Source organism: Lethenteron reissneri, chromosome 42 (genome assembly GCF_015708825.2).
Source record: "Lethenteron reissneri isolate LAM-NWPU_2019-01 chromosome 42, ASM1570882v1, whole genome shotgun sequence".
Classification (NCBI taxonomy): Eukaryota; Metazoa; Chordata; class Hyperoartia; order Petromyzontiformes; family Petromyzontidae; genus Lethenteron; species Lethenteron reissneri.
In genome coordinates this window covers 2,232,743-2,376,921 of record NC_083820.1, presented here as the reverse complement: position 1 = coordinate 2,376,921, position 144,179 = coordinate 2,232,743, and the positions used below count along the sequence as shown (strand labels likewise).

General features: G+C 47.0%; 2 protein-coding genes and 1 pseudogene across 3 annotated transcripts; 1 reads left to right on the top strand and 2 right to left on the bottom strand.

Moving 5' to 3' along the window:
* Positions 1–39,703: 39,703 nt before the first annotated feature.
* LOC133353103 (U2 spliceosomal RNA) lies at positions 39,704–39,837 on the bottom strand (annotated as a pseudogene).
* A 14,389-nt stretch (positions 39,838–54,226) lies between these two features.
* On the top strand, positions 54,227–72,168 carry LOC133353045 (neurensin-1-like). 2 transcript variants are annotated; one of them, XM_061569137.1, is made up of 5 exons: positions 54,227–54,376; positions 55,555–55,826; positions 58,991–59,120; positions 62,997–63,257; positions 70,161–72,168. In XM_061569137.1, the coding sequence occupies exons 4-5, from the start codon at positions 63,024–63,026 to the stop codon at positions 70,557–70,559; spliced, it is 633 nt and encodes a 210-aa protein (XP_061425121.1). In that variant the 5' UTR covers positions 54,227–54,376; positions 55,555–55,826; positions 58,991–59,120; positions 62,997–63,023; the 3' UTR covers positions 70,560–72,168. The 2 variants fall into 2 exon arrangements, with proteins under 2 accessions (XP_061425121.1, XP_061425119.1); XM_061569135.1 differs by lacking the exons at positions 54,227–54,376; positions 55,555–55,826; positions 58,991–59,120 and having other exon boundaries at positions 61,534–63,257.
* Positions 72,169–73,422: 1,254 nt separating this feature from the next.
* LOC133353044 (doublecortin domain-containing protein 2-like) lies at positions 73,423–135,530 on the bottom strand. Its single transcript, XM_061569134.1, is given in 12 exon segments — positions 73,423–75,134; positions 76,730–76,786; positions 77,468–77,571; positions 77,718–77,919; positions 78,937–78,963; positions 78,965–79,003; positions 80,115–80,169; positions 81,885–82,031; positions 98,488–98,619; positions 102,552–102,628; positions 118,662–118,716; positions 134,283–135,530. Coding segments are annotated over 12 exon segments (1,362 nt in total). The 5' UTR covers positions 134,585–135,530; the 3' UTR covers positions 73,423–74,969.
* Positions 135,531–144,179: the final 8,649 nt, after the last annotated feature.

Sequence of the window (144,179 nt, the reverse complement as noted above, 5' to 3'; positions counted from 1 at the left end):
CCAGGTTCTGAACGTTGGGTCAGAGACGTCCATCATACAGGCGGTTTAGTGTATTGGCTCACGCATCGGTCGCGTGTTGCGAGGGAGGAAATGGCAGAACTGCAGAAATTGCGGCGGCTGTGTGGCAGGGTAAGAAATGTGATGAATTATGGCTTGACGCGCTTTGCACCGAGAGCAAGGATTTATCAAGCGCACAGAGGCTCGAATTGCGTGCACTTTTGAATGAGTTCTCCGATGTTTTAAGTAAAACCAAATTCGATATTGGCTGCATGCCTCTGCTACATCACCACATCGATATGGGAAATGCCGGCCCATACACCAAAACCTGTATAGATTGAGTCCCAAGGAGAAGGACCATGTGCATCACGTGGTTGACGAGATGTTGGCGGCTGACATCATTTCCCCTGTCGAACAGACGGTGAGGGCCCCCATTGTGCTCGATAAAAAGCAGGATGGGAGACTACGCTTTTGTGTCGATTTTCGCAAGCTGAACAAAGTCTCTGTGGCTGATGCGTACCCGCTCCCACGGATGGATGACTCTATGGACGCTTTGTCGGAAGCAAGGGAAGCTTATCGAGGAAATTTGGCCTTACGGCAAGCTGCAAACGAACGTCTAGTTGGGCACCAGGAATCGGAAACAAAATGGTCGCCAGGTGATATGGCTTGGCTTGTATACATTGTATAAGCCCTAGCGAGGTCCAGTGAAAATTGTAGAGGTTGCATGTCCACAAAATGTACGCATTCAATTCGGTCGCAGGCGCTGGTTTGTGCATCCGTCGCGACTTAAACCATTTTTTCCGCCGGCCAGGATCCCTTCATCTTCGCTAAGCAGGGGCTGTGTGTCTGATGCGCCGGATGAGCTGGGGCATGTGGTCATGAAGTTGTTCCTCAGGGGATTTCTGATTCTCCACCCGCAGGATCCCAGCGTCTAGAACCCTTGGCGTAGCTGACTGCACCGACCGGAGGTGAATTGGGGAGAGAGGAGCGGCCATCGTCCACTCCTTCTCCTCTTGCCGGACTTCTTTCTTCTTCTCGGGAGGGGCCGCGCCCATTAAGCCATCTTATACCTTTCCCTGGAATCCCCAGGAAGCCCACACTCACCCTGCCTGGGGGTCCAGTGACGAGGACCCGCTCAAAAACTGCCCGTTTTAAGTGACCTTTGTTCGGCAGGCAAATTATCCTTACACCGTCTGGTTGTGGTCATACTCGCGAGCCGGATGGGTCATTGGCTGATCCTGTGCTCGCGCATGGTGACACACAGACAGGGGTGGAATGCTGCTTGCTGCCTGGAGGTCGAATCGGCGCGTTCGCTGTGCCAACATTTTTTTTTTGGCGCATCCTTGGCGTGTTCGCAGTGCCAACATTTTTTTTTGGTGCGTTCACAGTGCCAACATTTTTTTTCTCTCTTTTTCTTTAAAATCTTCCCCTTTTATTTAGTTTTTTGGTAATGTATATATATTAGGGTTTTGGAAATAGTTGTTCCACCGCTGGCTGCAATCTTCATCGCAACTCTTTTTATCATGGGAGGCATGCGACTGGGTTTTTAAAATTTATTTTTCATTCTAATATGGGGGATTTTAAGGCTGAGACGGTTGTGTTTCATAAAAGGGGGGGGGTGATGTAGTGACGTTAAGGGTGTCACTATGATGTTAGCGCCAGGCATCGTCACAAGAGTGCTACTGTGTGTGGCTGGAACCTCTCCCTGGGGCCAGAGTGAGTACAGCATGCGAACGGGCCCTGGGGGGCATAGTCCTGGTGACGGCCTGAGAGAGGGAAAGTCAGGACATGCTAGTCTGGGTGAACCCGAGAGGGCACGTGACCGGGACAGGGTAGGCAGAGGGGCCCAAGGGGGGCTTAAGGGACACGTGATGCTCGCTCAAGATCCTTCAGGAAAGGTTTCGAAAGGGGCGTGACTGGAGGCAGAGCAAGGCCACGCTCAGGAGCGTAAAGAGGCAGTCCCGAGAGCGTTCTGGGCTGTTCTCTGGAATCAACCCTCGGCGCCACGTCTCTCCAATCTTCGGTCTCCGCTCGGCATCGTGGGTCAGTCAGGCTGTTACTGACTGACCCGGTTATGTAGTTACCCGGTTAAAGCAGTGTCGTTACCCTGTTGGGGTCTAGAGTGTACGTTTATGTATTTAGCCCCGTTGGGCTGTGTAATAAATGTGTTGCCTCCAAGTCAAGTGTGTGTCTCCGTGATCAACACTACACAAGTAACGATGCATTGTGGAGATGATGATTGCATTGGAACTGCTTTTTAAACAATAGAATGCTCATTGTTCCACCAGATTTTGTGTCCAACATTTTCCAAGAAATCTTAGACGAGAGGTAGTACTCTAAAAATAATCAGAAATTAGCTACACCTGAGACAAGCAAACAACACGCTGCTGCAGCCTCAGAAAGCTTGCCAAGATGTCCTGCCGAGTTAAACCACCATTATTTTCTCAGTTGGGAAATTCAGTTTGATTGCGTTTATAAGCAACACGTGTTCAAATATCTCCGCCACAATACCGTTACCCGTGCCCCTTTCCGAGTACGCAATCCCACCGGTCTTCCCATCTCCATAAACAGCCCAGCAGATGGTATTCCATTCGGAAACTCCGTAGAAGAACACCATTTGATAATAGGGCTGGCAATAGGTGGCTTAGTGCTCGTACGGTCATTGCAATGTCGAATTAATGGCTTTGATGTCCAAGTCATGGTATTAGTGTCCAATTCATGGCATTGTGGTGTCCATGGTATTGCAATGTCCAAGTAATGGCATTGTGATGTCCATAGTATTGCAATGTCCAAGTAATGGCATTGTGGTGTCCATGATATTGTAATGTCTAATTAATGGTATTGATGTCCAAGTTATGGTATTGCAATAATCATGATATTGCAATGTCAAAATCATTATATTCCTGTCAAAGTCATGGTATTGCGATGTCGATGTCATTGCAATGTCCAAGTCATGGTTATGCGTAACATTCATATTTAAATGCGTAACTGCAATCTGCCTTTAGGTAAAAAGATAAAGATGCAGACCTGCAATGACTCCCTAATGGCACTGCTGCCTGATGGGCCTTCAAAAAGAGGGAGCTCTAGAGAGCTCCTCTGGAGGGCATTTTGACTTCCTCCAGGCTGGTCAGACGTTTCAGAAGAAGTGAGGTTACCCCCACACTTTCCCCCACCACAAGTGACCTACCAATCAACGGTGGTATTACCCATTAACGCTGCTGGCTCTGGCAGTGATGGTGGAGGGGAGATCGAACCAGCGGCCTCTCAATAGACCATTCAGTGCGCTAACCATTTTACACCACAGGCGCTACAAATCTTGAAAAAACTAAATGCAAGCCACGTGAACAGTTCAAGAAAAACGCCGCTTATTTCGTCCGATATACTACACTGTGCACGCAACACTGAACGCAAATCGAGTGCTGACTTGAACACGTGCCAGGCACACATATTAAAGAAAAAAAGTTATCTCGCTTAATCGGAGGGCACCAGCAGGGCACCGAGCCTGTGTGCAATTACGCCGTGGGGATAATACGTGAACGTGGCATTCCAGCCAACGACGAAAGGGCCAAAACGAATGCATCTTGCAGCCCACCGCAGACGCGACGTACACACACAACCGCATCTCCAGACTGCAGACGAATACTTTTACTTTCACGCATAACCTTTCACTAACTGCGATCATTTTTACTTTCCATAAGCGGACACATTTTATTTCTTCCGAATTGTATTATACAGTCGCAAGGCTTTGCAATGTAATATCTGCTTGGCCTGGTCTTCTCTGTTACTTATATATGTCAAAGGGCTCTTGTTAAAGACCAGCAGATGGTCCTTGCATAGTTATGAGTCTGAAATGTATTCAAATTGTTTATTGCATCTTAGCTGCAGATATGTTGTACGCGCACAAGGGGTAATTGAAAAGTTCGGCGCCTTACATGGAAGACTTGTTGCTACAATAAATATGAATGTTCAGTGAACATACATACCATTGCTTGTAATTACTGTATTAGGACATTCCATAGTAATATATTTTGTCTGGTGGGTGCAGAACTGCGAGATACTCAGGGCTGTTTTTTTATATATATACCTTGCAAATCTCGGCAAAGAGCATGAACCATCACGCGAGCTCCGATCATCCTTGCAGCGGTGGCTTCTGGCTGGCCATCGAACAAAGATGGTCACTGCATCGCGCGCTTTCAGATGCGCTTCTGCGGCCGTCTGGAACGCTCTTCTTTCCGATATTAGGAAGCCACTGGAGCTGTGCACCTTGACATCTAGATTGAAAACTAATTTCTTTAGAACTGTTTTCTGTATTTAGTTGTTGTCCTTTCTCCGCACCTCCGTTTAACGGAGTTGGCTATGTACAGTGCGAAATAAGTTCAACATGCCTACAGACTTGAATGTGTTTTTATACCATACTTAACAACACTGTTCAGTGTATATTGCCATAAAATAAATCCTGTGTGCATATTTGTGATGTAGCTTTCTATTACCCACAGTTGCCAACCTGTCCTCTTCTAAAATATGTTTTATGTATATATATAATGATATAGCATCAGCGCTGCCTCCGCACAATCTTCAATATTCACTGGAGTGACTTCGTCGCCAACACTGAAGTCCTCAAGTCAGCGAAGGTCATCAGCATCGAGGCCATGGTCCTCAAGACACAGCTTCGTTGGGCAGAGCACATCGCCAGGATGGAGAACCACCGCTTGCCTAAGATTGTGCTGTATGGGGAACTGTCCTCTGGCCATCGCGACATAGGGGCACCACGAAAGCGATACAAAGACTCCCTGAAGAAGTCCCTCACTGCTTGCTGCATCGATCACCGTCAGTGGGCAACACAAGCAGCTGATCGCAACTCCTGGCGGCACACAGTCCACCAGGCCACCTCCTTCTTCGAAGATACCCGCAGGGCCCGTATGGAGGACAAAAGGAGGAGGAAGAACCATGATCCCTCAGCACCCATCCCAGATGAGACCTATACATGCAGCTGTTGTGGCAGGACCTGCTTGTCCCGCATAGGCCTCTTCAGCCACCAGCGTGCCTGCAGAAGACGTGGATGTCCTTCCTAGATCTTCGTTCGCGAAGCCAAGCCATGATGAGCATTGGTAAATTATTCTATTTTCATTGATTTTAAAACAACTTGCAATGGAATAAAAAAAGCATAGCATAACTGTGAGATACAGTTGCAATTGAAAAAGTCATCAAGTAATGCATCATTTGTCATTGCTTTTACAAAGGATGTGTATGAAATCGCACAAAGGAAAGTAATCTTTTTTTATTAAACCGAGTAAAGCCCATTGAGCCACTGTATGCAGCTCTTATTATCAGAAGCGACCTGGCCACAAATGATAGTCCAATGAAGTGGCTTTTCATCGTTTGGTAATTTATAGCAGCCACAAAACAGTAAAACCACATTGCAATACCATGGACATCGCAACACCATTACTTGGACATTACAATACGTTGTGTTAGTTCGCACCAAGCCATCAACTGTTTCTGGCACTTCAAGTAAAGAAAACTGGCACGTGGTCAAACTACAAGACACACAGCAGTGGCCATTGAGTGGTTTAACATGATAGGATGTACACTACTTGTCTGGCTACCATTGTTGAACATTACTTGTGTGTGGGATTGCTGCTGCTTCTTGTGTTTAATAAAAAAACCTAGAGCCGTTTCCATTCTGGTTAAATGTTCAAGTTATACACAGTAGTGCTCAGCATGTTCAATGACATGGTAGATATTTGGCAGGACAATACTTAGGGGATTCATCTCTAGGACGAGGTTTGTGACGGAACGTTACATTGTGCCAGATGTTTATTGACTTTCATGGGCCATGTCTAAGTCTCAAATATTTTACACTACCAGGGCTCTCAATATACACTGTACTTGACTTAAAACTTTTGTGACTACAGTCGGATGAAGACCGCTTGTGTTGCAATCGAAACATCGTGGGTTTTTTTACCTTTAATTTAAAGTAATTTTCTTTGCTATCTACGTGACTTTACCGAAATAACCAAGAATATACACTGTACTTCTTTTAAAGGTTGAAGCGGAGCGGGGTACTGTGCGCCTTAAACCTCCTGCGACCAATTTCAAGAGGTCATCCCCCTATTCCATCATTCAGCCATGTTCGGCCACCCCACCCACCGCGCCTTTCATTCTCCGACTGTATCCAATCGATCGCCTTCTTTCATTTAAGCGTGCGACAGCCCGTTGAGATGCGCGGAATCGGGAGACGTGGGGTGACTGCTTGAGACAGCGTTCATCATCAACATAATTGTTATTTCGTTGCGTGCGTCGTATTTGGGGAGTGGTGGTGTTGTGGTTAGCGTGCTGCGCGATGATCCCGCTCACCCGAGTTCGATTCCGGCTCATGGCCAACAGCAGTGAAGATTATTTGAACCGGTCCTGGGCCTCCCCTAGGTCGACTGAGCCTCAAATGAGTACCTGGTGCAGTGTGTAAACATCGCCACTAGGAAGACAAAGGCGGTCGGGCGTGGTTTTGGTCACCCACCCCTCGTGTATCATTCCGGGCTTCATAGGTGCTCGCTAACAGCACTTTCCCCAACATTATGTTATGGCTATACGGGGGATCTTTGTCTTTTGCTGCATTGACACAACCTCCTGATGTTATGAATGTATTTTACAGGACCAGGTCAGGCCCACTGAGCCATATAGCTCTTTTTCAGAAGCGACCCTGCCACAAATGATCGGTCAACGAAGTGGCTCATCACGTGTACATTTATAGCAACCAAATGGTCAAAACGCATCTTTCTTAATGGGAAAAACCGGAGCACCGGAAAAATATCCACACGACCACGGGGAGAACGTGCAAACTCCAAATATAGAGGCGTCAGGGTCGGGATCGAACCCACGGCCTCCTGTATACCAGGCGAGGTCGTCAACATCTCATTTTACATCCACAACCACTACTTGGCTGCCACCTGCTCGATGCTATCCTCCAAGTGTGGTGCCCCTTCCATCGCGTATTCGTTCTCACTTCCACGACTTCCACAAGAGATGAAGGTCAAAATGTCGTCAATTCCCCCAAGCGAGGCTGACACCAGAATCCTGTGAATATCAATTTTAATTCGGTGTGCAATGATGCATTTGTGCTCATTAAAATGTATTCTTAACCTCACAATATGTTGAGAATCGCTTACGGTTTCTGCTAATTATCTGCAAATGGAAAAGAAAATGTTACATTTAGGCTAATGGTGCAAACACAATTGTACAGGCGAGATGTAAGAAAACAACCCAGGAACAATACAAATAAGACGGGAACCACATTCCTGTGGAGGGAGCTGGTAGGAACGTTGGGTTGCTCGGTCAATGGCCAGGGTCACCGGCGGCGTGGTGTATTCCGCAAATATGCCTGACTGTGAGGGCGGGCACAAGCCGGCGTGAGTAGGTTAAACCTTGAGTTTTATAAGGGCACCACGGGGTGACCAGCCCCTCCCCACCCAGCCTCACCCCTCCCACCCCCCACCAATCCCCACCCTCCCCACCCAGCCCCTCCCCACCCTCCCCACCCAGCCCCACCCAGCCCCTCCTCACCCTCCCCTCCCCACCCAGCCCCTCCCTCCCCACCCAGCCCCTCCCTCCCCACCCAGCCCCTCCCTGCACGACGGACGGACGGACACATGAATCCCCTGTGGGCTGGTGTAACCAGGAGGTTCTTACCAATATCACAACCACAAGTTGGAATGCATTCAAGCTGCACAAATGAGTGGCTCCCTGCCACTGTATTTACTGTTGTCGTTCATTCGTCTGAAATGTGATAAACGCAATGAAATGGCAAACCAAATTTGTTTTTGTTTTGGGTCCGTATCAATCCACCGCCCGTATCCATCATGACACCATTATTTACTGATGTCCGCATTTGAGAAGAGAGTGTCATAGTTCTGGCTGACATTTGGGGCTCATTGGCAGGATCTCGTTTGCCGTGACTCGTTGCTCTATAATGGTCATGACCTTTTGAACCGCAAAGTCATTTCAACGTGTATCTATGTATGTTGAACTTCTTTCGCACCGTATGTAGTATGTAGTAAACCGTGCTAAACGGAGGTGCGGGGGAAGGACAACAAGCAAAACACCAAAGGCATTTCTAAAGAAATGAATTTCAGTCAAGACTTGAAAGTGCATAGCTCCAGTGGCTTCCTAATGTCGGAAGAAAGAGCATTCCAGACGGCCGCAGAAGTCAATCTGCGAGATATGACGAGATCAGCAAGGCATTGTAGTTTATTTGTGGCAAGCACTTTGTGCGTAATGAGTGCGACCTTAAATGTATTCGTTCGGCAACCGGAAGCCAATGCGGCTCGGAGAGCACTGCGCAGACACGCCTGTATCCACCACGAGCAGCAGTTATCCAGGAGTCGCAAGACTATTTTACAAGAAGGGCATCGATTCTTGGAAGGTTTGGCCAACTGTACGTGGTTGGAAGCCAGAAAGTCCACACGCCGTGAGAGCTCCTCGCAAGGAATCGAATTGCTGTACTTTGCTGTACTGCCATCGTGTGGCCGTTTTGTTCCTAAGTTCTGTTGGCCCCATAGTAAACATTGTTAACAGAATAAAGAAAAACAACAACTTGAAGGTTTTTTTGTGGTTGAGGTAGAAGCCATGTGTGGTTTGTCACGACGACGATGGTGATGGTGGTGTTTTCTTCTTGTCCCTCCTCCGTTCGAGATCATCAGATGAGCAGCTGGTGGAGTGCTGACGGAAGAGCTGCCCTGTTGCTGGGGCATGACTGAGAGCCTCTTCCCCCATGCACACTTTGTTTTGGATGTCATTCTCTGTAAGCCGGCTCTCTGGAGCAGGAAGGGAGTGTTGGCGTTCGTGCCGGGTGAGCGCGGTGCTGGGTGCTGGACGCTCCACTGGGTGAGGTGAAGCAGACTTTGTTGGGAAGGCCGAGGTTATGAGGATAATAGGGGTTGCAGTGTTAAAGGGGTTTTGGGTGGGGAGTGGGTGAACAGTGAGGGGTAGGCGATGTGGTGAGCTTGGGGCTGCACGAAGGACCATGTGGCAGCCTGCTGAGTGTTGTCTGCTGCTAAGTGCACGGCGTCCGTATGCCCTTTGACCCCTTTGCACCCGACCAATCGCCCCCTCGCTCCAGACCTATTCCGGTGATGTTGTTTTGGCATGCACAACCATTTTTGTTTTCCCTTCGTTTGTCTCAAACCATGTTTACATTCAATCCGTAGAATATGAGCGAAACAATAGTGGGGCTGTGGTGGTGCTGGGAGTTTGTTCGGTGAAAACTCGCTCACGTGATCAATGTCACGACAAAGATCACTTGGTCACGATGGACAGAAAAAGAGATGGCAACAGCAGTCGTGACATTCCGGGTGGCTGGGTGGCTTCGCCCTGCCTGGGTCAGAGCACTGAACCGACACAGCAGCAGTCTCCCTCCGTGGTCACGTGGGTTTTTTTTTCCGGGTCCTCCGTTTTTTTTTTGTGTGTTCCCTCCACATTTAGAATCAACGTGAGGCGTTTACAGTTGCTTGGCTCCTGTAAATGTCCACGTGATGATAAGCCACTTCGTCGAGCGATCATTTTGTGATAGCCAGGTCGCTTCTGACAAAAGAGCTGGAAAGCTCAGTGGGGCCTGAGCTGGCAAAATACAAAAAATGTTTTACGAATCCAGGCAGCCACCTGGGTTTAAACCAGGTTCTCAACGATTGTCTCAGCCCATTCACAAATGACTTCACACACGATACCATGTCTAACTTGTTTTTTTGTTGTTGTGGTTGTTGTTTGTAAGGTAATTTCAGATCTCGGAAAAACGCATTTAAATGGGATAGCATTGTATCTATTGCAGCGCATGCATTATGCCATCTAGTGTTGGATAAGAGGCTCACTTTCCGCGCCTGCAGAAGCTAGGTGACATCATCATAAGTTACGTGACATGATCATCATCAGAAGTGACGTGACATCATCCACGGCTCTTTTTTATTCCTGACACTTTATTTATTTATTAATGTATCATTAGATTTTGTGCTTTTGTGGAATTCCAGCAGCAGGCTAGGAATTGTGAGAGCCAATGTACTCTCGTGTCAATATCTGCGGGCGTGTCTTCATGTGTATAAAAATGCCGCTTGTTATTTTTGAGGTGTGCGTGTGTAATGCGGGGAGCACAGTCATCCATCCTCGCAGCGGCTTTTGTCTGCTCGCCGTCAAACAACGACGGTCACTGCATCGCGCGGCGCTTTCAGATGCGCTTCTGCGACCGTCTGGAACACTCTTCCTTCCAATATTAGGAAGCCACTGGAGCAATGCACTTTTAAAGAATCTAAATTGAAAACTCATTTCTTTAGAACTGTTTTTTATGTTTAGTTTGTTGTCCTTCCCCGCACCTCCGATTAGTACGGTTGGCTACGTACGGTGTGAAATATATTCAAGTTCATTAACATGTGTGGACTGTGTTATGAACCTAGCGACTTAAGTTTAATTCCTGGTGGCAGCTTTAACTCCACTCTTTAAGAAGCTCGGTCTTGATCCAGAGTAGTTTGCTAACGTATCATCCTATCCATACTATTCATTTCCTCATTTGTTAAAATATGAATAATATAAGATGCAGTGATGTAAATGGAACTGATGACATAACTGCATCAATAAAATGTATACATGCCAACTCACAAAAGGTGATCCCATTACATGTCTCGTCACAAGCCTTCCATTCACTTGCCCCATTTAAGTGTAACACATCTGTCACTGTCTCTTAAATCCTTCATGGCCTTACTCCCGTGTCCCTGCTATTATTTCTCCACGATTCTGGTGCGAACAAAAAAAATACAATGCTTTCTTTTCACTCTGCCATCAGTCTGCACATGAGAAGGTCACATCGCTCCAGTGTATAAGATTTGCAACAGCCTTTGCTGTCAATTGCTTCCAAAATATCTTGGTTACAACTAGACTTCCCACATCTGTCTTCAAGAGGAGGCCCTAGAGGTCAGGTGCTTTGACTGCGGTGCACATGTACAGTCAAAATATGAACTCTTGTGAATTGTAATTCGATTTATTTAACGATAGGGTTTGGCAACATTTTCCAGGATGTATTGTCCTGGCACTGTGTCTGGCAGGAGTTCGCCAATAATCTTCAGCACTGCACACAGCACGTGCTGTAAAATTTTACATCTAAATTTTACGTAGAGTGGGCACTATATCTCGCGTCTTTACAAAGAGAGGTTTAGGGGTCTTCAAATACGATAAACAGATAAGCATGGTAAACCAAATTTAGTACAAATAAAGTATTTGGCTGCTATAAATTTGCACATAATAAGCCACTTTGCTGAGCTATCATTTGTGGTCAGGTCGCTTCTGTAAGAAAGCCGTATAGCTCAGTTGCCTTACCTGGTCAAATAAAAAAAAAACGTTTAGTGTTTTTAGTTTTAACTCAATGTTCTTGCTCACATGTACAAAACCCTAGAAATGTGCCAATGCTATCAATACACTGCATTGCACATACACAGTACTCATGTGCAAATGAGTCAATGTCTATTAATTAGTTTCATACCGTCTTTGCTTTTCCTTTTCTTCCTTTTCATGAAATATTATTCCATTTAATTGCACGTGTCAGCAGTACATTTAACAGTTCTTTGGCTCCAAAATTTACATTTAACAATTGCACGGTGGTTCTGCCCATCATCTTACTTCTATGTCTATCGGAAGCCAAAGTCCCAGAACCATGACCGGCAGAACCTTTTGTCCTTGAAGTCTGAAACTTGAAGATAGTTGTGGCCAGCGCGGAAGTTTGTTTACGTAAAAAAGTAGGTGAGAAGAGAGAATCAACAAACCCCGTTTCAAACAAATAAATGCACACGGCAGCTGCCGCAGGACTTTGGGGGCAGGCGGGTGGCCAATTCGAGTTGAAAACGATGACAGTGGGGTTCCAGCTGTCATGAGAATCAGAATATGTATTTATACTGCAGGAGAAATCTGATTAGTTATAAAGCTATTTTCCCAGATGTAGGGGCGGGTAAGAACGTTACAACAACGAACAGTACAAACAAATTCTAGGAGTGCAAAGTACAAGAAAGATAAACAAATCACACTAAACCATGCCAATACTACCAGACAAAGCCTGCTGAGGTATAAGAATAGGTTTTACCCTTTCTGGCAATAAAACAGGTGATAAGATGTTAAAACGCCAACTTGAAACCTTTTGCAATAAATCATGTCTGCATTAACTACAGAGGAATTCACTTTTTTTTTCAGAAGCGACCTGGCCACAAATCATAGCTCAACACAGTGGCCCATTATTTGGACATTTATAGCACCAACATAATCTAAATAATATACAGGCGTCAGGGTCGGGTCGGAGCATGCGCTCTAAGCAGTTGGAGATTGGGCATGGAATCAAAATCGCAATTATTTCTGTCGATTCCTGTTCCATAACTCCTCACATGGGCAAGCACATGCCCAGGGTAACCTTGTTTTCGGGCTTTGACAAACCGACTTTACGTCATCATAATTTATCACAGAACCATTTTATCGCTTTGCTTGCACCACCTTCTTGAACAGACAGAGATAGCATTCAAAGTAGAAAATGTAAAACGTTTGCTCTTTTTAACGAGTGTAGTACATTTATTTTACTATCTTGACTCAACTAATTATGACCGAGTTGGCGCGTACGATGTCGAACGTACATTGTGGGATGGTGAGATTCCTCACTCTGCCCGGCAATGCCTCTGGGTTGCTGTTTGTTGTACAACCGAGTTAAGGGATCCTGTGATGTCTTCCACAAGCAGAGGCTGTGTTGTGATAAATTAACAGCGGTTCTTCACTTGGGGTAAACGCAGCACCTCGAGGTGTGAGATGCCCTTTCTGGGAGTGCGAGACTTGGCCATATATTTTTTTAAGAAGGTAAATCATCGAAACACAAATTAAGCACGGGCACGTAAGTACAACGACTTTGTTTCATCAAACCCTCTGTGTGTTTATTAACATTTTTTTTTATTACGATTGTGAACCAAAGGGGTGCAAGGCTGCAGTCAAGGTTAAGAACCGCTGTGTTAGAATCAATCCACTCTTGATTTTGAAAGATGGACTCTGATTACAAAACATGAATAATTAAGTCGAGGACTGTAGGAATAATAGCAAGTGACTTATTTTGCCCTTGTACGTGTATTCCAACCCCCCCCCCCCCCCACAAGAATCCTTCCCGTAGAAAACAAGTGCTGTTGTCACAAATGCTGCAAAGGACAGACGCAATACGCAATTGAACTATGACAAATAATTGGTATAAAAAGTAAACCGAACATCGGCAGTGAGAAGAAAAAAGAAGTTGGAAACAAATCCAACTCTGCCATCCACCACTCGAGCAGGAGGCACCTTCCCCCAGATGGAGGCATCGAATTCCACCTTGGCCACTTCCAAGCGTCTGTTAACGGACCATTTCCTTGCAGAGTTTCCTTTTGACACGCTCGAGGTGACGTGCGCTCAAACGCACGGGCCGCTGTGGGAGTGAGCACGAGCACCGCGCTAAAGCCGGAGTGATGGACGGAGGCGAACGGCTGCTCGCAAGCCCCGTGTTTGTTGGACCTGCTGCTGCTGGGAAGAGCCTTAGTCCGGTGCAGTAGTAGATCTGTGCTGTGCGGGAAATTGCCTTGTCTTCTAAAGAGGTCCAATATCAACTCCTGGGTCGTGGAACACACACAAGGCAATGACAAAGATCCCCCGTGTATCCCTAGCAGGCTGTTGGGGCAAGTGCCGTTAGCGAGCACCAATGAAGGTAGGCACGGCACACTAGGGGGTGGGTGGCCAGCGCCACACCCGGCCGCCTTTGTCTCCCTCGCGGTGATATATACACACTGCACAGGATACTCATTTGAGGCTGAGTCGACCTAGGGAAGGCCCAGGACCGGTTCAGATCATCGTCACTGGTGCTGGCCGTGAGCGGGAAACGAACTCGGGTGGCCGGGTTCGTAGTGCAGCGCGCTAACAGCTATACGACAGCACACACGCACACCTACAGACACACACACAAACAACAACAACCGCCATTCGTCACCACGACACTTGTGCCAGGCTGTGTGCACCTTGAGGCCACGTGAAGTGTCGAACGCCCGCTGGCGGGAGGTCACGGGGCATACCCAGGTGCCACGGGTCGACAGACTGAGATGACTGACACACACACAGACACACACACGCACACCCACAGACACACACACAAACACACACACACACAGACACGCACACGCACACCCACACTCTTCATCTCCCCTCCACCCGCAACTCCCCGTGCTCTATCTGTGGGGCGACAGACTGTGGCTGTGGGTGGTTCTGCGAAGGGGTGGGCAAATGTTCTTTGGTGTGCACCTGAGGGACCCTTTTAATGAAGTGGTTCTCTCTGCCTGGCTTCCTTCCCCAAGACCCCTACCACGTTCCCAGCCACTGCTTTGTGATAATTTCAGTGCCCTATTTTAAGAGACCCCTGATCAATGATGTTATTATTTCGTGAAACATTGGTTTCAATTTGCAGGAACAATGTCCACAAGCTGCCACCCCCTTTGGTCGCATCTTTCTCGAAGTATGTGACGTGAACACGTGACAACAACGTCTCTGCATTGACCAACGTTCAAACAATGTGTGCGCACGCACATGGAAACAAATATATAAATGATCATATCACTGGACTTGGAACATTTCCCACATGTATAGGCCTTCACTTAGAAGGGGATAGAGAATGATTAATGATATTTATCTGTTAAGTGTACAATAGGTTATAAAAAATAAACACTGAAGCCACATCTGTACGTGCAAATTTGACAACATACTGTGTTAATGTTAAAGTCTATTAATAATTTAAACTCTATCAGTATGTTTAATGTTCTGTTTTTTTGGCACAAACCATGACAAATATGGACCATAATCGTCAATAATACTAAAAAAACAAGCAGTGCATTATCATTGCAATATTATTATGTAAATCGCAAGAACAGAAAGTATAATTTATCTCATCCCCAATCCCTGTGGTTAACACAACTCTATGAAGCAAAATGGGGCAACCATTCCCAATAACAATAAAGTAAAAGAACATAAAAAAACATATTCGAGTCATAAATCCTCGGTTTGCAGACTTTTAGAAACGGCGAAAAAAACGCACTCATTAATCCATGTTTGATGTGAAATCCTCCCCCCTCTTGCAGAGAAAGGTGCACGGGGGATGAGCGAGATAAATCAGCGGCAACTATAATTGGCAGCGCTGCCTCTTGGTGAGTTGTCCAAGGAGCGAATGTTTGGTTTTCACGGAGCGGAGGCTATATAACCGGGCAGCACTTGCCTTCCGAGTGTCTTCAAGCCGATATCGGAGGCCGTAAAAGCTGACAGCGCGAAACTCTGCAGCCGCAAAGCTGCTGCGATGATGTCCAGCGAGTACGGCAAACCCAGGGGCTTCGCAGTGGCGTTGACGGCGCATTGTTGAACGATGCCGCTGTGAGCAGGTTCCGACTCTCTGACCTTGCACACCAGCGAAACGTGTTATCTGAACCTGGAGTTGGTCTCTCCCCTACGTCAACTCTGCGTATAATGAGCGCTGTGTATTGTGCAGCTGCGTCAAAATCACAACGAGCGCGATGTATTTTGAAATTGTTTCGCACCGTACGTAGCCAACCATGCTCATCGGAGGTGCGGGGGAAGGGCAACAAACTAAACACAAAATCAGTTCTCAAGAAGTGAGTTTTCAATCTAGATGAGTTAACAGTGCACAAACTCCCAGTGGGTTCCTAACATCAGAAGAGCGTTCCAGACGGCCGCAGAAACGCATCTGATGCGGTGGTTTGCCCAAAGCCGCCGCGAGGAAGACCCGAGTTCACGTGATGGTGTATGCTCCATGACGATATCAGCAAGGTATTGTGGTTCATTTGTGGCAGGCACTTTGCGTGTAACGATTGCGACCTTAAAACGTATTCGTTCGGCAACCAAAAGCCAAATCCGCCTCGACGAGCACTGGACGAACACGGTCGGATCTTATAGTGCCCCGTCACGACTAGCGAGATAAAGGCGTACAGTCGAGTATTGTGCTGGCCCCATCACCACCTCGCACGGGCGACTGAAGCAGCACTGTGTACTGGTGACTGCAGAGGGCCCTGTCATTATCCCTGACCCGGGAGCCCAGAAACACAAACCACCCTTTGTTTTGCTGTCGACCATGCTCCGCTCCGTCTCGCCAATTCTCTAAACATTTTTCAAAGTTACGTACATGCCAAGGTAGTGATATTTATTGTAACAAAAAAACTCTAAAATGCAGAAGGGTTCTCGACTCGATGGAATATTCTAACAATATTTACGTCAGCAATCGAAGGCATCATACTGCTGGAGCATCTAAAATATAGTTACCAGTTTTCGATGTTCTTATCTCCTGGAAAACTATGAAGTTGTAACTTATGCGATTGATTTGAATCCAAACTATATATCTTATGTGTCAAGGTCAGAGCCTTTTGGGATAAAACATATTTCCCACAGCATCGGGAACTTTCTCATAAAATAAACTGTTACAATAGTATTTTATTTTGTCAAGTTGTGCAAATAGCCTAAACTATTAAATACAGCAGATTCATTCTTACAACGCTTTGATGGAAGTGTCGTGAACTTAAGAATGAATGTTAATAACTGTGATGTTAAATCTCCACTATTGACTGGTAACATACACACATACACAGTGTATGCAAACATAGTCCAGAATAGTTGGATTGAATTCCCATGAGAGATAGATTAGGTTTCCTGGCATAACATTGGGTCTGTCCACCAAACATTAAATGGGTTCTCAACAGGAACCGGAAGTCATTAGCCTTGGTTGGTGCTCGCTAACAGCGCTTTCCCTGACAGTCTGCAGTACTTAGGTCCAATGGGAGATCGTTTCATGTGGTGAGGAAAGCTGTGTTCAAAACATGCACCTATGATTAGCGCGGTGGGCTATGTAGAAATTCAACAAACATACATGCATGCAACCAGTGCACCAAGGGGTGCAACAAGGAGGTTCCCTGGCTTCTACACTAACATTTTGAACCTTGTAGTTTAAGAGTCCTTCCATTAAACGTAGTATGGTGTGCATCTTCATCAAAGTGTACATTGTAAAGCGGGTTGGTTTGGTCCATCACAGTACATAACACATTATCACTATCAGTCAATGGTCTATCCTATCATAACCGTTCACCTTTGTTTTATGAGCCTAGGGAGCTTCGTAACATTAAGAACCAAAAGCAGATTTTACGATGATCATTTTGGGCATTATCTGGAAAATGTACGAAGACCATAAATGTGGCTTCACTTGAGATCCGGTTTTATGTCGGACGGCTCCATTAGACCTTCGAGTCATCTCATCATCTCAATAATTTTTTAATGATTTAAGGGCACAAGCAAATGGATCATCGTTGTGTGATGAGTTGATAAAAGAGGGTGATGTAACGAGCGTTGTGCTTTGTGCATAAAACAAAAGTCAAAGCGAGTAGCATTCCGTAGCTGCAGGCAGACTAATGTGCTTCATCATTTTATGTAATTCTCAAACAGATCAGTCATTTCTGGGGGTGGCAATTAACCGTAGACGTTGTAGGAAATGTATGCAGCTCGAGGTCAAACCAAGACCACAGTGACTCTTTAGTTCATGTTGTGGCAAAGGGTGATGTACACTGAACACCAATCTGTTCAGTGTATACTCACAGCCTTCAGCGCCAGCGGTTGTATTTACAAATCGGCCAAGTTTAGTTCACAAAATCAAAGGCTGTTTAAAGCTGCAGCCTTGTGAGCAAAAATACCACAATAACATTGCTTGTCACTGCCGATTTGCGAGGCTTTGTAGTGTTCATGCTTCCAGTTTTTTAATTGACAGATACACGGCTTGTTACGGGGATTTTTGAGCCACTTATGGGCTTGGTGCTATGCCAGACCTCTGCTCACAATTGAACATTCCCAAGTGTGGACCAAGAGTTGAAAAAGCCCATCATCGCACTGGAGTCAATAAAATGGTATGTGTACATACCACGTGCAAAAAATATCAACCGTTGGCTGTTCTCTGGAAATATTGGCTCTCGTCATGGAAATATGAAATTTACACCACTCGCTCAGAGTTTACAAAAAGGGTGAGCATTACCCCCCCCCCCATGCACGTGTGAAAACACACAAAAACAAAGGTGCTTTCGAAGGTTAAGCACGGTTGGCTACATACTGTGCGAAAGAAACTCAACATACATACAAGGATTAACGTGGACATGATCTGTAAAAACAAGTTTAACCATGTTTTCTGTTCAGGGGATGCTACGGAGTGACTCAGAGGAGGAAAGGAAGGAAGCCCAGGGTTGGTATATGTCAGGGTGGAAAAGGGCCAGAGCAGCCCTGTAGCGTTGGGGGGACGCGGGGGGGGGGGTAACTGGACGGGACTGGCTCATATAAAAAGGGGTGGGAGACTGCAGCAGATTGCACGATGGACAACAGCATATCACATCGTTGCTCATTCTGTTCATGGTTTAACATTTGTTTAAAATATGTTTAACATTGACTTTACTATGCCCCCCCCACCCCCCTTTTAAACAAGGCCATCGCTAACGGGCTGTGCCTGAGTGACTCACTGGCACTGTGAGAGGAGAGTTCCTCTCTCGGCTAAAGTGAATGTTATATTTCAGCATTGGTGGGCATCTCGTTCTTTACAAATGGTAATTGCTAAAATGATACGTATCAACAGAAAGGTATGGTACCTGAATGGGCCCCCCTCTCAATACTGGGGCTCCCAGGGGGGACAGACGTCATGGAATCCCTTTGTTCATTATTGGAAAGAAAAGAGGAAATCGAACTTGCAAGTGAGGCGCATGCGAGTATATGCTGTGTCCTCCTAGACCAGTGGTTCTCAACCTGGGGTACGCGGACCCCTGGGGGGTACGTGGCAATGTCCCAGAGGGTGCGTGGGGTCATTTATAAATGCGTGAAATAATATCACACATGAGAGTCATTGGTGAATAATCATGTACGAATCTGCCAATATAACTACAATGAAATTGTAATCCACATGGTAACCCAGAACGACATAAAATACCTTTCTAAACTCATTTATCGGCAGTAATGTGGTTTCCAAGAGTAACCAGCGAGCGTAAACAAATTAGGTCACGGATGCAGAGCGTCCGTTGATTTTTTTTTATTCGCTTGGAGTTACTGGCCAGTTAGGATACCTCGCAAAATGGACAATCGGTTAAAATATTGATGTTCATTATTCATACATTATTTTCTCAGAACCATGTTGGGTAATGCATGGGGGTTACTCGGTTGAAACAACATTGAATAAAATATTTAAAAATACTTTTTTTTTAAACACGCTTTAATGAAATGTACCGTACTCGTAATGACAGAGAGCTCCACGACTCCAGGAAGTGGACCACGTGGTGATTTACAGGCAACGTGAGTTGAGCGTGGACAATTAGACCCGTAAAAAAGATTGTTTAAAAATATGTTTTTTAATTTTTTTAATGATAGAATCAAGTTTTGTCATCAGTATGACATATCTATACCATGTTTACAGTCGATACGACATTGGGAAGACGGTTGAAATTGAGTTACAAGATTTGAGGATACGACAACAGACGGAGTGAGTTAAATAAAAGCGTGTAATAATAAAAAAGGGGGTCACAGTCGCCAAAAAAGGTGAGAACCACTACCCTAGACAATGCTGCTCTGGTGTTTAAGTATCCCAGCTAAATATCGGTATCAACGAACCCTTTCAACAATCATGAAATGCGGAAACTAAACACACCTCAAATTCCCGAAACTAGTGAAGTACTTTGTGGTCTGACATTAATCTGAAAACACCCGTACAGTCAACTCATTGTATTGGGGCATCTATCACAATGTTTCCAATTTCCCAATGGGCAACATGGCCGAGGGCTTAAGAGCAAGAACAGAAACCCCTACTCTGGAGGGAATGTCCTGGGTTGAGACAAGTTCAAATGTATTAAAGTTACCGTAGCCTAGAGATAAGGCTCCGGTATGCCGAGTGTATTGGGTCTGGCAAGCGGGTGGGTGCGTGGGCCAGTTACGCTGACTTGATTTCTCTTCACCTCCAAATCACAGAGCGCGCCGTAGGGGGGGGGGTTTATGTGTTTGCGAGATGGCTGGGACCAGCCCTCTGCTTCGTCCCTGGGGCGATGGACCCCATGCCGGCAGATAAATGTGTCCCAGTCATCGCACAGAGAGCGGCAACAAAGACAGGATATGGCCCAGGCAATGGGCCAGAATGCCGTAGAGTCAGCGGCTGACCGATCAGTGATCTCCGTGCGATGTAAACCTGCGAGAGTGTGCGGCAGACATAGGTGGGAGTGTCTGTGATTTTATTACTTTCGTATGCCTCCAACTAAGTGTATGCTGTCACCACCACTGGCATGGCCATCCGTTGAGTGATGCAACACCGTCTTCACTTAAATGCAAGCGAGGTCACACCAACAGCTGTGATATTTACAGTGCCTCTTATCTACAGCAAGGAATGTAACCGTCTGTATTTTAAGCGACATTTTAAGTCAAGTAATGGAAATGAAAACATTTGAGTTTGCTGTGTACATTTGTATTGACCGTATATTTAGTATGTCGATAACACTGTGGCATGAATATGTATGTATATATATAATTGGCGATGTTTTGGTCAACGGCCATTCTTAAAAGCAAATGTAACAAAAATGTATATGTTTTTGCTATGAAGAATTGCCATTAGCCGAATTGTCGCCTATCATATAGTTTTCATTCTGAGGCAATGTTTTTAATGAACGTGTTGAAAGTTGTTATTTGTGCTTGTACACCACTGCCTAACAGTATCACCAAATACTTTGTATCATACGCGCATTGATTATGGAGTTGTGCACGACCTGCACGTCTATAGTTAACAGCCAGAAGCAACGAGTTTGTAGTGGAGGTTAAAAACGAGAGGGTGGGTTTCAACTGGACTCTCATGGCCTGGCTGTCAGTCTCCTCATACCTATGGCGAAACCCGAGGGGGGGGGGGTGTACTATTCATCATTCATGCTATTAGCTGCTCATCTGCACAACAAAATACATCTTACCCACGTGGACAGCTGTGGATGAATATGGATAAAAGGAGACATCTACCCATAGGGGCGGGATACACATAATGGGTGCCGTGAACAGTAAGGTGACTGATAAGAGAAGTGCTCCATTATATCAAGACATCTCTTTATGCCCACACTAAGTGACACCACTGCCATTCTCACCATTTCTACTTGTGCATTGCCTTTGCCAACTCATTTATTGATGGGGTATAATTTTCAGGATGTGCATTTGTACAGAAATTGTAGGCTGAGACTAACAGTGACTGTACTCGCTGGTGAGTAGTGACGTCAGCACAGACAAGGAGCCATTTTTTTCCAAATTCGGTAAAAAAAAAAAATATTTCAAGAGCCGAAATGCACGTGAATAGAAGACGGTCCTTCACCGGTTGACGACCGCTGCCCACAGTAAAGTGGACTTCCATGGCTAACTGGATTTCCATGGTCAGGGGTCGGCAACCGTCACGCCCTGACAGACTTCACAGCCGGAGACGATGGTGCTCCACTGTCTCCTGCTGCTCCTCGCATTCACACAGCAGGACTGTCACGTAGTAGTATGATGCCCCATCAATGTTCAGAAGCGGCACACACCCCCTGGGCACACGCGAAGTGGTTCAAATGAACCTGACTGCAGGCGCGATTCGTCCACTCGGGACGTTGGGGCGCAGCCCCACCAAGCAGCTGGAGCTGAGAAATTATTTTTCTAATAAACAAAAAATTATGAAGATAACATTTTAAGCTGTTCATATTAGAAACGGCTGCAACACCACAGTCTGATTTGTGCCTCGGGGAGGTCTCGGGACGGCTGTGAAGGCGTCCGAGTGAGAGATGTCCCCCGTTAAGTCATTGCGAGACCCATTCAGGACGGTGAAAAAGGCGCACATGGCGATGTCACAATGCGAGGTTGCGCTGTGAAAATATCGCAGGTCACATCCTACACGCCCTAGGGGGAAACAGCAATAGCGATGGCAGCAGGTGCAGCAAACGAAGAATTCGCAACAAACACTGTGAAATCACTCCTAAATATTCCATTTGAAAGTACGCAAGGGTTGTGTAGTGTGGACTTGAGGGTCATGGGGACAGCATTTGAGTGCTTTGTTTCGTATATTGTTTATAAATGCCTACCGTCGGTAGATAAGACAGTGACATCACTTTCACGGGAAGGCCAATAGCATGACGAGGTTTTTTCTTAATTGGAACACCATCTTTTCAGAGGTCACTCACAACAGCCCCACCTAGTGGACATGTCACGTGCCAGCCACTGCCCGACTGGCACCTTGAGAGGTCGAAGCCAGGCATCTGGGACAGGGGCAGTCCATAAATGACGTCACGCAATTTTGGACGATTTTTGACCCCCCCCCCTCCCTCGTCACACGGCGTCACAAAAATTCAGACCCCCCCCTCAAATATGACGTCACAAAGCTCTGCCCCCCCCCCCCCCAAAACCATATTTCTATTTTGAAAATAAAACATGCTTCAAATCGCTTTAAACTATTGTCATTGTAGTGCGTGTTTAATGTGACGCTGCACTCTGATGTTGCAGGAGAAAACATTTATATAAAAAAAGTCTATTTAATTAAGTAGAACGTGTTGTCTATATTTATTTAAAGTTGCGCATTTTGATGTGACTTCACATTTCTCAAACTCCCCCCCCCCTCGTCACACATCGTCACAAATGTCTGACCCCCCCCCCCCCCACCCTAGGTGCGTGACGTCATTTATGGACGGCTCCACAGACGGATCATTGACAAGGCCTTTTTGTTAGGCACACATCCACGCGTCTCCATTCCTCACCCCAGGCAGTGCGGGTATCTCCCGCACACTCGAGCCGGCGGGCTGCGGCAATGCCCACACTGGGTGTTCGGGACTTCAGGTTCATGGGGACAGCACGGGTTTTAAGGTGTCGACCGGTGCCGCACGTTGTACCTTGTCCAGGATCTAGGCCGCTGCAGCCTGGTGACATATTGGAAACCATGGCCATGGGGTTTCACACACCTATCAGCCCCTTATCAGTGCCTACCTTATTACAGGCCAATTCAGACCTTTTTGGTCACCCCGTGTCCCTTATAAATGTCAACGTTTATCATACGAAGTCCCATCACAAGGGAGAAACACAACACAAATAGGCAAAACTAAATGTGTTTGCGTATGGACCTGAAAACTCGATGTCCCTGTACAAGAATACGGGGTAAACCGTATGGGTTGACAGCTATGGGCTCGTCCTGGTTGGTGACACTTCAGGCGAGTGTCCACCAATTTGGTGCGAGCTGACCGAGTCCACACGGTGTTGCACAGCGTTCTGCTCGCAGAGTGGCAGCACAGGGAGAGAGAACGAGGGGCACCGTCGGGTTACCAGTGCCCCACGTTGATCCAGCCTGCCGGGGCCAGCCGGCCAGTTCCGCGAACAGCAACTCGCCGGGAGGGCTGAACGATTGATCGATTTAAAATCTAAATCGCAATTTGAAACAATGCGATTATCAAATCGCAAAGGCTGCGATTTGAAAAGTCCTATTGCTTTCTTATTGAAATTTTTATATCATTATAACTTTATTTATTTAACTTAACAATTGTTCTACGTTTGATTGTTCTATTTCAATTAAAACATTTTAATAAATACATGTTGGTAGCAATTCATATCTTTTAAGTTCTCATCCTTGCATTGGAATATATAGAGCAGTTCATATTGTGATGGTATCATGTGGTAATGCTCCATCACATGTTTTAAATCTAGTACACAGCGAATATTGAACTGATGCTTGACTTGAAAAAATGTAACCGCAAACCAAATCGCAATATCTGTCAGAAAAATCGCAATTACATATTTTTCCCGAATCGTTCAGCCCTACTCGCCAGCGCACCTCTTGTCGAGGTGTGGACGGTGCGGTATCAAGACTCCTGTCCCAACCTTTGGGTTATCTCTTAACAGCGCAGTGTTGCGAGCAAATTCGCCACCCCTCCAACCTCCCTATAATGTATACAGTATACTGTGATTTATACAGTACACTGATGCATACAGTACAATATAATGTATACACTGCACTATAATTTCTACAGGACACCATCATTTATACAGGACACCATAATGTATACAGCACAAACTTGATTTTAAGCTTTCGTGACTGCAGGAATTACTCTTTGGTTATTTCGGTAAAGTCACAAACCTTTTACGGAAAGAACCAAAGTGTTTACAGCACACTCAATATACACAGTGCACGATCATGTATGCGGTATACTATAATTCATACGGTACAATATCATTGGTTGTGTCCGAAAGATTGCAAGAGTCAAAGTTAAAACAGAGAGCTCGCTCGCATGTGGCTGTGTTCTGTCCAAGCTCAGCATTCGCCCAGCATGTGGTGGTGCCCGATTACACCAGGCTGAATGATAATTAGCGGCATATCATTAGCTTCTAATGAACCATACGTAATTAAAAATAATCACTGATCCATAATTAGTTCAGTCCCAATTAACATGTATCAGTGTGAGCCAATCGTATTTTAAATGTTTCACACAGCTTCAAGGGTCACTGCCATTGGGAAGGTTACATTCCCTCATCGAGATGTTAACTACCTCGTCTGGTATGCAGGAGGCTGTGGTTCGATTCCGACCCTGACGCCTGCTGTATATTTGGAGTTTGCATGTCTCTGTCTCCTAGTGGTTGCGTGGATATATCTCTGGGCCCTCTTGTTTTTTCATCCAAATTTAGAATCAACATCGCGCATTTAGAGTATTTGGCTGCTATATATTTCCACGTGACGATAAGCCACTTCGTTGAGCTATTATTTGTGAAAGTCAGGTCGCTTCCCAAAAAGAGCTATACAGCTCAGTGGGCCTTACCTGGTAAAACAAAAAAAAGAGTAAAAGAGAAAAAAAAAGGATCGTTATATCGGGGAGGGACGCTGCAACTTTGGATTCCAAAAGTTGTTCCATGTGGAGTGGCACTGCTTTGCTGCAGGTGTTGGGGGAAATTTCCTGCACGAGGGAAATCGTTGCTCTATTAGAGAAGCATGCGCATAATGAGCGCACGTTTTCAATGTACCTCCATTTTTTTATTACATTTCTAGCCAATGTCATCATATTATTCACTGCACACTATATATGTGCACACCACCTGATAATATATTACATTAACTAGCATTTTGTTTCAAAGAAACAGTAAAAATGCCTCAAACACTACAAATACTTTGCAAACTACTTATATGGACATTATTTTATTACGCTAAACCGAATTAATTTTTTCTGAAATATCACATTTATAAATGCTACTCCTAACAAAAAAAAAATCTATTTTGGGTTTGAATTTAATGAAGTATATTGGGGGCTTGAATATAATAATTTTAAAAATCTTAAGATATAAATGCAAAGAGTAAAATCAAGTAAATACTTGACATTGATGATGATGGTGATGATCAGGGTGATAAGTCAATGTAAATATAATCTTGAGAAATAATAGCCTTAGCTGATTCCCAGAATTTCCTTTAGCCAGTTAATAATGAGTGTTTAGTGGGAGTGGAGGATTTACCGTCTTTCATTCCCTTCCAGCGCACCTGCAGAGCTCATAATGGAAACACTTTATGCACATACATTTTCAGGCAAGACCAAAGCGATCAAATTGATATTATATTGAATTAGGCTGCACAGCAGGTATATGCATTTAGGAACACAACGACAGATGCATTTTTTTGAATTGCAAAACATTGTGATTCCGTTGAAATGCATGAGCAGAAGCTCTCTCTCTCTCCAAAGCATAATGGAGGCTGACATTGAAAATTGCAATTTTGTACTTGTGAAAATAGCTTTTCGAAAAATATCAAAGGAAATGTGTACTTTACGCTGAAATAAAGTCATGGAGGCGGGTGAAAAAATAATGGTCCGCACTTCTGTTGGCTGTCCTCTACAACAAGCTGTCTTTAATCACATGTATGACGTGGCATCGTCTGAATAAACTTTAAAGACAACTAAATGCTCCCCACACCTCCCCGAACCTCTGTATGTGTAATTGCTTCGTAGAAGTGTTCATTTTCATAAATACAGCACTGTGTCACGTGCCACAAACATTCGTAAAATATGCATTTTGGTAATGAAAAGACATGTTCTTTGTGGCTTGTGGGTTCAACTCCCATGCACCGGTGAAGTCCACCCCCACTCTGCACCGTTCACAAGTGCACCTGGTCAAACAAGGCATTATCTAACACTGCCTGCAGTGCGTCGTCGACGGTGCCGAACACTGCAGAGGTAAAGCCGGTAAAACTAAATCCAACATCACTGTCGAGTTATTTATAAATTATGTAAATCATCGACAGCTCAAGCCCCTGCTGGATGAAGGCCTCCCCCACACTGTAGGTCGTGGGGGTCGTTTGACCATTACCGAAAGAACCAAGAAGATGAATCCATACAAACGTCTTCATTATTGTCACGGTACATTGTCACGATGATTCCATAAAGAAGCTCGATCATCCATTTGTGCAAACAAACTCAGCATTGCGATGTTCGGTGCAAATAATGTTAACTGTATCGGAAAGCGTTACATATGAATAAATAAATAAACATATTTTGATACTAGCTTGTCTTTCAACATGGTATGTTACATTTTAATTGTAAATTTCCCTATCCACAGTTGGTATTTCTGAAGGTAATATTTTATTCTCAGCTCCGTGCGCCTGACATTTGCTGTCGTCAATTTTAATTCATGTTTAATTCATTTAATACAAGGGAAATGTTCAAGATGAGATTAAATTTGTTCGAAATAATAATCTCACAAGTGTCTCTAGGGATTCAAACTGTTGAAGTATTGTAATTATACTTTTGCTTTTACATTTTAAAAACCTGATGGGTACTCTATTTTATTTAAAGGATGTGTTGTAAATTAAAAATAACACTTTAACCAAGTCTCCAAGACAGCATGAATTACAAGAGCAATCGAATTCGTGTTTAAATATTAAGTCAATTCACAGATTTTGATGGTGAACCGTGCTAAACAATTGAATTATAAGTGAATATCGCCAAGCAAAACACACATCGGTTATGTCATCTGAAGATGTGAAACGGTAATTCCCCGGTTTACATCGGGGGTGCTGCGTTCCTGAAAGGGGCGATGACGAATATCATCAAAACGACTTAAATCAAAGCGATGTACGAGGTAGGTGACTGCGAAGGCTGAGAGAGGCGACCGATAGGGCAAAGGAAAGATGACGCTGTCAGCGACGTCAATGTGGGTTGAGGCGACGCATTTGCGAAACGACGTAAAATGAGGAAACGTTAATCGGGGCATTACTGTACCTAATATTTCCACGTTAAAACATGTCACGATTGAAAACAACTTCAACGCTTACACTGGTCCATGCTTTCCCATGACACATGAGTCCAGTAAGTGTGTTGTTAATGAAGTGTTAGCAAGTACAACTCGTAGATTATGTACTACAGTATCGCTGTGGAAGTATGCTAGTGTGTGGAAAACTCAGAGTTGGTGATTTACCCTTCTGCTGGGACAAGGTAGCATTTGACAGGGTCGAGAATCAATTGCCCGCATGGGAAACAAGTCCTACTCTGGTCATTCTGATAAAGCCAATGTAATAAAGGATAAACTAACACAGAGGGTACAAATTGAGTAAGCTTCCATTCGGAATAATCAACTTCTGTAAGTTGAGAGCAAAAAAACTATCACAGAACCGCGCGCAAAAAAAAAAAAATCACACGAGCAGAACAAGACCAATCTTCAAAAATGACATTAGCCAACTTTTACACCGTCATCCCGAAATACTTCATTTGAACGGCGTTGTTGCTCTGCTCTGAAATCTATCACGTCTCGCAATTGCAGTGAGCGGGCCTATCTGTCAGACTGCAGCTTGCTGTAAAATGAATTGTGACATCTCATTTCACACCGTTCAAGGTAGCAGCCACTGTGATTACTCCAGTCACTTATACGGCCTGTTAATGATCTCACCACGTGGCTCTAACACTTCCCCGATACCGGTGACAGGGTCATACAAGGTCAGCGCCCAGTGCAACTGTTTTAGATCACTGATTGGTTAATTACATTGTTAGTTCTTGATTTCCACTGGAATATCTGATAACGCATCGTGTGCCTCACGGTTTGTTTTGGACACATTAATACCGTGGTGGATTGTGTCAACTTCAATGTGGGAATAATAATAATATACGATAATGCGCACAATATTTCACGGTACAAAAATGACCATGGCTCTGAGATGCGGAGCCAAACTCAATGTGTCTCTAAAGCCGGGCGATAGAGGTGGGGCTTTAAGTGTCTCTTAAAAGTCGGTGTATATATATGTATATATGTTGAACTTCTTTAGCACCGTACTTCGCCAACCGCGCTAATTAGAGCTACGGGGGAAGTACAACAAACTAGGATGAGCGGAGTTCACGTGACAGTGTATGCTCCTTGGGGAGATCAGCAAGGTGTTGTGATTCATTTGTGGCACGAACTTTGTGTGCGTAATTAGTGTACATTGAACACGACTGTGAATCTTCAGCGGGATGACGTTACAGACGCCTTGGACTGTCATGGAAAAACGACGCCTGGCAGTGACGGTCCTGGTCTTTGGGGTAGAGAGGAGGAGGTTGTGAGTCACCCTGCCGCCGCTGCGGAGAGTTCTACCATGAGCTTTAGTTATAGGAGTATATGTATGTATGTTGAACTTCTTTCGCACCGTACGTAGCCAACCGTGATAATCGGAGGTGCGGGGGAAGGCGAATGACCGAAAGTAGAGGCGCGTTGGCAGAAGCAGGCGATCTTGTAGCCGACCCTGCTGACGATGAGACACCAGCGGAAGGAACGGAGGGAGGCAAGGTAATCTTGCCGAGGATGGCAGGCGCCTGAGGATGATACGGGCGAGATGGTTTTGCAATCGTTGGGAGTTTTGTTTTGTTTAAGGTTACTCTGTGAAGGTCGAACAAAGATGGACTGCAAGAGTCAAAGCGAGACCCGACTCCCCTGCAAGCGAGGGTATTGGCGATTTCGATGGTTACGAGTGGACGTAAATTACGGAGGGCCCTGAGGTGGTGTTTGCGAGATCTGATGATGTGGTTGATATAGCTAGCTGTCGAAGGACAAGGTGGAGTCGAGTGTGTCTGCTGTCAAATGTGGAGAAAATAGATGGAGCCGGCAATTAAACCGCTATAAGGGGAGCGCGGACGTGGTAAGTCTCTCTCTGGTGCCGATCGGGATGGCCTCGGATTTGGACGCATTCAAGGAGAGATCGTGGGCCCAGAATCTCTGCTGCAAGGTGGTATGTTGAACTTCGTTCGCACCGTGCGTAGCCGACCGTGTGAATCGGAGGTGCGGGGAAGGGACGACAAACTAAACACAAAAAAAGGAAGACATTCAAGTCGAGAGGCGTTGGGTGAAACCGACGGAGGTGAAGAGTATGCCATCTTCTGTGCTTTAGACCAAAGCTGTCAACGAGATGGCCACTTGCAGAGGTGTAGGCAGGGAATAGCAATGGGCCGAGGACCGAACCCTGAGGTTACTTCGCGTGAAAGTTTGGTTTCCATGGATGACGGCAGTTTGGATGCGGCCTTCGATGTAGGATGCTGTTGTTGACTAGAGGCTTAAACATGACTCTATACTGTGCAGCACAGTTCTGAATATTTTGTTATCGCAAGGTGATACTGATTACGTGAACAGGAGCATAAATGTTTGATAATGCACTCTAGGATATACAGCAGAGTATTACATGAACCCTCCATGCTTCTGTTATGCTCTTCAGCTTGTGTTTTATGTTTTTGTTTTTATCAGACTCAATGTTTATGATCCATTGTGTTTCAGGTAATACGTACTGATTGAAAACTTTCCTATTCGGGCACATTGGTAACATTGCTTTTCATTATGAATCTTAATTTTCCAAAACCACTCCATCATGCTTTTGCTCGCAAATGTATGGCTCAAAGAACAACCGCGTTTGTCAGCCATCTCGTTGACATAAGGACAACCGTGGCAGAGATGTAGCGATAATATCAGCTCGTGTGTGCAGGAGCGAGACGGATTGCGATATCGTAGGGCTGTGAAAGATGGTGAAGACGCGGGGAAGCCTTCATTCACATGGACAGATAATGGCTGATGGAAATGAGGTCCATTACGGAACTGGATATACAGTACTGTCGTTGTATTTCATCAACAGATGCATATATCCACATCATGGACCAATGAAGTGCTGTCTCTATTGAGCATAAATATTGTTACAGTGTCATTGCCTTTTGAGGAGTATTTCTTTTGCACACTTTAAAGTTGCAATAGTGCTTGTTAAATGCATGCTGTAGTATCTAAAAAACGATAAATATGTTTAATTTTACCAGGTAAGGCCCACTGAGCTATATACATCTTTTCCAGAAGCGACCTGGCCACAAATGATAGCTCAACGAAGTGGCTTATCACGTGGAAATTTATAGCAGCCAAAAAATACTTTAAACGCATGTTTCTAAATGTGGAGAGAAAACCCGGAGGACCCAGATAAAAATCCACGCTACCACGGGGAGAACACGCAAACTCCAAATACACAGGCATTAGGGTCGGGATCAAACCCACGACCTCCTTCATACAAGGCGAGATAGATAACATCTCGCCACCGTGGCGCCTATATATATATCACAGGGGTTAACATACAGCCCTGAGCAACGACCATGTATATAGTTTGAAACATTGCTGCCCCATGTAACGGCAAAACACGTTTAAGCTTGCCGGTCCGAAACATTGGGGTTTTGCGTGATGCGGCGGTGGCGCATCTCACGTTCTGTAACTAAACGAGATGGCCGCGTGGCTCCCCAGGATCGCTAACCGCTTGTGTCAGGGCACTGAACCGGCAAGTATGAGATCTTGGGTTCGAGCCCTTGATTACTCACTGGGGTCAATAAGATACCCTTGTGTAATGAGTTTGCGGGTCTCAGCCCAGTTGCCAATGAGTGAAAATGCAGCCTGGATTGGTGTTTGCAATTGATTTAATCTTACCCAGTTTCATTAAACTTTGCAGTACGACTCAACCATCTGTAAGGGGCTATGGTTGTTGAGACAGCATGCGCACGGTGTATCTAGCAGCTGTTCCATCTGGTTATGTTTTATGTACTTGTCCTTATCTACATAATAAACAAAACATTCCATCATATACCAGCTCCATCTGAGGTGGTAAATCATCTCCATGGAGCCACGAGATATTTCAACACATTATACCAGGGCATGATGTGTATGAGAAATTGCTCAGGATTACCAATCCTATATAAATATAGAATAAAACATGGACGATATCAGCATAAAATAATAACTTGTATGGTAACTACATTTTAAATACATGTCATTACTTTTATTATTATTTCTTTCCTTCCGAGTACAATTAATTCATTTTACCTATTGGGTATGTTCTCAACACCAAATAGAGAAATGTAAATTTTCATTTTTAACTAACTCCTTTCCAGTGTGGAAGAGCCGGTTCAAGTTGAACGTTTGAAACCTCACGTGAAGGGCCACAGTCCACCGCGTGTCACCGCGTGTCACCGTGTGTCACCGTGTGTCACCGCAATGTGCGCCACCTTCAGCCACTGCCACTTCCGCTTAATTTACAAATCGCCTGACCGCAGAGGCCAGACAACATGCCATCATTTGCATAGCAACATTTTAAATGATCTAAACCGGCGCTGGCAGGTAATATATTACGTGCATTAAACCATATAGTGCTTCATTATACAATGCAGGACCGTGTGTGATTTCCGATGCGCTCCGTTTTTTAGGAGTTACATTTACTAAAAATGTATTTCGCATGGCATTTTAAAATAACATTCAAACGAACAAGTAAACGGAGTTCACTGCATCGTCTTAAGTATTCGTAGATAAAACCTACACTATTTATAAACATTTTATTTTGGGTCTTTGAAAAATCATATTTGCATCTAAATTACGTTGTTATGTCATGAATGATCTATTATTCTATTCTATTCCATAGAACCATGGCGATTGATATGCAGCAATATATTTGTGCATATAAACTCTCTGATGGTGATACTAATACTGAAGTCATAATTCACTGGAATATGGCACTAGTATGTGTGACCTCTTATGCAGGTCCGTCATTCATACCACAAGCAGGCTATGCACATAATCGGTCAGAATTCTGGCAAAACATTTTGGAAAACCCTGAGTGATAGAAAATTACTTTTCGTGGCGTAATTTTATTATTTGAGTACAATTGCACGTGTGTTCGTCGTATTTTTGACATCCCCAAATTTGGATGTACACAGGGGCACGGGTTATACTGTCATAAAGGATGAAATGTCAGTTCGTGAGCAGATGGCTCATTCCATGTGTCGTGGGGTGATGGAGTGGGAGTGTGGATAATTCAACGAGAGACAAAAAAAATAAAATTTTAGCCGAGATGGACTGTTGGGACGAGTGCTGCAAGTCAAAGCTTGTCCACTCAGTCGAGCTTGGGCTGATGTTGGTCTCCATTGACAGCCCCGATTTCAAGGTGGACGTTATACGTTACCATGGCAGAAGCCAGTCTATCCATAGGGCAACTCTGACAAAGGGTGCCGCACCAATAATGTTTGTGATCCGAGCAGTAGCGGTGCTCGGTGTAAACAAACCAGGACCCATAGCAGCCCAATGGCCCCTTTATTTACGAACAAATAAGGGTGCACAAAATATCAGATCAAATTCAAATCCTAATAAATGTAACAATTTAGGTCACTGAAAAACCCAACATGGAGAAACATACTTTTTTGTATTTATCATTGTGATACTCATAATTCCCATGATGGCGTATGAGTTTTTTTAAATAATTTTCATGTTTGGTGCTGAATGAACCCTATTGTGTATGTGAATGGCACTTGCTTTTAAAAATCATACATTTTTTAAGGCAAATGCGAAAGCTTTTGAATTGTATGAATGAAACCACATGAATGTAGCCCAGCTCACACCGAAAATCATGCTCATTTCACATTAAAATCTTCCACAATTTATCTTTTAACATTGTGATGTGTTGTGTGAATTGTTCCCTGCACTCTCATTTGTGCGGTTTGGTTTACAGTATCTGAGGATTTCTTTTCAAGCCGTAGGCATTTATGAATTCTTGGAATTCAAAGCATTAACTTGGCAGCATTACTTAAAAAAAGCCAATTAGCTTCAACATTCCCAAAGAGATCGCAGCTGGTGAGTCAACACCACCAACTTTCTGTGCTCAGAGAAATTACAAGTATGAGAGATGTTTCATTCGAACCGCTAAAAAGTGTTTTTCTTTTTCAAATGCCACTTGTGCAGAAACCTTTCATTCGCGCACTAACGAGCAATCACCTGGAGCAGCCGTCCTGTCCCGAGTAGCGTAAATGTTATTTTGACACGTCCCGTGAGGTCCGTAAGCCTTCGGATCCATTATTTCGGCCTCTGTGCAAGACGGATGAAACATTTAAAGTGGACAACATCTGATGGTTGTTTGAAAGATGGCTAGTTATCAATTATTACAATAGAATTACTCCACAGGCAAGGTCAACGCAATTCACGAGTCCAGTCGTGGGTGACTGGATGGGCCAGCGACTGAGCTTGTGACTACGACTACGTGGAGGCAAGGCATTAACAGTCCCATTCAGACAGTTCATCTTCTGCTGCTGCTATCAGTCCATCGGAATGTAAAAGGTCAAGGCGTCGCCTTGCAAATGCCGTACTCACGCCGCTGCTGGCAGAAGGACATCCACTAGAGGGAGCTCGAGAGTGAGCCCCTCTGGAGGGTAATAGGCCTGCTCTTCCTCGTTGGCCAGACGTCTTGAAAGAGGCGGGAATACTCACACTTTGTCGCAGCACACAATCTGCCAACCGACTGTGGTGGACCCATTTACACTGCAGAGTGAGACAGACGTGGGGGTGATTCAATAAACTTGCGCCATTGTTTCAATTGCAATGTTGGGAGGTCAATCCGGTGACCTCTGGATTGCAGGTCCAGCAACATCCCTCATTCCAATTGACGTAAAAAACGCGTTTTGTCCTCGGATAAATGTTTGGCAGATCTAACCACAATATCAAAAAGTATATGACGATGTACACAAACCATGAAATAACTCACAACAGTTGCAGCTTAGTATTTTAGAGTATTTCCTCCCACCTGCTCGAGTACAAAATATATTCATCCCATGTACTTCCATCCCGATGTTTTTGTTTTTTTTACATTTTTCAGGAATATCAAATCCACTCCGCAGTGTCAGGGCATGATGGAGGACGTGCCTTTGATTATGAATCAGATACTCGTGCCCGTTTCACTCGTATAATGCGCGTCTGTAAAATGCCTGCCCCCCCCCCCCCCCGCCAAACACGGATTGAACGGGCGCTCAACTTCTGAGTCGACCGTCGTCAATAAAAGTGACAGTCGCCGACACAGCCGCAAGATAGACAAAAAACACAATGCGGGCATACGATGGGGCACCACTTCTGACTTACCACTCAGCTTGCCCTGTTCTCATGTTTGTGCATCTGCTGTTGGGTAGTGCCACGAAGTAGTCAATGTGAACAAAAATGTGTGCACGCATCAAGGCCGTCATTAAAATATATATTGAGGGGGACACACCCTCCCCCCCCAATATTCAAATATGCTCAAAATGTCCCCCTCCCTCCAATATATTGCTATAAAATAGATTTTTGTTCATGTGATTGTTTTTTTTATGACTGTACTTTATTAATCCCTAATCTCTGCCATTACATACAATGAAACAAGAAAACGTAAAAAATATAAAACAGAGCAATGTAATACAATACACTATTAGACATTATTAAAAAAAAAGTCCATCCTATGTGTTAGTGAATTTTTTTATATTTTAGGCAGGAAATGGCAGGAAATGAGTTTAAAAAAAAAATCTGGAGGGAGACCCCCAGACCCCTTGAAAGATTGGGTCCCCCCCAATGTTGACTCCAGGGCTACGGCCTTGGCACACATTAACCCCCCTTCCCTCTGGCCTTCGCACCGGATTGGCTCACAAGTGACGACATCACATGTATCCCTTTATTTGAGACCGACATAAGAGGATTTCTCTACAAATCTGGCTGTCGTCTGATGATGCCGGTTGTAATTACTGGCGAAACGTCGTAAATGTTGTGGCTTTGCTCTCCAACACACCGGTGTGCTGCTGTACTAGGAACGAATTGGCATGTTTTGTTCACGTGACATACCTTGCTAATTGGCCGTGTCGGGTGGTGTTTAACGACACATTTATATTGACGCGATCTCACCCACAAACCTCCATTATGAAAACATGTGTTACCTTGCCCCGAAGTTGACCGTCGGTTCAGAGGTTGCATGCCCACCCATGAAGTCTGAAGGATGCGACGCTCAAGCACAGCTTCTATCATAGATGTTGTATTCATCCTGGTTCGGCCAGGAATTTTACGGGGGAGTGACGGGCATAGCGATTAGCGTGCACACTCTGAACAGTGAGCAATAGCCGATCTCCAGCCGTGGTTAACGTCAGTGGTGAGTAATATCTCAACCGACCCCCCCCCCACCCTGACCAACTCATACTGACCAGTGTGGTGAAGTATGGTCAAACAACCCCCATAATATCGCGTGGGGAAGCTTGCATTTAAAAGTGGATTGACAGAGGGTTGTAAATTATGATGTTATGTTAGCCGACTCTCTCTGTTGTATTGCATTATATTTCTAAGTTTACTAGGTTTGTTTTTTGTCATTAATTTGTACCTGATGATGATTGCTTGTGTCGCAATCGAAACGTCGTATTCTATTGTTTAATTTATTTTCTTTCTACGCGACTTAACCGAAAGAACCAACAAGTAATTATGATGTAACTTAACTATTATAGCCAACAATGTCTTCTTTTTATGTTCTTGGTGTTGTTGTTAAACGCGACTTATGGAACATTCCAGCCGTCTGTCTTTTTGGCCACCAAAGGACATCGGCAATGTGAATGGCACCGTGTGCTCACGACAATATAACGAGAAATCTCGATCAATCCCTCAGTTAAGCTTCCAGAGGTGGCACTGCGAGCCCCAGAGTCAAATCAATACCAAGGCCCTGCCAACCCTTTAGACTCAGGCAACCACTGAATGGGTGGTGGTGGGGGGAGGACACCAGACATTAGCACAAGTCACTCTGGCCTCTCTGTTCCGTCTCTCTCCCATCTGCCATTTGGACCACAGCCCCCCCCCATACCCCCAGCGAGCGAGTCATTTCGAACTTTAAATGACGTCATTTATCATGCGCGCTCGGGTCCATCACACGGGGGAGTTGGGAGGTGCTCCGATTATATTGTTCGTCTACACGGGAGCTCAGAGTAGTTTCCAGCAATCGTGGCTCGCTTTCCCGCAGCGCCGGTTTTTTTCTTCTGAGTGACAAACGTGGCAGTGATGTCGAGTGCAGTGACCGAGTTAAAAAATCCATTATATATTTTTTTTAAAAACTAGGCCACATCATAATGGAAACCTCGAACGGTGGTGTGATGTCATTTTCCTCGCCTGGTATGCAGGAGGTCAGGGGTTTAATCCTGACCCAGACGCCTGCTGCTGTATATTTGGAGTTTGCATGTTCTCACCGTGGTCGCGTGGGTTTTTTTCTCCGGGTCCTCCATTTTTTCTCTCCACATTTGGAAACATCCGTTTCGACTATTTAATTATTTTGCTGCTATAAATGTTCAAATGATCAGTCACTTTGTGGCCAGGTCGATTTTGAAAAATACGTTTTTACCTCAGTGGCCTTTGCCTTGTAGGATGGGGATGGTTTAATTATATTTGTAATTGTTTGGGTGATTTATTTACCTTTCTTGTACTTTGCACTACTGTCGTGTTTTTGTACTGTTTGTTGTTGTAACGTTCTTACCCGCCCCGACTGGAAATCTGTAAAAAAAATTGCTTAATAGCTCTGATGATGTGCATCAGGGAATATATTAGGTATCGTTATGAGACTAAATAAAATGGTGACTGCGATGTGATCTTTGTTGAAATTTTCTGGGGGAAAAAAAAGAAATGGCCATGCTTTCCAATAACACACGATGGATGTGTACGCTCCCCCGTGTATTACTTAAATCATGCGAACCAACTAAGCAACGCATTTGATATACTGTTCATGGGAGACAATCACAATGGTTATTACTCCCACGCTTTAACAGAAACCAGGACAATTATTAACGCTAAAAGACCGTTTCATTTCATGATTTTGAATAGTGCCTATTGCATTTCTAAATGTTTTACAAAAAATTTTGCATTAAAATTAGGGGTGCACCAAATATCACTTTTCACTGTTTGGCCTAATATATAATTTATACGTATTCGCACACCTTTTAATTTTGAAGTCAATTTCAATAATAATTTAACAGCTTAAAATTTAAGTTATGGTTAGACTCTGGGTTACTGCCATCACAATATACGTAACAATGATGACGCACACCAGTCTACACGATGCAATCCATGGCAATTGGAGCACGACTCTATCATGGACACACGAGCAAAGAGGCGCTTCTTACAACAATAGTGTGGGCAAGCAGTTTCAGGGCTGCCCCTTTACCGTTTTACTCGTAACCACCTCACGACACTTATATTTTAAAGCATTCCATAAAACCAAAGCGAATTTGTGTCGGAATTAAATCAAATGTGTCAACAGACACTACTTATTTTACCACTGACGAAATAATACTCAAAAGGTGTGCACAAAAACAACAGGAAGGCATAGCTCCCATCATGCCATGCATGTATTGTCATGTGACCACCACACTGCACGTTCAATGCTCTCAGCCTTATCTAGACCACTAGTTCAACAGCTGCACATGCGGTTGTATAATTGTTGAGACCACCAACTCGCAAAGAATTGAAAATGTGGTCATGCCATCAGGCAGCAACTGGCACACGCGTTCCCGTTGTGATGGGTTCTCTCATCAGAGAGTACTGCAACTTGGAATGAAAGAAAATTACTTAGTTTACAAAAGATCCAACACAAATCCAGTGCCACCTCGTTAGAGCTCAACACTTCATAGTTTGGAACTTGTCCGATGCGATGATATTCAACGCTTATGCAATGAATATTAGCTTGAATTTCTGGAGGCTGTACATTTAACTCTGACTAAATGCATAACATCTACTAAGTGTGCTACAAGTTATTAATGTTGCCTTCGTATTAAAAAAAAATCACATTTAGAAAAATCTACCTGAAGCAAAGACATAAGTGCATAAAATGTATGCTAAATTATTCAATATTATGAGTGCTGTGGTATAACAGGAAAGTGTTGTCACTTGCACAATTTTAAGACCGCAGTTTGCACAGTTAACAGTTTGATTCCAGCATGCCCTTAGTAATGTTTGAGTTATCAATAAAAGGGCAACACTCTTTGCTACGAACCGCACGCTAACGATCCAGTGGTAGCGAGTGTACACTTACACCAGTGTGTCGTATTTGTTGCCTGAAATACAGAGTTTTGAAGTTACCTTTTCTGAGCAGACTTTGGTACAAGAGGTGTTATTTATTTAATAAATGCCGGTTGCTGTACATGCCTAATGCAAGTGGACTATGTGGGAACACACATATTAGTAGATATGCAGGCAGTCTCCATCATATAAATCTCCACGTTAAAAAAAGTCGTCTGTCCACAACCGATCAGCCCATGGCCTTCTGGGAGTCAATAACTTCAACGATATTCATTTACCATTGATTCAGTCCATAGTTGGCTTGTACTGAATCAATTCTGTTGACATTATTCACTCCAAGAAGGCCGCGCGGTCTATGGGTTGTGTTAAGAATACTTTTGTTATTTTTGTACGTGGATAGGCAGATATACAGGGTTTTTTAAAATTTGGACCCAATTTCAAAGCAGTATATTTCGCGATGGCAACATGTTACAATTACATAACAGTTTCAATACGGTTTAATTATTTATCAAGTTTTACTAACCTTTATAAATGCTCTATGTGCCCTCCTGCTGTACGGACAACATCGAGACGATAGTTGAATTCGTCCCAAACGCCTCTCTAAGTGTCTTCTTCCACTGAAGTCACCGCTGCCGTGATTCTGTTTTTGAGGTCATCCAGATTAGTCGCTAATGGTGGCACAAAAACACGGCCTTTGACGAAATCCCAAAAAGAAAAAGTCGCAGGGTGTGATGATGTCTGGGGATCTTGGGGGCCAGGAGTGTAGCGCCAAGTCTTGGGGTCCCGTGCGACCTATCCAGCGTTGAGGCTGTGGGTCTTGCGAATGACCGAGGCTCGGGGCTGTTTGTGCGCTAGGAGAGGCATCTAGCGGTAATCATTTGAAACTCCGTGCCCCGCCGTTTCAAGTGGTAAGAGTTTAATTCATGGGCGGTTCGTGGTTGCAGAGATATAGCCATTTCAAATCGTGCCAATCATTTTAAAACACCCTGTACTAAGGAGACGTATTGTCTACTTGTATATTTTGTTAAATATATTCTACACAACGACAATAACGATTATTTGAGTTATTAAACAAGGTTATTGTATAATTAACTTCATTAGCGATTTCAAGATTGTTGGTACAACCCAAGTTTTTTTTACTTTAGGAGCACAGTTCAATATTTCGTCTGGGCCCATGAGTGTGGATTGGGAAAAAATGTGGACCCAGGACCGGTTCAGGTATCACTCGCCACTGACGTGGTGCTCGAATCACGACACCATATATATAGTGCGGGCCTATTTGGTTGCATTCTGCAATTATTCAGTGAGAAAGACTAGAGATTGATTTCCTTAGCAGCTGTAAAGCCGAATACACTATTTAATTATTACATCAAAATAGCAATCTCTCATTTATGAAACTGATAAGAACAGATACTGCACTTGATCTGAGCCAAAAGGCCGAGAGTCGATGTAATCTGTCATTTATGTTTCGTAAAAAAAAAAACGTATTATTGCTTTGATATGTATGTAAATGATTAATAATATCGTGATGTAAAATTTATTTAGGGCAATTGATAATGCAGCGATGCAAAGGTACTGCCCAAACACGTGCAATGTCATCCACACAGGATGCACATCATGGGAAACTCGGCTTCACGACCAATATCATCTATAATACAGGTTTTTTGGGTTAGATCGCGTAAATATATAAATGTATCGTTAAACCCGCCACCACCCGACACAGCCAACTAGTAAGGTTTGTCACGTAAACAGAACGTGGCCAATTCGTCACTAGTACAGTTGGAGAGTCAAGCCACAACATTTACAATCTAAGTACGACGTTTCGCCAGTAATTACAACAAGCTTCATCAGGCGACAGATTGTAAATGTTGTGGCTTGGCTCTCCAACACACCGGTGTGCTGTACGAGTGACGAATTGGCATGTTCTGTTTACGTGACAACCCTTACTAATTGGCTCTGTCGGGTGGTGTAAGGTTTAACGACACATTTATATATTTACGCGATCTAGCCCAACACACTTGTATTATGGATGGGAAACTCTCTCTCCAAGAATGATAAACGAATGCATTAAAAGCATATCCCGAAGTGTGCGTGTGTGTGCAGTTACAGTTTCAAAGACAACTTCAATAAGTCCCCCCTCCCCAACCCCTACCCCTCTTTGTTGTGAGACTGACAGTTTCGCTTTGTGATTGGAAATAATTATTTGATGGGGCGTCTAGAGTTTCAAACTGCACGTTTTGCCACTCGCTTTGGGCAATCCCGCGCAGGCAAGCAGAGGTGGGCGTTGTTCCTCTGAGTCGACATCGTCTGTTGTTGTTGCTGCTGCTGCTGTTGCAGGTCCTCGCAAAAAAAGGAAAACTGCCACAGGGCTTTGCGGACGTCAAATATATTTAATGCTGGAGAGCAACTCTCTTAAGTACGTTTCTGCTTGGTATTGCGATGCGGGGTGTTTAAAAGAGATGGACCCAATTTCAAAGCAGTATTTTTCACGATGGCAACATGTTACAATAACACAAAAAGTTACAAACGGTTTAATGAGTTATCTAGTTTTACTAGCCATTTTATAAATGCTCTATGTGACCTGCTGTACGGACAAGATCGAGACGATAGTTGAATTCGTCCCAAACGCCTCTCAAAGTGTCTTCTTCTCACGTTTTTCTCTGAGGTGCGTGCTCGCCCTGTGCTCTTCCCCTTCCAAAAACAGCCCGTTTCCTCAAATTGTTGGTACCAACGACGAATGCTCTTTGACATTGGCGGATCAATGCCAAAACGCCGTTGAAACGCACGCTGCACCGCAATTACAGATTCAGTCTTGCTGAACTGCAGAACGCAAAACGCCTCTTGTGTTGTGGGGTCACCATCTTGCGAATGACTGAGGCTAGGGGCTGTTTGTGCGCTGGGAGAGGCATCTCGTGGTAATCATTTGAAACTCTATGCCCCGCCTTTTCAAGTGGTAAGAGATTAATTCATGGGCGGTTCGTGGTTGCAGAGATATAGCGATTTCAAATCTTGTCCATCTGTTTGAAACACCCTGTGTATCGTAATATATAAACTGTACTTTATTGTGTGCCGCGGTGTGATAGTTCACATAGTGGATTTCGCAAATCCAGCGGTCATCGGTTACATCTCCGGTCAGAGCGGTTGAAACGACCGGTGCAAGTTTATTTAATCGCCCTGATTCTGTCCATTCAGCAGTATAAAATGGACCCCACCAAACGCTGATCCATCGGCAGGTCACGTGTGGTGGGGTAAAGTGTCGCAAACTCGCACATTTCTCGGGGAGGCAGGCCACTTACCCTTCAGAGGTGCCCTTTAGAGCTCCCTCTAGTGGAGGTCCTTCTGCCAGCAGTGGCCTGAGCAAGTGATTGCAGGGCTCCACCTTTACCTGTGTATGCCTACCACTACTTATTTTACCAGGTAAGCCCCACTTACTGAGCTATATAGCTATTTTACAGAAGCGACCTCGCTATCACAAATGATAGTTCAACGATGCGGCTTTTCATCACGTGGACATGTATAGCAGCCAAATACTCTAAACGCGTGATGTTGATTCTAAATGTGGAGGGGGGAAACCGGAGGACCCCGAGAAAAATCCACGCGACCACAGGGAGAGAGACACGCAAACTCCAAATATACAGCAGGCATCAGGGTCAGAATGAAACCCACGGTCTCCTGTATATCAGGCGAGGTAGTTAACATCTCGCCACCGTGGCGCCCCGATTAAGTGCTTACGCCAAGCATTGCGGTGACGATGGCAAATGCGCATGACACATGCGCAGCCACCGTACACATGAGAAATTTAGATTTTCCGTTACAAATAATTGGCATAGCTGGCATCGGCCAAGCAGATAGGTGGCATATGCTCCCTGTGGAATCACCGTAGATAAAAAAAGGCAACATCGAAATTGCACACGCGCGACTGGCATTCTAAACTCACATTTAAAGTTGGGATGTTTCTCTCCTTTAGTTTTGTAAACCTTAAATTTAATTCAGTAACGCTACACGTATAAGCAGTCCTTGGTGTTTATCACCCACATCCTTGCGTTGAAAATGATGTTCCTAAAATATTGAGAAACACGTTAAAGTGTCTACAGGGAGGGGCGAACAATGACATGCATATTCATCGACAACTAAAAAGTGGAATAGCCCCAATTAAATCCTATGGATTCTTACTTAAAAGAAGTGACCCAGGCAAGAACCAAATTTCTAAATAAATCTCTTGAAGGATTTATGTTCAGCCCTCCCCTTCCCCCAGCAACCAACCCCCCGGAGCCCTTAGTGTATCTGAATGTGACGCGTGCAACAGAAATTCAGAATCCCATCAGCTCCCCGAGTCGTGCGATCCGCACGCGCACATCCGAGGGGGTCGAAGGCCCTTTGATGCCACCGACTCTCCTGCTGCCCTCGGTCCTAAACTCGGCCCCGGCGCGCTTTGCCGCGGGCCTCTTCGCAGGGGACACTTGCAGGAGAGGTTCCTGACTGTCGGCATATTAGTGATGCCCTTGGCGCCTTTCAAAGAGGGGCGCGCCCCAACAGGTTAACGTGCTGTGTTACAGAACTGTCCCTGTGATGTGCTTACAGACTCATTTAAACTTCAAAGGGGAATATTCGTCATTTCTTCCTGCTTTCTCAAGAGGCATTCTTTACGGAAATATGATCTGATAAGTTGCCGGCAGGAGGCAGTCGTGGTGTTTATCTGCAATGGGTTGATGCAGGACTTGGTGAAACTGTGGAGAAGTGGTGTCATCGGCAAAAATTGCTATGTATCATCCTTTAAGGATCTACATTATAAGGTCGCACTCATCACACACAAAGTGCTTGCCACGAATGAACCACAATACCTCGCTGATCTCGTCAAGGAGCCTAAACCATCATCACGCGAACTCTGGTCATACGCGCAGCGGATTTTGGCGAGCTAGCGAAAAGAGACGATGATCACCGCGTCCCGCGCTTTCAGATGCGCTTCTGCGGCCGTCTGGAACGCTCTTCCTTCCGATATTAGGAAGTAACTAGAGCTAAGACTTAAGACTTTAAGACTTTAAGACTATGCACTTTTAAATGATCTAGATTGAACATGTTTTTTTTAGAACTGCTTTTTGTGTTTCATTTGTTGTTCTTCCCCCGCACCTCCGATTAGAACATTTGCCTACGCACGGCGCGAAAGAACTATACTCTTTGGTTCTTTCGGTAAAGTCCCGTAGGTATAAAATACAATAACTTAGATCACGACGTTTCGGGCGCAACACAAGCGTCCATCATCAGGTGGGACAACCACAGCAAGAAACCTGATGAAGGACGCTTGTGTTGCGCCCGAAACATCGTGATTTTATTTATTTTATATTTTATACCCATGTGACTTTACCGAAAGAACCAAAGAGTATGGATCCCTGCAGTCACGAAAACTTCAAATCTAGATTGGTGTGAAAGAAGTTGAACATACATATACGATGAACGTTAAATACCCAGACTTCTCACGTAATAACTACATTCACCATTATTTATTAAAACCTGAACATGTGGACAGAGTTGCTGAGCACCCTCCCGAAGGCTCGTTTTACATCAAGCGGCCAGCAACGAACAGCACTATCAACGTTGTAACGGCTAAAGAGTGCAACAGGCTTCTTGAATTGAGCAATGTTATTAGAGCACTGCAGTGCTGTGATTCAAACAGGGTGGATGAGACAGTCAGTCCGGTGTACCGAGTCTTCAACATGGGGAGAATGTGATTTGATGAATTACGATTGGTTTATGATTGGCATGTCGTCATGCAGGCCTGCATGACGACAATGTAAACATGGGGCCCTTCTTTTACAATGGCACAGAACCACAACCAGCTTCATCAGGCAAATCGCCTGACTCAAAGTGTAAATGAAGTGGGTTTACTCTTCAACACACCGGTGAGCTGAAGTTTACGTGACAAACCTAACTAATTGGTGGCGGGTTTAACGACGCATTTATATCCACGCCATCTAAACTAAAAACCTTTATTACGAATAATATCGGTCGCAAAAGCCTACTTACGTGTTAAACAATCAGGGGTCGGGTATGCAGGAGGAGTAGCGAGGAAACAAGGGGAACGGGGCCGTCCATAAATGACGTCACGCACCTAGGAGAGGGGGTCAGACATTTGTGACAATGTGTGAGGAGGGGTGGGGGTGAGAAATGCGACGCCACATCAAAATGCGCAACTTTAAATAAATATAGCCAACACGTTCTACTTAATTAAATACTTTTTTTAATAAATGTTTTCTCCAACAACATGAGAGTGCAGCGTTACATTAAATGCGCACTACAATGACAATAGTTTAAAGCGATTTGAAACGTTTAATTTTGGGGGGGGGGGGGGGCAGAGCTTTGTGACGTCATATTAGAGGAGGGTCTGACTTTTTGTGACGCCGTGTTACGAGGGGGAGGGGTCAAAAATCGTCCAAAATCGCGTGACGTCATTTATGGACGGCCCCAAATATCGGATGGCTGTTGTGATAAAGCCGTGCGAAGCTACAACATTGCCAGGGTCGCAAGGCGAGACGAACCTACCCGTGCGTTAGAGAGATGAAGAGCACCATCTATAGGGCGGTCGAGAGATGTTTCACACAAATCCAATACTCCATAAGACTGAGATAACCTGTAATGGTGTATAGCAGGGGTGCCCAACCCACGGGCCGCGGACCGCTACCGGTCCGTGCCTGTTAGGAACCGGGCCGCACAGCAGCAGGAGGTGAGAGCGGTGAGTCCACAAGTGACCCGCCCCCATTGTTTTATTATTCACCACTTCCATCCGCGCCTCTTTCCCGCACTGCGCACTCGTCTCAGTCACAGTGTTGGTGAGCCCACAAGCTCTAGCCCCTAGTAGCCACAATGAGTATAAGACAAACACAAGCTCTAACCCCTAGTAGCCACAATGAGTATAAGACAAACACAAGCTCTAACCCCTAGTAGCCACAATGAGTATAAGACAAACACAAGCTCTAGCCCCTAGTAGCCACACAATGCGTATAAGACAAACACAAGCTCTAACCCCTAGTAGCCACAATGAGTATAAGACAAACACAAGCTCTAACCCCTAGTAGCCACAATGAGTATAAGACAAACACAAGCTCTAACCCCTAGTAGCCACAATGAGTATAAGACAAACACAAGCTCTAGCCCCTAGTAGCCACAATGAGTATAAGACAAACACAAGCTCTAACCCCTAGTAGCCACAATGAGTATAAGACAAACACAAGCTCTAACCCCTAGTAGCCACAATCGAGTATAAGACAAACACAAGCTCTAGCCCTAAAGTAACAAACACAAGCTCTAACCCCTAGTAGCCACAATGAGTATAAGACAAACACAAGCTCTAACCCCTAGTAGCCACAATGAGTATAAGACAAACACAAGCTCTAACCCCTAGTAGCCACAATGAGTATAAGACAAACACAAGCTCTAGCCCCTAGTAGCCACAATGAGTATAAGACAAACACAAGCTCTAACCCCTAGTAGCCACAATGAGTATAAGACAAACACAAGCTCTAGCCCCTAGTAGCCACAATGAGTATAAGACAAACACAAGCTCTAACCCCTAGTAGCCACAATGAGTATAAGACAAACACAAGCTCTAACCCCTAGTAGCCACAATGAGTATAAGACAAACACAAGCTCTAACCCCTAGTAGCCACAATGAGTATAAGACAAACACAAGCTCTAACCCCTAGTAGCCACAATGAGTAAAAAACAAACGTCGCTGGAGAGCTTCTTTGAAAAGGGGGAAAGACCCAATGATGAACTCCCCCCCCCCCTCCCGTCCGTGAAAAAATTGTCTTCCATGAAATCGGTCCCTGGTGCCAAAAAGGTTGGGGACCGCTGGTGTGTATAGTTTGGGTATTCCCATGGAAAACACAGTTATAACTGAAATAACATAGGACTGTGGCCTCATGGGACTGGGACTATTGGGATACTATACTGGAATGGTGACTCACAGGTGGAAATGTTGACGAATGATATTGGTACGCCTACACCAGTGCTGTCCAAACTTACGAAGTGGAGCCGCCAACCAGACAAATATTGAAGGTGCATCACAAAGGACACGAATAGTTTTTTGTAAAAACTAAATGGAAACTCAATATTGTAAAAATGCCTGTACATTTTTTCTGAAGTAGAAAACAATTTAAACTTGTAAAAATTAAATGAAACTGCGCTGCTTTGAAGTGAAAATGGTGGAAGGGCCTTCACAATAATAATGTACATTTATGTGTAAGGCACATTCAACTAATGTCTCAAGGCGCCTTGTAAGAATTCGGATGAGGAACGGCCAATAGAGGAGGAAGCTGAATAGAATAAACGGTCTTCAGAAGATGTGGTTTCAAAACGTGACTTAAAAGTAAACACAACGGAGAAACGAGTTTCCTACGGAAGGAAATCCACAACCGTGTTGCAGCCACAGCAAATGCCCGCTCACCCCAGGAACGCAGCCGGGATCGATGTTACGTGCAGAAGGGCGGAGTCTGCAACTCTGAACGACTTTTGAAACGTAACTGTTTCTGATGAATCACACCACCATCCTTCCCACATGTTTAACTTAGAAGTGACTGTGCAGGGTAGAAGATGATGATGATAGTGGTGGTCGGTGTTTCTCAATCAGACGTGAAAAATAGAAATACATTACGGATACCCAAACATGCAGAACGTTGCACGATGGATCAGAATGGCTGCCAATTGATGTCCTGTGTTTAAAATAAGGTCGTTACATTTTGTGTTGTTGCATTACCGGTAATCGCATTAAGGAAAAAAAGGTGTCACCGGTTTGCTTCGCGCATACAATGCCTCGCAATAAACCCGGCATGGCCACTTCTGACGTGAGAAACAAAGGCAGCTGGCATCACACCTCGGATTAGCACGGTTGGCTACGTACGGTGCGAAATAAGTTTAACATTCATTACATACATACATAATGTTTGGCACACTGCACGTGTAATCCAGAGGTCATCGATTCAGCTCCATCTCCCAGTGCTCCACCACTCCACGCTACTATGCATAGCTGGCGCAACTTCACATCTAACCCTCAAGTCATTGATAAGAACTGATTTTTGCGTTTAGCCATTGAACAAGGACGGTCACTGCTTTGCGCGCTTTCAGATGCACTTCTGCGGCCGTCTGGAACGCTCTTCCTTCCAATATTAGGAAGCCACTTGAGCTATGCACTTTTAAATCTCGATTGAAAACTTTTCTTTAGAACTGATTTTTGCGTCTAGTTTCTTGCCCTTTCCCCGCACCTCCTCCGATTATCACGATTAGTTACGTACGGAGCGAAATAAGTCCATCATTCATACATACAATAATCATAACGATCGGTTTTCAATACGCTCCCACAACTAAACCCCTGCTCAAAATCAATGGCTTAACAGGAAGTTCTGCAATTAATTTTGGCAACGTAAAATTGGCCACAAGAGGGCGGTAATACCCTGGAGATGAGAACCAATTAATTCTCCACTCACGGGAAACTCGTAAAAATATACCTACACAGTCCCGCAAAGAGTGCCGTGTTCTTATTTTTCCAAGGCACTATGCACAGTGAGACGGGCTCTAGTTTTCACGTGTTTGTTTTCTCAATCACATGTTTTTGCGACTTGTTGAGTTCATCAGACACCATCAATGTTAATCGCTATGTGAATTGTTATTCTGGTGCATTTGAAAAACAACCGCTGAGTGTACCCGTAATTTGCACAGCTAAATTTAAACACTTTAACGTATGCAAAAGACGAGAATTCTACGATTCTATTGCCTGCAATGATAGGCAATTTCCTAACCGTGTTCAGGCGTCGTTTAATGACCTTATTCTGTGCGGTAAATGTTGAATTCATCGTTATATTTGAACAATTATCATTATATGCACCTATTTAAGACTTCAATTCTGTTGCGTCGAAATGCACGAAAGCGCAGTTAGAGATCGTAACACACGATTAGTTCGTAAAACACTATTTTAAACATGGAAATGTGCTTTTAGCTCTTTATTGCAACCCCCGAGTCGTGTGTACAACAGGGCATGTGCCCAGATGCATTGCCGAACACATTGGCAGCACAATTCTCGTTAACGCAGTGATTAATGCCCTGAGACAGTTTCAAATTTAGACATTAACCCTTGCCTTGTGGACGCCTAAAGGAACACGGAAAATGTTAGCGTGCGTGCCATTATAATACAATATTTAATACTACACCATCATTTATCATTGCACTAACTAGAACTGTTGCACTGGAGTTGAGAAACACTTAAAAACAGATACATATTCATTGTTTTCTTAATTTGTTGTTGAAAACAGAGAACGACTACCTCCAAAAAAACATGCGTTCTTTAACTGTGCCTTTATAGAGCATATTAATACCCACCCATAATTTGCCTGATCCTGCCATATCTCAGACTCTCAGTAGGATGCTGTGGTGGTGAGATGTTAACTACCTCCCCTGCTATACAGGAGGTCGTGGGTTCGATCCCGACCCTTGGAGTTTGCATGTTCTCCCCGTGGTCACATGGATTTTTCTCCTTGTCCTCCAATTTTTTCTATTCACATTTATACATTTCCACAGGATGAGCCACTTCGTTGGGCTATCACTTGTGGCCAGGTTGCTTCTGGTAAATTAAATAAAATCGTTTAGTTTAGGGTTGGGGCTGGATTGTGTGTGCGAAATTAATAAAATGCGTACTACTACAGCATCATTTATCATTCCACTAGCAAGCAGAATAAAGCATTGTTGAGAATTTGCTTGATCCTGTCAGATCTCAGACTCTCAGCAGGGCTGGGCCTGGATTGTTCTTGAATGGCAAGCATCACACACAGCCGGTATCGTAGACTGGGGCTAAGTAGTGGAAAGCAGAGGGCAGGAGAGCAAACACGCAATTATTGTACGGCGCTTGTGTGTCACCACATTTAAGCTCCCAGTCTTCACCAACCGCCACTGACCAGCGTGGTGAAGTATGGTCAAATGACCCCTATGACCCCTATGACCCGTGCGGGGTGGAGAGAGCCTCATCAAGCAGTGGACTGACAAAACGGCTGTTTAAATATATAAATACACGTAATACATCTATGATTCAGTAATTAACAACGTGCGATTTCAATTACCAAATTATATATTTTTTAATGTGTTGAATACCATGAAATAACTGGATTATATAAAGCAAAGGTTAATATTCTTTTTTATCTGAATCGACCAAAAAAAAACCAATTCGAGATGAAAGTTGTATATATTTTGGGCCGGGAACATTTTAGCAATTTTCCTTTTCTTCCGGTGGCTGTGACTGTCAAGGGGATGCTGTGAAGAGGGTGGCTGGCGCCATGGCAACAACTGCGTCACAAGGGGCCTCTCGAATCGGCACGGAGTGGGCCTCTCCCCACCTCCTTCACTTCCCCCCACCGCTCCCCCCACCCCTCTCCTACTTTTGGGGTGACTGTCATTGAGATTTTGAATCACTTGGAAGACACCACCAGAAGGAATAAGATACTGTTATTTGTTTACGTACGCATGACCAATAATAACATTATCATTTAATAAACACTTTTTTTTTACCAGGTAAGGCCCACCAATATGAACACAATTCTAGAATAGTATCGATATGCCTGTGAACAAATCTTCTGCATTGGAACCAATCTCATTGGCTCTTGTAAGCCTGGATTGTGCCCCCGATGGGTGGGTGACCATCACACGCAGGCAGGTTTATCGTGTGCCTTGCGAGGCTATAGAGAGCAGCAGAAGGAATGAGATGCTGGGAAATGTAAATATACGCATGGCCAACAATAACATAATTTAATCACAGAATAGTGTGTAAATGTCTTGGAACAAATCTTGTGGATTGCAACCCATCTCATTGGATCTTGTAAGCTAAGCGGATTTCAGCCTGGATGGTGCTCTAATGGATGAGTAACCGGAATGCACACGCAGGTTGTCATGGGGCTTGCGAAGCTATGCAACAAACACGTACTCAAGCGCAACCTCCCGCGTTCAAGACTTGTAAGCGGAGTTATGTAGTTCCTCATAGTGTACACAAGGTGGTGCCAAATTTCGATATAAAGCTTTCGTGACTGCAGGGATTCATATTCTTGGTTCTTTCGGTAAAGTCACGTAGAAGGGAAATAATAAAATAATAAAAATAAAACATTATAAAATTCTCACGACGTTTCGGCCACAACGCAAGCAGCCGTCCTCAGGTGAAGAAACAGAGCTGTCGGAAAAACAGCGTCCTAATCATTAGGATGCTGTCTTTCCGACAGCTCTGTATCTTAGGACGCTGTCTTTCCCACAGCTCTGTTTCTTCACCTGAGGACGGCTGCTTGCGTTGTGGCCGAAACGTCGTGACAAGGTGGTGCCAGTTTGTCATAAAGACGGGATATTCAGGTGTACCTCGGTTAACGAAGTCGATGCGTTCCGTGACGTCGCCTCGTTATCAGAAACTTCGTTACCAGAGGTAGATATAGCATTGGGAGGCCTAGGGATGCGTTCCGGGACATCAGAGAAGGGGAGTACAATATGAAAGCGATGCTGTACAGTAGCCTTCACTTTGCCTGCTTGGTTTAAAGTGGTCTTTAAGGTGGACTGCGCTCACCCTAACGAACGCGAAGTGGTACAATAAAAGCGGGCTGCGACGGGATCACCGATCTCGCTGCTGATATTAGCCAATCAAATGAAGGGGGCGTGTCACATCATTACCTGATCCATGGATCGATTGGCAATTAATCGAGACGGCGATTAATCCGCAAATTATAAATTATGATTAACCCGGTGTTTTTGTTGGGTTTTTTATAGATCAACTGATCGCAATCATTACAATGAATATCGATTTACGATCCACAATACCATACTTAGGCAAAACTCTGATCGGCGATTTTGTCGGGTGTACGATTTTATTGCTTTATTACAACGTCACTTAACTTTTCATCTGTCCCGCCTCTACCCACCGTATGATCTGCGTTTTAGTTTCCAAAGAAATATATTTACGCTGTAGGCCCCCCCCTCCTCCCCACGGAAGGTCACGCGCACTGGGTGCTCGTTTGGGTGCCTTTAATGGGGGTAATAAGACCATACAATCACTTGCAACAACAACAACAACCAAAAGACACGAAAAAAATGCGTTACCAGCACGAGGAGATGGAGCAGTGGTGTGCGGGAGACGGTGGCTCATGAAGCTCTTCTGTGATTGACTGCTGATCGTGTAGAGCGAACAAACTCCGCTCGGTCGTGATCACAGGGCGTGGGCGCAGCGATTTTTACATCGCTTTAAAATTTATATTTTAATGTTTTCCAATTTTGTTGTTCTTGTTGAAAAAATAGGGCGGCCAAAGGCTTCTCCAGGGCCGACTTCGTGATAAAGGAGCTTCGTTCCCCGAGGATTCATTAACCGTGGTGCTACTGCATGTAATGTAATATCCGGCCGCAGCAGCTACAGCCTCGACCTTGCCGCGACTACCTGTACACCTGGTGCCCATTGTCTGGTGCAGACGAATCCCCCCCCCCCCCCCGGCACATAATTACACAATTATCTTTGATATTACACATGTATATATAATTACAATATATACTATTCTTCATGTAAAAAAAATCGATATTATATATTTTTTTATCCATAAAAGCCACACTGAGGCATAGGATTCGTTTTCAGGAGGGTCCTGCATTCCATTTTTTCTTTTAAAATTGTTCAGACAATTAATGAGTGTTTATTATTATCAGAACCAGAAAATATATATTTCTACTGGAGGAATCCGATGAGCTATAAAGCTCTTCCACAAGTTGGAGGAACCCAGAGGTCCCGGAGAAAACCCACGCGCGAGAGGGAGGACAGCGCTTTATCCCCATAAACGATGGAAACAGATGGTGATGAGTCTATTCACCGTACTGCCTTCTCCTGGCGAGCCAGAGTATGGCACCTCGATGCCCACGGGAAGGACGTTTTTCAATATTCGTGCAGTGATCCACCAACACTGGCCACGACATTGCTGGATTACAGGCTGCGTTAATGAAGTGTAAGGTGAATTATTTGTTGCATTCAGCATCCTGCGACTTTTGATCTCGTCTTGTACAATTTGCTTCACTATGCTCGTGTAGAAATGCAGGACAGAGCCAATTCCCCAAGGTCGACAAGTGATCAATGCGTCGGAATCTTATGGGCAATAATGTTCCTTCACTTGGAAATCTTACTTCTGCTCATCAATTGAAAACGTCTCAGGAAATTGACGATTTAACAAATGGCCAAAACCCCATCGGACCAGCTCGGTCATTTTGCTCGTCCCAGTATTTTTGTACTAAGCAAAATAATTATAGCTCACGGATTGTTCATAATCTGCACACTCGGTTGGCATCTCATTCCCGTCTGATTGAGATCCTACTCGAACTTGTACCACAAACATTTCTCAAGTTCTCTCGTTGGTAGACTGGCAGAGACCCAAGCAGGTTGTTCCTCGTAATGTACACAAGATGGCACTGGTTCTTCTTAAGGGAAGGGATTTTTCTTCTTCTTCCCTAATACACAATGACTGACAAAGTAAGTAAATTCCGTGTTCTGTTAAAGTTGTGTAACAAACGTGAAGAAAAAAACATTGAGTCTCATCACGCATTGCCTTACACGCGAAATCCGGTCATCCTCGCAGCAACGGTTTTTGGCTGGTCATCGAACAAAGGCGGTCACCCCATCGAGTGCTTTCAGATGCGCTTCTGCGGCCATCTGAACGCTCTTCCTTCCGATATTCGGAAGCCACTGGGAGCGACGCATTTTTTACTATAGAACTGCTTTTTGTGTTTAGTCGTCCTTCCCCCACACCTCTGATTAGCACAGTTTGGCTACGTACGATGCGAAAGAAGTTCACCATTCGTTCATACATTTCCGCCACCACCCGCCTACGTCTGGCCTGGATATATCCAATTTTCTTAATGAGATGAGTGTGGAAAGGAAAGATGGAGCCAATTACCGCTGTGGAAACCTGGGGGCCATTTTAATGAAAGTCAGTCACGCAACACAGCCCAGACACCAATGCACGTAACGGCTATTACTATTTAAACTATAAAAATATTTGCCATGTAAGGCCCACTGAGCTATATAGCTCTTTTTAGAAGCCACCTGACCACAAATGATAGCCCAGTGGCTTATTATGTGTAAATGTATCGCAGCCAAATACTCTAAACGCAAGTCTTTAAATGTGAAGGGAAAAACCAGAGGACCCGGATAAAAATTCAAGCAACCACGGAGAGAGAGACACGAAAACTCCTAATAAAAAGGCGTCAGGGGTGGGATAGAACCCACGACCTCCTGTATACCAGGCGAGGTAGTTAACATCTCGCCACTAAGGTTATGCCGAGCTGTGCAACCAGCGCGCTCATCACGACCTCCAGTGGAATGAGAGTGATTAAGATCCTTGAAAAATGCAATCCCGACACCAGCGCCGGGAATGATCAATCCGCAAAAGCGTGACAAGGTTGCCCACGTGGCGCTCTGTCGAGAGGTCGTCACAGGTCACGTGGCTCTCTCGGTCACTTTGGTCACCTCCACAGCGAGAGAATCCTTAAATTTTAACAAATGCTGGATTCAATAATTCGTTTACATTTCATATCGAGGCCTCATTTCCGGATGTTTCGGATTAGTCTTAAACGTGGGGAGCGCATCTCCAATATTATCTGTGTACCACAAGTCCTTGCTTAACGCGCATTGTTCACGCAACGCGTTTTCGCTATTACGCATTTCTATACTTTCCGCACAACGCGAAGCGCGCACCGTTATAACGCGGTTTCTGAGTGGTCAACGGCAAACTACTTTCTTGAGCTGCGCAGCTGAGCGGAGTGATACAGCACGTTAAATAGTGCAGTGACGCGGCGGCGTACTCTCAGTTGTCCCACCATCTCAATGTGTGTGTGTAGTGCATCGTCTCTCGCCAAACTGTATTGTGGTTTATTTATTCGAAATTGTTTTCGCTTAACGCGTCATCTCTTCACGTGGCAATTTTCAGGAACTCATCTACTGCGTTGAACGGTGAATTACCAATCACTGTGTAGTTTGTGTGCAGGGCTGCAACGAGGAATCATCGGATCGATTGCTCTCGATTGGTATTGATTCTGAAGGCTCGTGATATTTAAGGCACACGAAATGTGCATCTGTTAAGATCAACATTTTTTAATCCTGCAAATTGTATTTTAATGTGACATTTGAGCTAATGGGACGAACACAACAGTGAGTGCAGGCGAGATTGTAAAACACGAGCACAGAAAGTCGAATTCGTAATCGAATCGCGTGCCCAGTGTCGCGACACTTAATATTGTCGCCGAGATGAAAGGCGTTCGACAGAATCAGCGTCTGTATTTATCCAGAAGAAATCCGATGAGCTACGAAGCTCTATTCACCGATGTCCAGTAGACAACACCCATCCCGAGGCGACGGAGCGAGCAAGTGCCCGCTTGGAACATTAACATCCATCGCAGCATCGGCGACTTCTGGAGGCCTTCATGCAGCAGTGGAGTGACCGTGACTGATAATTATCTGGGTTCAAATCGAAGCGACAGTGGGGGTGGCGGGAGAGAGCCGAGGGGGTGTGTGTAGGAGGGGAGCATTTTTCACATATTTGAACGTTTTAACACCCGTTTGATTGCCAGAAATGTTCAAGCCTTTTGCTTGAGACTGGCAAGAATGTCCCGATAGACATACCTGTTGACACTGGTGAGACAAGGCCATGAAGAAAGCTGTCTCTGGTGTAGGCCAATCAGTTTCAAAGACAATGCGTGTATTATTAGAGCATGTTGAAAAATAAGAATAGGTTTAACCCTTTCTGGCAATACAATAGGTGCTAAGATGTTCAAACACCGAAAGGAAACCCTTTTTGCAAGGAATCATGTCTTCATGAACCGCACGTACTTGTGGTGAACATGCAAACAAACATGTTCTGATAATATATTGTCTTTGAAACTGATTGGCCTCCAGCAAAGACATGTTTTGTTTGCCACAAGTACGTGTGGCTAATGCAGACTTTATGCTTATCTTTTGCAGACAGGGTGAAGCCTATTATTTTTGTCACAATTATTTTTTAACATGACAAAAATGTCCCATATAACAATTCCGGATCTCAGCCACGGACAGCCCCATCTGAAATTAATCCCCTATTATTATGATGATGATGATGATTCTAAAGGTGGCCGTGTGCGGTGTGGCGGCTGCAGGAGAGGGGGTAGGGGAGGGGGCGGTGAATCGTCCCACAAGCCACGGAGGAGGCCGCTGCTGCTGCCGCTGCTCCTGTCACGCTGCTGGAGGCGGGCTCTGTGCATGCGCAATGTGCGCCGTCTCCTCCGCGCTTTATAAACTCCCCGCTCCCTCGGCTGTCCCGCCACAGCTCGGCGGCTGCTCATCCTGCTGCTCCTGCTTGCTGCTGTAGCAGTAGCGTCTGCGATGTCCCAGCGCCAGAGCTCTCAGGCATAGCCCGTGCACGAGACCGGTGAGCGAGTGTCCGTGCGTGTTGCCGTTGTAGTCGTCCGTCACGTCGTGTTGTTCGGTAGAGATGACACGCGTACCCACCCCCAACCCCCCATACGGGACGCAGTGCCGGATTGTTAATCAGTTGCATGCGTTATCGGTGTACACATTGCAATTGTTGATAGCCTTAAACGTATTTTTCTTCTAGGCATACCTCCAAAGGTACGTATCTCTTTAGACCGGTACGACAATCATCACGGATCAATTACGCAGAGCATGACACGTTTATGTGTGTGTGCAATCATTAAAATGTGTTACGCGGAAATATATGCACGTGTATACTGTGCAGAGGACACTGCGGTCACGGAATTACGAGAACAGTCGAGGCAACGTCGTGTTAACCCGAATGCGCCCCATATCCTCGGCAGAACGAAAGATATAAGCAAGCGTCGGCCCGGTGAACAGCGCGCGTGTGCTGTGAGTTGAAGCTAGGAGGCGAGCAAGGACATGGCAGTGCAGGGCCATTGATTCTTGAGTCGATGTCTCGGGAGCTTTGAGTGTTGCCCTCTCCGATGCGGAATTTCTCCCCAGCACTCCGGCTCGTCTGCAAGTTCCAGATACTTCGTGAATGGAATTGGCCTGGGGTCTTGAGGTCCCGCCGAGGCTTCCGCGGATACATGCAAGTCTTCGGCGCGTGTCAATATTGACGCACGACCTTGAAACAGATTACGTTGTATATGGCACCAAACGTGCCGTGTGAGCGAACATTCATTAGTGCACGATTTTTCAGGACACACGTTATTTCTAGGTTGAATCGTGCGATTGATGTATCGGCTTATGTATCCCATACTGAAATTCTGTTATCGTGGACATCACCGCAATATTATACCCACTATAATGCTGTTCACAACGCTGTCATCCGTAAGCCTTTGAATTTAGATTCGCTCACACTTATGTGTGTACGTACGAGAGTGGAATATAATTGCATGCACGTAGTGGCTGGTGTTTGCCATTCAATCAACGTGTAACCCCTGCCGTGGGTGGATCGTGGCTATTAAATCTTGATAGTGTAGTTGGACATTAACCCGACAGCAGGCGAGGCAACCTGATGGATGCTCGGCAGGCAACGATGATGGCTCGGTAATAGCTCAGCAAAAACAGAACACGTTTTCGATCGACAAAGGAGATGCGGATTTGTGATTCCATCGCAACTGCGCAGCCTTCCCTTACATGAGTTAGTCGCCGTGTGAATTTAAAGAAACAAAAAATTCTAATAGCGAAATCGCTATTAGCTCTTTTCTTTTTTTCAGAAGCGACCTGGCCGCAAATGATAGTTGAACGAAGTGGCTTATCGTCACGTGGAAATGTATAGCAGCCAAATACTCGAAACGCGCGGTGCTGATTCTAAATGTGGATGGAAAAACAAGAGGGCCCGGAGATAAATCCACGCGTCCACCGGGAGGGAGACAGACAGAGACATTCAAACTCCAAATATACAGCAACAGGCGTCAGAGTGGGAATCGCACCCACGACCTCCTGCATAACAGGCGAGGGAGATAACATCTCGCCACTGCGGCGCCCCTTAATTTAATGTGCCCAGAACTTGCACGGGCAATTTTTATGAGATGTGAACCACAGAATCTCATATTGAACTTGAAAATAACGGTAACTTTTTTTAATATACTGAATATATAACTACAACACAATACGTGCTGTGATATAGACAGCACTGCATTCAAGGACTCAAGTCAGGAACGGGCTCATCAGGGCAAACAATTACTCGTGATAAACGATATTGACACGAATTGCTTCTGCAGCAGTCTACAGCTGCTGCTGGTGGTGTAGCAGCAACCACGTACGGCTTTCTGTGATTACGAGAAGGATGCTTCTGTACCGTTCAGCCGCTCTGGGCTGAAACCTCCACTCAAGGTCGTAACAAGGTCAATATATACCGAGCTGTTGTCCAGCTCGGTATATATTTAAAGACAGTAAGGTACTGGGGTACAAGGGACGAGCAGGAAACGTGACGATCGCAGCAGCGTTGGGGGAGTGGTGGTGCAGTGGTTAGTGCACTGCGCTATGAAACCCGCAAGCTGAGTTCGATTCTTGACCACGGCTTTATGGGTCGCGATTGATATCCGAACGAGCCCCGGGCACCAAACTTCAACCCACCCTGGCCAGCGTGTTATGTCCTAGACAATACCCCACGACCGACACGGCATTCCGCGAGCTCTCCATCCAGCAGTGGATTGACAAAGGGCTATGCAGTACACGATTAGCAGGGGAAGTCCTGCTGGAGTGAAGCTTGATCGATTTGGGGTTTTGGATCAAAGTGAGGGTTGAGTTGACAGTGGCGGCGTTACGAGATGAACGAACGATTGTGTAAAATGTCCCCATGTGCAGGCGCAACGTGTGGCCCTTGAGGCCGGTCCAGCGAGGGTAAAGAGGCCGCAGCTGACCCCTGCCTCCCCCCCAACACCATCACATCGCCACGACACGGCGCTGAGCTGCAATTGAATTTGCCACGTCCTGCACGCCGCGCTCAACGTTGTATATTGACCAGTGGCGTCGTGACAATATTATTATCATCATCAGCTCAGGGAGTGCGGCAATCGGCTCAGGTGCCTCCCCCGCCCTTTCTCCAAATATTTGATTTGCCTAAATTGTTGCGGAAGCCAAACGATTACTGCTCTATTGACTTAAAACAATGAAACGCGGACCGTAAAGGAAAGCATTTTCATTAAACAATATATATTATTTGGAACCGCGTTTTAAATTAGTGTTTTATTCTTTTGACACTGTTGTTGAAACCAATTCTCACGGTGCTTGTCAAGGGGGGCCCAACCCGGGTGGGGGTGCAAGCCACCTCCTGCCTGCCCCACGCGATCTACGCAACTGCTATCGACGACGAAACTGCTCTCTCTCGTGAATCAGTCTACCCTCAGTCCCGTCTCGCGTCGACTGCGTCATCACCTGATGCCCCTCGCCCACGTGCGCGCAGGCCACGCCAGAAATGAGCTTGCCGCTTCCCCCTCGCCCCATGAGTGATCGCGCCACATCTCTCTCTCATTCAGACGCTGCTGTTGCTGCTGCGATTTTAACTCTCTCCTCCCCCCCTCTCGAGGTGACATTACGCATCAGTAGCAGACCCCCCCTCCGCCCACCCCCACTGTGCCCCCTATTCAGAGGCAGGTCGTCTCAGCCTGGCTGTGGAGGCGCTGATGGTACCACAAGCCACGGCGGGGTTTTTGTTCTCTCCCGGGCCAGACGCAGCAGCAGCAGCAGCGGTTTGACAACTGGCCCCGAGGGTGCCCCGGTAATGGAGTTTCCCATCGGGGGTGTGGACGTTGTAGCCCCCGTAGTCGCTGCCGCTCACGTTCGTAAGGGGCCATCCATTGAGTACGTACGCATGGAGGGGGGAGGGGAGGGGTTAACCTAAATGCGTATGCTTGCGTATGGGGGGTCTACTGACAATGTATGTACGCATAGGAAACCGGGGGGGCGGGGTGAAGCCTCGATAATAATTTATCTACATTGGCCTTCAAATGAGTTAGATTTTTCGATTTAAAGCTTTCGTGACTGCAGGGGTTCATCTTCTTGGTTCTTTCGGTAAAGTCACGTAGAAGGGAAATAATAAATTAATAAAAATAAAACATAATAAAATACAATTCTCAGGACGTTTCGGCCACAACGCAAGCAGTTTATTCAGACGCTGTCTTTCCGACATACATGTTCTTCACCTGAGGACGGCTGCTTGCGTTGTGGCCGAAACGTCGTGAGAATTGTATTTTTTATGCTTTATTTTTATTATTTTATAAATTCCCTTCTATGTGACTTTACCGAAAGAACCAAGAAGATGAGTTAAATAGTCCGGTTGCTTAAACACGTTAATATTATTAATCCTTGATCGTTTCTGCGTGGATTAAATATCGGCCGTTCTATAGCATTCAGGAGGGGGGTGCGTACAGGGAGGGGTCAGGTTTTGACAGATGTGTGCATACCGACTCAATGGATGGTCCCTAAGCCCCGTTCGCCAACAGCGTTCCAGACTCGCAGCGACTGCTCGAGACGGTGCACCGCTCACGGCCGTCCTGCTCGTCACCCTGCGGCTGACGGCAGCCCGCTCACGCGAACACCACTCGCATCAGACTCACTTCGTCCTCGGACACATCTTGCCTTTGGCCACACCGCGCGGAATGCGCCGGGTCTCGTGAGAAGATCTCGCAAGCACGGCGAGTTCGAGCCTGGCTAACGCCTTGATGATGGGTGACCGTCCCTACACACCAGGCTTGTTTGGACGCCTTGGATCGAGTCGTGAACGCGAACGGCGGCAGAGGGCAGTGGAGCAACATCCATTGTTGTACTGTACCGCTCCGCGCCCGCGATTATGCCATCAACTGACCGATGTGGTCAATGTGGTCAGATAAACCCAACCGGCACTGCCAATCAACTGTATCGAATCAGCTCACATCATTACACATACGTATGGTATAGTCGACCTCTTTAATCGCAAGACGTGTCTTTTAAATGTGGCACGGACGCGCGAGCGAGGCTTCAACTGCACCGGAATGGTGAGTGCTGTCATCGAGCGGTGTCCCCACTGGTGTCAGCTGTTCGGCGTACAAACCATTTTAAAACGTCCCATGGTTGAATTTCCCCGTGCAAAAATTGATTATCGTTAAATATATGCGCTCTTCGACTAATTAACGCTTCATAAGGTCGTAAATCAATTAGATTTTTTTTGTCAGAATACATTAAAGGTAAATCTTATTTTAGGGGATTCGTGAAACAGAAAATGATTTGCCAATTGCTCGTGGTGCCATAACGCGCCTCCCATTAGCACGTTTGGCTCAATGCGGTGTGAAAGAAGCTCATACGTACATCGTGCTTGTGACGATTCTTCATAGAGAAAAATGCATCGAGTAAATCGTTGCATTGGAAACAAAGCCAAACCCACTGTCCCACACGCCTAATTAATTCCCGAATAGTATTCCGCAGCGGTGCAAATGATCGCCTGATGTTAATCATAAACATTTACTCTCGACGTGTCAATTGGAGATATCTGCGGTTGATGAATGGGCATCGCATTGCCCAGGGATTCGTGCACGGGGACACGTTGTTCCTTGCAGTACTGTACCACGCATCCCACAACATGACCATGGGTCTTTGTCATTGTCCGCCCTCCATCCGATATTCCCGAAGGGAAGATAGAATGGGGAGCCCTGCACCAGGCAAAGTGTCCATGAATGGATGTGCCATTAGAAGAGATTTCCAGCCATTCATGTGCAGCAAGAAATGTTCAAATTGCGAAAAAGAAATTGGATGAATGGATGTACCTTTACGCACAATGGACCATTAAAGTGCCTTTAAAAAAATCGTCAAAAAGCATATTCGGTTCGCCTGTAGTGCAGCGCTTTCACGCTCTCTCATTTGAATTATTTTCGTCAACACGTTGTTAGTTTCTAAGTATCGGGGTAGCACCGTCGTATAATTCGTTTCACGTGGATCTGTGTGACGTCCTGGTACAGCACCAGAACGTGGATAATTAAGCCGTCTGCAATATTTACTCATATTTTGACCTGAGAACGCACACTTGCAAGGATTCTGTGCCGTGAGTTCAGAACTTTGCCAATGTACTCTCCGGCCAGATATGCACATATTGTCCTGATCAAATGGCACAGAGGCTGCATGCCAGAGTTTCTCGATGGCGGTTGACATTAATTTGTGTTGCGTACTGCAGGATGTTTGTTCCCTGGGTTCTTATCCCATCCTACAAGGCTTGTGTGTCCTCTATGTGTTTTGTACGACAGTCACGCTCGACCCAAGGTAATTCTGAATCCGATTTGTACAAACCTGGCATACATTTGCTTTGCCGTATCCAATTTGGCTGGCCTAACCTTTTAAAATATAGCCGTTGTAACAAATGACTGAGTGTGCGTACACTCGCAGATAGATATTGACCTAACGTGGGATTACATTTTGGCCAGGAAAATCGTAATAAATAAAATACACATACCACCGCGTAGTTTTAGTATACAAACAAACAAAACATCAGCATGTATCAATACAATTGTTTTTTAATGAGATTTTAAAGGCGATAATTAGCCTCCTGGGAGACACAGGGAGATGCTGTGATGTTTTTTTCCGAATCAACTCGCTATTTTTATTTTACCAGCTAAGGCTCACCGAGCTATATTGTTTTTTCAGCGACCTGGCCACAAATGATAGCTAGTTCAACGAAGTGGCTTATCATGTGGAAATCTCTTATAGTCAAGTACTCCAAATGCATTTTTCTAAATGTAGAGGGAAACCCGCAGGACCCAGAGAACAATCCACACGACCACGGGGAGAACATGCAACCCGAAATATACAGGCGTCAGGTACGGGATCGAACCCACCACCTCCTGTATAGCAGGCGAGGTAGTTAACATCTCGCCACCGTGGCGCCCCAATTAACAAGTGCATCAACTTAACTCATCAAAACGAATATCCTAAGTTAGTGTGAACATGATGAACACATTCTTCTGCATATGTCATGTACAATATTTATCTGCTCAATATCAACATGCATAATGTGTTTTGGTTAATAAAAACATAAATGGCTTTCGGAAAATAAAAGATAATGTGCTATATCATTCACTAATGAATTATATAATACGGAAGATTGTGAGGTCAACAATGTATTGCCTAAGCAGGACAGGTATTTGGTGGATGCCGTAAAGCAGATGTATTGAAAGCTGGACTGTAAGCAACTAGAAAACAAACGTTTGGCCTTGGGTATATGTACATGCAGAACATTTAAGCAATTTTTGAAAGCAAGATACCACAAGTAACTTTGCATTTCTCGATGGGATACTGCAAAAGAGCATGGTAAAAATCATCTGGAAGAGGAACTGCATACACTATGGACGTGTGCAGGATTGAGTAACGGGGCTGATTACTGTGACAGAAATGTAAGTGAGTACGCACATCTTGGTGAACAGGGGCCAAGAGCTGGAGCCAGACCGACGCGATATCGCGAGTCGCCTTGTGGTCTCATTGGCGGAGTGCTCACCGTGCAAAATGCGCGGCAGGGAAGTTTGTGGTGGCATCGGCGATGTTTGCCAATCGATGACCTCCACTTGACCTCGGCTTCCGAGAAATATCTTGCATTGGTGCCGTAACCATAACCGCATTTTGTTTTTGTCGCCAGCCATCGTCCGTCTGCCAGACCACAGAGATGGCCATGGCGTGCCCCGAGTGTTCCTTCTGCAGTCACAAGGAGGCGGTGCACAGCCGTCAGTACGGCGTGCGCTCCTACCTGCACTACTTCTACCGCGGCGGACGATGCGGCGCCGAGTCGGAGGGGGGTGCCTGCGGAAACCCGAGACTCGAGACGGCGCGGGCGGCCGATGACCAATGCTCTGACGAGCTGGAGAAGGAAAATCGCCTGTGCGCATCCAGCATGTACAATGTAAGGGGATCCTGTCGCGTTCGCTGCAGTTTTCACCGCTCACGTGGTATGCCTGTGTGCCAAGCTGTTTGATGCAACCCAAGGAACGTAATTTAATGTTCGTATAAAGGTTCCACAAATTATTCCATTACCAGCGGTGGAAATGGGCATGAAAGCCCCGGAACGCACGCTGTGATGGGAGTGAAAATTTGAACCCGATTGACTGCCTTCTGGAATGAATCAATGATATGTTTTTACTCACAGGTAGACGCTTAGGCTAATAGAGAGACCCGCAGACACGTACAGAATCCCACAGGCATGCTCAGAAACCAACATACACACACAAAGACCTACAGACACACAGACACGCAGATAGACCCACAGGCACACAGATAAACCAACAGACGCGCACAAAGACCCACAGACACACACAGAGACCCGCAGCCACCCGCAGCCACACACAGACACACACAGAGACCCACATACACACACAGAGACCCACAGACACAGAGACCCGCAGCCACACACAGAGACCCACAGACACACACAGAGACCCACAGACACACACAGAGACCCACAGACACATACAGAGACCCACAGACACACACAGAAACCCACAGACACATACAGAGACCCACAGACACACAGAGACATCCACAGACACACACAGAGACCCACAGACACACACACAGACCCGCAGCCACACACAGAGACCCACAGACACACACAGAGACCCACAGACTCACACACAGACCGACAGACACACACAGAGACCCACAGACACACACATAGACCCACAGACACACACAAGAGACCCACAGACACACACAGAGACCCACAGACATATACAGAGACCCACAGACACACACAGAGACACCCACAGATACACATAGAGAGCCACAGACACCCACACAGACCCACAAACACACGCAGAGACCCACACACAGAGCGAAGCTCCTCCCCCTCCTTCTCCTCAGATCTATTGGAGGTGGGGGGAATCATTTAAGACTTCCCCCAGTAATTTCTTCCCATTTCCAGCCATGTGCATTACACACACATCAAAGCAGACTCGTTTATTTTGGAGTGGACTTTTTGTGGACGCACAAATAGGCCAAACACAGAGCAGGCACTGCCAGGCATTCTTTGTTGCCACTTGTGCAATTGTGTCACCATGATTGCTTGTGTGAATACATGTCCGAGTATGGTAACAGGTGGAACGCGTGGCGGCACCAGATGGCACGAAAACCAATATCCGCCAGTTTCTAAAACCATTCATGGCCTTCGTATAGAGTACTAAATATGAACGTGCTGCCTCGTTGATTCCCTTAAGTAGCCAAAGATCATAAACCATCATCACACGAACTCTGGTCATCCTCGCAGGGGATTTTGGCTGGCCATCGAACAAAGACGGTCACTGCATCGCGCGTGCTTCTGCGACCGTCTGGAACGGATTTCTCATATTATCAGGAGCGTAATTTACGTAACTAGCGTAATAACTGGCGTAACCAGCATGGGGGCAGGAGGTGCCTTGCCTCCCCCCACCTCCCCGTAGCCAAAGCAACGAGTTGGGGCCTCCTTGACAACCACCGTGAGATGTTTTCAACAACAGTGTAAAAGAAGACGGAGCCGCCCCTACAGCGTTAAATGCTCGAGACCGTGAGCGTAACGACGATGTGATTAGGCAAGAGGAGGCCGCGATACACAACAGCCTCCAGGGTGCAAGCGTGCCAGACAAATCAAATATTGGGGCCCCAACTGACCGATTGCCGCACGCCCTGAGCTGATTATGGCGTCCTTACGCCACTCGATATTAGATCTAACATTTATTTCAGGGCTTTAGTTTGTTGTCCTTCCCCCGCACCTCCGATGAGCACGAGCACGGTTGGTTTCGCACGGTGCGTAAGAAGTCCAACATAAAGATAAAAAAGATCCCCCGTATAGCCTTAACAGACTGTAGGGGCAAGTGCTGTTAGCGAGCACCTATAAAGGCCAGCACGGCATACGAGAGGGTGGGTGGCCAACACCACGCCCGGCCGCCTTTGTCTCCCTAGCGGAAATGTTTACATATCGCACCAGGTACTCATTTGAGGCTGAGTCGACCTAGGGGAGGCCCCAAACCGGTTCAGATAATCGTCACTGGTGTTTGCCTTGAGTGGAAATCGAACCCGGGTCGTCAGGTTCGTAGTGCAGCACGCTAACCGCTACACTACCGCTCCCCACACATCCACACAGACACACTAACACACATACATACACACATACATACACACATACATACAGCTGCCTCCTTGGACTGGTTGAACGAACTTAGCGTTCGACTGCCAGGCGACGATTCACAACCTCTTGCTTTTCCCTCCGGCCGTACGAATGATGGAGACTGCTCCTAAATATCTGCAAATGCGATGTCAGAAAAAAATGTAATCCGAACCGTATCCCGAGTACTGTATATAAATGTGCATACTCAAATCCCCCAGGGTACACTCAGATAAAGCACTGGTCATTCACGTGCAATCCTCAGGGCTGTTGTGATATTTTTAACATGTGATGTGTACAAATAAGAGCTCAATCGATGGGCAATATGATAACGCTTTAATAGCACCACTAAAAGCTTGTGCCTGTGTGAATTATGCACAATGAGCGCTGATTCCCCGAGCGCTGCGTTAAATCTATCTTAATTGCTTATCGATGTGTTGACCCTGGGCCGTGCACGCGATACCGTCCTAATGTTATTTTTAGACTTTTTTTTATTTTACAACTTCATTAGCCTCGCAGCGCCGGCTGACTCCGCCGTGCCGCCCTTTCATCAGTCGACCACTGAACGGGGGACAGGGAGGGGGGCTCTGGGGGGGGGGGGCTACGGCCCAGGGAGCCCCTCCCCCCGCCGTTTGGGCCGTCGGGATGATCTTGACAAGGCCGAGATAGTAACCAAGCCCCACGACCTGCCCAAGCGGCAAACACCCACACGAAATGATAAACTAAACTTGTGTTGTTTTTAACTACCAGTTAAGGCCCGCTGAGCACTTATGGAGTAATTTTCATAGGCGATCTGGCTATCACAAATGATGGCTCCACAAAGTGGCTTCTCACGTGGCATTGTACAGCAGCCACATACTCTAAACGCGTGAAGTTGATTCTAAATGTGGAGGCGAACAAAACCAGAGGACCCGGAGAAAAATGCACGCGACAATGGGGAGAGAGACACGCAGACTCCAAATATACAGCAGGCGTCAGGGTCGCGATAGAATCCACGACGTCCTGTACACCAGGCGAGGGTGTTTTTTTTCGCATCCGTGGCGCCCATAGCCGAGGCTGTTAACGGCAAAAAGGTCAAACCTAAAAATAGACATCATCAGTCACGAAACATTGAAGAAGAAAAAGAAATGTTCTTAATTAATGACATACTCTCCCCCTCCCTACGGCCCATTGCCTTCCTTCGGTTGCAAATCAATGCCGCGCCCTGGGCATCCATCAGTGAGTAGGTCAGCGCCGTGGTGCCAAGTCAAACAACGACGGCGATGACTCCGTCCCTCTTCCCACGTGCATCGCTGCAGAAACCGCCATACACGCAGCTCACATAGCACACACACACTACATATATCTCTCTCTCGATACACATTACCGTAGATTGATTTTATTTCATACAAACGACCAAACCGTTATCAATCTACATTACAGTCAACACCACGTTCTAAACAAAGTAAGGGTCTCATCCATCATTTGAGTTAAACGCTACTCAGACACAAGAAACAGCCAAACAGCAGCATCCTACAGAAAGCATGCAGCTATTCATTTGGCTACAATACGGAGGCGTCGATGTCAGTGAAAGCTTTAGAGAAGACAACAACATCTTCCCATAATCACGTCAAACTGCTCTTACCCGTCTCTTTATTTCACGTTGGGGGAGCAGGGTTGGGGCTGCCTTCAATGCCTCTCGTGGCTCCGCTCATTCTGCCCGCGTGTTTTGTAAGTTTCGTACATTCATCTCCAATTGTTCAGCGAACTTTGTTTGAACATTGACTTTCGTTTATTCTCACATTCACCCTGAGCTCAACGTTGCACCCTTCCCAGTTGCGTTGGCCGAACATTACCTTCCGTTCAGAATCGGATTACAAAGTCTTGATTTAGACTGCAAGATGAGGAAATCAGTGGCGGATCAGCAAGCGACAACAACAACCAATGTAAACATCACGAACAAGACTAACGATGGGAGCACACAAATATTATCATTGGACGTTTTTGTCCTCAGCACATCTGCTGTGACTAATGTTTCCCCCGTTATTATTCACATCTTTATTTCCCCAATCCTCTTAGGTCATAGTGAGTTTAAAATACTGTACTGCGATCCGTATTTTTAAAACAGTTGGACTAACAATTGCTCATTATGAATTAAATTGAGCTCTCCGTAATGATTTGGATAATGGGATACAGCAAGATTAGGGGGCGTCCATAAATGACGTCACGCACCTGGAGGGGGGTCAGACATTTGTGACGATGTGTGACGAGGGGGGGGGGTTGAGAAATATGACATCAAAATGCGCCACTTTAAATAAATATAAACAACACGTTCTACTTAATTAAATCGACGTTTTAATCAATGTTTTCTCCTACAACATCAGAGTACAGCGCAACATTAAATGCGCACTACAATGATAATAGTTTAAAGCGATTTAAAGCATGTTGTATTTGGGGAGGGCAGAGCTTTGTGACGTCATATTTGAGAGGGGTCTGATTTTTTGTGACGAAGGGGGGAGGGGATCAAAAATCGTCAATAATCGCGTGACGTCATTTATGGACGGCCCCTTAATCGTTCGGGTTCGTCGATGCTTGTCGTTATTATTATTATAAGATCACGGTCCTAAGTGCCTGTAATGGAAGTTATGGGCAGCATAGGCCAGACAGTTGCACTCTAGATAATGGTGCTACTGCTCCTGTTGTTGGCAGCACGCTTGGCTCCTTACAACATCCATACACGTACAGCCTGGAGCATCCCGCCGCTGGGCAAAATCCTCCCCCATTCTGCTCCATCCCTTCCTGTCCGAGCTGCCCGTGTCCATTCGTGGCCTCTGAACTCTGCGGCGCTGTCTTGCTGCTGCTGCTGCCGCTCTTGTCTCTCATCTCTCGTCAGCTGTTCTCATGATATGCATGCTGCTGACCATTGCCACTGGATATTCTATTGATTTAGCAACAGCATTGTCGGTGATGCTTGTGATTTACATTTGGACAATAGGCTCTACCCGAATGCGTTTTCTTGGGGGAATTGTCTAACCCAATATAACATTACTTATTCTAATCTGCGCCTCTGTGTTAATCACAATTGCTGGGTCCACAGACGAATCTGTGTTGTAAAGAAAAAAAAACTAATCTTTTTTGCAACGTTACAAAATGAATACAATTAAGGCTCGAAATAATCTTTTGTATGAAGCAAAATACTTCTGTGCTTTACATATTTGTAGTGCAGATTAAACTGGATGAAAATATGACATTCTCGGAGGGTAATCGCGGTGGTATATTTTTTCAAATCATGCGTATTGTTCAAATATACATTCAGAGAATTCATATTTTTTTTATTACGTTCATTGTTGTCCAGCGTTCGCCTCACATACTCTGCACTACAATGCATCGTAGTTTTGAATACAAATTATGTAAATGTATTGTATTCGTATTTTAACTATCTTGCTAGTAAATTACGTTGGTTAGTAAATTGACCGTTATACAGTTATTAGTTTTAGTCATAAACCGACTCTGTTGCTGAATTGGCTTTATCTTCAAGTTAACTGCATTATTTTGATAGTCGCATACTTGCTCATGTAAGTGCTATATACTGCACCCTCTCAATTATTGACTTAGAATTTCCTTTGTGATGCTCTTGATGTAACGACACGGTCATATCCTTCATTGCCGAGGGCACCATTAAGAGCCGAGTAGACGGGATAATTAAATGCTGGATATTTTGGTAAAGCCGGGCATTGTGCCAAGATGACTGCACTCCAGCACTGTGGAGGCAAGGGTCGTTGTGGAGTTTTTTGAGACTCTGAATCCCGCAGGGCTGCAAGGTAAGAGAGTCATACAGAAAATGCGTTCGTGGGAACTTCTGCACAGACCTTTGTCCTGTGTCACTTCTGGTTTTTCCCAGGTACTCTGGCTTTCTGTAACATGCAACATTATTTCTTAGAAAAGAAGTGGCGAAACATTTCAATGCAGAACCCTTCGGTGCATTCAAACTGAGCAAGGCTTTCCTGGATTCCATGTATAATATGCAGCAAACACTCCACGCCTCTGTCCAGCAAATAAATTAAATTGGGACACATCAGCTAGCGTGGAAGAGCAGGCCAACATACCCTCAAGAGGAGCTCTGTCTGGTGAAAACCCTTCCATCGTACGTGACATAATGAAACATTGCAGGGATGCACCTGTGCATTAAATTTTAGTCTATGCCTGTTTTCAAAGATAATTAACCTTTACTGGTTTTTTTCATCCCTTCTTTATTATTAGTTGTTACCTGTCCTCAGCATTATATAAAAAAAACTGTATTGGTGTTAATGGCAATGCTTTTTTTAATGTCTTTCTCGAAAACGGCATGCAGGTGATAGCCATTGTTAATGGAGCAAATTACCCTGACTGATTGTAATGCAAGTCCAGCATTGCCCTGTGTTGTGGGTTACAGCTGCGGGCTCTACAGATAACCCGTGGCTTGGGAGCCACATGGGCAGTTTAATGAACAGCAATGCAGATCATTATTTGGTTTTATTCCAGAAGCAAAGACTCTGGTTGTACCGTATTTAGTTAATGGCACTCATTTTCAACGAGGTGAGTAGACGGTTTAGTCACCAAGGTTTTAATAAATATCTCCATGGAAAAAGCCAGCGATTCTTGCCCAGGTCCACGGTGTGATTTGCCAACGCAATGTCTCACCTGGGCCCGCAGGCCGGAGCTGTGACGGGCTGCATCATTCTACTCATCGGGATCGCAGTGGTGTGCACCGGCTACCTCATCCCCCCCAAGATCGAGTCGTTCGGCAAGGGCGACTTCTTCGTGGTGGACAAGCACGCCCTGCGCTTCAACCGCGCGCTGGAGATGTGCAAGCTGTCCGGCGCCATCCTGTTCTGCCTGGGTGGAACCTCCCTCGCCCTCGGCATCGTCCTGTCGGCGTGCTCTGTTCCTCCGCTCGGCGACGACAAAGGCGCTTGGTTCCAGTCCCAGGAGCAAGGGGAAACGAGACACAGCGATGGCAAAGCGCGCGGTGGCTGGGCCCGTGCTGCTGAGAAGCTGCCGGTAGCGCTGTCCAAGGTGCTGAACGTTCAGCCCTCCGTAAAAACGGGTTGAGTGGCACTGGCGTGGCTGTTCTTGGGAGTGTTTAAAAATCGGCTTGTCCGAAAACTTATGAAAAGGGTGTTGACCGAAATGAGACCTCGATCGTTTGGTCGTTTTAACAACAGGGCAATTATAGGTGAGGTGCTAGAATCAAGGCAATACCGTGAATCGGTGTGAAGACTGGATGAACAGTGAAAGGTAGAGTTGTACTGTTGGCTGCCCATGGTGTGACAGGCAGTGAGGCAGTTGTGACTGAATATCTGCGGATTATTTTTGTCGGTAGAATGCAGTTGATTGGGTAGTTATTCACCATTATGTCAAATGATTCCGTGCAGAGATGTACATCTATCTTTTGCAGCAGCATCCTGGATATATTAAATTAATAATCTGTTATTTTGTAGTTGCAGTGATAGGAGACAATACATGATTTTAGAAAACACTGTCGCTCTCGTGGTTTTGGGAAAATGAATCGTTTTAAACAATTGTATCCAATGTTTCAAGTTAACCAGAATAAAGCACATTGGTATTTATATATTTTTCAACGGGGACCTGTAGCAACAAACATTCGTATTATAGACGTGTCAAATAGGTAATTTTTAAACTTGCATATTCAGACCACGATACCAACACAAAATGGCGTAATCTTCAAGCACTCCAAGAGGGTCTTTAAAATATGCCTAACAGCAGTAGCATTATTTGGTGAATATTCCTCCAACATCACAGGGCAACAGTTGGAACAGAAATGTTTATGTTGGGAACAGTTTTTAACGCAACTATACAGCTGCTTAAGCAATGGAATGGCACCAAACTTTCCAGAATATTTATGAAGGAACACATTTTTCGACTGAAGCAGCAATTGTGTAAGTTGTATATGAGCAGTCGTGTTGTACAAATGGCATAACCATTCTAATAGACAGCGGGCCGTGCAGCAGCAGCAGTCTATTTTCAGAAGCCTTGTCTGGCATCAGATTCGCCCGATCTGCTTCAGGCTTTTTCACGCATATTGGGGTTTCGTGATTATGGGGAACCTATGTTTGACCCCACACACAGGGTGTGTCATGGTCTAATCTTGCAACTGCAGGTTGTATATTATTGTCTGGAACCTGGCATATTCATTGTTATTGGTATATGTCCGATTAACTAAACGACATTTTTTATGAGGACTACAATATATCAGGATCACACACAATCTTCACCAAGCCCCACTAGGACTGACGAAGCCTGAAGGATATCGGGGAATATGATGCCAGACAAGGCTTTGATGAATGTTGAACTTCCTTCGCACCGTACATAGCCAGCAGATTGCTGCTGTGAACAGTCTACTGATGTTGCTGTGCATGCTGAATGATGCTGCTGTTGTGCTGCTGCTACATCTTTGCTGCTGCTGCTGCTACTACACAAGCCGCCTGGCCTACAGCAAGCCGTTAGTACAGAGTCGCAATGAATAAGCTTTACGGCTGTACTCACTGGTAACATTCACAGTCCTGTTACATTCCCATTCCTAATTCGCCCACCTTTGTGGTCTACGGAGAATGGATGCAAGGACGGGCGACTTAAGCAACAAATGTTGACGAGTCTCTCACACACACACAGCCATACTCGAATAAAGTTTTCAAATGAATTCTATAATACGGTGTTTTTTTCATCAATTGGTGTCTGGGGTGAGACCATTAACTCTCCCCTCCACTTGAGAAGCCTCTTCCATCAAGGACCCCGGCCTGAATTGTGTACCACGGAGGCGAGATGGAATGTACCTCGCCTGGTAATCAGGAGCTCGTGGGTTCGATCTCGACCCTGACGCCTGCATAATTAAGAGTTTGCTTGTTCTTATCTCCCCGTGGTCGCGTGGATTTTTCTCCGAGTCCTCCGGCTTTTCCCTCCACATTCACAAACATGCGTTTGAGAGTATTTGGCAGCTCTAAATTTCCACATGATGATAAGCCACTTCATTGAGCTATCATTTGTGATAGCCAGGTCGCTTCTGAAAAAGAGCTTTATATGACTCAGTGGGCCTTGCCAATAAAAAAATATATAGCAGAGTAGCATCATTTATAATCGAACCCAGGATCATCAGTGGTGCCTACTGAGTAATGTGAACCTTGCACCACCCGGCCACCTTACTTCCATTCATTTATACCGCCGTGTGACAGTGGAAAGTGCACAGTTGAAAGGTTATGAGGTCATTCAGGGGTAACCCTCTCAGTTGGAGGGTCAATTTAAATACAAGCACAAGATAGCAAACAATATTTTTTATAGCACGAGAGACCTACCTACAACACCTCACACAAGACTATTAAGGAAGAATAAGCATGCATATGCATGGATTCTATAATGATTTCCAACATGTGTTTGCCCTCGGAAGTATTTGTCTTTGTTACTGAATGCGTACTATCTGCTATGACATGGATCCCACACTTCGGATTTCCCGCACCTCCAATTAGCATGGTTGGCTACGTATGGTGCGAAAGAAGTTCAACATACATACATCAGAAATATGGACGTCGACCAAGAAAAAAGAACACAAACTTAAATTCGTGGTTAGAAGCACGGGGAGGTGCACGCTTGGAATTACGTTGAGGCACAGAAAGAGGAGCGCACAGGCTTCAAGGACACGTGCAGGTTACTGACTGCTCAGAAACGTTGGCTTGGGCAGGACGCGCCGTTAAGAGGGCCACCGGTTGCAAAGAACGACGGGACGACAATCATGGGGGCGAGAATGCTGCCCCCAGAGCACACGTGCGCCGTGGCGATGGGAAGCGACGAGAGCGGCTGGTGATGCGCGCAGGTGCCTCGGTTGAATGCTATCATCGCGGGACCCACCGCCGTGGGGGTGGGTGCAGTGTCAGTTTGGCTGGAGGCCTACGGCGAGCGGTGGGTTTGTCATGGCTAAGCAGCGTCACAAGCCTGCCGAGCCGCACGAGATGATGCCTCGCGGTGGCATCGCCCGCGGTCACATGATCGGGCAGCACGTGGGTGTATGAAGTGTGACGTCATCGCCTTGGATTAAAAAAGAAAAGGCTTTTATCTTGAGTGCTGTTGATTTTATTCACTGCTGAATTCTGAGCAACACTTTTAAGCACGTTGGCCTGCTTTCCAAAGGGCAAGTACCCAATAGCGGTACCGCTTTCATACTCAAAATTGTGTTCGTGTTTGGATCGTCTTTCTGAGAGTCGTGGGGAATCAACGCTGCAGACAGGCAGAAGGACAGAGTGAATGCATCGCGTCAACTGTAGTTGAAAAGTGTCGCTGACCAAACACGTTAGTTCACGTTCAACTATCATTGCTCGTTGACATCACCGCTTAAATCATACAATGAGGATGCAGAAACTTTTTAAAAAGTATTTAATCCTCGGAACGTTTTAAAAGCCTTTTTATGTAAATGTGTAGAAGCATTTCATTAGATTCTGACTAACGTTATAAACCGGGGCACACAAAATGAACGCACGCTAGCATCATCACGAAGTTATTCACAGCGAAGTGGGCTACACGTTATTAATTCACAATATCAAGACCGTTTTTTTTATTGTCATTGTTTGCTAAGCCTATGTAAAAATTGTAATTATTCTTACGTGAAAAAAACAAAAAAGCGACAACGTAACAAAAACTTTTGCGGTGGATGCTAGAACCCTTAACTATCGCAGTGTTGTATTATTGAGCTGGTTGCGGTCATCAGTCTGGCCAGCAGCGCTTCAGTGGGTATGGCCGCAAATCACCGTGGGATGGTCATGAATTTGAACCTCACTTTGTGGTGGGCTCGGTGAATAAAATGAGTAACACTTTGTGAAATCTCAACGAACGTTGTACTGTGGATAATCTGGCACCCACCGTCTACATTTGGAATGCACCAGCAATGGTTCAGGGTTTCCAAAAGCGGATGAGCGTGGCTCCAAAGTCGCTTCCTCATCGAGACACTTTGGCTTGGCCTGATCCGGCAGCTGCCATCATCCCAGGTGCCAGGGGTAATCGGACAGCATCACCGAGAAACCAGGTAAAAAAGAATCAGCTAACACACGGTGAGGAAATTTAAACTGAAATTGTTGTTGCCTATTAAAAAAAGAAAGTGATGTTGATCAAAATTGAAAAAATATCGGTGACAAACAATAATTTCATTTGGCTATGAATGGACTCTCGAAGATAGAACTGGCTGACAGACTAGTTAGAAAGATCGATTTATTTTCTTCAATTTATTTTAGGGTAAACATGGCGTGGACTTCATCCAGCAGTAAATTGACAATGGCTGATAATGATGATAATAATGGTTATGATACATGTTATTCTATTACAGGCATTGCAACAAATAGGCTGCAAAAACAACGCAGCGTCAGTTCAGCGCGCGTCACGTCACCGACGAGTGGGCCCCTTCCCAGCGCTCGCAAGCCAACGGCGTTGTTGTGCAGCCCCGGTATTCAGGCTGCCCCTCTATCAGTGAGGGCCGATGGGTTCCCTCGGCAGCTGCAGAGAGCCGGAGCTGTCCGCGTTCTCCTGCTTCCGAGGCCCGTTGCCGTTGACCAGGGCGGCCGTATGTGGCGAGTGATTGACACGCGCGGGCCGGAGAGAAAAAGGTGGGCTCTCCTTGCTGTGAGCCACCTACATACGCAGTGCCACGGAGGGACATCATCATAATCATCATCTTTCATGCGGTTAGGTGGCTCGCCATGGTGACGAGATGTTAACTCCCTCACCTGGTACGCAGGAGGTCGTGGGTTTGATCACGACTCTGAGGCCTGCTATATATTTGGAGTTTTGCGGTGCCTCTCCCCCTATGGTCACGTGGATTTTTCTCCGGGCCCTCCGGTTTTTCCCTTCACATTCATAATCAACATACGTTTATAGTATTTGGATACTATACATTTCCGCGCGATAAGCCACTTTGTTGAGCTTTCGTTTGTGGCCAGATTGCTTCTGAAAAAGAGCTGTATAGCTCAGTGGGCCTTACCTGGTAAAATATAAAAATGTTCAGTGATTTAGTTTGTTTATATGCATGAAGCTGTTTCAGATAATTTTGGATCTCTTTCATATTTTCGGATCATTCACATTTGTGAATCATGTAATGTGTCTTCATGCTGACAAAACTGCCATCGCCAGATACCATGTGACACCACTTCTCGTGGTAAAAGCGCGGTCGCGACACGATGTCCGTGACAACATCCGATGACGTGTTTACCAATCAATACAAACAATAACAAACATTCGGGGCAATCCAAAATTTGTATCTTGACCAGATTCTCAGATTTAGTGAAATAATCCTAAAATCTCGTTGACCTTTGGGCTGACCTAATTTCACGTAAAGCCTCCCAGTTTGACACGCAGGTAGCTTTCGGCGAGCAATATTATTCATCATAAAAGTTTTTTGAGGTTAGATCGCCAATTAGTAAGGTTTGTTACGTAAACAAAACACACCGATTAGTTACTCCATCAGCCCAATGGTGTGTTGGAGAGCAAATCCACAACATTGACAATTTCAGTACAACGTTTCACATCCTAAAAAAAATGCACTGTAAATCAACGTTTTATTCTGCTTGATTTTGCTGGGGGATTTTTTTTATCATATCAAGACATGTTTCACAATTTACCGTGCTGACCCTTTATGTGCCGTGTATTTTTTTGTTCCATCATCCAAATCCTTTGCGCAAGTTGCACGACATTCGAAAACTGGTGGCGCTTGAGTCAGATGTGGGAAAAGTATAGCGGTACAATTGCTATTGCCCCAAGCTATGGTGAATGAAGACAACGTAAATAATGACATTTATCCCATGAAGTAAATGACAGCCACTTGCATTTTCTATTGAAAGTTGAAATTCTTTCAGACCGTACGTAGCCAAAAATGGTAATTGGAGGTGTGGGGGAAGGACAACAAACTAAACGCAAAAATATATTCTACAAAAAATTATTTTCAATCTAGATTTAAAGTGCATAGCTCCAGTGGCTTCCAAATATCGGAAGTAAGAGCTTTCTAGACAGCTGCAGAAGCACATCTGAAGGCACGCGATGATGCAGTGACCATCTTTGTTCGATGGTTAGCCAAAAGCCGCTGCTGTGAGGATGACCGGTGTTCACATGATGGTTTATGCTCCTTGACGAGATCAGAAAAGAATTGTGGTAATGAGTCCAATCTCATAACATCAAGACAACCTTCTCCCTGATAACCGAGCTTGTACCTTTCCGTGGGTGAGAGCCCTCACCTTGTCCTTTCTAGCGGTGGGTTCAGTCAGGTCCTCTTCCACTATCTCTGCTGCCCTCTACAGAGCGAGACCAGAGTATGCCACACTCAGTAAAACGGCATGGGTACGTCTTATTATCACGCAGCAATCTACGCAGCCCATGGACAATTGTACTCTCACTAACGCCCCACGCCTCTGTCCACACGGCGGTGTAAATGGGAACATCGTGGTTGGTCCTTGGGCAGGTCGCGTGTGCTTGGGTCGAGTGTGGGTAGCCCCACCTCCTCCAGAACGTCTGGCCAGGGCGCATCAATGGCCGTGGGCGGGGTGGGACGTTGATGACTCGAGCGAAAGTTATGCGTGCAAAGCGCGGCCTTGCAAAGGTGAGGGCAGCGCCCGGGCCAGCAGGTGCCACGGTGGCTAGGAGATGTTTACTGCCTCGCCTGGTATACAGCACATCGTGGGTTCGATCCCGACCCTGACGCCTGTATATTTAGAGTTTGCATGTCTCTCTGCCCGTGGTCTTGTGGATTTTTCTCCGGGTCCTCCGGTTTTTCCCTCCACAGTTACAAACATGCGTTCAGAGTTATTTGGTTGCTATAAATGTCCATGTAATAAGCCACTTGGTTGAGCTATCATTTGTGATAGCCTGGTCACTTCTAAACAACGAGCTACATCGCTCAGTGGGCCTAACCTAATAATATAAATATATGGATTTTTATATTTAGGTGTCGGAGGTATCAGAAGCGCAATGTTCACCTGGTCCAGTGGAAGTTCCACCTTCGTGTTGGTGTCCTCCTTCACTTCCCGTGCCCCCTGCATCTCCCTTCGGCCTGGCCGGGCCTTGAACACCCCAGCCTCATCTGGAAGCAAAAAAGCAAAGCGCCAGGACACGAACAATATATTGGACCGTTATACTGGGTTCTTCCGTTTCGAGTGCTATTCGGTTTGTGCGATCTCCCGTATCTCCTCCGCTCGCCGCCATTGAACCGGATGAAACGTTCATCACCTCCGGAGGACGGGGAATGAGAGGACCGCCTGCCGCCATTGCCCCGCTTCACCCTGACTGGCCGGGCGTGGAACACCGCGTCGGAGTCGGTGCGGTCGCCCTTGCCCTCCTCATCCTTCTTGCCAGCCGCCTTAGGCCTGGTCGGCCCATCCGAGGCCCCCTCGCGCACGTCACCTGTGGAGCGTGTGTGCCGGTTTTCCTCCTGACACGCACACACGTGCAAAAAATAAGACCACGTCGAGATGCAAAACAAAAGTGGAGAAAACAGGTTGGGGATAAATTCAATAAAATCACACACGCGCAGGGCTCGTGTCAGGCTTTACAACACGTGTCTCTCTTCAGAAGTATTGAACAGGCAAGGAGCTGAAGAGTCGCCATCACGGCGAAAATTAGGTGGTATGCTCCCAAAGGAGTCCTTTTTCTTTGCTTTGGTTTGTGTCTTCCCAGTTTTTTGAGCAAAGCTTGTATCTTGGCTGCTTTTCAATAATGGCAAGTCCCTCATAGTAATGGCAACTTTTCCCCCCAAGTTTTGTTCATATTGCGCCGTGTTTACGTGAGCGATGGAACTTCGACACCCTCCTCCCCCCCCTTTATGGCCAGACGTACAAAACTAACGCGTGAACTGAACTTACACGACCCCCCACGCTAAACTGTTTGGCTTTTAACAGAGTTCCAATATGAGGCTTCACTGGGTCGAGCGCCAAATGAAAGTTGCTGACAACCAATAAGAAGTACTGCGAGAGCAACTGGTGAGATTCGAGGGTTTGGTTCTTGAGTTCTCATTAAAAATGAAAGATCACTTTCGAGTGTGAGGGGTATCACGGTCTAAGCCCGGTGTCTCCGTTCTCAGAAAGTGGAGAGCTTTTAAAAAGTGTTGCATGCAAAATGTGGATAAGAGACAAGATTTGTTTTATATATAGTCGTCGAAAAAAACACAGCCAATCACAAAAGATGCTATTGTCATATATACAACGAGTATATGAGTATGTCTCGCTTATCGGCAAATGAAAATACATTGCTATCTGCGTAACAGTCCTAATTGATTGACACACTTTGCCCAAGTAAAAATATTCTTCACTGTTACACGAATGAGTCTTCAATGTCTGTCATAAATCATGGAACTGCCAACAACGAAAGCGATATATTGATTATCGGGGTTTTTAGTTTTGAAAGCAAGCGAACACTTTGTGATTGATATTCAAAAGCACTCGGGGCTCACCTGCAGAGGTGGAGAGATTAGGACAGAGGTCACTGACTCCCCCTGTAGACTGGCTGAGCCTCTTAATCTGATCACAGGGATGCACAGAGAGACCGACAGAGCTCTACTGCGCTAACGCAAGATGAAAGGAAACCGCGCGGAACGAAGAAGAGTAATTTATTTACCATTCGTGACAATGAAAGGCTGTTACATTTCTGGCCATGGAGTGACCAAAACTGTGCAAACAAGACGGGGGGAAAACAATTAGAAACAACGCGAATGAAATGGTCAAAAAGAGGCTAAATATTATCGATCGTTTAATTGAATTGTGACCATTTAGCAAATGTTCGAGGAGACATTTCATGCCTAATAAATAACTTCCAACCGATATATAATTCCAACACTTTGTTGTAGTGTCTCGGCACTGTCAGCCCTGTTCGTGTTGTTTTTATACTCAACTGCACTAAAATAGGCCTGTTGCCCTGACGTAATCGTTACCATACTGGACTCAAAATCCATAAGTCAATGGTTCAATCTCCCGGCAACGGCGGTTAAAACAATGGGCACGTTTTTGGTTTTAAATCTCCTCCCGCCTCTGTCCACCCAGCAGCATGAACTGGGGGCACCAACGTTAGCCAATTGGCAGGTTGTATGTGTGGTGGGGTAAAGTGTGGGTACCCCCACTTCTTCCAACATCTCTGGCGACTGTGAAAGAGGAGGAGACATATACACCTTCTAGAGGGGGCCCTCTCCAGCTGCACATGAGACATTTAATAGTTCTTGGGCAAAACCCTTCAAGTGACGTTTTTAATCAGTTCACACAATTGTGGCCGCACTGTCCCTTCCACTCTGCTATTAGTTTGTCGAATTCTCAAGACATCGAATTTCAGAAAATTAATGACAAAATCATTATGTGATGGGTTTCTTGTGCCATCATTGGTGACTGAGCAGAGGCCTTATACGAGTTACTCTTGAGATTCCATATTTATTCATGGGAGGCGACCCAGATTCCAATCCAGGTTCTCAGCTGGTTACTGGCCCAGTGCTTTTGATCTCTGAGCCACCCAGCCACCTCGCTGCGCTGCATTATAACACGTGCTCGGTCTGATAAGTTTGCTCACAAATTCAGGTTCTCCAAACTAGTTCAGATGAGAAGCTGCATCACTCTAACATTTGAGTAATATATTTTTTTATTTTACCTCTGATTTCTTCTTCCAATTTGGAGACACGGGCGGAAGAGAAGTACGGTTGGATCTGGAAGAAAACAAAAAGTAGTCAAGTACAGCACTGTTATAAAAAAAATGTATATACAACTTAGTGGAAGAGAGACAGAGAGAGAAGCTTGCAGCAATAGAGTAATTAAACGTTACCTGCATCCTCTGTGACACCAAGGTACCTTTGCTCTGCCCACTATTTATTTTTACCATGGGACAAAACCCCATGGTAAGCTCTTACACGACACGATACTGGTTGTAGCGCTGTGAACAAATTGCAGCCATCATGATGGCGATAATGTTTTTGAAAAGTGAGTCCCTCTTGTGCCCCCTTTGTCCCAGTCTTTGGAACCTGTCTTGCTCATTGCTGCAAACGTGTTCCGCCCATCCGCAACCTCTTCTTTACAATTACATCTACACACGCCGCGCCAACCAATTAGATTTACCCGTATTCTTCTACGGGGGAAATCCGTTTTCAGGTCCATACGGCGTACAGCCTTTTCAATAGGAGCAAAAAATTGTGTCTATTTGTTTGTGTTTCTCCCTTGTGATGGGACTTTGTCGGATGAACGTTGAGATTTATAAGAGGCACTGGGTGACCAGTAAGGTCTGCAATGGTCTGTAATAAGGTAGGGCACTGATAAGGGCTTGACTGGTATGTCTACAGAGCTTTCCTGACACATTCTATTCCGAGCCACAAAGCTGCTTACACCTCTCCTCCCATTAAACGTATTGCATCCTTGACAAGCAAATGCGTTCAAAAGCCACGAGATTATTTGGTTATTGTTTCACCCGTACAGCGACAGGCATTCATGTCGCCACAAGAACCTGTCCAAACATTACAATTGACATGGCCAGGTTCCCGAAGTTGTTCATGTTGTCCATAAAATTAATTGCTAATGCAGTAATCTCTTGACTTTCTACTCACAAATAACCACATCATACGAAAACTAAACTCTTTATTTTACCAGGTAAGGCCCACTGAGCTACGTAGCTCTTATTCAGAAGCGACCTGGCCACAAATTATAGCTCAACGAAGTGGCTTATGATGTGGACATTTATAGCAGCCAAATACTCCAAATGCACGTTGATTCTAAATGTGCAGGGAAAAACCGGAGGACCCGGAGAAAAACCACGTGACTATGGGGAGAGAGACACACAAACTCCGAATGTCCAGGCGTCGGGGTCAGGATTGAGCCCACGACCTCCTGCATACCAAGCAAGGGAGTTGAAATCCCTAAAGACAACCGATTTGTACTACCTGCACATGCACACGTTCTCCTGGTACACGTGGATAGACGGTAACAACCCCACTGTTTCCCATCGACTTGAGTGGCAGACTCCATTCCGACAAGATTAGAATAATTTCGGCAGCATTGTGGAGTTTGAGCTTACCACTGGGCAGACGACTCAATCAGAAGAGAAAAAGATAGCATTGGCTTGAAAGAAATAATGATCATGGCAATGATGATGATTATGAGTGTGATGATGTGAAGCAGAATTCCCATCCCCTGAGAGAATGTCCGGTTGGCTACGTACGGTGCGAAAGAAGTTCAACGTGCGTAATCTGTAAAGGATTTCTAAAGGATTCACAAGTCACGAGTGGGCGTTAATTCTATCGCACGGGGACCGCACCTCCCAAACCTGCACTGCGCTTTATTCCGACTCGCGACGACGACGACGACGTTGATGACGGACGGAGTTGATGTTCGCGCCGACGAAGCAAAGAGTGGCTCCGCGTGACGGGCCGCTTACCTGCGCACCCTACTGCGTGACGCCCACCGCGCCACCAGCTCCCCGTAGGGCATCGGCTTGAAGCGCTCGCTGCCCACGGCCACGTAGAAGTGTCCGTTCTCGAGCTCGCTGGCCCCGCGCACAGGCAGCCCCTCCAGCTGGCACAGCCTGCTCACACAGAGTGGGGCCGCGAGCAAACGCGAATGATCGCACGGCTCTGTTATTACATTTCTGAGCCCGGTTTATTGTGGTGTCGTTTATGTACCTTATGAATGCTGAACGTCGTTCGCACCGCCCGTAGACAACCGTGGCTTATCGCGGGCGCGGGAGGACAACAGGCTAACCACAAAAAGCAGTTCTGAAGAAATTAGTTTTCAATCACACACAGCATCGTCATTTATCGAACGTGCCATCAACTGAGATACCCCTCAGTTGTATTGGAACTCTGAAATCGTAACTTAGGCCACATTGTGTCGTGCTCGATATAGACACGATACTGTGATGTGTGGGGGCTCCGTACATCTGTCTCAATGGAAGACAATATATTTTTTATCGAAATATCCCTCAGTTATATCAATTTTTGGATTAAATTTTTTTTCATTCACTGGTAATTTTAGTTTTGCATGTGAAAAAAACGCTATTGACTGAAAGTTTGAATAAATCCAGTAACTAAATTTAACCATTTACAAAATGAACATCGAATAAGCGAAAATGGTGAATCAACTATGACAGCTCATGCCGTGAACTCGCATCTGTCCCACAGCCGGATCGTGACACTGGAACCTCGTGCTCCATGATAGGTGCAAAAGAGTTGTACTCTGTTCCAAAATAGAATAATGCCCACAGTCAGTGCCGGATTAAGCTAGTGCGGGGCCTGCAGCAAATGTTATAAAGAGGCCCTAAAAAAACATTACTATTAAAACACAAATGTTTAACTTGTATAGAAAAGTAATTGTATTTTTTCATTTGCTATACAGCCAGATAATACGACAAATCACTAACCTTCAACACCCAGTCGTTCATAAAAGTTGTAGGCGGTACAGTACTATATTAATAGAGCATGTGCAGAATCACTGAACCGGAATTGATAGCTTGAAAGCATTTAGCGCGGGGCCATTGAAAGTGCGAGGTCCGTGGCATTTGTAGCTACTTTTGCGACGAGGATTATAATTCGGCACTGGCCACAGTGTGGCCTGGCATGGCAGTGCCCACGTGACTTCTAAGACTCTGGCGCAGGGGTTGGCAACACGTGGCTCTTTGGCTGCCCCCTTGCGGGCAACCATTTTTCTTGTTTCAAACCATAAATCTTAAAACATAATTTAACGGAAAAAAATAATAGAATAAATATGGGTCACTGTGGAATGTCGTGGTGACAACACAATGTGCAGTCGTACTGTATTGTCAAAGAATAACTAAAGGGGAGGTGGGGGGCGGTGAAATACTAATTAGACGCAGTTTATTCAATCGCCTGTTTTGTTCACGTCAGAATGTGTCGTCGTCATCTGCTGTAGACCTGCTGTGTTTGTGTACAAGCGACTCTGCGTGTGATGCGGCTCCCCAACTATTTTAGTCAAAGACAAAAACACGCAAAAAATGCCTCTGCTTCTTCTTGTTCTTTGCAAGGTCGCCGACCCCCGAATCCGAAGGCACCCAGATTGTGCCTTTCATTTGAGCCTTCCAACATGCAGTGTTCCAAAGTCGTCAGCAGACGGCAGTGCAGCAGAAACGTTTGTGACCTATCCTGCACAGACCTGTTTCAGACCCTCAGAGTGTGCGATAACCGCGTGTCCGTCTATTTCCCACCATATCCGAAAGGGAAAAAAACTCATTGAGAAACTGGGAATCGTGGAGGTGACTGGAGGCGATTGCCATGTGTCGGAGCACTGAGCCTGGCACCACTGAGTTTGTGGGTTATAATCCGGGCTTCAACCACAACATTATTGCATCAGTTTCTTATTTGTATGTGAAATTATTGTCAGACTGGCCACCAACAATTGCACAAGACCAACATTTTAAAATCTTCCTGTTCTCAAAATAAAAAATGTTGCGTTGATGTGTGCGCACGCACTCTTTGTAAGGGCACATCGGCGGTGAGCCCCGCGTGTGGATCAACAGGTTTCGTTTATTTAGCGAATGCTTTTGCACTCGACTTTTACACAGCGAGAGCACTGAACACACAAGGTAAATAAATACATATTGTTGGTGCTTATTTGCAGGGACTCTTCTACTTACAAACGAGTTGGGTTCAGGTCTGTTCGTAAGTCGATTTGTTCGTAAGTCCAACGTTACTCCTGTCGATTCCAAACACGTCGTGCGGCATGTGCACTAAACACGCCGGAATGGATTTAAGAGTTTTATAATCCCCTGTAGATGTAGATGCCACTGGTTCTTCGTGTTCTGCAAATGTAGATGCCACCACCGCCATCTATGACAGGCAACTGGACATACGGACACGTTTGTTCGTATCTCTGAAAGTTCGTAAGTCGAATGTTAGTAAGTAGTGGAGTCCCTGTATGTCAATGTTATACTGGTAGGAACCTCCTGGTTACACCAGCCCACAGGGGATTATTGTGTCCGTCCGTCGTGCATCCACGACGGACGGAGAGGGGTGGGTGGGGAGGGGCTGGGTGGGGAAGGTGGGGAGGGGCTGGGTGGGGAGGGGTTGGTCACCCCGTGGTGCCCTTATAAAACTCAACGTTTAACCTACTCCCGCCGGCTTGTGCCCGCCCTCACAGTCGGCCATATTTGCGGAATACACCACGCCGCCGTTGACCCTGGCCATTGACCGAGCATCCCAACGTTCCTACCAGCTCCCTCCGCAGGAATGTGTTATACGCATGTGTGTGGACGTCAGCCCCCACGTCACGACAGAGCCACGTGACAGCCTCACCCAGCCACGTGCAGGGCAACGAACCAGGAGGGGTGAAGCGACCCTCTGGCGCTGCGCTGCGTCAGAGTGACCAGCAGGTGGCGAGGATGACAGACGGATGAAGCCCCATTGCGGGAACAGAATCCGAACTCCGCATGTATTCATACTGGAGGAATCCGATGAGCTATGAAGCTCTTTTTCACAGATGTCACAACAACAAATAATGCAAACACACGCTACGAGTGCAGATTGCGGGCGAGGTAAACAAATCACCACGCAGCAGTGATCCACTTTGAACTCCGTGCGAGTTTGTGTGTCCCCCCACGTGAGTCTGTGTCGTCAAGTGAGTCATTATGTTAGCCAAAATCATGAACCAATGTGAACTCTACCTGAGTCCATGCGTCTCTATGCCAGTCTAGGAACCTATATAGTCGTGAATTCCCGTGGATTGTGTGTACGTCTATGGGTCTCTATGCGAGTCTATGGGTCTCTATGCGAGTCTATGAGTCTCAATATGAGTATATGGGTCTTTGTGCGTATCTATGGGTCTCTATGTGAGTTTAAGGGTATCTATGTACATAGCGTCTGTGGATCTCTATGCACATAGCGTCTGTGGATCTCTATGCGAGTCTATGGGTCTCTATGCGAGTCTATGGGTGTCTGTCTGAGTCTATGGGTCTCTATGCGAGTCTATGGGTCTCTATGTACGTAGAGTCTTTGGGTCTCTATGTGAGTCTGAGGGTCCCTATGCGAGCCTATGTTCCTCTGTGTGAGTCTATGGGCCTCTATGTGAGTCTATGGGTCTCATATAATTACGTGTGAACGCACATAGCAATGAAGCACTGTGAACCCTCGAACATTCAACGGAAGCATTGAAGCAATCCACTGCACATAGACTGAAAGCCGTTCCGTGGTTCACTGCTCTTGCCCATGGGCTTCGAGGTTACTTTCACTCACATGGGCCTTCCCATACAGCCACATGAGGGACACGGAGCGGGAGAGAAAGAGCAGGGCTACAGCTAGACTCTTTTTAACAATTTCCCCCCACGCGATTCGATAAATTGTCTCAATTTTGGGTTGCCAAGTTTTTTTCTGTATAATGCAGTTTTTTTTGGGTTAGATCGTGTAAATATATAAATGTGTCAGTTAAACCCGCCACCACCCGACACAGCCAATTAGTAAGGTTTGTCACGTAAACAGAACATGGCAGTTCGTTACTAGAATGGCACACCGGTGTGTTGGAGAGCAAAGCCACAACATTTACAATCTGAGTACGACGTTTCGCCAGTGATTACAACTAACTTCATCAGGCGACGGCCAGAGTTGTGTGTTGGCAATGTGGTGAATGTAGAGCCCCCCTGTTGGGTGCAGAGTTCACAACGGACCATTCACGTAACAACAATTACATTCGACGTACACGTCATGTAAAGCAATAACGATTTTTTTTTAAGATCACGATATCACGAACGTAGGGATTTATTTAAGTCAATGAATCGGCATCGTTGACAATTCTGAACGTGCCGATGTGGTTCACATCCTGCATAGGGCGCGAGAATCTGCACTGGGATCGCAAGACGCACGCACTGAGCCCAGGAGACGTGCACGCTCCGAGCCAGGAAATGTATTATTTTAAGCCAGGTTCGTCTGAAATAACATTGACTAAAAGTTATTTAAAATGTATCTGAATTTATACTTAAAGTCACATACAAGCAGACTGACATGTTTGTCATCAATCGTAATGGGTATATTTCCTGGCAAGAGTACAGGAGGCAGAATTGATGGAAGATCCTAACATAAACAAATAGAAAGAAGTTGTTTTAGGCAATTGACTTCGTGGTTATAAGCATTCTAAGAATATTGATGTAGATGTGAACAAGAATATCACTGGACAGAGTGACTGTGGAAATGACTTAGTTGCTTTGGCTTATCTCACTCGATAAGCAACCTGCTTTAAGAATCTTGCTTGATGGGAATCAGGCTTACGTTGATGAGCGGCATCGTAATGGTTTAAGGACAGGACTGGTATTCTACGGAACAACACAGGTTTAAGAACATATGGTCATGTTGATATTCTGATGGTGTTAAAAACTACGAGAGTGCAGCTGGTACATCTTTAATAGACGTGCCGTAATGTTTTGCACTTAATTGAATCTGTAGGCCTCAGGTTTTCCGTTGCTGGTTAACCAAAAAATACATTAAATAACTCATAATACAAAGAATGTCTAGCGATCTGTGGGAAAAAAACATATTAAAGTGGCAGGGACATTAAACAGCGAGGGCTTATACTTGTGTACCTTGAGATTAGACCCCAGAGCAGGCAAGTCGAGGCTTGCATAAATCCTGTCCATAGAAAGCAAATAAACATCGTACGGAATGCGTGGGACTGACAGCTATGAGGTCAACATATCAAATAATGTGATGCAACAGAAAAATATCTTAAAATCAAAACTTATATTTAATGCACCGTTTAACTCAACACAAGGGCACCAAATGTATAAGCACTTGACAATCTCAATTACATTGCTTGTTCTGTTACCATATTCTCCGGATTTTAAGACACTCCGGAAAGCAATACACACCCGAAACGTGTCCTCAGAGTCAATAAAGTTGTAAAAAAGAAAATTGGTGGTCACATAGAGACACCTACACATCTTCCAGATGATAAAATGCCCCGCATATCGTTTTGATTGAAAGTGTGTGACAGCGTGTCTTATAACCTGGAGAATATGGTCGTCATGGGCGTATGAATAAATTACCGTTTGTCGAAGCACTTTGGGGTACCGTAGCACTTAATGCTCTTTGCTCAATGCTGAAACTTGTTTCACCCATTGACCCGAGTTAAACTTTAACGAAGTTTTCGGATCCGTTTCGTGGCAATGGCGCGTTAGGCGGGGGGGGGGGCACCGAGCACTTTCCCACCCGCTCTAAGTGCAACGCCGTTTGTTCGACCCGTTGTTACGGGGTTGGGGGTGGGCGCCGCATTTGATCGGGTGATATTTAATCAGGTCGAAGCAGATGAGTGAACGCCGTCCCTTTTTAAATCCTTTATATTAAGTTCGCTTGCTTGCTTGCGTGCTTGCGTGCTTGCTTGCTTGCTTACGACCGTGCAAATCTTTCGGTCGTTTTTTAACCCACTTCCCGTGATCCAATCGATCTGACATTTTGCACACAGACTCGTTGTGCGAGACAATTAATGTTCGTGAACATTTTTTTCCAAAATTTTACACTGGTTAGGGAAAACAAATTAAATATTTAATTACCAATTGCTTAATACTGGCAGACAATCATCTGACCCATAGGTGGCAGCCATCTCAAGCCAGAGGACGAGAGGACTCTAGCCGCCACACATATAAAGGATTTAGAGTGAAAAACTTTGTTTTTACGGGTTATACTTTTTTATCTCTCTCTCTCTCGAACAACAACAACAAGGCCCCCGGCCCTTCCCAACGTTGTAGGCGTTGCACGCGCCGGAGAGTTCCCCCTGTGCTCGTCGTGCCTGGCCCAGGCCCAGGCGATAGTCATTTCCGAAGGCTGTCGAACAAATCTCCTTGCCCTGGCAAGGCACCTGCAGGCAAAGGGTCGGGACCGGATCGTGCCGTGTTTGTGAAATGCTGAAAACCTGCTGGGCTAGATGTCATGGGTATTGGCAGCACAGCGAGTGGATTGTTGAGTCCGTGCAGACCTCTTGAGCGTTATCCACTCGTATCCATGAGTTTACTCCGGGGCCATAACAGTTTCTGCCCACGTGCCTAAACAATAATTAGCAGAATTGAACAAACATCCCAATGTGGGAGTCTCCTTGTTATTGTACCGCCAATAATACACCTATTGTTTCGTCATGGAAACATTACGTATAAGGCCCACATTAAATGGTTTTACCCAATGCTTAATCTTCCAGCAGTTTGTGTTATTTGCATCATCGTTACAAGGCTACATTGTGGATTTAGGGCGTAAAGGCTTCCCATGATGGGCACCAATGCTGGCGAGATGGAGACTTATTTTCTATCGATGATGTAGACGCAGAGCAACAACTGCAATGCCATGGACATTGCCAGATCAGCGAGCAGATCGTTGAATCCCTCCGTGCAGACCTCTTGAACGTTGTCGACTCGTATCCATGCCAAGTTGTACATTCAGGTGGTCAAGCCAGACAACCGCGTCAGGAGGAGTGTACCGCTGTGATGTCTCTTTCGTATTTTTTGTGGGTGGGCATTATTGCGTCGTTATATGTTGTACGATTTGTTCTGGATGGCCGCAGCCGCACACTACTAGAAAGTTTTTTTATTTCCCACTCGTTTATCAGGTGTCCGCATCTGCCACGGTGTGTCCAGTGGATGCGGTTCAGGATGGACCGTGAGCTTCGTGGAAGATCAGAAGCGGGGATCTTCTGCGTTGGATCTTTCACAACAAGGTGTTTGTTTGTGGGTTATTTTGAGAACTCACATTCAGCTCTCAAAGTTTGGCCACCGAACAGCACCAGCGGCAGGGGACCCAATTCACACCACGCGTGTTTTATGTATCGCAGTCCACGGTTTGTGAATGCGCTCGCCATCGGCTTCACAAATTTGAGGGACCTTTTGCACTGCATGTCGCGTGGCCCTGGATGGCTAAGTGATGTAACTCTTCGTCAGAACGTCTTGTTTCCGACTCGGAACACCAAATAAATTCCAGCCGTGAGTTGTGTACAATATCACGTGTTTCTTTCAAGAAACAATATGTAACTTGACGAGTCTATACGGTAAGGGATACTGCATCTGAATTCACCAACTGAATAACAATTATTTAATACAGCACAAACTATGAGCACTTGTTGGATTCTGCTTATATCACCGTGCTGTGGATAGACTACCAACCCGCACTGACCAGTGTGGTGAAGTATGGACGAACAATCCCCATGACCAACATAGATTGGTCCTGCTGGACATCTGTGAAACCTACTAGACGTCTGTGGGAAAGAGCCTTGTAGCTCATCGCGGTTCCTCCAGTCTAAATAAAGATTCTGATTCTAGTTATGGCAAAGCCTTCAATCCAGCAGTAGATTGAGAAAGGGCCGTGGATATAAAAAAAATACATTATATTCATTAACTAACCTATTCTGTGCACGGACAACAACAATTTACGGGAGGGGACCTCTGTTTTCAAACTCGCGATGCAGTAATGCATGGACCGTGCAGACCAGCATGGGTCACAGTTTAGCATGGCTACTAGATGTTTTTTTATTAAGACAGGGATTTACATAAAGTCATTACGAGGCTTGACGTGGCTTAGCTTTTTCAAAGTTGTTCAAGTCTAGGCTTGCCACCTCTGCGGTACAAAAACAGAGGACAACTGGGAATATGGAGGCAGTACCCCATGTAGCGATTAACAAAACGATCGGGACGACTCTTGACGCTCGATATCACGGGGACACTTAGAGATTTCCCAGGAGGGCTATCTCAACAAAAAGCCAGGACGGGCTGACAACGCGAGGTGCAGTCAAGGTGCGGGTCACAACGTATGCACGTATTGTACACTGAACTTCTTTCGCACCGCACGTAGCCAACCGTGCTAATCGGAGGTGCAGGTGAAGAACAACAGGCTAAACACAAAAATAAATTCTAAAGAAGTTCGTTTTCAATCACACACAGCAAAGTCATTTCCGTAATGCGACATCAACAGAGACGCCCCTCAGTTGTATCGGAACTCTGGAATCGTAACTTAGGCCACGTTGCGTCGTGCTCGTTATAGACACGGCGGTGGGGTGTGTGGGGGCTCCGTACATCTGTCTCAATGGAAGACGATACTCGCGTGAATGCAGAGATTTAGGCTGAAGTAAACGCCGATGCGATTGACTGGCAGGCACAGTTTGAATTCTCTTGCCCCTTTCTTTTGCCCCGCTTTATCCGCTCCAGCTTGCTTGGAACGTGAGCTGAAATTATCAAACCAGTTACTTAGCAGCAGATCAAAACAGAGCGGTGCCAAAAAGGGGCTTTATCAGCGCAAACAAAGGCACGGAGATGCAAGCCACTTGCGCCTGGCCAGCCTCCCAGAAGGCAGCTGTGCTCTCGGTTTGCTCAAATCACTACTCAAATGTAATTATTTATTGTACTGTGAATATTTTTCTTTTTTTAAAGGTGTTTTACGCACTTGGACATTTTTTTTCAAATCAAGATCCCACTTATACCAAAGGTGACTTGGAACAGACAGGCTTATGTTGTTGTTATTACTTTCTTTTTAACCCAACGTTACTCAACTTGTGTGCCAGGGTGGTGAGATGTTAATAACCTCACCTGGTATACAGGACGTCTTACTACTATACTATTTTTTATTCTACCAGGTAAGGCCCACTGATCGATATAGCTCTTTGTCAGAAGCGACCTTGCCACAAATTATAGCTGAACTAAGTGGCTTATCAATGTGGAAATGTATAGCAGCCAAATACTGTAAATGGATGTTTCTAAATGTGGTGGGGAAAAAATGAAGGACCCGGAGAGAAATCCACGCGACCACGGGGAGAAACATGTCAACTCGGAATATACAGGCATCAGGGTCGGGATCGAACGTACGACCTCCCGTATACCAGGCGAGGTAGTTAACATCTGGCCACAGTGGCACCCGGTCTTGGGTTCGTAGATTCGATCCCGACCCTGCTGCTGTATATTTGGAGTTTGCATGTCTCTCTCCCCTTGGTCGCGTGGATTTTTGTCCGGGTCCTCCGGGTTTTCACTCCACATTTAGAATCAACGCGTGTTTAGAGAATTTGGCTGACGTAAATCTCCGCATGATAAGCCACTTTCGTTGAGCTATCATTTGTTGCCAGGTCGATTCTGAAAAGAGCTATATAGTTCAATAGGCCTTACCTGGACATATAAAAATAAGATTAGTGTAAAATTTTGATTTAAAGCTTTCGTAACTGCGGGGATTCATATTCTTGGTTCTTTCGGAAAAGTCCCGTAGAAGGGAAATAATAAAATACAATAAATATAAAAAATATAAAAATTCTCACGACGTTTCGACTGCAACACAAGCAATCATCATCAGGCGTGAAATCCACAGCAAAGAAAACTTTTTTCAAATTCTTTCAAATTTTCTTGCAGTGGATTTCACACCTGATGATGATTGCATGTGTTGCAGTCGAAACGTTGTCATAATTTTTATTGTTTTGATATTTTTATTATATTATTATTTCCCTGCTATGTGACTTTACCATAAGAACCAAGAATATAAGTTTAGTGTAGTTTAAATGTTCTACCTGTGTGGAGCCTAGTTTTCGGAGAAGGATTAATGGAAGGAGATATCACATAACTATTTCTGAGATCCCTCCTGCTGACGTCATTTATCCACACTCGGGGCTGCTTTACTTTCCGACAAACTCCGTTTTTGAATTCCGAGAGCTGGAATTGTGCCAAATTAAGTGAAAAGCTAAATTTAATGGCCTCAGGTGACGACTCAGATGTACGCGTAATGGAGAAACGAAAAATATTGTTCATGATTCCATCAAGTACCCACTTTCTTGGTTTCAATTTGTATTCATAATGAAACAGAACCTAATTAAATGTTCTATGTACACCACGTAAGAAATTATAATTCACTGCAATGAAGCATTGAGCGTGACCATGAAATGTCACTTTAGCAATTATATTTTGAAGCTGGTTCAACTTACTAAAACCCATAAAACAATTAACGGTACCAGCGGCACGCGCTTGAATGCGCCCAAGCAGAAACCTTAGAGTTATATCAATTATTTCATTGCCCTCTTGTGAATATTTAATACAGGTTGGCTTTCACCCATTAGTGAAAGAGACAATTACCCTAAATGCATCACGCATCGAGGATGGATGAAATTAAATGCAATCCAGACCCTGTGCTCGATACATCATAAGCAGAGCTAGTTTTTTCTTGTTAAAATGTGGGAATATTGCGCTACAGTATATAGTGCATCGCTGTTACAGTTGCTTTAATAAATTAATTCATGAAATGGCTGTTACTGTATTAACGTAATTAAATGTGTACATCATATTTACGCATTGTAAATACAAATTATCATCATGATTAGCGTCATGTACAACGGCAGGGTGGAGCGGCGGTTAGCGAACTGCCCTATGAGCCCAGCCACCTGAGTTTGATTCCAGGCCACAACTAACATCAGCGGCAAATTATATCTAAACTGGGACCTTCACCAACCCGCACTGACCGGCGTGACTACGTATCAATCAATCGACCTTTATTTTACGTGCCAATATCGCCCTCAATAAAGTGGGCGTCGGTGCACAGAGCAACAGGAATGACTGAACAAAGTAAACTGCGACCGTGCGCATCGAATAGGATAAGCAAAGTAAGTAGTACATGAAAATAAATAAGTAAATAAAATTAAAAAAAATTGTATGGGAAGGCAAGTCTGAGTACGTGAGTCTTTTACAGACCGCGGAATTGAGAGACACTCGGCGCACTTTGGATGTCCGGTGGCAGGCTGGCGGGGTGTTTCAGATTTTTGGGGCTGCGCTCGAGAAGGCTTCATCCCCCCAGCGTCGGGTGAAAAATCCTGGGGTGTGCAAGTCCAGGCTTGTGCCGTAGTGACCCCGCAAACTATCGCCCGATCTCAAAACTGAGTACGATTTCAAAGGTCATAGAGCACATTTGTCTGAAGCGGTTACTTCCCCCCTCGTCGCTGCGACAGGCAGATTCAACCCGTAGCAGTCGGCGTACCGGAAATTTCTCAGCACTCAGATGACTCTACTAAAGATCACTGATGCATCCCAAATGTTGGTTGGCCTCCATCTCTCAGTCGTCTTCGACACCATCAACCATGAGATACTCGTCGGGTGGCTAAGGTCAAGGTTCAGTGAATACGGCACTGGGGTGGATCGAGTCAGTACCTACATGGTCGATCACAGTTCAGTTCATCAAGCTGGGTGACGAACAGTCATCCCCTATGCCGTCGCTAGTTGGCATACCACATGGGTCTGCTCTCGGGCCCTTCCTATGTTCAACATATGTCTCTCCAATCGCCGATGTCATCTCATCGCATGACATCAAGTTCCATCAATATGCTGATGATACACAATTATGCACCGCAGTGAAGTCAAAGTTATATATTGGAGAGCCTCGGTAGATTGCACGTGAGCGGTGCACGTGTGGTTTGCACAAAACGAAATGCTGCTTAATCCCAAAAAAATCGAAGGTTCTGCTAGTTGGCACTCAGGCTCAGGCGAAAAAGTTTGTGGGAGGATCAAGTGTGGCGGTCGCAGACTCCAGGATCCAGTTGTCTGCTCATCTAAAGAGCTTCGGCACCAGACCCAACCAAAATCTCGTTTGATCACCACGTGCAAAATCTAGTCAGGTCTTGCAATCTTCATATCAGGGCTGTACAACACATTCGGCCACTATTGAGTTGTGACATAGCCAACACGGCAGCGTGTAGCATAGTATGGACAAGGCTCGATTATTACAACTCACTACTATACGGGACGTCTGGCAAAAACATTACCAAGCTATAGTGTCGTGACGGGTGCTGCAAGATCTAAGGACCATGTCCGTCCAGTGCTCGCTGAGCTGCATTGGTTTCCCGGTCGTTGAACGAATACATTATAAGGTCGCAACCATTACACACAAAGTTTGTGCCACAAATGAATCACAATATCTTTCTAATCTCGTAAAGGAGCGTAAACTATCACGCAAACTCCAGTCATTCTCACTGCAGCTTTTGGCTGGCAATCGAACAAAGACGGTCATCGCGTGGCGCTTTCAGGTGCACTTCTGCGGCCGTCTGGAACGCTCTTCCTTCCGATATTAGGAAGCCACTGGAGAAATGCACTTTTAAATCACCCAGATTGAAAGCTTATTTATTTAGAACTGCTTTTTGTGTTTAGTCTGTTGTCCTTTTCCCGTACCTCCGATTAGCATGGCTGGCTACGTACGGTGTGAAAGAAGTTCAACATACATACATTGCCGTTCCTGCGGAATGGAGTGTATATGTGCCTGAGGATTGGAGGGAGATGCGGTTTTGCAGGCACATAGTGGCCAAGCCATGCAGTGCTTTCTAGGTTAGTAAAACGGCAACCTTACATTGGATGTGGAAGCGGACCGGTAGCCAGTGCAAGCCACGGAGGGGAGGAGTAATGTGTTCAGATCGGCTAACCCGCCGGATCATCATCATATCTACTTTTAAAATCTAGATTGAAAATGAATTTCATTTAGAACTGCGTTTTGTCTTTAGTTTGTTGTCCTTCCCCCACACCTCCAATTAGCACGGTTGGCGATGGACGGTGCAAAAAAAGGTTCAACACACGTACGTAGACACATCTGGGCAGCTGCATTCTGCACGAACTGGAGTCGCTGCACCGATCTACGTGGGGTTTCTCTGTCTGCGTAGAGGGTGTTCCCATCACCAAGGCGTGTTGAAGTACGATCACGCCGTCTCCGTGATCGACGTGGCATGGGAAGGCCCATGTGCAGCATTTTGGTCTGACAAAAAACTGGCATTAATTGGTAATTCATGAATAACTTAAAAAATGTGAATAAATTAAGGAAGTAATGGCAAAGTTACAAACATCTACGTTTAATTACCGCTCATCTGTAAATTGAGCGATCGTATTTGGGTCGATGGCGCCTGTCGTTTTGCAAGGACACATGACTCTCCAGCCCGGCGGGTTTATTTATCCCTGAGCGCTGACTTCCGGGATTAGCAACGAGTCTCTTGAAGTTGCTTAGCAGCGTGACTTCAGTCACTTGACCTGCACTCGAAGGTCTTAAATACACTAACCCATACACCCATGAGTTGGACAGAGCCTGGAATTATCACGGTGTGAGAGCACGACCGGTAATGTTGGACGAACGGTGGAGTGGCGGCCACAGGAGACGAAGCTGTCCGAGAGCGAGCACGTCCCACTGCGGAGACGGAGTGGTGAAATCCGCTCGTGTGTATGCGTGTACGTTGAACTTCTCTCGCACCATACGTAGCCAACCATGCTCATCGGAGGTGCGGGAGGAGAATCAACGAAACACAAAAAGTAGTACTAAAGAAATAAGCGTGAGTGGCGATGTAGTCTGGTACCACGTTACATTTGACACTTAACAAGCAATGTTTGTACGTTGAACTTCTTTCGCACTGTACGTAGCCAACCAGTGGGAAAGGACACCAACATAAACACAAAAAGCAGTTCTAAAGAAATGAGTTTTCAATTCAGATTTAAAACTCCATAGCTACAGTGGCTTCATGATATCGGCAAGAAAGAGCGTTCCAGACGGCCGCAGAGGCACATCCAAGGGCATGCAATGCGGCGACCGTCGATGTGTGTAGCAGCCAGAATTTACTGATGGGAATTTGCATCGCAAGACAGAGAGAGATGATTACGGCCATAGGAAGTAGTTACAACAATGTTATAGAGGAAAATAGAGCCGTTTACAACGCATTAAGTCTGTAAACACTGCCCTAGATAAAGTGAATCAATAGGTGCCTAGTGATGCTGTTTTTTTATACCATTCCTATAGCTACCACGGTCATCTAATCTCTCATGAATCAATGTTTTAGTTGAGTCTGTCGTTTAGTTGCTTGACCATCTACCGCACCTCCCATTAGCAGGTTTGGTTACGCACGGTGCAAAATAAATTCTACGTGCTTACATACAAGCTATCATCCAACAGCAGAGAGATCACGGCTCACGATGTTGATGATGATGATGAAGGGCTTAGCCATGGGCAGCGGCCTGAGAGTGTGTGAGTGCTAACAGCTGCTCAGAATGACGCACTGGTGGCCTCATGATCAGTATTTCCCTGAGCAAGGAAGAACGATCACCTGCTGTGTTGATGTACACGAGCTTACATGATGATAATAATAATAAAATAATAATGCAAAGTAAGAAAAAGCTTGCACAATAGAAGAAGACCTGATGCAGACAGTGGTGAGAAGGAAACTGGCACTATTTGAAAACACATGGAGGATGGACAATAACAGGAAAATGTAAAGTGTGTTGCTGTTGTTGTTCGAATAAATGGAATGGATGGGAAAGAGAGGAAGACCCAACAGAGAGTGGCTTGACGATGACGACGACATGAAGAGATCGGTGCCAGACAGATGTGGCGCTACTTGAGCATATTGGCACAAGACAGAGAAAAGTGGAAAAAAATGACGGAACGTGCAGCGGGCACCTATCTGCCCATAGATTGTGATGATGATTGATTATTATTATTATTATCATGTACAGCCTTGTTGTTCATCCACTGCTGGATGAAGGTCTTTCCATGCCATGTTAGTCATAAGGAATTGTTTGACCATACTTTACCACGCAGGTTGGCTACGTACGGTGAGAAAGAAGTGCAACATACATACATGCAAAGGGGGGCCCAGGGTCAGGTTAGTTGTCTTCACTCGCCACTGATGTCGGCTAAATCAGGGAATCGAACTCGCGAGTGCCGATGTATAGGGACGATGTTGACATGTTGACATAGACCTCGCACAAGCGGAGGCCCTGAACCAGTTCAAATATTCATCCTTGATATTGGCCGTGCGAGGAAATAAAAATTGGGTCGCCGGGTTCGAATGGTGCCGCGGTGGTGAAATGTTAACTACCTCGCCTGGTATACAGGAGGTCGCCTTTATATTTGTAGTTTTAATGTTTTCGCCGTGGTCGCGCAGATTTTTATCCAGCTCCTCCAGTTTTCCCCTCAACATTTAGAAACATGGCTGCTATACATTTACACGTGATAAGCCACTTCATTGGGCCATCATCTGTGGCGAGGTCGCTTCTGAATACGAGCTACATAGCTCAGTGAGCCTTACCTGGTAAAATAAAACCGTGTACATTATTTGGTTCTTTCGGTAAAGTCACGTAGATAAAAAAAATTATAAAAGGGGTTAGCCTCTAAAGGCAAACTGTTTATAAAGGTTTGGAGATGGGCGTAGCCCAAGTGTATCAGCAGCACCAGCAGCAACGCCAATGCAGCAGCAATGCCAATGCAGCAGCAATGCCAATGCAGCAGCAATGCCAATGCAGCAGCAATGCCAATGCAGCAGCAACGCCAATGCAGCAGCAATGCCAATGCAGCAGCAATGCCAATGCAGAAAAGAGCCGCCAAGAAATCCCTGCACCCCGCTCCGCACACCACACTGCTGACGGTGGAGATTGATTGACAAGAAAACACAAGTCACATCATGACCCAAAGTGGTTGATGACATCTTTCCAATGATTGCTGAGTCTATAACCTTCCTCTCGGTGTCTGTATAGCTGCGCCGATCTAAACAAGTGTAAAATGAGTCAATCGTCACTGATGTTGCCCGTGAACGGGAATCAAACTCAGGGCAGAATCAGCACCTTGATTTGGACTGGAAGAAGAATCCGATGAGCTATGAAGCGTTTTTTAAACAGATGTCCAGTAGGGGCGGTTTAGCAGGGTTGCACCACCGCTCCCCACACACAGAGACGCTTGCGTGCCCGTCTGCGCGCGTATATGTGTCTGTGTGCTTGTCCGTGTGTGAGTGCGTGCGCACGTGTGTGTGCGTGCGCGCCTATCCATGTGCGTGCGTGTGCGTGTATGTGTGTTTGTGTGCATGCCCGTGCGTGTGCATGTCCATGTGCGTGCGTGCGTGTATGTGTTTGTGTGCATGTGCGTGCGTGTATGTGTGTTTGTGTGCATGTGCGTGCGTGTATGTGTGTTTGTGTGCATGTGCGTGCGTGTATGTGTGTTTGTGTGCATGTGCGTGCGTGTATGTGTGTCTGTGTGCATGTGCGTGCGTGTATGTCTGTGCATCTCCGTGTGTGTGCGTGCGTGCGTGCTCGCCTGCGCACGGCGCCGGTGCGGAGGTTGAGGCGCTCGGTGGCCAGGGCGAGGACGCGCTCCCAGTCGGCCATCACGCGCCGTGGGATGAGCAACCGCGCCGGAGGCACCACCAGGTCCCCGTTGGTGAACAAGCTGCCAGGGGTGGAGAGACCAAATCATTCACTCGCCAAAATCATTCACTCACTCGTGAACTCGCTCATTCAGTTGAACACGTAGTAGGGCTTTCGCGACAGATATTATCCAAAATAAAGGGTTTTTTGGGGTTAGATCGCGTAAAAATAAATGTGTCGTTATACAAGCCACCACCCGACACAGCCAATTAGTAAGGTTTGCCACGTAAACAAAACATGCCGATTTGTTACTAGCACAGCACACCGGTGTGTTGGAGAGTAAACCCACAACATTTACAATGAATTTACACTCATTTACTCACCAAATAATTCACTCACTAAATTATTCACTCGCTCACTCACCAAATCATTACCTCACTTATTCACTCACTCACTAAATCATAAATTCACTCATTAACTCACTCACCAATGAATTCTCTCACCTGCTAATTCACTCACTCATTCACTCACCAAAGCATTCACTCCCTCACTAACTCACCAAATCATTCACTCACTCAATCACTCAGTTGCTCACTCACTCGTTCACCAAAGCGTTTACTCACTGACTAACCCACTCAATGATTCATGCACTAAAGCATTCGTTTGCTCAGTCACGGCCAAAAAGTCTACATCCGAAAATTACCCATGTAATTCTACCAACACCATAAACAATAGCCTTTCAGCCAAGTGAAAGCCCATTGAGACGGGTCTGATTTGCATGGAAAATGTACGGTTAATTATTAAAGCAATCAATTGTGTGCTTTTTCCGTGCCTTCCCATTGCTAATCATTGCTAGATGGACACTGTATAGTATTATTAAAATAGGCTCTGCCTGTGGTGGAGTGGTGGTACAAAGGTTAGTTTGGCAAAGTGTGGTCAAACGACCTCCACAGTCGACTCAACGTGGGAAGGCCTTCATTCAACAGTCAGAATCAGAATGTTTATTCGTACTGGTGGAATCGGATGAGCTCCAAAGCTCTTTTTCAAAGATGTACAGTTGGGGCTGGTCAGAACGTTACAACAACAATAAACAAAAACACGATAGGAGTGCAAAGTATAAGAAATGAAAATAAATCACTTTTAACCAAAAAAGAATACAAATAAAACTAACCTATTTTTTTATCTTACCAGGTGTAAAGGCCCACAGAGCTGTTAGCGTTATCTTTTTTGCAGAAGTAACCTGGCTATTACAAATTGTTGCCTCAACGAAGTGGCTTATCATCATCATGTGGACAAAGAAAAGGCCTAAAGCAGTGCTTCTTCACCTGAATGCAGAGGTTTGATGAAACACTTACGTGCCCGTGCTAAATTTGTTTTCGATCATTTACCTCCTAAAAAAGTCTGGCCATGTCCCGCACCCCCAGACAGGGCATCACGCACCCCCAGGTAAAGAACCACTGGCCTAAAGCGACGACGACGACGATGCTTGTGGCCAGGCTACGGCCCGTCGCTCTTCGCGTACAGAAAGCACGCGGTGACGACCTCGCGGTTCGCGTGCTGACCCGATGTGGGCCAGTGCATTGTGGTGGGTGACCCCCGCCCCCCCCCCCCCCCCCCGGGTTAACCCGCTCAGTAATTATTGCCGGGCGGGAGATTAATGAAGCTGCGTCGTCGACTGCCTCTGAGCGTAGGCGGGGGAGACAAATCTCAGTGAGGTCGTCGCCGGCGGCAACGTTGCCAACATTGGGGACCCCCCCCCCCGCACCCCGGTACGTCTCCCCTTGCCGCGGAGAAATTGGACGAGTTATGTCAGCGGGGTCTCGTCCGAGTCGAAACAACGAAATTTTAGGGGGGGGAGGAGTTGCTTAATTGGACGAAGGTCCTCCTCGCACACTCTCTTCTGTTAAGCAATGTGCATATTGCCTACTAGAGTTGACCATCCGATGTCACCAATAAACTAATCGGGGTTTTAACTTTAATGCAGCTTATTCCCCTCTTCCTTTGCCAAGCCTTTTACGGAGGCCGCTGGGTTCATGGACTTTCGGCAGCAGCAGAAGATGTCCTCCACTGTCGGCGATTGTCGTCAGTCGTCGTCATCGTCGTCACGATGTCCCATCCGCTGCTGATGCTTCCGTGTCATTCCTCTCCGTGCTGTTGCCTCCTTCCTCCACTCCGACACTCCTTGTCGGTCGCCCACCAACCTCTGTCACCTACCAGTCTTTTAGCCATTCACTCTGCTCGATTCCTGTTTTCCATTGCATCCGTCAATTAGGGCGCCGCGGTGGCGAGATAGCTATGCAGGAGGCTCCTGCGTTCGAGCCCAACCCTGACATTGTCTGTATATTTGGAGTTTGCAAGTTCTCCCCGTGGTTGTGTGAAATTTTCTCCGGGTCCTGCTGCTTTTCCCTCCACATTTCCGCACGATAAGCCACTTCGTTGGGCTATCATTTGTGGCCAGGTCGCTTCTGAGTAAGAACTATATAGCTCAGTGGGCCTTACTTGATTAAACACAAATAGTAAGTGCAATTCTTTCCTTCTACTTCTGTGTTATCAGTTCCACCTTTCATGTTCTTGCTTATGTCTTCACTTCCTATTCCATCTCCCCTTGTGACTCCAAGTAAAATATTCGCGAGCATGTCAGTTCCATAACCTGGTCGCGTATATTTTTTTTGGTGTAGTTTCTTTAACACGGTTTGTGTTAATGTGTACGGCCGTCAAATGTTAACATTTGTCCTCAAGACAAGTCTGTCGCGTGCATTTGCTGCATCGTGAACTGTGTCCATTGACGCGGAAAAGAAGCTCCCAGCTCACTTGCAGGTCAGACGGTTAAATATTTTAGACCAAAAAAACATAAATAAATTGAGCTCTCATTTGCATTTTAAATAGCCCTGCTGTCTGTGCACTGAGCCCAATTAGCCAGGAGCTGAGTCATCACGGGGGGTGGGGAGGTAGGGGGGAGGTAGGGTGGAGGTAGGGTGGAGGTAGGGTGGAGGTAGGGTGGAGGTAGGGTGGAGGTAGGGTGGAGGTAGGGTGGAGGTAGGGTGGAGGTAGGGGGGAGGTAGGGGGGGTCTTTCCGGCAATCAATTCCCCCCCTGGGGGAGCTGTTGCTGTGGAGTAGCAAGTCCTCCACGTTCACCCGGTGTGAACTCTGATATTCCACTTATCTACGATAACGGATTATTTGTGGTATTATTATTTGGTGATATTGCATTGGCAGCGGTGCACAAGCACGCGCGAGGAAGAAAAAAACCTGCAGCCAAAATATAAATAGTGATATTTACAAAAAATGGACAATGGCCATTCTTCATGCCACTTGGTTGGACGAAATGCCATTATCCCCAACGTCACCTGTGATATATTCCATGGGACATTTTTTGCGAGTATCAAAGTACACGCTGATATATTTGTTTCCCTATAAAGTGAGCGTAATGATGAGCATGTTGCCATTTACTGAATGGACATTTGGTGGTTTGACTCCAAAGTTGTGTAACAGCGTACCTGCAAATATTGTTATTGCACCCACAATTTATCAATTTATGACTCACTTAGAGACATTATAGGTAGTGTTTGAATGACTCGAATTAACTGAACTACAAGGAGAGCATCCTCGACCACAGTTTACATTTTCAATTGCGTTCCCGTTCGTTGCTTGCGTCGTCTATCCCGTATATTTATATTTAAACGTTGTATTTAGTCTGCAATCCCTCCCTGGCCGAGCAATCGTCTCAAATTCCCCTTTGTCCTGGCGCCTCGAGCTGTAATCCATGCGAGGCGCGGTCTAAACAACAAACGACGGTGGTGATAACGAACCGATCTGAGCACCCTGCGCAGAAGATAGTCCCTCGAGTTTCAGGCTCCGGAAATCACAAATGTGTCTTTAGTTCGTGCCATTTTAGTCAGCCGGGGGAGCGGGGGTGAGGGGGGTGGTGGTCATTTGTGACACGTGCAAAGAGGTGCAGGAGCACGTGGTCATGTGGTGGCGCGTGGAGGCAGGGCGTGAGCCCCGTGACTCACAATATGAAGCAGGGCTCAGGGGCGCACTTCCTCCACCGGGCGGACACCACCACTCTGCTATGCAGCACCGGCTTGATCTGAGCGCAGCACAACAACGGCCACCCGTTACCATCTTCATTCGGGTCGCTTGTCGAAAGCATTATCGTAAAAAAAACTGAAAAAAACTTTTTTTATTTAAATAAAAACTAACCGAAACTATTTTTGCTATTTTTATTTTAGCATGTAAGGCCCACTGAGCTATACAGCTCTTTTTCAAAAGCCAGCTGGCCACAAATGATCGGTCAACAAAGTGGCTTATCATATGGAAATGTATAGCAGCCAAATACTCTAAATGCGTGATGTTTATTCTAAATGTGAAGGGAGAAAAGCGGAAGATCCGGAGATAATTCCACACGACCACGGGGAGAACATGCAAGCTCAAAATATGCAGGCATCAGGGTCGGGATTGAACACGTGACATCCTGTATACCAGGAGATGTAGTTAACATCTCGCCACCGTGGCGCCCCTACTAATGTGTCGGTATTCAGGGCTGTGCTCGAGCTCTGTGTTTTCGCTCCACGTGCCGGAAGCTTCTTCGATTCAGTTGCTGAAGAAGATCCCAGCACGTGGGGGGAAACTTAGGCCGTCATGCCCGAACAACGTGTGGCACCTCCTGAAAACACAACGCAGGGCTATGCGTGCTGTGATTAAAAAAAAACTACAAAGTTCATGCCCCTTGTTGAGACCGGATAGCCTCGTGGTGCCTTCAAACTCTCTTTCAGCACGGTTCTTGCATTGAAAGGTCAGGGGAATTTTTTTTCTTTGTGAATGTTTGGCTGTTGGGAGTAAATCTGGGTATGAGTTGAAAACCCGGTCGAATGAGAATGTAATGAAATCTTTCATGTGAATATAACATCTGCTTATTATTAACTTATTTAAAGTAATCTTGATTTGAAGCTTTCGTGACTGCAGGAATCCATACTCTTTGGTTATTTCGGTAAAGTCACGTAGGTATAAAATAAAATAAATCACGACGTTTCGGGCGCAACACAAGCGTCCGTCATCAGGTGGGAAAGCATGGTCTGCTGCTGATGCAGACTATCTGCATCAGCAGCAGAGTACTGAGTGTATACCTTGGGAACCTTATGTGAAATACAGCATTATCATCATCCACCATCATATTGTGCCATCATCCACGATCACCGATCATGCATCACTCAATCGTCATCATTGACAAGATCGTAACAGACCATTGGTCGTGCTATATGTGCTGAGCAGGATGACAAATTGTCAGCCGGGATGCATCAAACATCGCGGATGATCCCAGCTGGTGGTGATGCAGCCTCCGGCATGGTGAAGTGTGTGGCTGCATGGAGACCGCATCTCTGAGTGTAATCATTTTGATTCTTTATGTTGCACGTGAGCCATCCAGTCAAATAGATAGATATAAATATGTATGTTGAACTTCTTTCGCACCGTACATAGCCAATCTTGCTAATCGGAGATGCGGGGGAAGGACAACAAACTAAACACAAAAATGAGTTCAAAAGAAATGAGTGTTCAATCTAGATTAAAAGAGCATATCCCCAATGATGAGTTAATATACATTACAGCACATATAGTGGTACATTTCAGTTGGTTGTGTTACTACATTTCACGGGTTAAATGATCTAAAATATGCAGACAATAATGAGGCTTACTCTGGTGTCTAGTCTTGAGTTTACACACATGGATCATTTGATGTTTATTTGTAGATTGGCAGAGGTAAGGAAATGACAAGATGTGTGATGTCAGGAAGTGAGGCAGGGTTACAACCCTGGAGATGCGTGGCTATTTCCAGGTACTGGTAGCAGTGACGGCGTGTTCATGTATGGAAACTGCATTTCTGAGTGTAAATGCTTCGTGTTCCTGAGTTTTAAGTAAAAAGCCACTCTTCGTTTGGAAAATGGAATCTTTGACTCGTTCCTTTAACCCGCCATGCAACCGTTGAGTGACGAGTGCAACACGTGGTGTAAATAGATCAGATTAAGTATCACACTCTCAAGAGTGCAGCCCAGAGAGCAAATGCTTAACGTATGGAACATGATCAGAACTCGCCCATGGTGAGTGCTACGAATCCGGCGACCCAAGTTCGATTCCCGCTCGTGGTCACCGAAACTAAACCGGTCCTGAGCCTCCCCCCCCTAGGTAGACTCAGGCCTCAAATGACTACCTGTTGTGACGTACAAACATCGCCATCCCCACTTGTGCGCCACGTCAGCCTTCAACAGGAGCCACTCGCTCACAGCACTTGCCCCAACAGTCTGTTAGGCGTAAGGGTGAGTGGGGGAGGAGAGAGTTTTTCACTGATCTGGAGGAATGATCGTGACTTAGGACAAGCCATGTAAGATTGGGGATATTGCTGCTGCTGTTGGTTGCTTGCTTGTCTGTTTACACATTCTATAGGGGTGGCACGCCTGTCGATGGACACCCTCATTGCCCTGCACGTGCTGGAGGAGGAGGCGGTCACGTGGCTACGTGGGGCTGACAGTCCATCCACAATATAACATCGATGCTACATATGCGTTTGTTTAACAATTATAATTTATTGTCAATGTGCTGCTCTAGCTGCGTAAAGTCACGTGTAAAAAAGAAGCATTCGCTAAATAAACCACACACAAACACGATTTCCAGATTGAAAACTAATTTCTTTTGAACAGGATTTTGACGCGTTTAGTTTGCGGTCCTTCCGCCCCCGGCCACCGCCACCTCCAATGAGCACGATTGGCTACGTACGGTGCGAAAGAAGTTCAACATAAATACAGGGAACATTAAGCACGGTTGACACCTCCACTCGCAAGGGAGCAACACAACCTTCCAGCGAGTACAACGGTCAACGTGACGACATCACACTTACGCCTCGATTTAACACCGAAACAGGAGAATTTCTCCACAACTCTGGCTCTCGCCTGATGATGCCAGTTGTAATTACTGCGAAACGTCGTACGTGAATTGTGAATGTGGGTTTACTCTCCAACACACTGGTGTGCTGTACTAGTAACGAATTGGCACATTTTTGTTTACGTGACAACCCTTACTAAATGGCTGTGTTGGGTGGTGGTGAGTTTATATATTTACGCATACCTGTCAACCCCTTATCGGTGCCTATCCTTATTACAGACCAATTCAGACCTTATTGGTCACCTCGTGCCCTTATAAATCGCAACGTTCATCCTACAACGTCCCATTACAAGGGAGAAATACAAATAAATAGACAAAAACTATTTTACTACACAACTGTGTTATGTATTAATTTTAATCATTGGTGTCAATTGTACGACTTATCATGCTATTGTCTGTAATCTTGCATGCTGCTGCTTAACTTAATAAAAAAAATAGCCATCAACTTTTCTTATTTGGCCACATGAATGTTTTGTTGTTGCCCATATTGAAACGGCTGTACGCCGTATGGACCTGAAAACGCAATTTGCCTGTTCAAAAATACGGGGGTGTTAAATCGTATGGGTTGACAGCTGCGTGCACGCGACTTAACCCAAAATCACCTCTATGGTGGATGCTTTTGTCCCCTCCCCTCAACCACTTCCCTCCGTCCCGTCGAGGCCGCCACAGGGGGCGCTGCGATGCGGCCCTCGCCTGTTCCTGGCATTGCCCCAACCTCCCTCCAACCATCGATCGACAAGCCCCTCGGGGCCGCAACGATGACGACCCATCCCGCCCTGTCCTGAGCCACCGTGTCGAGGATGAGTGGCAATGGACCGGGGAAGTCTCTTGCGCGCGTGATGAGAGTGGAGTCACGGTCCCGTTGTCCCGTCCCAGCCCGTGTCATCACGGGCTAGTTTGGGTTTTTGTTGTTTCCGTGCGAACTTACATATCCGACCGTCGCGTTTCCGCCCTCGACCAATCAAAGTGTCAATTTCTATCGACGTCCACGTATCCACCATCTTTACATATCCGCCTATACAAGGTGTCGGCAACCGAAAAGGAGCATTTTTTTTCGAATTCGGTAAAAAAAGAATCAATGCATCAAAGGCCGCAATGCACGTGGTGAATACGAGACAGTGGTTCTTAAATCTTGACTTAAAGCTTTTGTGACTGCAGGAATTCATATTCTTTGGGTCTGTCGGTAAAGTCACGTAGATAAGTACAAATGAATAAAAATAATAAATATTAAATAAACAAAAAACTACGACGTTTCGATGGGGGAAAGCTGCTGAATAGAGACTGTTCTACAGGTTTAGAATGGGTGTAGTCCACGGGTCATAAACGAAGTGGGCGGGACTAGTTATGTTAATGTGAGTAATTAGCATGTCAATGTAAGATCGGAGAGCCGCCTCCACGACGAGTGCGCGGGTGGCTAGCCCCGCCCACTTCGTTTATGACCCTAGGACTACTACACCCTGTAAACCAGTCTGCATTCAGCAGCTTTTCCATTATTTCCTCCTGATGATGATCGCTTGTGTTGTGATCGAAATGTCGTAGTTTTTATTTTATTTTATATTTATTATTTTTATTCATTTGCACCTATCTACGTGACTTTACCGAAAGACCCAAAGAATACGGAGGTCCTTCATAACTAACGTCACGAAGCGATCCTAGAGGAGCCGCATGTGGCTCCGGAGCTGACCCCTGACCTATACTGTACTTCAGTCCACAGCGAGTGGGATATGCGACGTTTAACACAATAACCTGGGGGTCACGCAGCTGTGTGTTGGCTTCATTAATTATTGTACGGCATCGTGTGTCACGCATCGCTGTGGAGAGCCCAGTTCAGCTGGTGCACTTCGTGATCCGGCAGAGATTGGCGTTATTAACCCTTCCCCCGTTCCGATGACGACCGTGTATGTGTATGTCATCGGAACAGAACCGGAAGAAAAATTCAAATAAAATAACATAATCAGTGCCGAGGCTCCCGCAAGGCCAACGCGGGAGGGAGGGAGGGCGTGTGGCACAGTTTGGCGCCAGCTATCATAGAGTGCAGCGGTCGTGTCACTAGTTCTCTGCGGTGAGGAGCGATGCCATTAAAAACAACGGCGCTGCTACTGCACATCCCTAAATAAAATTAACGCTGTGCTGCTTGCACATTCCGAGATTCAGAGGTGAGGGGGCCACCCAAAACCCTGCAACTTGCAGACGTCTCGGAAGGGGGAAAGGGTTAAAAAGCCTGCATCGCTGAACACAAAGCCGTGCTCCCTGCAGCAGAAGCGGCACTGGCTTCAGCAATGACCGGGTTATACACACAGCACGGCTCCAGTGGTTTCCTGGACACACGCTACCAGACACGCAGGCAGCTGGCTCAGTAAACACACATTTTGGTTTCCGTTCCGATGAAGGAGCATGCCTCGACGCTACCGCGGTGTCACGTGCGGTCCCAGGTTCGATATCCTGGCGCGGCACTTGAAACAAAGGTCACGTTTCTCATGTATGTATGTAGAACTTATTTCGCACCGTATGGCGCCGGTGTTTTTAAAAGACATCGTCACTCACCGCTGAGAACCGTAGCAACACGATAGCACTTTATTGACATCTGGCGCCAGACTGTGCTACCACACGCCCTGCCGCATGGCCTTGTGGGAGCCTCGGTAGCAATGAAGATATTTCATTTTAGTTTTTATTCCGGATTGGAAGAAAAATTGATGACGTACACGTATGTCAACGGAATGGGAAAGGATTAATACAACTAGGTTATGCATTCATCTGCTCCTAACTGAACGAGTTAGTTATATATATTCCAATTATATCATAAAAGGGCTGAAGATTGGGTAGTTGGTACACAACTACAGTGGAGCACATGCTTCGAGCTAGAAAACTCTGCAAAGCTCAAGTTTGCATATTGTGTTTTTTTCATATTGTAAGACTGGCCCCCACCATGGGAATGTGGAATTTCCACCGCTGCTTCGATGTCACCAGCAGAAAGACAAGTACCACCCCATTGCATGCCCTTTTGAGTCGGGAGACATCAATCATCGGATTTTCTTTTTACAAAGGGATGCTCACGGTGTCCATCCAGGTATCTCGCTCGGAGTGTGAACATTTTATCGACCGAGTTGCATCCTTCTGCAGCTCGAGACTCGAGACTTGAGAAGGGCTCCAGGTGGTAACCAACATCAGCTGTGATTGTTGTCGGTTGCTGTTGAAGATGACTTAAGATTTAAGGTTTATATAACTTAAACGCATAAAGATTATGTGGCCTACATTTCAACCATGCAATTCAGACAGGTAAGTCTAACTCGAGGTTAATTTCCATTGTGGACATCTTGTATCTGTGTTACACAATAGCCAAGCACACAATAAGCCTCCTTCCCATATCTGTCCCTCTATGTAAAAAAAAGTTTATTTTACATTTCACATCTGCCGTACGGCATTCTGGGAGTGCATAATTTCAGCACCATTGGCTCAAGGAACTCTGCTGATGTCTCGTCATCATCAGCAGTCAGCCTTGCTTAAACTAATGCTGGTGAACTGCCAGATGTGTACATGTGTATGTTGAGCTGCTTTCGCAACGTACGTAGCCAACCGTGATAATTATTGGAGGTGTGGGGGAAGGACAACAAACTAAACGCAAAAATCAGTTCTAAAGATATGAGTTTTCAATCTAGATAAAAAATCTGATATATATAGACAAGGAGATATGGGTCCGAGATATTGTTTTTGGATAGGAAGTCGAGGCTCAGTGATACACTGCATAATAACCATTAAAATTGTAGTCATCACTTTGGGGCAAAGTGATAACTACAAAAAATGCATTGTAAAGCTTTCCATTTCCAAATATTGATTCTGTTGTTTGGGTAGAATGCCGTATTGCAGCTTCAGTGCCAGTGAAAATACGGCGTTACCAAGGACACAATTGATTTCTGCACGTGCGTGTTCTGGGTACTCCTGTTCGGAATGGAGGCTTCGAAAAATCCATGAGTAGCGCAAGGAATAGTGAAAGGGATCTTTCATCTTACCGAGTATGAGGTGGTAATTTTTAACCCTACCGCACAATACATGTCAGTAACTCTGTACGTGTGGATGTTATCCGTAAGAAGCAAGCTAACTAAAGTAAGCAGTCAAAATTTGCATGAGATCAAACTTATTTTTCATAATTTATGTCAAAATGCTACGATCTGTCTGGGCCAATGAATCTAACCCAATGGATGTTTGTTGAACTTCTTTCACACCGTATGTAGCCAACTGCGCTAATCAGAGGCACACACCACCCTAAACCTAACCACGAATCGCCCTAGAGTTTGTCGACATGTTGCGCGATGGATAGTACGTAGACCCATTAGCGAGTGTGACGCACAACGCAATTGACAGTTTAGATTTGTAGAGTGTCCAAATGCAACCGCATCTCAAGTCACTGAAAGAGAGAACAGAAACGTGAAGCCGTTCTGTTGCGGCTCTATTTTGGGACAAATACACTTTGAAGAATAAAAAAAATTGTAATAAACTCCACAATACGATTAAAATAAAAACGGATGGTCTTTCCCACTTTCATTTGAAATATCATGCAGCTAAGTCAGGACTCTTCGTGTATTCTAACACTTATTCGATATTCGAAGCTCAAATCCTTGACGTCGTAGGCCACAGTCATTTACTGTGTTTCCTTGTGTATTACTTTGTTGATTATTGATCATGAGCTGGAACCAAACTAGCCGGCATTGCAGCTAGTCAGGATTTTGTGGTTCCATCAGAAGGCCACAGCAGACACTGGTGTTACGTGGGAAAAGCTGAGAGTCGGTGACATCTCAAGGCCATGATAAGTGACGGTGGTGAGATGTTAACTACCTCGCCTGGTATACAGTAGGTTGTGGGTTTTCTCCGTGGTCGCGTGGATTTTTCTCCGGATCCTCCAGTTTTTCCCTGCACATGTAGAATCAACTTGCGTTGAGAGTATTTGGCTGCTTTAGATTTCCACGTGATGATAAGCCACTTCACTGAGCTGTCATTTGTGGTCATGTCGCTTCTGAAAAAGAGCTGTCTAGCTCAGTGGGCCTTAACTAAGGAAAGAAAACGTTAATTATTTATTAACGTCGAGGCGATGGGTTTCTCGATGTGCCAGTGACACGCGCGGGACTGCGTTCTATACTAAAGGTGCACCGCACTCGGTTTTAAGTTTTAACCGACGACAGGCAACTCTTGGCGGAGACCAGTTGCCTGAGTACCTCCGATTAGCACAGTTGGCTAAAGAATTTCATCATACAAAAAACAAAGATGCCCCGTATAGCCATGTTCAGACTGTTGGAGCAGGTGCTGTTAGCGAGTAGCACCCTACGAAGGCCGGCAACGGCACACGACGGGATGAGTGGCCAGCACCACGCCCGACCGCCTTTGTCTCCCCAATGACGATATTTTTACACACCGCACCAGGTACTCATTTGAGGCTGAGATTCTCGCTAAGAAACGTATTTGGAGTTGAGTCCTTTTAGCTGTTGTCTTTTTTTATCTTTACAAAAGGTAAAAAAATAGTTCACAATCAGAATATTTATTTTTAGTGGAGAAATCTCATGAGCTATCAAGCTTTTTTTCACAGACGTCCAGCTTCAAAGTAGCATCGCAGTCAAGACGTAATGCTCTGATTCATGCTTGACTCCATAAGTTGCCATTAAAGCTCGCAGTTTTTATGAAACAACAAAAAAATCTACTTTATTTTAGACCCAGCAAACGCATTTTTCTCGCGTAGTAACAACAGGGCAGGGAAAATTTCCAAAATACTCCAAACCTTAAATGTCACCTTGCTTATGACCGTCAGATAACGTCCGGCGTGCGTGCGCTGGAGGCAACACATGTATGCATTTATATTATATCAATGCTCTTGTTAAAGTCTATTGTTTATTATTATGATTATTATTGCGATTATTATTTAAAGGCGACTTGAAAAAGAATGAAAAGGCTGGACCGCCACATGCCCATGCAACGACGCCTCGATTTCAACAAAACCGGGCGCGCGCGTGTGTACACAGAGCGGGAGCGCCAAGCCACTCGGGGTGGAGTGGCCAGGTGGACAGAGCGAGCGCCCGAGTGGGAAGCGCCTTGTTTGTGAGCACCGGGCTGGAGAGGAGGGCGCGTGGTGGGGGGAGGGCGGGGGGGGGCGCATTGGGGGAGAGGAGGGCGGGGGAGGGGGTAAGGAGGGAGCATGGGGGGAGCGGGGGAGGAAAGGGGGCTGGAGAGGAGGGCGCGTGGTGGGGGGGGAGGGCGGGGGGAGGGCGCATTGGGGGGGAGGAGTGTGGGGAGGGAGGGGGGAAGGAGGGAGCATGGGGGGAGCGGGGGAGGAAAGGGGGCTGGAGAGGAGGGCGCGTGGTGGGGGGGGAGGGCGGGGGGAGGGCGAATTGGGGGGGAGGAGGGCGGGGAGGGAGGGGGTAAGGAGGGAGCATGGGGGGGGAGGGTGGGGAGGAAGGGGGGCTGTGGAGGAGGGCGAATGGCGGGGGGAGGAAGGTGGGGAGGGAGGGAGGGAGGGGGGAAGGGGGGAGGAGGGCGGGGGGAGGGTGCATGGGAGGGGGAGGAGGGCGGGGAGGTAGGGCGGGAGGGCGGATGGGAGGGGGAGGAGGGCGGGGAGGGAGGGGGTTAAGGGCGCATAGGGGAGGAGGGCGGGGGGAGGCGGAGGGGTCATGGGGAGCGGGGAGCAGGAGGACGGGGGGTGGGGGACGCTTGGGGGAGGATAGCGGGGGGCGGGTGGTGGAGGAGGGTGGGGGTAGAGCGAGGGGGGGTGCACCGCAACACCCCGAAGCGACCCCAGCGCGATGACCAAGCACGGAGGGGCGGAGGCGGTGCCCCCCCCTCACCTTGCCCTGCCCCCCTGCCAAGACAGAATACAAACAGAGCCACCAGCCACGGCTGCGCAATGAAGCAATGGGCCTTGAAAAGTAGACGATGGGGGGGTGTTCTTTTGCGGGGGGGGAGGTGGAGGTGGAGGTAAATAAACAATTAAATGTGAATTCATAAAACTGCTTTGAGGGGGTCTCTGGCCACAGGCAAAGGTGCGGCCCTGCAATTTCTCGCTCACGCCACTGCTGGCGGAAGGGTCTCAGAAGAGCAGCGTTCTTCACTCATTTTCAGAGGGAGGTGGGGTCACTTTCGCCCATGAGACATCATCAGCGTGCGTGGCCGCCACACCATTTGAAACCATCGTTGAGTTTGACAGCAACACAACGACGATGATGATGATGACGGGTAGGGGGTGTCTTCACCATGCGTGTCTTGTCGGGGTTTTCCACACGTCAGGGCCTTGAAATGAAGAACACCTGCATAGAGGAAGCGCTCGTACCCTCCTGTAGAGGGTATTGGAACTGCTCTGTCACACTGATCAGATGTCTTTGACGAGGTGAAAGTACCCACACTTTACCCCACCATACGTGATCTGCCAATTACTCTCTGTGGTGTAACCATTTAGGTACTGTGTGTTGGACACAAGTGGATTTTAAGGAACTTTCCACCATTGTTTTCAGCGCCTTGCTGGGAGAATTAATCTGCGGAAGTCGACGGTGCTCACCATGACACCCAGGCAGCTGTCGTGAAGGGCCAGACGCAATTTGGCTTTGCGCTTCATTGGGTGAAAATTGTCCCCAAATGTGTATTTGGAAAATACCCACAGATTGAGCCGTGCAAGTTCGCGTACCGCACTATGACACCCGAGTTTAATTCTTGGCCAAGGCCAACGTTTGGGTACCGATGGTAGCGAGATGTTCACTACCTCGCCTAGCATGCAGCAGGTCGTGGGTTCGATCCTGACCCTGACGCCTGCTGTATATTTTGAGTTTGCATGTTCTTCTTGTGGTCGTGTGCATTTTTTCCGGCGCCCTCTGGGTTTCCCCTCCACATTATTTGGCTGCAATAAATATTCCACATGATAAGCCACTTCGTTTAGCTATCATTTGTGGCCAGGTCGCTTCTGAAGAAGAGCTATAGCTCGGTGGGCCTTACTTGCTGAAATAAAAATAAAATGTTAAGTAGTTTGTAGTTAGTTTGTAAATGATATCTGACCTAGAACTGAGCTTCCCTTCTTTACCAATCTGCACTGATGAATGTGCTAAAGAATTGTCAAAGTTCTCTTGGGCAAGTGTTGGCCTTCATCCAGCAGTTGGAATTGACAAGGGGCTGTACATTTAAGCCAATTACCCATTTGCAGATCAGAAGAGAAGAGGTGATGCAAGATAAGACCATATTAGTATATCAGGCAAAGACTTGTGATTTCACTTCCTGACTGCTGCGGAACGTTACATGTGATTGTATTCCCATTGGCTCAAGCATCGGAGTACTGCAGCATCTGGAATTGTACATGCCCGTATCAAAACTGGAATAACATTAGTTGCAAATATTTAACAGCCCAAATTAAGAAACAGGGGCTGGTGGCAATGCCTCCTTTTAAATGCAAATATCTAGAATGACGGAATTAACTCAAACCTGACTTCTCTGCAGCAGCTCCAGTCGTCTGGAATGCGTCGCTTCCTCTCTCACGGCACCGCACCTCGGCGTCGGTGTTGTCCTTCTGTGGGAAATCTGAAGACTTGTTTATTTCTAATGAAGGTTTTATTGGCTTAGATCGCCTACGTGTCAAACTTGTTTATTACTTCATCTATTCTCGCACAAACCTGCGAATGTCCTCATTAAGCTCAATTTGAGCGCGTTACGCATTTAGCAAAGGAATGAACGATTTCCGCGTTGCCATCCCCATCGCCTCTTCCTCCCCACCAACAACTTTCCTGACCCTTTGGTAGTCACTTTTCTGTTCCTCGCGTGGACTTTCCGTGTCAAAACCCTTCCTCCTTCTCGTGCCCAAAAAACAGACTTCCCACGCAGATGTGAGGCGCTATGACTGTAACAATAAAATGCGACGATGACGCACGTAGCACTCCTGAAAGCCAAGGTCGGCAAGCACACGGGTGTGGCACCATGATGACCGGAATCAGAATCAGAATCTTTGGACCGGAAGAATCCGATGAGCGGTGAAAGCTCTCTTTTGCTCACAGGTGACCACAACGGCTGTGTCCTCAAGCATCTTCTCTGTCGCCGGTCGGGTGGATGGCAGGGAGGGCCCCATGTCGCTCCGGGTGCCCGAACTTGATGTTGAATGCGTCCGTTGACTTCACTTCGGGGCGTCACGGTGTCTGGAGAGGTTTTCTGTTCGTTTTGTTTCATCGCAGGTGGTATTTGCGCACCCGGACACCAACAAGGCCCTGGACACGAGGTCCCGTCCAAGCAGGCTGATGACATCCTCGACTGCACTTGCGACGAGGGAGAGAGCCCCCCCCCCCACTGGGACATTTGGCCCGTGAATTGCAGGAGGTGGGAGATGGGGGGTGGGGGCATTCCACCATCGGTAGAGTTTGACTTCTATATTTGCGGGGGGTGGCAGGGGTTCGCTTTGTTCCCCTCACATTAGGAATTGCGGCTGTATAATTAATGTATTATTTTAAATGATAAGCCAACTGAAAATAAATTCATTAAGGTGCCCAGGTTTGGAGGGGCGTTGCCCCCGCTCCGTGCCCCCCCCCCCCCCCCACCGCAAACTCCGCCCGTGCATTCCACATTCCATGGCCTTGCCCCGGCTCTGCCCTTTGCTCTTAGAGGACCATTCCGTCACAGGTTGCGTAATTGCAGGCAACCGAGCACGGCTCTCCATGAGGGGACGGACAAACAAGGCTTTGGTCGTGACAAGCGAGCAATAGTTCCGCCACGGTTTGTTTTGACCCAGAGAAAAAGCCTTAACTGTGCCGAACGTGTCTGTGGGATGATAACTCACTGATGATGACTCATTACAGCCGGGGCTGGAAAATTGTTTAACTTGTTATGTTTTTTTTTAAGGTTCAGTGGACCGGTGACTTTAATTTTTTACGTTGGATCGAGAAAGGCAGTTTCGATGTAAAATCAAATAAAATTTTCAGCGTTTTTGTCTCGACGAACCTGAACTGTGCCGTGGCTCGTAAGCTTGTTCGAAGTTAATGAATAGTGAGGCTGGAGGCACTCGTTGGGAATGCATTCCTCTGTGCTCGCGTGTTCGGTGTCCTGTGAGAAAATCACCCGGAATGTGCCCGATCCCAGTCAGACATTGGAAGCTAAGCCAGGATTTGAGCCTGGATAGCGCTGGGTGAGTGAAGCACCGCGTGTGTGAACACGTGCGGTGAAAGAGCTACGTAGCTCAGTTGACCTTACCTGCTAAAAAAAAAAGTTTTTTTTTATTTTGAATGGAAGCCCGAATGCGGAGCGTGGACACGAGCTGGTGTCTGCGTCCGTGCCAACGATGCACAGCGCAATGGCCGTGCCAGTGGATAGACTCTCAAACCCATCCCGAACAAAAGATGGAAAGTCTTTTTGAGAGTCTCCTGGAATGCTCGAGAACATGCGTCCGTCCGCAGCACAGTGCTCCTCACATCAAGAGTCTGTTGTTTGCCAGCGACATCGATTTTAAAACGATAGACAAAGTAAGCAAGAAGCATAGTCGCCACGTGACAGCAAGCCACCCAAAACCAGCCTCACTTAAACTGTTGTTATTGTTTTACCAGGTAAGGGCCCACTGAGCGATGTAGCTCTTTTTTCAGAAGCGACCTGGTCACAAATGATAGCTCAACCACGTGGCTTATCGCGTGGACCTTTCTAGCAGAAAAATACTCTAAAACGCATGTTGATTCCAAATGTGGAGGGGAAACCGGAGGACCCAGAGAGAACAATGCACGTGACCACGGGGAAAGCACGCCGACTCCAAATATGTAGCAGGCATCAGGGTCGGGATCCAACGCATGACCTCCTGTACTCACAAGTGAACACTGGACAATGATGCTTCTGAACATTGTTGTTAGTTCCATTAAATAAATTCTAATTCTAATATTTTACAGCACGTTTGCCAATCCATTGCTGAATGAAGGCCTCCCCCATACCGTTTCAGTCATTGGGGATTGTTTGACGATACTTTACTCTGCTAACCAGTGTGGGCTGGTAAAGGTATGGAGAATAAAGGTTGAAACATAGAAGTAGAGTACAGCAATTTATGTTGGTGCACTGCCCTCTTCTGCTACTGCCCACCACGTAGCCCCGCTGCCCTATGGCAACCTATGTGTGTATCGTGGCCACCGTGGGCTGGTTGAGATATCACCCGCCACTCATGTTAGCTGTGGCCAGGAATCAAACTCAAGTTGCTGGGTTTCATCGTGCAGTTCACCAACTAGCAGGGCACTGCTCCAGCCCGTGTAATTAAGCACGTGTATTGCACGTGTTGACCGCAGGGATCGTATCAAGTTGTTTCTATGTAGACATTTGGATATCATACCGGAGAGCATATTTTGCACAGTTCACTAGTTATAATCCCACAGCCACCCAGGAATGCACTGGGATGTTACTGGAGGCATCCACTTTGCTGTAGTGTCGGCACTGCATCTTGAGATGGACTGGTATTTAGACTATCTACGAATCAACATTTGTACTGAATTACACATTGTTCACAATAACACCCCAATATTATGGATTGCCATGATTTTTGGGAATGAAATTGTCCAAAAGAGATCCACGTTTATAAAATTATCCACGACGGCAAAGGGATAGCGACGAAGCGTCTTTTGTGGCAAAGTTTAGACGACGCGGGGAACAGCAGGGGCCGTCTGCAGGTTTGTTTTAGAGCCCTAAAACAAAACAGTGTGCAGTGCCTACCCCCGGCGCCACGACGCTCTGTTGGCATTGCTGAAACGTGCGACACAGAAGAGATGACTGTGGCAAGAACTGACGCGAATATCTACTTGGGCACGATTTTTATTTTTATATCTATGTAGAGCCCCGGGTATGAAGCGCAAGCAATGAAAAGTTAAGGGAGGGGGGGGGGGCACAGAAATTCTGCGGGCAGAAGCCCTAAACGCCGTGTTCACACGGGTCTGGGGACAGGGCGAGAAAGGGGCCCCGCCACCCCACTCACGCAGGGACTACTCACGTATGGACTACTTGCGTAGGAACTACTTGCATGGGGACTGTGATCAAGAACGCGGACTCTTTTTTATAAGGGGAAGGGATGGCAAGGGAGAAGGAGCAAGAGTGAGGAGAAACAAGTCTAGAGGGTTACTTGGGCACTCGTTGAAGTCAAACAAGGATGTGTCATGGTGCCTTGAGACATTTTCTGAAAGTGTGCCTTACAAATGCAAATCATTGTGATGGTTGTGAACCTAACCACGCAGGCTTTCGCAAACCAACATTGAAAACGAATTTATTTAGAATGCTCTTTGCGATTAGTTTGTTGTCTTGAAGACGGAAGCTTGTGTTGCCTCCGAAACGTCGTGATTTTTATTTTATTTAAATTTATTTTACTTTTTTAATGTTTTACCTACGTGACTTTACCGAAAAAATCTAAGAATATAAATAGTTTGTTGTCCTTCCCCTTACCCGGCCCCGCACCTCCGATAATCACGGTTGGCTACGTACGGTGCGAAAGAAGTTCAACATACATACGTACACACACATTGTGATTGGTAATAATGTTTGTGTGTGTTGGAACTGCGGAATGGTTTGGCCAGGCTGTTGTGGTGAGCCCCTTCACTCCCCCGACACGTGGTGCGAATGTCAAGCGGACAGCGTCGAAGGTCAGCAATATTCTTGCCCGACAAGACAAACGTGAACGATTTATTCCATCGATTTCCATTCGCTAGCGGAGACAACAGAGTGCACAGGGAGGGATGCAGTCTGTTCTCCTACAACGCGTGTAGTTTTCAAAACGCGAATTGGATATCACGCAATGAATGCATTGGGGAACACATTTTTTATAACGCGATTGAGTGAATGACTACATCGCGCGAGTAGGACTAAACGGCCGTACAGCTGCCTCGGTGTAGCATCGCACAAGGCAGGGGGATGCTGCTGGATGCTTCTAGATGCTACCCACGGGCCTCAGTCTTTGTGTCGGCCTGCATACGCATCTCACGTGTTATCGCGGACTGTGCTTTACCCTATATTATACATTATAAGGCAATTTTTCCATAACGCTGGTAGTTCTTCAGGAACACAACTACTTCGTTGTAGGAGAACAGACTTCATGTGCAATGAGAAAGAGATCCTGTCAGACAGAGACAAAGCAGAGGACATTCGAATTAACAGAGACTATGAGAAAAGCACATTCACATTTAGCTGTAAATGTCAACTTCAAACTCACATTTGTGAGCGTGCATTTTGGGGCTTACCTCTGAAAAGCATTTGTTGTTCGTTTTGGGTTTAATGGTTCCAATCTCAGCATAACTGTAAAGCAACACAGACAGAAATTGTTAATTAACTCATCAGCCAGAATTACTTAGTGCAATGTCAATTTATACCATTACACTGTAGCGAACAGCTAATGCACACAAACGGACCCTTTTGTCAATCCACTGCTGGATGAGGGCCTCCCCATACCTCCCCATACCTCCCCATACCTCCCATACCTTATGAGTCATGGGAGCTATTTGACAATACTTCACTGGGCTGGTCAGTGTGGGTGGGTAAAGACATGGAGAATAAAGTGGAAACATAGAAGTACAGTGCAGCAATAGATGTTGGTGCACTGCCCTCTCCCGCTGCTGCCCACCACGTAGCCCCGCTGCCCTATGGCAACCTATGTGTGTATCGTGGCCACCGTGAGCTGGTTGAGATATCACCCGCCACTCATGTTAGCTGTGGCCAGGAATCAAACTCAAGTTGCTGGGTTTCCTCGTGCAGTTCACCAACTAGCAGGGCACCGCTCCAGCCCGTGAAATTAAACACGTGTATTGCACGTGTTGACCTCAGTTTACGTATCACCACTAAGTAGGCCCACAGCCCTATGGCATAGTAGCGAGATGTTAACTACCTCGCCTGGTATACAAGTCGTCGTTTCGATACCGACCTTGACGCATATATATTTGGAGTTTGCATGTTCTCCCAGTGGTAGCGTGGATATTTCTCCGGGTCCTCTGGGTTTTCCCTCCACATTTATAAATACGCCTTTAGATTATTTGGCTGCTATTAATTGCCACGTAATAAGCCACTTCGTTGAGATAACATTTGTGGCCAGGTAGCTTCTAATAAAGAGCTGTATAACTCAGTGGGCCTTACCTGGTAAAACTAAAGATAGATAGATGGTTGGGTGTGTGCATGGTGCTCGCATTTCCGAACACTTTCCAGCTCAATTCTACTTAGCTTCTGAGAACTGATGACATCAGTGCAATATTTGGTCATAGGCTGCAAAGCTACTATGTTTAATTTTTTAAAAAATATGTACGGTTCAATTATTTATCGCAAGGTTATACTGCACTGTGCTGTTGCATAAAACACGCAATATTCAACAACAGTTTAGGAAGAATACGATGAGCACGAATGGGAATGTATATTTAATGCCCTCGCATATCAACTTTTTTTTACTTTAGGCTTCACAGAAGTGTTTGCTGTGGGGAATTACGATGAATCTTGTATCCTCGCCAGTAATACGACGGATCGTGAGTTACGGTTCAATAACGAAAGGCACTACTTTAATCCATGTGTTGATCCCCTGCTCGACTGAGGGGGCTTCCAAAGCCGTGCCACCCGAGGAGGTTGTTTGACCATACTTCAATACTGGAAAAAGAGGAGGCCCCCGAACCGGTTCAGACATCGTTCATCACTGATGTTAGCTGTGGATGGGAATCAAACTCAGGTCCCCCTGGTTCATGGCACTGTATGCTAACCACTGCTCCACCGTTCCACTGCTCTGCCCTGATGCAATGTTGCTGATGCAATAAGCACGTAACCCGCTCAGGGTTTCAATCTCCACTCCGTGGATTCGTTAATAATCATGCGTATACGACTGCGCAAAGTGCTGGTCCGTTCCCAATAAACTTGATACCAATCGTATTACGGCTGAAGGTTCTCACCTTGTCACTTATAGGGTCACCTGTGTCGGTGAGTCCGCACCAAAAGCAGTGCCACATCATCATCGGGGAACAACTGATTTTTGTGTTTAGTTTGTTGTCCTTCCACCGCACCTCCGATGAGCATGTTAGGCTCCGTACGGTGCGAAAGAAGTTCAACATACATACTGGCCATAGAATAACACTGCCCATCGAACAACACTACCCATAGACTAACACTACCCATAGACTCAACATTGAACCTCCGATTAGCACGGTTGGTTATGTACGGTGCGAAAGAAGTTCATTATACGGTACATGTGTAGAGGTGATACGCGCTGGGATTAAGGATCGTATGCACAGTGCGTGATGATTGGCTGTGTAGGTGGTGACGCGCGCTGACGGTGGAGGATCAGGGGTCAGCGCGGGGTCGTGGGTTACGGGGTACCGATTGGCTGTGGGCGGTGACGCGCTGAGAGGGAGTGATCAGGTGGCAGCGCAGTGTGATTGGTGGAGTAATGTTAACACGCGCTGGGGAAAGCGGATCGTAGAGAGAGTGCGTCGTGATTGGGTCATTAAGGAACGACGCTCACGTCGACGCCGCATCAGCTCCGTCCCTCGTGAGCAGGGGCTATAAAAGGGGATGCACACAGGCGTAAGGGCAGTGTGTAACCAGCGAAGAAGGAAGACGGGGATGAAGACCTAGAGCCCTGCGGTACCTAGCCCCGCTGTCCTAAGGGGACCGGGACTCTGTGTAACCCAGAGGCGAGTGTAGTGGGTGTAGCCATAGGTCTACACGAGCCGAATGTACTATGTGTAGCCAGGGCATAGGGCTTACACGAGTCGAGTGTATTGTGTAGCCAGAGGCATAGGGCTTACACGAGTCGAGTATATTGTGTGTAGCCAGAGGCATAGGGTCTACACGAGTCAAGTGTATCGGGTGTAGCCAGAGGCCTAGAGCTTACACGAGATTAGTGGAGTGTGTCGGAGGAAGAAGAGAGACCACACGTTGTATTGTGATACCTAAAGGATTTAATAAAAGTGTGTTACCCGTCAAGAAGTTCCTGCCGTCAATTCCCATACTTCAACTGGCGTCAGAAGTGAAACGGTCCTCCAAGCATGGATACAAGGAGGAACCGTCGGACCCACGGGATTGACCACGAGGACAACCTCGACGACGCGGGCCAGCGGGCATCAGGGGGTGAGGAAGAGGAGCTGCCCACGGGGCAGGATCCACCGACGGCGCCGGTCGAGCGACGGGGGACTGACACCGTGCTTCGCGAGGCACACTCCCGTCTGGCGGAGCTGCTGCTCGCCGCCGCGTCCATCTTGGCGGAGATCAGCTCGTCGGGAGGAGCGGGGACGGCGGCCGACGTGCTACAGGGTCGCCCTGCAGATTCCCGCCAAAACGATTTGGCGATTCCCGCCATTTCATCCGCTCCAACTTTTGGCGGGAACGGCCATCACCACGTGGCAGCGGTTCTCCATGCGCGGCCGCTGACGTCACCAACGCGCGCGGCGGACCGCCATCACACACCCGCCACTGGGGCCGCCATCTTACACACCGACGGGGGGGCAGAGAGGAAGCACGAGGAGGAGGACGACTTTATCTTTCAGCAGCGCCTTCCCACGTTGTCAGCATTCAAGGCGGAAGGCGGGGATTGGAGCCAATTTCAGCGCAGATTTTTGGCGCATCAAGAGATGTCCGCCTGGTCCGACGCTACGGCACTGCGGGCACTGCCTGCCATGCTGGACGACAACGCGCTCGCGGCCTTCACGTCCGCACGCAGGTCGGACCGCTCCACGCTCAAGGATGCGCTGGCTCTCATGGCCAAAGTCTACGGTCCTCCCTCGGCGTGCCGCCATCATTTCTACGCAAGACGGAAGGCGGACACGGAGACCGTGCTCGCCTACCGCACGGCGTTGCTCGCTCTCGCTGACGCCGCGTTCCCTCGTATGGACGAGGAGGGCCAAGATGCGATGGTTTTGGAGCAGCTGCTCAAGTTGGCGCAGGACCTGGGGGTCCCCATCAACACGGCCGACGACACCGATATTTCTTCATTACGGGTCGCCACGAGCATGCAAGCGCACGAGGTCCTTCAACGAAAGCAGGGGGTCGTCTGCAACGCTGCCGTGGCCTCAACTCCGGGTCCGGTTGACACCGTGCCCCAAGTCGTCAGCCCACGAGAGGACGCGTTCATCGCGGGACGAGCGGGGGACTGGAGGTCGGGGGGTCGTTCGCCTCTGCGAGCGGCCCGCAAGCTGGAGCAACCGAGATCTCCGACTACTGTCATCACCTGCTATAACTGCGGCCTTCGTGGCCACGTGGCCTCCGGTTGCCGCGCCCCACGTCAGCGCGCCATGGGACCTCGGCTGGACGACGACCAAGGCCCCAAGTCATCACTGCAAACCCCGGCAAGTCGCGGCACCTCACATGCTTGGCCCGCATACTCGACACGTATGGGTCGTCGCGTTGCGACGAGGGAGAGCCGAGTAGAGTTCGGGGATTCGGTTCGGAGAGGGGGGTTCGGCCGGGACCGGGGAGACATTAAATGGTCGGAATTGGGGCACAGAATAGTGGCTGCCTCAGCGGGTTCATCCGTCGTTACCGGATCGATTGATGGGGTCGAGGTCAGGGTGTTAGTGGACACGGGGGCATCGGCGACTATTATTTCGGATCTCATTTATAATATTCTCCCGGTACAATGTCGTCCGCTTCTTCCGGTGGATGTGCCATTTTACGCCGCTAACGGGGGATCGTTGGGCATTATCGGTCAGATTAGGGCGTCCATTTGCATTGGTGATATCAAATTGTCGGGACCCGTTTTCGTTTCATCTTCCCTGGCGGTTCCTTGCCTATTGGGCACTGATTTTTTGGCGAAAATGCCCATCAAAATTCTCATTGATCAGCGTTGCATTGAACTACCATCGGGTCGCCGTATTTCATTTTTGACGAGCCCTAATGTAATTCGGACGGCGTGCGCTACCATTCAGGCGTTAGCAACACAGACCGTGCACGTGCCCCCGGGTTCACAAATGTTGATTCCCCTCCGGTTACGGAAGCCATGGGGGAAGGAGGCCTCGGAACAGGCCATGCTTTTGGGTCCTTCTAATAGGGCTGTTGGAGGTCTCGATTTATCGGTGGCTCACACTTTGGTTGGGGCAGACAGGGATCCGTTTGTCATGGTTTTAAACGCTGGGGCGCGGCCGGCCGTCATTCAGCAGGGCACCGTGCTGGCTCACGCGGCACGGGTCCCTGCGGAGGAGAGGCTGGTTGCGCAGGCTGATCCGAGCCCCACGAATAGCGTACCATCAAAGGAGGACCTAGATTGGATTGATATGCTGTGCGCGGACTCTGACGATTTGTCAGCGCTACAGTTGGGTGCGTTGCGCGGGTTGCTGATTGAATTTTCGGATGTCTTCAGTAAACATAAGTATGATATCGGATGCACGGACCTGCTACGCCACCACATTGAAACGGGCGATGCGGCACCGGTCAGGCAAAATCCCTTCCGACTGAGTCCTGCTGAGAAGGAACATGTTCAGTCGGCAGTTAACGATATGCTGGAAGCCGACATTATTTCGCCTTCTTCCAGTCCTTGGGGAGCACCTATTGTGCTCGTTAAAAAGCAGGACGGGTCCCTGCGATTTTGCGTCGATTTCCGCCGCCTGAATAAGATCTCGGTGGCCGACGCGTATCCGCTCCCCAGGATGGACGAGTCTCTCGACGCATTGTCCGGTGCGCGATACTTTTCGACTCTTGATTTATTGTCCGGATTTTGGCAGTTGCCACTCGACGAGGAGTCTAAGCCTAAGACTGCATTCCGGACTCCAGGGGGCCTGTTTCAGTTTAACCGGTTACCCATGGGACTTCACTCCTCTCCTGCGACGTTTCAGCGTCTTATGGAATTGGTTTTGTCGGGCTTGCAGTGGGAGACGTGCCTCATTTACCTTGACGATGTCATTGTTTTCGGTAAAACGTTCGAAGAACACCTCCAGCGATTGAGAGGGGTGTTCTTGCGAATGCGATCGGCTAAATTAAAGTTTAAACCGGCCAAATGCCATCTTTTTCGTAAATCCGTGAGGTACTTGGGTCACATTGTCGACTCTTCGGGGATTTCTACCGATCCTGCGAAGACGGACTGTGTCAGTTCGTGGCCGACGCCCACGTCAGTGTCAGACGTGCGCAGTTTCATCGGTTTTGCTTCGTATTATCGCCGATTCGTTGAGCACTTCGCCACCATTGCAAAGCCCTTGCACGCTTTAACGGCAAAAGGAGTGAAGTTCCGGTGGGGACCGGAGGAGGAGGCTGCATTCTGCTCCCTCCGGGACGCCTTGGTAAGGGCCCCACCCTTGTGCTATCCGGACTTTGAGAGTCCCTTCTTGCTAGACACGGATGCTAGCAACACGGGCATTGGGGGAGTGCTGTCCCAAGTCGTTGGAGGGGTCGAACGGGTGGTCGCCTATGGTAGCAGGGTGTTGTCGCCGGCAGAGCAGCGCTACTGCGTCACCCGTCGTGAACTACTTGCCATTGTTTTTTTTGTACAACAATTCAGGCCATATCTCTATGGTCGTCATTTCACGGTCCGGACGGACCATGCGGCGCTCCAGTATTCATTACGGGTTGCCCAGCCCTCGGGCCAATTGTCGCGGTGGTTGGAAGTCCTCCAGGACTATCAGTTCACGACTACGTACCGTAAAGGGTTGCGACACACGAATGCCGATGCCCTGTCGCGGTTGTTGCCTTGTCACAAATGTGCGTGCTTATCGGGATCGGCGCGCTGTAAACCTCCGGTTACGGAAGGTAGGGAGGCGTTGGTTGCGACCGCGAGCACACCAATTGGGGATGGTCCCGCTACCCCAGGGGGTCAGGACTCGCTGCTCTCACTGTCGTTGATTGAGTGGGGCCGTCTCCAAATGGCGGACAGCTCCCTGCTGGCATTGCGCCGAAAGACGGAGGGTTCCGAAGGTAGCCACGACCGAACTGGCTCCTACGAGCTTAAGCAGGGCCTGTTGATGAGATGGGACAGTTTGTCCCGGCGGCATGCGATTGTGGTGCCTTCTGCTGTGAGGGGGAAGGTTGTCTTGGCCGCACACGAACGCCTCTTGCATTTGGGAGTTAACAAAACGCTTGCCCTGCTTCAGCGTGACTATTATTGGCCGGGAATGGGGGGTGACGTGGTGAATATTCTGAAGGGTTGTGTTGAGTGCGCCAGACGGAAACCACCGCCCGTGGCAGCTAATCCACCGCTGCAATCTATTCAGGTCTCGCGCACTAACGAGCTCGTTGCACTCGATATTCTGGGGCCCTTTCCGGTCACGCCTAGGGGTAATAAGTACCTGTTGGTGGGGGTCGAATATTTTACCCGGTGGCCTATGGCGTGGCCACTCGCCAACCAGTCGGCGGCGGCTGTGACGGACGCCTTTGTCCAGGGCTACGTCCTGGACAAGGGGGCTCCCGAACGCTTGCTGACTGACCAAGGGAAAAATTTTTCGAGTAAATTACTGCAGGAGGTGTGCGACCTGTTGGGTACCAAAAAGGTGCGTACCTCCCCGTACCACCCGCAGACGGACGGGATGGTGGAGAGGCTTAACAGGACATTGACCTCTATGCTGTGCCAGCAGGTGTGTGAGTCGCATGTTGATTGGGACCTGCAGGTCCCTGGGGTCCTTGCCGCGTATAGAATGGCCCCCCATGCAGCTACGGGGTTTTCCCCGTTTTTTCTAATGTACGGTCGGGAAGCCGACCCGCCCATGGAAACGCAGCTGGGTCTGCCCGCACCACGAACTAATTCTAAATTGGCAGAGCATATTAAATTTAATATTCATAAACTGACAGAGGCAAGGGAGGCCGCACGGCTTAATTCGCGGGCTCGCCAAATTGCGAACGAGCGGTTGCGGGCACGGAAGGTGTCCGTGCACAATTGGGAACCAGGTGACAAGGCCTGGCTGCATTGCCCTCAGGCACCTTTGGCCACGTCGCCTAAATTGTTGAAGCCGTGGCGGGGACCCGTGGAGGTCGTGCGGGTGGCACGCCCCCAGTGCGTTCAGATAAAATGGGGGAAACGCCGTTGGTACGTCCACCCCTCCCGACTGAAACCGTTCTCGCCTCCGTATGGCCTCCCCTTGTGTCGTGAGGGCCGAGCATGTGACGTGACCGACGACCCTGAGGGGGAATTGTCCTTGCCTGCTCCTCACATGTCTCCGCCTGATCCGCTCCCAGGTGTCTCGGAACTGACTGCTGCCGACCACCGGCGGCCGGATCTTCACGGCGGGGCCGGTCCTTCCAGGCCCGACCCGTGCCGTCTAGAGCTGCCGGAGACACCGGACGGTCGCCAACGTCCCGTTCCATACGACGGACCGGCCAGACGGACTCGCGCTAGGTCGCGCTACTTTGTGTAACCTACCACGTGCGGAGTCGAGGCAGCCGGAGCGCCTCGGCACTGCGTGGGTCACAGTGACACTTGGCGCGTTCGTTTTACGGTGTTCGCTTTTATTGTGTTGTTCGTCGGGCTGTATATTGCTTCATATTTAAGGTTGTGTTATGTTGTTGTTGTTGTGTTACGGGGCACACTGGGATGTGGAGTTCTTTATTACTGCGTTGCGTTATGTTGTGTTGTAGGTTAACAGCCGGGCCGGCTGCAAGCTATGTGGGAGGGGGTGATGTAGAGGTGATACGCGCTGGGATTAAGGATCGTATGCACAGTGCGTGATGATTGGCTGTGTAGGTGGTGACGCGCGCTGACGGTGGAGGATCAGGGGTCAGCGCGGGGTCGTGGGTTACGGGGTACCGATTGGCTGTGGGCGGTGACGCGCTGAGAGGGAGTGATCAGGTGGCAGCGCAGTGTGATTGGTGGAGTAATGTTAACACGCGCTGGGGAAAGCGGATCGTAGAGAGAGTGCGTCGTGATTGGGTCATTAAGGAACGACGCTCACGTCGACGCCGCATCAGCTCCGTCCCTCGTGAGCAGGGGCTATAAAAGGGGATGCACACAGGCGTAAGGGCAGTGTGTAACCAGCGAAGAAGGAAGACGGGGATGAAGACCTAGAGCCCTGCGGTACCTAGCCCCGCTGTCCTAAGGGGACCGGGACTCTGTGTAACCCAGAGGCGAGTGTAGTGGGTGTAGCCATAGGTCTACACGAGCCGAATGTACTATGTGTAGCCAGGGCATAGGGCTTACACGAGTCGAGTGTATTGTGTAGCCAGAGGCATAGGGCTTACACGAGTCGAGTATATTGTGTGTAGCCAGAGGCATAGGGTCTACACGAGTCAAGTGTATCGGGTGTAGCCAGAGGCCTAGAGCTTACACGAGATTAGTGGAGTGTGTCGGAGGAAGAAGAGAGACCACACGTTGTATTGTGATACCTAAAGGATTTAATAAAAGTGTGTTACCCGTCAAGAAGTTCCTGCCGTCAATTCCCATACTTCACATGCATAAATAAATCGAGCGCATAGGCCAGAATTAACAACGCACATCCCAGCCTGGCATCTCATCAGATCTCAGTACGGCTTGGTAAAGATTCCAACTTGTTTCTAAATATGTATGAACACGTTGTGCTGTATAAGCAACTCGGGGTACACGTTCCCCAAGGATTTTCTTGCATGGACATCTGCCCTTTGAAGTGGCTGTGTACAAAACGTGGATGAAAGTATGCACGTATGAATGGGCAATCTGGCTGCTAAAGCAACCAAACAGAGTCGAATTCCCTTCATTCCGCGTGCTCAAAAACAGACTAACACACAAGCACGGTCAAACCCAGGAACCTTGAATCCTCACCGCGTAAATTATTACTTTGACACAGCATAGATTTTAATAACCACAGCCAGTTTTGGTGATGAGTGCATTTGTCAATTGCAACAGCTCCGGATCGACAGCGATTCAATCGCTGGACCATACTCGGGACCCACGATTTAAAGGTTGCACAATGCCCCCCCCCCCCCCCCCCCCATAATGTTTAAGGTTCCCATAGGGGCCCCGAGTTAACACATAGTCCTAGATGGCAGCGATCGATGACGCGGCACCCCACCCTCTCCACCCACTCGCAAGGCCCCTCCAGAGAGCAGCAAGAATTGCTCCGTGCACCGAGGCCTCTTCACACCGCCGCTGTTAGCGCCTTCCCCTCACCCTACATCGCATCCGCCGCACAAACCACGGCCGTCGATGCGGGATTGCCCGATGTGCAAATGGAAAATTAGAAACTCTCCGGCGGTGTGGCGAATGTGGTCATCCAGAACAGACCTTTTACAACGTATAACAACGCAATGCCCAATCCACAAATACGTAGGAGACATCGCAGCGATGTCGCCTACGTACGGTTGTTTGGCTTGCACATCTGAATGTGAAATTGTAGTTGTTGCTCTGCAGCATCTACATCAGCAGCCGCACGAACGAAGAAAAAGAAGAGAGGGAGACCTGACCCTGCCTGTATGTGCCAGAGTGGAGCCACTTTTGTCTAATGTCTCTACAGAGTGGCGGATCGGCTGTAGAACGAGCGGCTCACAACCTTCCGGTTGCGAGTTCCAATTCGGGTTGGGGCTTGACTCGGCCCGTCATCCATTTGTTTGTAGTTGATAAAATTATAACTGCTAAGTTATAAATCATCTGATTGTCATTGCTTTTGTAATGTTCGCCTTTTGGCATTCTCTGGTCTGACACTGGTGAGACAAGGCCATATAGAAGCCTATCTTCGGTGTAGGTCATTCAGTTTCAAGTACAATGCATGTATTATATATCAGAGCATATATTGTTTGCATGTTTTGCCACAAGTACTGTGTGGTTAATGCATGCTTGATTCCTTGAAAAAGGGTATCTATTCGGCGTTTGAACATCTTAACACTTCCTATTTAATTAGTAAAACCTATTCTTACTTTTCATACTTTGATACTGGCAAAGAAAGGTCCCAAAGATAAAGTAAACAGTGGTTGTCCTTTGGGAATACTCGCTCCCACCATAGGAATCTGGAATCTCCACCACTCGATCGGGGCTACAAATGGGAAATGACCACCGATGGTTCAACGCTCATCATTTGATGAGCAGGAGATCACTGTAACTTTTCAGACTAGCAGATGACTTATATACATTGGAGGAATCCGATGAGCTACAAAGCTCATGTCCACAGACTCAGAACGCGTCCTTTGCACCCATCGTCAGAACATCGCGGCGTTAATCGTGCTGCTGTCGGCGAGCAGGAAGGCAGCGTGGCTGACATCGGTCGGGAAAACGCTTCTCTCCCTCTTCCTTCATCATGAAACACAGCGTCGGCACCGAGGCCCCCGACGTGGGGCCAATGCCAATATGAATAGGGTGAGTATTGTACCTTTACATCTGTGTTATTAATGCTGTCAATGTGAAACTTGCTCGAAAGCCTTTACAAGGTGCAATTAAAATAATACACATAGTTATAGCCTACAAATTCTTGTACACGGGTTAAAAACATCCGTAGCTATTTCAGTAAAAGTGAGTCGGGAGAAAGGAGGTGGGCCCACACTCGTATCTTGAATGCCCCCCCTCCTACCCTCCCTTTGGAAAAGGTCGTTGTACCCCTGCCCAGACTCACTAGAATAAAGACACCGAGATTATTATTTTTATTAAACCCCAACCCCTCAGTCTAATGGCAGCGAGACAAGAGTATGGCATCAGCTGCTCCGGTAGTGACTGCATCTCTGGTCCAGTAGCTCTTATCTGCCTGCCACCAAACGCGGCCTATTGATGCTTCGTTTCCATGACCAATGGGAGCTGTGCTGGCTCAGAGGCATGAGGTGTGGGCCCCATTGCCACGATCAATGAGGCTCCCGGTGGGGTTAGGTCAGTGCTGTAGTGTAACCTTGTTTAAAATGGGGGGGGGGGGGGGGCAAACAGAAAAACACTTTGGCACTAGACAGCCGTTGTTAAACTTTAAACAATGTCTAAACGCTAAACTGTATGAGTGGGGTGATTTTGTCCGTCGCGTATTCTGCTGCCGCTCACACCTCCCCCCCCCCCCCACGATCTGCGTGAATGGCTCCGACGTCCCCATCGATTAATTGCCACTGGTGTTAAATATTGTTCCAACTTGTTTGGACTTTATTATGATAATGAAAAATAACAGAGCAGGGCGGCTGAGCCTGCGGCCGTCCCCCTGTACCCTCCACATGTGGGCAGAAATTCACCTGCAAAAATTTTAAGCTGAGCACAGGCGTCGCCTAGGGTGAACTATTTTAACGTTTGGTATTTTTCCACCGTGTAATTTCAACAAGATTAGTCCAGATCCTGGATGAAGTGTTCCATCGCAAGACCTTGAAATACGACAGAGGCTGCTAGTGGCCTTCATCCATCAGTGAATAGATCATGGTTGATGATGATGAAGATGATTATTAGTTTCAACATTGGGGTCGAGTGGTGGCGTCGTTCTGAGCGCGCTGCGCGATGAACCCCACGAATTGAGTTTGACTCGCAGTAACGGCTGACATCAGAGCGAGTGACGGAACTGATCCTGTGCCCTTCCCTTATACCAAATGGTTGCGGTGTGGTCAAAGCCCAATGCCTGACACTGCGTGAGGGGGCCTTCTTCCAGCAGTCGATTGACTAAGGGTGTCTGTCATTTGTTTTTTAATGAAAATTGAAGATGGCAGCTTTCACGCAGCCCTACTCCGTTGTTGAGTGAGAAATCACGACGAGTTTTTAGCAACGCGGCGACCGAGCATCGATCTCCCGGTTTCCAGAGCAACAACGCACATATGTTTTAATTAATAGTATTGATAACCACAATAATAATAATACTCGTAGCAGGCTTTCGCAACCAATATCATCCATAGCACAGGTTTTCTTGGGTTAGATCGTGTAAATATATGTGTCGTTAAACCCACCACCACCCGATACTGTCCCCTGATGAAGCTAGTTGTAATTACTGGCGAAACGTCGTACTCAGATTGTAAATGTTGTGGCATTGTGCTCCAACACACCGGTGTGCTGTACTCGTGACGAATTGGCACGTTCTGTTTACGTGACAACCCATACTAGTTGGCTGTGTCGGGTGGTGGCGGGTTTAACGACACATTTATATATTTACGCGATCTAACCCAAAAAAAACCTGTATTATGGATGATATTGGTCGTGAAAGCCTCCTACGTGTTAAACTGACTAACCTCTATGGGGAGGATACTTTTCTTCAAACCAGAAAATTGGAGAAACTCCGAATGAAGCAGATTAAGTTGTTGTCGTCTTCACTGGCGTTCCTCAAAAGATGACCCCTCTATTTAAGGAACGAAACAGAATTTCTCCACAAATCTCTCTGTCGCCTATTGAAGCTAGTTGTAATATCTGGCGAAACGTCATACTCAGATTGTAAATGTTGTGGCTTTGCTCTCCAACACACCGGTGTGCTGTACTCGTGACGAATTGGCACGTTCTGTTGACGTGACAAACCTTACTAATATATTTATGCGATCTAACCCAAAAAAACCTGTATTATGAACAATAATACAGTAGTATTAACGAACATATACCAGTAATGCACCGAGTGTAAAAATAACGCAGCAGATTTTAATAATGTAACCAACGCTCACAAGTCCACGTTGGTGAAGCGGGGTCTAGAACCGGTTCAGTTATCTCTCGCCACTGATGTTAGCCGTGACCCAATGTCGAACTCGTTTCGCCCCAACTCACTGCGCCACCGCTCCCCCAACACAAGTAGCCCCCTCTCGAATTGTCGTATCGGCTCCTGTGATGTTTTGTTTCGTGCTGTGACCCATGTTGTTCGACACGGCGTCCGACGTTTCGCCGGCACGTACTGGCAGCTTCTTCAGGAGTCGAATAAACAGAACTGAAGAAGTTCCCGGCACGTGGCGTGAAACGTCAGCAACAAAAATCAACTGAAGACGACATCGGAGGGGCTGGAGAGCGCACACTACCGCGACAGTTTAAAACGGAGGCTTTCGCGACCAATATTATTCACAATAAAGGTTTTTGGGTTTGATGGCGTTATTTATAAATGTGTCGTAACCCTCCACCACCCGACACGGCCAAACAGTACAAAATTTCGATTTAAAGCTTTGGTGACTGCAGGGATTCATATTATTGGTTCTTTCGATAAAGTCACGTAGAAAATGTTTATTTTATTATGTTTTAATTATTTTTCCCATTCTTTACCGAAAGAACCAAGAATATAGTAAAAAATGTGTCACGTTGACAAAAGACAAATAGTTCACTACTTTAGCCCACCGGTGTGCTGAAGAGTGAATCCACAACAGATACAGTTTTTGAGTACGACGTTTCGCTGGTAATTACATCCAGCATCATCGGGCAATTCGCGACAACCTGCGCTCTAGCTAAACACGTGCGTGACACGATCGGAGCAGCCGGAGCTGTCCGGGGCTGAGCTCCGGAATACACAACCCCGTTGGGCGATGTCAGACTCAGAATCTGTATCTGTCGTGTGGGAGCAATCCGATGAAGCTACGAAGTTCTGTTTCACAGATGTCCGGCAGTGGCACAGAGGGCCCAAGCGAGTTACATCAACAAACAATACAAATGCAACGATATGTGTATGTAGTCTTTACATACTTTACTTACATTCTTTACCGAAAGTCACGAAGGCTTTAAGCCAAGATATGTATGTACGTTGAACTTAATTTTGCACCCTACGTAGCCAACTGCGGTAATCGAAGGTGCGGAGGGGTGGGGGATGTAAGAAGAGCGAGACAGATACGAGGTAAAGAAGCCGCTACATATATAATCCCTAAATATGAATCAAGTAATGAAGTACAAATTGCACAAGAATATCAATTCATGGGGATCTACAGAGTCGTCCAGATGCCTCGTGACCCCCTAATTAATTGACCAGTAACATTTGTTTCTTATTTTCCTATTCATTTACTTTTTAAATAGCGGCTGCGTTGCGAACCCGGCGACCCGAGTTCGATTCCCGCTCACGGTCAACACCAGTGACGATTATCTGGGCCTCCCCTAGGTCGACTCAGCCTCAAATGAGTAGCTGGTGCGGTGTGTAAACATCGCCACTGGGGAGAAAAAGGCGGTCGGGCGTGGTGCTGGCAACCCACCCCCTCGTCTACCGTTCCGGCCTTCATAGGTGCTCGCTAACAGCACTTGCCCCTGCAGTCTGTTAAGGCTATACGGGGGATCTTTGTATTTTTGTGTGTGTGTGTTAGTGTGTGTGTTGGTGTGTGTTGGTATGTGTGTTGGTGTGTTTGTTGGTGTGTGTGTGTGTTGGTGTGTGTTGGTGTGTGTGTTGGTGTGTGTGTTGGTGTGTGTGTTGGTGTGTGTTGGCGTGTTGGTGTGTGTGTTGGTGTGTGTGTATTGGTTCGTGTGTGTGTATTGGTGCGTGTGTGTGTTGGTGTGTGTGTGTGTGTTGGTGTGTGTGTGTTGGTGTGTGTGTGTGTTGGTGTGTGTGTATTGGTGCGTGTGTGTGTTGGTGTGTGTGTGTTGGTGTGTGTGTGTGTGTTGGTGTGTGTGTATTGGTGTGTGTGTGTTGGTGTGTGTGTGTTGGTGTGTGTATTGGTGTGTGTGTGTTGGTGTGTGTGTGTGTGTGTTGGTGTGTGTTGGCGTGTTGGTGTGTGTGTTGGTGTGTGTGTGTTGGTGTGTGTGTGTGTATTGGTGTGTGTGTTGGTGTGTGTGTGTTGGTGTGTGTATTGAGGTGTGTGTGTTGGTGTGTGTTGGTGTTGGTGTGTGTGTGTTGGTGTGTGTGTGTGTTGGTGTGTGTATTGGCGTGTATGTGTGTTGGTTTGTGTGTGTGTGTTGGTGTATGTGTTGGTGTGTGTGTGTGTTGGTGTGTGTGTGTGTTGGTGTGTGTGTGTTAGTGTGTATATGTTGGTGTGTGTATGTGTTAGTGTGTGTCATGGTGTGTGTGTTGGTGTGTGTGTGTGTTGGTGTATGTGTTGGTGTGTGTATGTGTTGGTGTGTGTGTGTTGGTGTTAGTGTGTGTTGGTGTGTTAGTGTGTGTGTTGGTGTGTGTGTTCGCGTTACCCACTGGAGCTTCTTGAACCTCTCGCTGCCCGCCGCCACGAACTCTCGCCCGCCGTGCTGCAGCAGGCTGTGCAGGTCGGGCACGCGCGAGCCCCCCGCCGGCGTGTAGATGTTCCGCACGGCGAACGTGGAGCGCAGCCCGTCCGTGACCGTGCCCAGGAAGACGTCAAAGTTGCCCACGTGGCGCGGGTTCACCACGAGCCTCCTGCCCGGGAAGAAGGCGTCTCCGTTGCGGTACACGACGATGCTCTTCGCGGGCGGAGACTGCGTCGCCACGAACGGAGTCTTCCCGGCACTGGAGGACATCTCGAGTTTCACACCCGCCGCTGCCCTTCTCGACGTCTCGACGTCAATTGTTCGAATTCTCGCTCTTTTAAAAGAGAAATTAAAACAAACAAGCTACAGGGTCCTAGCGGATTGGCAACCGCCCTACCCCTGGCGACACCCCGCGCACTACGACGCGCGTCTTCGCGCACCCGGCAGCGGCGTGCACCCCGCGGTTGTTTGTTGACGCTCAATCGTCGTTTGCGCGTCTTTTTTGCGCAAACGAAAACCAAAGATTGGGTCCCTTAGCGAATTCCACCTGGCCCGGCAGCAGTAGTAGCAGTCAACAGCAGCAGTAGTAGCAGTCAACAGTAGTAGCAGTAGAACAGCAGCAGCAGGAGCCGAGCGGGCTGTGCGTTGGGTCCCGTGTGCGTGTCGCCCTGTCTCGCTCGTGTTGCTGTCGTGTTTGGCGGACCGGCCTCTTCCTGCTACCGCCGCTGCTCACGATGTACCAGCGCTAAGCCCTCTCCTGTGAGCGTGTGTGTCCCCCCCCCTCCTCCTGCCTGCTCCTCCTCCACGGCTGCATGTCCCAGCAGCGTGGACTCGGCCGTAGTGGCCACTTGAGCGTGAGCGTTGCCGTGGGCACGACGCCCGCTGCCGCCGCTGCCGCTGCTGCTCAAACGTGTGTCCATTCATGGGAGCGGCGCAGGTTTATTCTGCTGTTGCCTTTATCTTGTGAAAGAGGACATCATCTCCCTGGGTGGCTGGAGGTGCCGGAGACTTGGCCTCCCTCCGCCAGGGTCGCGCTTTCACGAGTGTTGTTGCCCCGCGTTGGCCGGACGTTCGATGTTGTGCTCGGCAATCATCTGCCGACGTGGATCGAGTGGCTCAACTCAAGTCGCAGCTCGAGATGACGGCTCGCGCAGAGCGCTACTGCTGGTGGTGGTGCTGGTGGTGCTGCTGGTGGTGGTGCTGGTGGTGCTGGAGGTGTTGCTGGTGGTGCTGCTGGTGGTGCTGGTGGTGGTGCTGGTGCAGCAGCTGGTGCAGCTGCTGGTGGTGATGCTGGTAGTGGTGGTGGTGCTGGTGGCGGTGGTGCTGGTGGTGGTGTGGCAGCTGGTAATGGTGCTGCTGGTGGTGGTGGTGGTGCTGGTGGTGGTGGTGCAGCTGGTAGTGGTGGTGCTGGTGGTGGAGCTGGTGGTGGTGGTGCTGGTGGTGGTGCTGGTGGTGGTGCTGCTGGTGGTGGTGGTGCAGCTGGTAGTGGTGGTGCTGGTGGTGGAGCTGGTGGTGGTGCTGGTGGTGGTGCTGGTGGTGCTGCTGGTGGTGATGCTGGTGGTGGTGGTGCTGGTGGTGGTGCTCGTGGTGGTGGTGGTGGTAGTGCTGGTGGTGCTGGTACAGCTGCTGGTGCAGCTGCTGGTGGTGATGCTGGTGGTGCTCGTGGTGGTGCAGCTGCTGCTGGTGGTGGTGCTGGTGGTGGTGGTGCTGGTAGTGGTGGTGCTGGTGCAGCTGCTGGTGGTGGTGCTGCTGCTGCTGGTGGGGCTGGTGGTGGTGGTGGTGCTGCTGCTGCTGGTGGGGCTGGTGGTGGTGGTGGTGGTGCTGCTGCTGGTGGTGGTGGTGCTGCTGCTGGTGGTGCTCGTGGTGGTGCAGCAGCTGCTGCTGGTGGTGGTGCTGGTGGTGGTGGTGCTGGTAGTGGTGGTGCTGGTGCAGCTGCTGGTGGTGGTGCTGCTGCTGCTGGTGGGGCTGGTGGTGGTGGTGGTGGTGCTGCTGCTGGTGGTGCTGGTGGTGGTGGTGCTGCTGCTGCTGGTGGGGCTGGTGGTGGTGGTGGTGCTGCTGCTGGTGGGGCTGGTGGTGGTGGTGGTGCTGCTGCTGGTGGTGGTGGTGGTGGTGCAGCTGGTAGTGGTGGTGCTGGTGCAGTTGCTGGTGGTGCTGGTGGTAGTGGTGGTGGTGCTGCTGGTAGTGGTGGTGGTGCTGGTGGTGGTGGTGCTGGTGCAGCTGCTGGTGGTGCTGGTGGTGTGCGGGGCTGGTGGTGGTGCTGGTGGTTCTGTGTCTGTGTGTTTTGGCCACTGTCGGCTCGATTATATATTTATTTATGCGGCCGTTTATTTATTTACTCCTCCTCCTAAATGTGGCCGCTGCTCTGGAGGGCTTGAAGAATGCGGGTTGCCGAGGAGACCACGAGTGTGGCGGTGGTGGCGGTGGCGGTGATTGTGGTGATTGTGATTGTGGTGGTGGCGGTGGTTTAGCGGTTAGCCCGACTGTGCTACGAACCTGGCGACCCGAGTTCGATTCCCTCTTACGGCCGATACCAGTGACGATTATCTGAACCGGCCCTGGCCTCCCGTAAGTCGACTCAGCCTCAAAACGAGTGGGTAGTGAGTGCATGAATCGGCACGTCGCTACCTGCTGTGGCGACGCGCGGTTCAGACACAGCGAAGGCACCGAACAAAGAAGTGACAAGTGCCCAGAGAGGCTTGGAGAGACGGAAATAGAGGAACGCGTGGATTAGAGGGCACACGTTAGGGCAGGCTCAACACGTAATTCTAAACATTTGGGGGGGGGAGATGTCTAATACCAAATATACCGAATCATAATCCTTGTAAATACTGGGCGCACGGTTATTGGATGGCGACATTGCCAGGGCAGAAGCATTGCGGAGATCGATGTCGTATCGCTGGTGTGTGTTGGCCTCGCGCTGCCCCACGCGTTTTAAATCAACGAGCACCACCGACCACCTCATGCCCCCCTCACTCCCTCTCCGCAGAGAGCAGCGAATGTTTTGCCCGCGACTGCCGCTTCGCCGCTGTTACTCTGCACGATGGCGGCGACGTCTCGCTACGTGAGATGCGCCACGTTATGGACGTGCAGGTCCCAGATGCGCCCTGGTACCTCCATCATCCATCGCTGCCAAGCCACGCGGTTCAAGCCCGTTGTCTTCTTGTACGGGGAGATCGAGTGTTCACGTCCATACGGCGTACGGCCGTCTCGATGCGGGCAAATGTGTTGTGTCTGTTTGTCTGTGTTTGTCCCTTGCGATGAGACTTTGTAGGATGAACGTTGAGATTTATCAAGGGCACGGGGTGGCCAATAAGGTCTGAATTGGTCTGTGATAATGAAGTATGCTATTATTTAATTTATTATTTTATCTTTATACGTGACTTTACCGAAATAACCAAAGAGTAATTCCTGCAGTCACGAAAGCTCCAAATTAAGATAATGTAGGGCGCTGATGAGAGTATGACAGATGTGATTATCAGAGGCGCCACTCTCCTCCCACCTACCACTGCATGTAATGTGTGTGCTTATGTATGTATGTTGAACTGCTCTCTTTCTCGCTGCACGTATTCCTCACTGCGCACTTTGTTGTAGATCAAACAAATCGTGACATTTGTCTTTGAAGCAGTCCGCTTGACGGCACGCCACGTGTCGGGGCAGTGAAAGGGCTCACGGCGACAGCCTGGCCAGATCATTCCGCAGTCCAACACGACAATATTTGACCAATCACTATATATTTATGTATGTTGAACTTCTTTCGCACCGTTCGTAGCCAACCGTGCTAATCGGTGGTGCGGGGGAAGGACACCAAACTAGACGCAAAAAGCGGTTCTAAAGAAACGCGTCTGTGAATCTTTGTGATTTAAAAGTGTATAGCTCCGGTAGCTTCCTAATATCGGAAGGAAAAGCGTTTCTAGACGGCTGCAGAAGCGCATCTGAAAGCGCCACACGATGCAGTGACCGCCTTTGAAACCGGCGACCCGAGTTCGATTCCCGCTCACTGGCCAACACCAGTGACGATTATCTGAATCGGTCCTGGGCCTCTCCCTAGGTCGATTGAGCCTCAAATGAGTACCTGGTGCGATGTGTTACCATCGCCACTGGCGAGACAAAGGCGGCTGGGTGTGGTGCTGGTCACCCAACCCCTCGTGTACCGTTCCTGCTCTCATAGGTGCTCACTAACAGCACTTGCCCCCACAGTCTGTTAAGGCTATACGGAGATCTTTGTCTTTGATGTCTGGCCAAACTCGAAATTGCATTGCAGCAAATAACACGTTTTAAACGAAACGGAAACATTAACTAAAGAGCATTTATTTTTTAAGACAAAACATCAACCGTAACGAAATGCTAATGCTACGGTCAAATCACCCGGAATGTACCCCACCTCCTCAGATCTCGGTAGCTACGCAGAGGTTCAGCCTGGAAAATTGGGGTATGATGGGCGACCACCAGATAGGTCAGGAGTCGGCAACCTGCGGCTCCGGAGCCGCATGCGGCTCTTTACGGGCTGCTTCTTGACGATATGTACGTATGTACAGTATGTACTCAGATGCTTTGCGGCTCTTGAAATACTGAATTTTGTACCGAATTGGAAAGAAATGGCTCTTCTTGTTATTTTGGTTGCCGACCCCTGAGATAGGTCATCGTGAGTGACTGCTGCGCGGCGTGGTGGCCACGAGAGGGCGGCTTAAGTCGCGGATGCGTTCCTCAAATGATGCGACGGCGAATATCGAAACGACGTCAGTGGAAGCGATTTACTGGGTAGTCAGTAGCAGGTGATATTGGAAGCCAAAGGCTGAGAGAGGCGACCGACAGCGAGAAAGGAGGGACGGTGATGCTTGTCAGCGACGTGAGTGCGGGCTGGAGGGGACGCCAATCGGGGCAGCGGTGCCAGTAAAGCGATGACGTATATGCGGAACGACGTAATAGGGGGAGACGTGAATCGGGGGGTTCCCGTACGATGCGGCTACGTCTACGCTTCCCGCATTCACGGACCTCACTGACCAGCATGGTGAAGTATGGTCAAACGACACCGACAACCCACAGGGCCACGAGGTGCTCATCCAGCAGTGGATTTACGTGTGCGTCTCACCGTCTCCATTGCCGACGAGCGAATCGCCGAGGCCGTCTGTTTAAGCCGCTTTGCCAAATAACTAAAATTAAACTATGAAACTATTTTTTTTTTATTTTACCAGGTAAGCCCTGCTGAGCTGTACAGCTCTTTTTCAGAAGCGACCTGGCCACAAACGATAGCCCAGCGAAGTTGCTTATAATGTGGAAATGTAAAACAGCCAAATAATCTTAAACGCATTTTCTAAATGTGGAGGGAAAAACTAGAGGACGCTGAGAAAAATCCACACGAGCATGGGGAGAACGTGCACACTCCAATTATACAGGCGCCAGGGTCTGGGTCAAACCCACGACCTCATGTACACCAGGCGAGATAGTTAACATCTCACCACCGTGGCAGTTGAAACTGTCCGCATGTCAGTTTAACACGCAGGCTTCGCGACCAATATCATCCATAATACAGGGGTTTTATTGGGTTAGATCGCGTAAATAGAAATGCGTCGTTAAACCCGCCACCATCTGACACAGCCAATTAGTAAGGTTTGTCACCTTAACAGAACATGGCAATTCGTTACTAGTACAGCACACCGGTGTGTTGGAGAGCAAATCCATTTGCAATCTGAGTGCAACATTTAGCCAATAATTGCAACTAGCTTCATCAGGCGACAGACATATTTGTGATCTGTCTGTCGCCTGATGAAGCTAGTTGTAATTACTGGTAATTGCAACTAGCTTCATCAGGCGACAGACATATTTGTGATCTGTCTGTCGCCTGATGAAGCTAGTTGTAATTACTGGCGAAACGTCATTGTGGCTTTGCTCTCCAACACACCGGTGTGCTGTACTAGCAACGAATTGGCACGTTCTATTTACGTGACAAACCTGACTAATTGGCTGTGTCGGGTCGTAGCGGGTTTAACGACACATTTATATTAACGCCATCGAACCCAAAACACCTCTATTATGTCCGTATGTGTCTCAAATCGGATTGTAACTCCAATCAAGGCCCCTTCCGAAAATGAATTTAATAAAACCTCATTAAGGGTGACTCATTAATTTCGCCCATCGTTAAATATTCCCACTCTACTTTTGCGAACAAAAAATCCTCTGGAATTGCTCACTGTGTCGGGTGGTCGCGGGTTTAACGACACGTGGATATTTACGCGATCCAAACCTCACTGGTCCTTTTATCCCATAAATGGATGTTACATTTCCCTTCGCGCCTAACTCCCTTGGAGCAAACCCTGCGGCCTCTGGGCTTGGCCAGTGGAATGCCGTCTGTAGCAGCAGTAACAACCCACGACAACTCAATTTGCACAATTATGAACATTTAACTAAATCCAGGAGAGGCAGTCTAGAGGCCAGCCTGCCTGATCCTGAGCTAGATTGCCTTGTGCCGGCAGTCTCGCAAGTGTTGGCAGGTCTTCCTACGCACTTTAAAATCATCTAGATTGAAAATGTATTTCTTTAGAACTGCTCTTGTATTTAGTTTGTTGTCCTTCCCCCACTCCTCTGATTAGCAGGGTTGACTACGTACGGTGCGAAAGAGGTTCAACATTAATAATCACCATAAGTAGTAATCGCATCAGTAGGAGCTTTGATCTCTGGATTCCACAAGCCCTCTCTATACACAAAGCAGCAGCATGGCCACCATGGAGAGACTTTCAGCCTTAACAGACTGTAGGGGCAAGTGCTGTTAGCGAGCACCTATGAAGGCCAGAACAGCACACGAGGTGGTGGGTGGCCAGCACCACGCCCAAACGCCTTTTACTCCCCAATGCTGATTTACACATCGCACCAGATACTCATTTGAGGCTGAGTTGACCTAGTGGAGGCCCAGGACCGGTTTAGATAATCGTCACTATTGTTGGCCATGATCGGGAATCGAATTCGGGTCGCCGAGTTCATAGTGCAGCGCGCTAACCACTACACTACCGCTCCCCACAACTGCCAACACATATATATGCAAAGTACTACAACAGATGCACACATACAAACTTCATGATGTTAAAATATTCACGTTTATTATTGTTTTCTGCGTGGAGACAAAGTACAATATTTGAAAGTGTCATTTTGCATGAACGCTATTTTATTAACAGCATATTTTTGGCAAAGCTCATTTTGACAGCGGCGTCTCCACAGACTGCAAAAGAATCACAGACTTCTTACGCTGACACGGTTTTTGAGAACATCACAGCAGCTTCAGGTTGGAGTGATGCTCTTGAGTTTTGCAATGTTGTGAATTGGGAAATATTGTATTTCACGACTGCTCTACCCATAATCCCAGACACGTCTTGCTCATTTCGACGTATTAATAGCAGCCCATAATTTACTGCTCAATTCGTTTATTTTTAAACAAATATATATTTTTTATTTTATTTCATTAACTCCTGACATTCTATTGCTACTAAGTGAATAATTGTTAAGACTCATCTCTCTCAATGAGCATTTATAATGTATTCCTAATGTGCTACTTTCATTTCCCATCCCAATGCAATTTGCCCAATCAACTAAATGGCAACCACATTTCAGTGGCCATGTATTGACAAATGTATAGCTTCCATCAGATATTATTAGCGACGTTTTTGTTCAGTACTACGAGAGCAAACTAACGTGAGAAAGGGTGCTATTATGCGGCGAGTGAATAATAATGGTGTGCTGCTTTAGAAGAGTCTCTGGATACACGAGTCACATGCTAGCACGTGGTCTCTTCTGGTAATGCTTTTTTTTCATATATCGACACTCATCAACTAAGACGGATTTTATGATTTTCAGAAAACCATTTTTGGTAGAAACACGAGGAGGAGGAGAATAAGAAGAACAACAACAGCAGCTGGAAATCATCTCCCGTTCGTCCAGAGCAACAGGCGCATCGTGCTGCGCGTGCCGAGGACAACGTCACCAACACGGTGCTAAGTCGGGTTCCCGCCTCCTTCACATTATTTACGAGTTGACATGTCGATTCAAAGTCGTTTTTTTCTCTCTCTCCAAGGGACGACTTCATTGGCGATGAGCACGTTGAGAGGGGTCGCCATGCCCTCTGGTGGTGAACCACAGAACGGTGCTGCTGCTGCTCCTGCTGTGATCCCGGGCGATTGCTCAATCAATTCTAGATTTGACGATAGTCGATTGACTTTTTTTTGTTTATTGTACCAGGTAAGGCCCCCACTGAGCTATACAGATTTTTTTTTTCTCAGAAGCGACCTGGCCACTAATGACAGCTCAACGAAGTGGCCTATCGTGTGGAAGTTTATAGCAGCCAAATACTCTCAACGCGTGTTTCTAAATCTGGAGGAAAAAAAAAACCGGAGGACCCAGAAAAAAATCCACGCGACCACGGAGAGCGAGAGAGAGACATGCAAACTCCAAATACACAGCAGCAGGCGTCAGGATAGGGAACGAAGCCACGACCTCCTGCATACCAGACGAGGCAATGAACATCTCGCCACCGTGGTGACCATCAGACCACGCCCAGTTGTGAAATTAGCACGAAGACCCCCACCACCTTATCAGGCGGCTAAGGAGTCAGAGCGCTGAGTCATCGCCACCGATGCCTCAGGTTGGATCGGGTCCCAGCCACCCGCCTGGTCAAACTGGGTGCCTTAGTGGAGTGAGGTGATGGTCTCGGCACAACAACACGTCACATTAAAGTTTGGATTCTCAATTTGGTTATATTCCAGCTTTGAGAATTAAAATGTGTCTGACTATCATGTGAAAGTCAACCCAATATTCACCATTCTCACAGCAGAGTGCGTGGGAAAAGGGGCCATTTGAAAAGGACGTTTTCGAAGAGGATACGTCAAAATGTCTTGCAGGGCTGCACACACACGGTGGTTGCGCCGCTCTGTAACATTCCCCAAGGGATTCTTCGCCTCACGTCACGACGGCGAAAGATACGGAGACATTTACTTGTTTTAACACCCCCGCCTGGCAACGGGTGGGGGTGGAATCATATACAAGGAACAGTGGAGGGAAACCGTGCGGAATTCGTGCTTCTGATTGGCCACTGAGAAAACCAATCAGGTGCTTTATTTAAAAATGTGTACCTTTGAAGGAAGACAGGGAGGAGTGGTGGCACAGTGATTAGCACGCTCCGCTATGAACCCGGCGACCCAAGTTTGATTCCGGGCCACGGCTAACATCAGCGGTAAGCAATATGAAAACGACTTCTGTCATCTCCCACCTTCATCAACCAGTAATGACTTGGAGTGGTGAAGTATGGTTAAAAAAATAATTTTAAATGACCAAACGTGGAGAATGGAAGCCCCCGCAATCATTTGTGGACTGAGAATGGCCGGATTTTATTTGAAACCACACAATGGAGATGCCGGTAATCATGGGGCTCTAAATCCCCTCCATGGCACTCTCCTCTGGCATGAGGGCAGGGCGTGGCTGCTCTGTGGCCGTAGCGTGGGGTTAGACCGGCACTTAAAACATCAGTGAAGCCACCGATGATTTTTGTTTCCGCCATCGGAATCTCTTATCGGGCGGAGGCAATCTCGACTTGCCCCTGGAGAAATCCGACGAGCCACGACGCCCCTTTTTCACAGACGTCATCTCATTATGCCCGAAGGCATCACACCTGGTAGCATTGTCACGGCTTGGCTGGTGTTGAGGCCATGACCGGATTGTCCGTTCTCCTGTACGCTCATGTTGCGATCGCGTGATGATGGCACCTCGATCTTTGTAAACCACTTTAAATTGGAGGTGTTGCTGGTACACGAGACGCTCAGCTCGACGGTACATTTCTTCGGTAAATAACTTGGGAGCTAAGACTTAAAATAAACTGTAATGCACA

What these genes read in the sequence shown, in the direction of transcription:
- LOC133353045 (XM_061569137.1), top strand. Translation starts at nt 63,024, where the DNA reads ATGGCCATGGCGTGCCCCGAGTGTTCCTTCTGCAGTCACAAGGAGGCG. An exon ending in GCGCATCCAGCATGTACAAT is followed by an intron (nt 63,258 to 70,160) that starts GTAAGGGGATCC and finishes CTGGGCCCGCAG; the next exon opens with GCCGGAGCTGTGACGGGCTG.